General features: G+C 44.8%; 6 protein-coding genes across 10 annotated transcripts in view; all 6 read left to right on the forward strand.

The window, feature by feature from the left end:
* LOC115161138 (ATP synthase subunit O, mitochondrial) overlaps positions 1–3,932 on the forward strand; it is a 5,961-nt gene extending 2,029 nt beyond the window's left edge. Inside the window, exons 5-7 of the mRNA XM_029711892.1 lie at positions 383–495; positions 3,426–3,512; positions 3,709–3,932. Coding sequence (XP_029567752.1) covers positions 383–495; positions 3,426–3,512; positions 3,709–3,819 — 311 coding nt within the window. The 3' untranslated portion in view covers positions 3,820–3,932. The remainder of the gene's footprint in view (positions 1–382; positions 496–3,425; positions 3,513–3,708) is intronic.
* Positions 3,933–9,351: 5,419 nt separating this feature from the next.
* Positions 9,352–15,270, forward strand: LOC115161139 (carbonyl reductase [NADPH] 1). 2 transcript variants are annotated; one of them, XM_029711893.1, is made up of 5 exons: positions 9,352–9,456; positions 9,728–9,808; positions 10,345–10,633; positions 10,881–10,988; positions 12,886–15,270. In XM_029711893.1, exons 3-5 carry the CDS (start codon positions 10,348–10,350, stop codon positions 13,359–13,361), a joined length of 870 nt encoding a protein of 289 aa, XP_029567753.1. In that variant the 5' UTR covers positions 9,352–9,456; positions 9,728–9,808; positions 10,345–10,347; the 3' UTR covers positions 13,362–15,270. The 2 variants fall into 2 exon arrangements, with proteins under 2 accessions (XP_029567753.1, XP_029567754.1); XM_029711894.1 differs by having other exon boundaries at positions 10,363–10,633.
* Positions 15,271–15,577: 307 nt separating this feature from the next.
* Positions 15,578–56,906, forward strand: LOC115161140 (protein dopey-2). Of its 3 annotated transcripts, none has more exons than XM_029711896.1 (37): positions 15,578–15,823; positions 17,638–17,752; positions 28,330–28,504; positions 30,217–30,398; positions 30,609–30,779; positions 31,361–31,550; positions 31,731–31,829; positions 35,492–35,615; positions 35,895–36,004; positions 36,212–36,323; positions 37,128–37,248; positions 37,363–37,482; positions 37,617–37,728; positions 37,861–38,109; positions 38,715–39,028; positions 39,156–39,580; positions 39,965–40,236; positions 40,549–40,701; positions 40,940–41,040; positions 42,854–43,044; positions 43,171–44,858; positions 44,983–45,174; positions 45,334–45,456; positions 45,647–45,781; positions 45,948–46,003; positions 46,151–46,255; positions 51,214–51,280; positions 51,520–51,676; positions 52,872–52,954; positions 53,044–53,303; positions 53,426–53,487; positions 53,569–53,697; positions 54,053–54,189; positions 55,009–55,064; positions 55,204–55,344; positions 55,448–55,580; positions 55,708–56,906. In XM_029711896.1, exons 3-37 carry the CDS (start codon positions 28,343–28,345, stop codon positions 55,948–55,950), a joined length of 6,975 nt encoding a protein of 2,324 aa, XP_029567756.1. In that variant the 5' UTR covers positions 15,578–15,823; positions 17,638–17,752; positions 28,330–28,342; the 3' UTR covers positions 55,951–56,906. The 3 variants fall into 3 exon arrangements, with proteins under 3 accessions (XP_029567756.1, XP_029567758.1, XP_029567757.1); XM_029711898.1 differs by having other exon boundaries at positions 37,861–38,097; XM_029711897.1 differs by lacking the exon at positions 17,638–17,752.
* A 10,010-nt stretch (positions 56,907–66,916) lies between these two features.
* LOC115161141 (MORC family CW-type zinc finger protein 3) lies at positions 66,917–94,358 on the forward strand. The gene is made up of 19 exons (XM_029711899.1): positions 66,917–66,956; positions 68,181–68,253; positions 77,609–77,741; positions 78,149–78,381; positions 78,567–78,723; positions 79,046–79,187; positions 79,558–79,686; positions 80,060–80,179; positions 80,303–80,400; positions 80,614–80,721; positions 80,811–80,939; positions 81,144–81,218; positions 89,452–89,494; positions 89,659–89,772; positions 89,896–90,052; positions 90,142–90,226; positions 90,399–91,623; positions 91,880–92,142; positions 93,573–94,358. Exons 1-19 carry the CDS (start codon positions 66,918–66,920, stop codon positions 93,718–93,720), a joined length of 3,471 nt encoding a protein of 1,156 aa, XP_029567759.1. The 5' UTR covers position 66,917; the 3' UTR covers positions 93,721–94,358.
* Positions 94,359–97,809: 3,451 nt separating this feature from the next.
* chaf1b (chromatin assembly factor 1, subunit B) lies at positions 97,810–108,169 on the forward strand. 2 transcript variants are annotated; one of them, XM_029711901.1, is made up of 14 exons: positions 97,810–98,189; positions 98,595–98,724; positions 99,033–99,165; positions 100,621–100,741; positions 100,862–100,965; positions 102,101–102,197; positions 102,374–102,458; positions 102,894–102,987; positions 103,857–103,926; positions 104,552–104,643; positions 104,767–104,926; positions 105,662–106,255; positions 107,415–107,494; positions 107,736–108,169. In XM_029711901.1, exons 2-14 carry the CDS (start codon positions 98,599–98,601, stop codon positions 107,855–107,857), a joined length of 1,878 nt encoding a protein of 625 aa, XP_029567761.1. In that variant the 5' UTR covers positions 97,810–98,189; positions 98,595–98,598; the 3' UTR covers positions 107,858–108,169. The 2 variants fall into 2 exon arrangements, with proteins under 2 accessions (XP_029567761.1, XP_029567760.1); XM_029711900.1 differs by having other exon boundaries at positions 97,811–98,189; positions 98,592–98,724.
* Positions 108,170–131,583: 23,414 nt separating this feature from the next.
* On the forward strand, positions 131,584–142,207 carry LOC115161143 (serine/arginine repetitive matrix protein 1). The gene is made up of 7 exons (XM_029711902.1): positions 131,584–133,366; positions 134,020–134,093; positions 135,051–135,285; positions 135,719–137,658; positions 138,422–138,637; positions 141,647–141,766; positions 142,100–142,207. Exons 1-6 carry the CDS (start codon positions 133,030–133,032, stop codon positions 141,746–141,748), a joined length of 2,904 nt encoding a protein of 967 aa, XP_029567762.1. The 5' UTR covers positions 131,584–133,029; the 3' UTR covers positions 141,749–141,766; positions 142,100–142,207.
* The last annotated feature ends 1,972 nt before the right edge of the window (positions 142,208–144,179 follow it).

A 144,179-nucleotide genomic window follows, 5' to 3' on the forward strand; every position in this document is an offset into this window, starting at 1 on the left:
TAAATGACCAGCATGGTCAAATAATAATAATCAGAGTAGTTGTCGAGGGTGCAACAAGCACGTCCGGTGAACAGGTCAGGGTTCCGTAGCCGCAGGCAGAACAGTTGAAACTGGAGCAGCAGCATGGCCAGGAATGTCAGCTAAGATTATTAGTATGGTGATCTTAATTAGCTACAAGTGATCTTAATTAGCTAGTGATGCAAATGAGAGAGTAGGAAAGAGTCCTTTAAGAGTATTTTGGCTATTGTTATGACAACATCCTCACCCTTACTAATGTTAGTTCATGCAAATGATGATGCAAATGCAATTAGTGAAAATGTTAGTTAGTTGTGTCTACTGGCTAGGCAAACGTGGTTTCATTGTCCTCCTCTCTCCTCCTCAGCTGTGTTGGCAGATAATGGCCGCCTGACCTTGACCGCAGATGTCATTGGTGCCTTTGCAAAAATGATGAGCGCTCACCGTGGCGAGGTCATCTGCACTGTCACCACAGCACATGTACGGTGACACACATACACACACTTGTTGTATATGGCATGGGTTCTCAGTGGGGTTGTACTACAGGGGTTCCACGGCCAAGATCACAAAATATGTACCGTACCAGTCAAAAGTTTGGAAACACCTACTGATTCCAGGGTTTTTCTTTATTTTTACTAATTTCTACATTGTAGAATAATATTGAAGACATCAAAACTATGAAATAACCCACATGGAATCATGTACCGTAATTTCCGGACTATAAGCCGCTACTTTTTTCCCACGCTTTGAACCTCGCGGCTTAAACAATGACGCGGCTAATATATGGATTTTTCCCGCTTTCAAAAAAAACAAAAAAATAAACATTCTGTGACGTGCTCAGTTTTTTGGCGGCATGAAGCTTTCATTAGACCAATGAAATTGCCGAACGGGTTAAGGTCAAATAACTTTTTTGTTTACTGTTTAGATTAAATCGAGCGCGCTCAAACTTCCCATCATTCTGATTACGGTAGTCATTTTGTCACCCTCATCATGGCAAAGACACGGAGAAATGCATATGATGCAGCTTTCAAGTTGAAGGCGATTGATCTGGCTGTTGGAAAAGGAAAGCTGCTGCACGGGAGCTTGGTCTGGAGCAATGACTTTCTTGGTAGGCTACTGTTTACTGCTAATTTTTTTATTTTTTGTTACAAGCCGTGTTTCGTTAAAGCCTGTGTAAAGTTCATTTGTTTCAATGTACCGGTAGGCACCTGCGGCTTATAGACATGTGCGGCTTATTTATGTTCAAAATAGTATATATTTTTTAATTCAGTGTGTGCGGCTTATATTCAGGTGCACTTAATAGTCCGGAATTTACGGTAGTAAGCAAAAAAGTGTTAAATCAAAATATATTTTATATTTGAGATTCTTCAAAGTATCCGCCCTTTGCCTTGATGACAGCTTTGCACACTTTTGCCATTCTCTCATTTACATACTTAAAAAAAAAGAAGATTACTAACAACAGATTAAACAAAGTTTTGTCCATGTGATCTGTGGAATAATTTGACGGTATAATACAATACATTGTAATGTTATTAGGCCTAATCTACAATTATTGTATGCCAATGCAGCTGTTTCTATCACAATATCAAATCAGTCATTTCTGGGTAACAATTAAGTACCTTACTGTGATTAATTAAAAACAAAGTGGTCAAAAAGAAACAAATAGCTTCTTAGAAAATATCAATTTCTCAAGCAAGAATTTTGACAGGACCAGTGTTCCCTCCATTTTTGGGGGGGGGGGGGGGGCACTGAGCAAATTTCAGGTCTACCGGGTGCAAACTTAAACGTTGTGAAAATTCTGTGCAACTTCTGGCGTACGTTTGTGAACACTGAGGCTGTACCCGCTTTAAATTAGTTTTCACAATGGCCATGTAGACAGCTGTGGCTATTTGATCATATTGTAGGCCTAACAGTTTAACATGGATATAGCTGTTCTATCATTCAGCCTACAGTAGCAGCCAATGTCTGGTGTTCAATGTAGGCCAACATTGCATGAGACTTTGGAGAAGAAAAAACATGCAGGGCTTGACCGTAACCTGTTTATCCACTTGTCCTTCAGACAAGGTGACTGAAAATGTTGTTTGATGCTAGAAACCACTTTACAAAATAAAATGCATTATTATTCCCATTCCCTTATTAGAGAATCAGACAAATTATGCTACCCTCAGCTTATTCAAGCCTAAGTAGCCAATAGGCAATCTCAAAATATAGCACTGCCCCTTTAAGACAAACAAAAAAACCTCTTTACCTGACTCGCTTTTCTAGAACTGTACACGTTTTGTGCTCTTGTAGGAAGCAATCACGACCCTATTGCTGATCTAGAACTGGGCTAATAACTCACTATCAGGTGCACCTACCACCAACAGCCCGAGACAAATAAAAAAAGTTTGGCGATCGACTAGGAATGCCTTGGTAACCACTGCTCTAGAAAGTTGAATCCAGTTCAATCTCGTGCTTCTCTCTGTTGGCTAATATTTCTGCACATTATTATTCCAACCTCATAGTGTGGAAATGTATATAAAACACAGGAAAATCATGTTTGTCTTTAACCCTGAGCAACATGGGTCTGGCAGGCTCACAGCGGTATTGGTATCCACAGTACTCCACCAATTATACATTTTGGTATGTACAGCTCAATACTTATTGTATTCCTAATTTTGTTTTTTAATCAAAAATGCACAGCCGGCCCGCTCACTAAGTGGGATTAGGCGTCCGCCTATGGCGGCAGATTGACGAGGGTGGCATTTTCTGAGTTAAACTGACCAAGACACCACATAAATAAAACCCAAAACAATGACAATTTCTCTCAACCAGTGGCATATGGGCTTTTTAGGGGTGCAAAATATTTTGCTTGTCCAATCCCAGCTCGCTTCTTAAAGGTGCTGTTGGCGAGACGCATCGCTGCGGCACACCACCAACATTCCATCCAAAAAAATGATCTAACATAAATTATGTAGCAGATATATGATATCAGAGTATATGGCCTTTTCTGTAGCTTACAGGCAGGATGTAAAATCTGACAGTCCTTGTATACAGTTTTTATCTCACATGAGATATTCAGATTATTATATATTTTTTACCTTTATTTAACTAGGCAAGTCAGTTAAGAACAAATTCTAATTTACAATGACAGCCTAGGAACAGGTTAACTGCCTTGTTCAGGACCAGAACGACAGATTTTTACCTTGTCAGTTCGGGGATTCGATCCACCAACCTTCTGGTTACTGGCCCAACGCTCTAACCACTAGGCTACCTGCCGCCCCGTTATGAGGGCGTCCCTGAGGAGTTTATCACAAAAGGGGTCCCCGGCCCCCAAAAGTTTGAGAACCCCTGGTATATGGTTGTCAATCCAAGTTACATATCAGTTATTGTAGCATTTGATTTGATATTTTTGTTTGTGTGTATAACAGCCCCTGGATGAGGCTAACCTGGCAGATCTGAAGGTGGCTCTGAACGGCTTCCTGACAAAGGGAGAGACTCTCATACTAGAGACCAAGGTGAGGCCATACTCAATTCGTGCCCTCTGTGGCACAATAAGGATTTTCAGTCATCTACCATCAATTTACGGTAGATGCAATGGTTTAAGACTGTAAGGCTAGCACAAAACAAGAAAATGCTGATATCCAGTCGCATACATTGCTATGGTGTCGACTGGTGCTTTAACTTCCTGTGTTATTTTGCTTTTCCCTCCAGTCTGACACCTCCATCCTGGGCGGTATGATTGTCAGCATTGGGGATAAGTATGTGGACATGTCCACCAAGACAAAGATCCACAAATTGACCAAGATCATCAGAGATAGTTAAGTCTGTCTCGTCCAGCTGGGCATGGGGATGTTTCTCTTCTTTCTGCAACCTATACAGCGCTATGTCCGCTAAGATCCTGTCTAGTTGTTCATAATAAAATATTCTGTAACATATACTTTGTATTTGAAATGTCTTTATTTCTGTGTCCATGCAGACTGATTGTTGCTGGTGGAGGGAATATCAAAAGCCTGTTTTTATCAGCTTAGATACAGTGCCTTCGGAAAGTATTCAGACTCCTTGACTTTTTCCACGTTACATTACAACCTTATTTTAAATTTTAAATGTTTTTTTTCCCTCATCAATCTACACACAACACCCTATAATGACAAAGCAAGTAAATAAACTGAAATAATACATTTACATAATTATTCAGACCCTTTACTCAGTACTTTCTTGAAGCACCTTTGGCAGCGATTGAGTCTTCTTGGGTATGACACTACAAACTTGGCACACCTGTATTTGGGGAGTTTCTCCAATTCTTCTCTGCAAATCCTCTCAAGCTCTGACTGGTTGGATGTGGAGTGTTGCTGCACAGCTATTTTCAGGTCTCTCCATAGATGTTCAAGTCCAGGCTCTTGCTGGGCCACATAAGGGCATTCAGAGACTTGTCCCGAAGCCACTCCTGCATTGTCTTGGCTGTGTGCTTAGGGTTGTCCTTTTGGAAGGAGAACCTTCGCCCCAGTCTGAGGTCCTGAGCGCTCTGGAGAAGGTTTTCATCAAGGATCTCTACTTTGCTCTGTTCATCTTTCCCTCAATCCTGACTAGTCTTCCAGTCCCTGCTGCTGAAAAACATTGCCACAGGAAGACGCTGCCACCACCATTCTTTGTATGGATGGTGCCAGGTTTCCTCCAGACCTGACGCTTAGCAAAGAGTTTAATCTTTGTTTCATAAGACCAGATAATCTTGTTTCTTTAAATGCCTTTTGGCGATCTCCAAGCGAGCTCTCGTGCCTTTTACTGAGGAGTGGCTCCCGTCTGGCCAATCTACCATAAAGGCCTGATTGGTGGCGTGCTGCAGAGATGGTTGACCTGGAAGGTTCTCCCATCCACAGAGGAACTCTAGAGCTCTGTCAGAGTGACCATTGGGTTCTTGGTCACCTCCCTGACCAAGGCCCTTCTCCCCCAATTGCTCAGTTTGGCTGGGCGGCCAGCTCTAGGAAAAGTCTTGGTGGTTCCAAACTTCTTCCATTTAAGAATGATGGAGGCCACTGTTCTTGGGGACCTTATATGCTGCAGGCATGTTTTGATACCCCTCCCCAGATCTGTTGCTCAACACAATCCATTCTCGGAGCTCGACCGACAATTCCTTCGATCTCATGGTTTGGTTTTTACTCTGACATGCACTGGCAACTGTGGGACCTTATATAGACAGGTGTGTGCCTTTCCAAATCATGTCCAATCAATTGAGTTTACCACAGGTGGACTCCAAGTTGTAGAAGCATATCAAGGATGATCAATTGAAACAGGATGCACCAGAGCTGAACTTCGAGTCTCATAGCAAAGGCTCTGAATACTTATGTAAATAAGGTATTTCTGTTTTTTCTTTTTAATATATTTACCAAAATGTCTAAACTGTATCACCTTGTCAGTGTGGGGTATTATGTGTAAATAATAAAATGTCCTCAGCAATATAATCCATTTTAGAATGAGCCTGTAATGTAACAATTTGGAAAAAGTAAATGGGTCTGAATACTTTTCGAAGGCACTGTAATTTATGATGCTTGAATAACCAGTCTATCAGACCAGTGCCATTGAGCAAACGTGTTGAAACACACTGCATACATTCTTTTTTTGTCTGTAGTGGCAAAACATGAGATTCACTTTTCAGTGTTGCTGTCGGCAACGTTGGATGAAATCTAATGAGCTGCGTGTCCATTTACTCCACATTCATGTCAGTTTTAAGGTTGCTACATGTAAAGTCAAAAGTGCAAAGCACACAAATGGATAAGAACATTGTTACATGCAGTTGTCCATCTGATTGAGATTACCAGTACAGACAGGTCTTGCCCCTGCAAAAATAATTTATTTTTCTGTGTGGCCAATCAATGGCTATGCCTGGCTGTTCTATATTCTCCCCTACCTTACGTATGTAAAATAGGTAGCCTTTTTCATTCGATGAGGTGGATGGGCCAGTATCAACTAATTACTAGATACATTTTTTGATCTGTAATTCTGTTTTTCTATTTCCTCTGAGACGCAGTTCAGTGAAACTGCTACTGAACATTAGTTGTGTTGAATAGCCAGGATTATTCCCAAATACTGTACGCATGAACTGCTGATACATCTATCTATGGTGTGAGTTGTGTGTTTGCATGCTGAACTGCATCAGTGAGATTCAGGGGCAGGACCGTGAGTGTGCAATTTTTTTCCCCTTGAGGTCAGTCAACCTGACCTGCAGGTTGAAGATGGCACCGGAAGAAATGGCAGCCGTTTTACGGGCGCCTAACCAATTGTATTGTTATGTGGGGTTTTTTCGCATTATTTGTAACTTATTTTGTACGTAATGTATCTGCCACCGTATCCTACGGCAAAAAAGAGCCTCTGGATATCAGGACAGCAATCACTCACCTCAGATTAGACAAAGATTTTTTCTTCAACAAGCAGGACGCACAGGATATGCATAAGACACCTGACAAGGCCAATATCCCCGCCATTGGCAGGAGAAAGAAATGCAGGTATAGAGGACACAGGGCGGGGTGCGTTTTAATAAGGATACACCAACGGTGAGTGGGAAATCTGACTTTACCATCAATATTACTTGCCAACGTACAATCATTTGACAATAAATTAAAAGAGGTACGATCACAAATATCCAACCAACGGGACATCAAAAACTGTAATATCTTATGTTTCACTGAATCGTGGCTGAATGACGACATGGATAACATTCAGCTGGTGGGATATACGCTGCACCGGCTAGATAGAACAGCACACTCCGGTAAGACAAGGGTGGGCGGTCTGTGTATGTTTATAAACAGCTGGTGCACAATATCTAAGGAAGTCTCTAGATTTTGTTCGCCTGAAGTAGAGTATCTCATGATAAGCTGTAGACCACACTATTTGCCAAGAGAGTTTTCATCTATATTTCTCGTGACTGTTTATTTACAACCACAGACGGATGCTGGCACTAAGACCGCAGTCAGCAAACAGGAAAACGCCCACCCAGAGGCGGCACTCCTAATGGCCTGGGACTTTAATGCAAGGAAATTGAAATCAGTCTTGCCTAATTTCTATCCACATGTTAAATGTGCAACCAGAGGGGAAAACAAATCTATATCACCTTTACTCCACAAACAGAGACGCGTACAAAGCTCCCCCCCCCCCCTTTGGCAAATCTGACCATAATTCCATCGTCCTGATTCCTGCTTACAAGCAAAAATTAAGTAGGAAGCACCAGTGACTCGATCAATAAAAACAGTGGTCGGATGACGCAGATGCTAAGCTACAGGACTGTTTTCCTAGTACAGACTGGAATATGTTCTGGGATTCCTCCAATGGCTTTGAGGAGTACACCACTTCAGTCACTGGCTTCATCAATAAGTGCATCGATGACGTCGTCCCCACAGTGACTGTACGTACATACCCCAACCAGAAACCATGGATTACAGGCAATATCCGCACTGAGCTGCTGCCGTAAAGAAGTGGGACTCTAACCCAGACGCTCATAAGAAATCCAGCTACGCCCTCAGACAAACCCTCAAACAGGAAAGCACCAATACAGGACTAAGATTGAATCGTACTACACCGGCTCCGACGCTTGTCGGATGTGGCAGGGCCTGCAAACTATTACAGACTACAAAGGTAAGCACAGCCGCGAGCTGCCCAGTGACAGGAGCCTACCACATGAGCTAAATCACTTCTATGCTCGCTTTGAGGCAAGCAACACTGAGGCATGCATGAGAGCATCAGCTGTTCTGGACGACTGCGTGATCACGCTCTCTGCAACCGATGTAAGTAAGACATTTAAACATTCACAAGGCCGATGGGCCAGACGGATAACCATGACGGGTGCTCCGGGCATGTGCTGACCAACTGGCAGGTGTCTTCACTGACATTTTCAACATGTCCCTGATTGAGTCTGTAATACTAACATGTTTCAAGCAGATCACCATAGTCCCTGTGCCCAAGAACACTAAGGTAACCTGCCTAAATGACTACAGACCCGTAGCACTCACGTCCGTAGCCATGAAGTGCTTTGAAAGGCTGGTCATGGCTCACATGCACACCATTATCCCAGAAACCCTAGACCCACTCCAATATGCATACCGCCCCAACAGATCCACAGATGATGCAATCTCTATTGCACTCCAAACTGCCCTTTCACACCTGGACAAAAGGACCACCTACGTGAGAATGCTATTCATTGACTATATCTCAGCGTTCAACACCATAGTGCCCTCAAAGCTCATCACTAAGCTAAGGATCCTGGGACTAAACACCTCCCTCTGCAACTGGATCCTGGACTTTCTGACGGGCCGCCCCCAGGTGGTAAGGGAAGGTAACAACACAACTGCCACGCTGATCCTCAAAACTGGAGCCTCTCAGGGATGCGTGCTCAGTCCCCTCCTGTACTCCCTGTTCACTCATGATTGCTTGGCCAGGCACGACTCCAACACCATCATTAAGTTTGCAGATGACACAACAGTGGTAGGCTTGATCACTGACAACGACAAGACAGCCTATAGGGAGGAGGTCAGAGACCTGGACATGTGGTGCCAGAATAACAACCTCTCCCTCAACGTAATCAAGACAAAGGAGATGATTGTTGACTACAGTAAAAGGAGGACCGAGCACGCCCCCATTCTCATGCATGGGGCTGTAGTGGAGCAGGTTGAGAGCTTCAAGTTCCTTGGTGTCCACATCACCAACAAACTAGAATGGTCCAAACACCAAGAAAGTCATGAAGAGGGAACGACAAAGCCTTTTGCCCCTCAGGAAACTAAAAAGATTTGACATGGGTCCTCAGATCCTCAAAAGGTTCTACAGCTGCAACATCGAGGGCATCCCGACTGGTTGCATCACTGCCTGGTACGACAACTGCTCATCCTTCGACCACAAGGCACTTTAGAGGGTAGTGCGTACGGCCCAGTACATGACTGGGGCTAAGCTGCCTGCCATCCAGGACCTCTATGCCAGGCGATGTCAGAGGAAGGCCCTAAAAATTGTCAAAGACTCCAGCCACCTCACCCATAGACTCTGCTACCGCACGGCATTCAGTAGCGGAGCGCAAAGTCTTGGACCAAAATACTTCTTAACAGCGTCTACTATGGATTGTGGACTATGCAATGCCAAGTGTGTGCAAAGCTGTCATCAAGGCAAAGGGTGGGTACATTGAAGAATCGCAAATATAAAATATATTTTGATTTGTTTAACACTTTTTTGGTTAATACATCATTTCATTTGTGTTATTTCATAGTGTTGATGTCTTAATTGTTATTCTACAATGTAGAAATAGTAAAAATAAAGAAAAAACATTGAACGAGTAGGTGTGTCCAAACTTTTGACTTGTACTGTATGTTGCATGTTATGTCTTGAATCTTGATCTCAGTTGTTCCTTCCTGTCATGACCAGCACCTTGAAGAAATCAAATGCTCGGGCAGGGCTTCTACTTCTCTGACTGTTGTGTTGAAAGATACTGTAAGTTGCTGTTCATAATTGATTATTAATGTATCTTTCTTTTGACATAAAACTCCCACTTTTGAGATAAAACTCCCACTTTGGGTTTATAAGAGAGGTTGGGGATGGAGGGGGAAGGGGTGGGGGTGGGTGGGAGGAAGGAATGAGGAAGAAGATTTGGGGGAGATAAGAGGGAGAAACAGTGCGAGCTTGTTAGCTGAAAAAGTACGGTGACATTTTGTCACATTCTAGACCTCCGCTCATTCAAGAGAATATGCTCTGCCACTTCTAGGTGTATCAATCCATACTGTGCTAGCTGCAAAGACGGTGGTGTGCTCCATACTACGTTGTAACAGTTTATACATTCACACTGGTAAGTGATATATCTGAATATAAATGGTTCTTTATTCACAGGTGTAAATTAATTATAATCTGCACTGTTTAAATTGCTCAGGGTGTACATTTTAATGTATGTTTAGATTATGTGGATATGATGGATTTTTTCAAATCTATTTTACGGTGTGCCAGCTAATGTTCGAGACCAGCACCAAAACAACTGATTAAACTACCAAATCAACCTTGATGTGTTGAATTAGGCATGCTAGCCCTGTGCTGGAGCAACATACCTTTCATTTATATTGGCGACATGTTAAATACATGTTAATGTATTGTGAATTGTATGTTTACCGGTAGCTCAGACTAGCCCTCAAATTCAAATGTGCACCTTGAAGCCAGTTCCATAGATGTTTTTATTTTATTCTTCCCCTCTAATCAGGGACAAGTTTAGACCTGGGAAGCCAGTTGTGTGCAATTCATTATCAGGTAGAACAGACCTCATAGGGTTAAGATTTGAATACCCCTGCTCTATAACTTTCTGAATCTATAGCTTTTTATTTTTCTCTCTCTGAGGTGATGTCTGGTCCACAGGTGGTTCTGGTCACTGGCTCCACGCGTGGCCTGGGGTTAGCCATAGTGCAGACGTTGTGCCAGGGCTTTAAAGGAGATGTGTATCTGAGTGCCCGGGACATCCAGAGGGGGGCCATGGTTGTCGAGGATCTGCAGAGGGAGGGACTCAAGCCCAGACTCCTCCAGCTGGACATCACAGACCCGGTCAGCATCCAGGCGGCCCGGCAGCATTTCATGAAGGAGTACGGGGGTCTGGATGTGCTGATCAACAACGCAGGCATCGCCCCAAAACGTAACTACACATTAATGTTACACAAACACACACCATAAGTCTATGACACACTAGCAATACACAGCTGATTCAAATAATCAAAGCTTAATGATGAGTTGGTTATTTGAATCAGCTGTGTTGTGCTCGGGCAAAAAACTAAACTAGCCCCAGGACCGAGTTTGGGAACACTGCAATAAGAGTATTGTGTGTTAGCTGGCCTGGGATGCAGTGCCATTTAAAGTGAACTAATAGCTCCCTCTATGTCCAGGAGGTGACCCTGCATCCATTGGCAGCCAAGCAGAACGCATTCTCCAAACCAACTTCTTCGCCACCAGAGACATGTGCAATGAATTTCTCCCTCTCCTGAAGAAAGATGGTAAACCCTTGTTTCATGGGGGGAAACTATCACTGATTTGGTAGTGTACCCCGTGATCATTTTTTATTATACGATGGGTGGGTCTAATCCTGAATACTGATTGGTTAAAACTGCATTCCTGCCGGTGTCTATTCCACAAGTTACCAAAGGCTACATCTAAATATATTACCTTAAAATGCCTATTTATCTGTTACATCTGACTGCTCAATCCACTATCTCTCCGACACTTGAAACATTGTTTCAATATTCAAATTCGATTTCCAGCTGTCCAGTAGTAATGAACGTGTTGGGAGTCGGGAGGAGACAGACAGGCAGGCAGCGTTTCTCAGCCAGTCGAAATCATGAATCAGCTGGCATTATTTTTATGGATATATACAAAGAAATATCAGTTGGAAAAAAAGGTAAAACGAAACGAAGTGCAGCTAGTTTTTAGTCTTTCCAGCTTCCGTTTGAAGTCATAGTGTTATCTGTGTTGTTGGCTAGCTCCTCTGAATAAAAGTGTTCCTGTGTGGCTCAGTTGGTAGAGCATGGTGTTTGCAACGCCAGGGTTGTGGGTTCGATTCCCACGGGGGACCAGTACGGGAAAAAACGATATATGTGTAACCGATGTGAAATGGCTAGTTAGTTAGCGGTGATTCGCGCTAATAGTGTTTCAATCGGTGACGTCACTCGCTCTGAGACCTGAAGTAGGGTTTCCCCTTGCGTTGCAAGGGCCGTGGCTCTTGTGGCGCGATGGGTAACGATGCTTCGTGGGGTGTCAGTTGTTGATGTGCGCAAGGGTCCCTGGTTCGAGCCCGGGTTGGGGCGAAGAGAGGGACGGAACCTACACTGTTACATATGCAATGTTACATATGCATTCACTACTGTAAGTCGTTCTGGATAAGAGCGTCTGCTAAATGACTAAAATGTAAATGTCTTCTGACGAGTGAGCACATTTTCTATGCCAGCCGATATTAGCTCATTGTTATGGATGTATCCAATGTCACTGGAAAACAGCTTAAACAAATGCGGCTACTTTGCTGTTATTCTGTTATACTTTTTGACGTGACTGTAAATTAGCCGTAGTTAGTTAGATAGCAAGCAAGGCATAAGAATGTTGCCAGTCAGTATGGCAATAGAACATTTAGAGCGAACGACAGGGTCGCGTCCATAGATACAGAACAAAAAGACGGAACGACTTGGTTGTATCTCTGGCAACAGAACGAACGACCAGCAGACTTGGGTAGCAAGCCTAGATTTGTGTCGGGACTATATCTTGTGGAATAGTATTGTAATGAAACAGCAGGGAGCAGGCCTCGAACCCTAGACCTTCTAGCCCGAAGTCCGGCGCGCTATCGACCGTGCCGCAAAAGCATGCTCGAGCGGCACAGTCGATTTCCGCGTTTATAAACCCAGGGTCGTCACAGTATGAATAAATTCATCAAAATAACGTTTTTAATTAAAATATATCAATCGTTATTTTAATGTATTGCTAACCCGTTGTATAAAAGTGATAATGCCCTCGAAGCCGTTGTTTGGAGAATATATTGGCGCGGTTTGCCGGCCTGAGACGAACAACACCCGTGCCAATATATCCTCCAAATACCGGCTTCTCGGGCATTATCACTTAAGTATACAATGGGTGGGTCTAAAACCGCATTCCAGCCGGTGTCTATTCCACGAGTTACCACCGGCAAAATCTATGACTTTAAAATGCTTATTTACTCTGTTCCATCTGACTGCGCAATCCACTGTCTCATCACCCCAGCCAGGCACTTTATAAACGTGATCTCCACTATAAAAAGCATCTAGACATTATCTCGACTTCGTTTTGGGCCTAACAACACCCATGCCAAATCACTTAATTAATCTCCATATGATTTTTCCTTTAACTTAACTGTCTGTCTGTCTGTTATAGGAAGGATAGTGAATGTTGCCAGCATCGTGGGCTATATCACCCTCTATATGTGTTCTCCGGACCTCCAGGCCAGGCTCTGCAGTGATGACATCACAGAGGAGGAGCTAGTGGCTCTGATGAAGCGCTTTGTTGCCGAGGCCAAAGCTGGAGACCACATCAACAAGGGCTGGCCAAATTCTGTCTATGGGGTGTCCAAAATAGGCCTGATGGCCCTTACCCGGATCCAGGCACGCAGGCTAAGAAGAGAGATGCCCCAGAGAGGGATTCTGATAAACTCCTGCTGCCCGGGCTGGGTGAAGTCTGACATGACCTATCCCAACGGGACCAAGACACCTGCGGAGGGGGCTGACACACCTGTGTACCTGGCGCTGTTGCCTCCAGCAACACAGGAGCCCCAGGGGGAGTTTGTGGTGGATAGACAGGTACAGGTATGGGCAGGGTCACCAACAGGTGCAACAGTGGATGAGGGACCCTGACTTAGGACCCTCTCATCTGCTGCTATAATATATACACGTTACTGCCAAAATAAAGGAAACAGCAACATAAAGTGTCTTAGTAGGATGTAGGCCTACCGTGAGTCAGAACAGCTTCACTGCACCTTGCCATATATGTCTGGAACTCTATCGGAGGTGTGCGACACAAATCCTTCCTTGAGAAATTCCATTATTTCGTGCTTTGTTGAAGGTGGTGGAAAACGCTCTCAGGCACCGCTCCAGAATCTCCCATAAGTGTTCAATTGGATTGAGATCTGGTGATCTGGTGAGCATATGGTTTACATCGTTTTCATGCTCATCAAACCATTTAAGTGACCACTCCTGCCCTGTGGATAGGGGCAGTGGCGTAGGCCTGGGTGGGCGCAAGTCCAACCAATCAGATTGAGCAAAACATTTTAATAATATTTTACAAATGGGACATTATTTTTCTTTTTACCTAAGCACAGTACTTGACCTGGGCAGGAACTCACCCGGAACTGAGTACCGGCACCTCAAATTTTCTTCTGCTTGAGTTCCTTCACCTCCTATAGAATATTAGCACAAAAGTATTGAGGAGTTCACTTAAATATAAATAGTACCTGCACCCAAAATGAGTACCGGCACTTATTTCAGTACAAGTCAAGCACTGGTCTAAACATGCATACACCATCAGATAGAATTCATAGCAAGCAGTAGGGAGGGGGTGGGACATCGAAAGGGATATTTATATTAATAATAATATATTTTATTTGGCAGATGCTTTTCAGGACACTCAAGGACATCTTACATAAAATCGAGTGCTGTACTAAAATCTTTTTTAATTTAGGCCTATATAATGAATTTGAATTATTATTGATTATTTACTGTTAAACTAATTCAACAAAAACTAAACAATCAGCTTATCAATTTCTAAATAAAGAGTGTGTTGCATCACTTCATACTGATACCATGTGCGGTAAACAGTAGCTATTGCTGTGTTGGCAAGGCTACACTGTGTAGGCTACTCACTGTTAGCTAGCTAAGACTCACTAGTCAACTTAGCTAGCAAAAACAAGTTAAAATGGCCAAACAAAGCTCAGTGTAATTTTTTTTTAAAGAGACCGTGCATAGAAGAGGATGTTGGAGAATTTGCCAAGTTATTTGATATCAGTGATTTTGCCATGAAGGCCGGCCAGTCCCCCTATATCAATCACTGATTGCATTGGTCTTATCAAGGGCCTTAAAGATATTTTCAGTACATTCAGAGACAACGATCAGCACTACAACAATGTTTTCATTCAACACTTTCAGAAATCATGCTCTTAACCACTAGACTATATCAGGGCATCATGTTCTAATCTAATAGGTCTATGGTTTATTATGTACCATCAACAGATTTCTGCCATCAACTGATTTCTGCCTACGCCACTGGATGGGGGCATTGTCATCCTATAGCCAAAATAATGGCCTACACAGCATTTTATGATAGAATGTTCATTGTTTAATTAACTCAGGAGCCACACCTGAGTGGAAGTGCTTTCAATATACTTTGTAGGCCTATCCCTCATTAACTCGTGTTTCCATTATTTTGGCAGTTATATATATGTGTGTGAATTACCCATATAGGTATTGCTGTATAATAACCATTTAATAACCACATCAGTAAAGAGCAATTAAAAAAACATTGTAATTTGTCTTTTATTTGAAGTCTATCTACTGCACTGTGAAGTGTTTGCAGAGCCAGAGGGTATAGTTTATGTCCACTGAATAGTTATACACGTCACTATATTGTCTCAAAAATGACAAAAAATGTTATGAAAACGAGCCAGGGGATAGGTTGATGTGGACTGAATAGTTAAACACGTTACTTAATTGTCTCTGTAAACATGTAATGAAAACGATTGCTTGATAAAAAGTAAACGGATTAAACATGCAGCTTGTTTGCAGTTATTTTGTCAGTCCTCTTCGCCCCAGCTTTGACCAATACCTGACAGTGACTCGAGAGGTTTGTAAACATCGCACATCCCGGAATGTACCAAAGCCGGGGGTGGCAGTGAGACAAGAGAGAATAATACTTTCAGATTTGAAAACTGAATGCAAGAAACAGGTTCACCCACCACGGCTGACTCGTTAATTCATGAAGACGTTTAAGTGACCTTGTGAGGGGCTTTTATAGCTTGTGAAGATAAATACTGCTTCTTAGCGGTCGTACCTATTCATCCCCCCCCCCCCCAAGAGCAGGAAGTGCACTCTCCTAGCTCCGCTCGAGTGCATTGAATCAGCTGAGTTTGGGGATGCCACCCCTTTGCGTTTAGCATGATCTGCTCAAGACAAATTTGGGGAATGGGAAACGCACTCTAGACAGAACGGTTGGTTGGCGGTTTCTCCAAGCAGAACGGACGCTACATCCAGACCCGTTAAACGTCACCGTTTTGCCGTGGTTGAGGGAAATTTGAGAGCTCAAACCGGAGCTTGTTTTGCAGTTGGTGAGTCATTGATGAACCTATATGATGCACCTTGTGTTTGATTGTTTACCGCACCACGTGATAGCACGTTGAAATCAAAATTTTTCCCATTTTAATTTGCTGTTTTCTCCCTAGTTCACGTTTTCCTGTTGTGAATCAATATTAAGATCTAAATATGGTGCATTGTAGCCTGCTATACTAATTCCTTTGACTCGTTGGTCAACAGGGACATGATGCACCGTGGTAGTTTGGGCCATGTCTTGTGGCGATTGCCACCCGCTGTCATAATCAACTGTATGGACTGAGTGGGCAACGCTATAAGGCCTACTTTTTCTCTGCAACATCAACAAACATCCAATTTCAGTTATTTTAAAATTGTTGCTTTGCACTGCTTCATCAACAACATGCATGGCAGTCTTTCCTGGTTGAGGGTTGACGAGAGATTAACTGCTTCTAGTTTTTATGAGAAATAATACTGTGATGAAAGTTCCAGATTGTCTGCATGATCAAATAACATTCAACTCAGACACCCATATATACCCCACAAGACATGCCACTAGGGGTCACTTCACAGTCCCCAAGTCCAAAACGAATTCACTGCAATGCACAGTATTATACAGAGCCATCCATGGAACTCCCTTTCATCTTCAATTACTCAACCAAACAGCAAAATGACCATTAAAAATCGGATTAAAACACATCTCATGGAATGGCGGGGAATGTAAGGGGACACACTCTAATTATTTTTTGTGTTTTGTTGTATCTTACATTGCTGTGTCCTTGTCTATCAGTGTTTTGTTACTTGTCATGTTTTTTTGTGGACCCCAGGAAGAGTAGCTGCTGCTTCTGCAAAATCTAATGGGGATCGAAATAAACAAACAAAAAATAAACACCACAGGAAAGATGAGGAAGTGGTGGAATTTGAGGAGTTATTTTCAACAGAGCAAGTGGATGATGATGTCATGAGAGTTCCCGGTACTTTAGACCCTGTCAAAGATGCTGAGCGAGAGACAGACAGTATTTAGCTGGAAGAGCGGGAGCTTGCCAAATGCATTGCCAATAACATCTGATTGGATGAAATCCTCTTCTCGCTCACTCTCACTCACACACACATACAGAAATCCCTGATTTGCTTTCTCACTCTCCATAGCCATGCCATCTTACATAATGCTGTCTGGTCTATAGAGTCACATTCAGAGCCCTGTCATGACTGAGTCTTTAACGGCAGTGTCTGTCCCATCCTAGCAGTTCTGGCCTGTCCAATTCATATTAGAAGTCTCACAAGGCATAGTCATATGCAATAGTGATATATTACAGTCAGTTTCATAATCTGGTAACGAATATCTCTTTGCTCTTTGTGAGTCCACCCTCTAAACACACAGTCGTGTGTGTGTGTGTGTGTGTGTCTCCCCCCCCCCCCCCCCCCCTTTCAGGAGAAAACGTTGCAGGCTTACTGGAGTGCTCGCGGCTCCCTATCAGCATGTTCATGAGACGGAGAATGAGTGTTTGACGGGCTGCTCCGGGCTTTATTCTGTGTTGAAGTTCAACTTTGGGATAAACTACAATGTATTTGAGTATTTACACGATGTAGCTCCAGGCCTAAATATTGACATTTCCTTGTTTGAATTCAAACAGACATTTTGTGATTCGATGAAATTCCAGGAAAATAATGTTTAAAACCAATTTTTTTGAAAGATATTTGTGTATCCACACAGTGATGTTTGCATTGGGTTAGTAGGTTACTTGTCAGGCTTGAGGTTGTCCTATATGCAAATCCGCCTGTATTTCTGCACCTAACCTGACCTGTTCACATTGCCTACCTACTTGTTTGTCAGGAGAGAACTTACAACGTTAGCAGAAGTTGGAAGAGAGGCAGAAAGGAAAGAAGAGAGAATCTGACTGTGAAGATCTGTGGATGCGTCAGCAACTGTTCTGAGACGAGCCTTTTCAGTAAGTTTTGTCTTAAAGGCAAAGTACTGACCGAACCTTTTTAAAGGAGAGGCTCTGATCCAGGATCTGTATTAAAGCGTAGCTTGTATTAAAGGTAGTTCTAATGGCTAGTGCTGTGTGAGAGAATGGTCCATTCACATATTTTCTGTCCATAGCTAGACAGACTAGGCTAATCAATCAGTTCACAGTCATACTGATATTACTGTGTTTTGTGTGTGTGTGTGTGTGTGTGTGTCAAAGTTTATTGGTCGAGTACACAGTTTAGAAGATGTTATAGCGGGTGCAGTGAAATTATTATGTTACTAGCGCCTAACAATGCAGCAAAATGTCAAACAAGTACACAAATAATTTAAATGTAAAAAATATAAATAAATAAAAAGTACAACATAAAGAAATCAAGAACGTAACAGTAATCCAAATGCAATCTATATGTACAGTACCAGTCAAAAGTTTGGATCACCTACTCATTCCAGGGTTTTTATTTATTTTTTACTATTTTCTACATTGTAGAATAATAGCGAAGACATCTAAACTATGAAATAACACATATGGAATCATGTAGTAACCAAAAAAATTGTTAAACAAATCAAAATATATTTTATATTTGAGATTCTTCAAAGTAGCCACCGTTTGCCTTGATGACAGCTTTGCACACTCTTGGCATTCCCTCAACCAGCTTTATGAGGTAGTCAGTCATACTGTTACAGTCATACTGAAATTACTGCTTTGTGCGTGTGTATGTGTGTACCACAGCAGTAAATTGCAATTAATCTGTGTAATGCATTGAGTTTGGCAGTGATTTGCAGGATTTAGTGGCTGAGTGTGTTAGGCATGGTCGGCTAGGAGACGAAGAGGAAGTGATGTAAGTCTGTCAACGCCACTGCTTACTCATCAGCTTGGATTCCCCTCAGTGATATAATTCTGCTCCCTATAGTTATCTCAGTCTCTCTTTTTTCCTACTCTGATTCCCGTCTGTCTCTTTGTCTTTGTCTTCCATTCTGTATCCAAATCCCTGAGCTTGTCTGAGATAAAGGTATAGAGACAAACAGAGACAGAAATCAATCCATGTGTATGTGTGTCTGTTCAGCTTGTTTCCAGGATTTCAACACATTGACGATCAATGTTGTCAAGGAGACACAGATAGAGAATTATGGGGATGGCTAACAAACAAGCAAGCAGCCCCTAGCTAACTCCTGTCAATTAGAGATGTTGACCTGATATTGCCCTAATTAATCAACTGGTTGAGCGTACTGTGATCTCACCATCCACACACAGCCGTTAACACACAGACACAAATAGACCCAGAGAGCTAGGCTATTGCACATATAGATGAGAGGGACATGGGGTCTGAGTTTGGGATGTTATCAGGTATACCCCAGACAGAGTACTTTGTCATTGACACTTATTCTGACTTGGTTAGTGGCTGCCATGTTAGTGTTATTCAGCAGCACAATGTTCTCTCCAGTTTCCATGGATCAAGGGATTTAGTTTTATAGTGCTTCCTCACTGTTGTTCTGTTATTGAAGGAATTATTTCCAAAGGGAAGCTGACCTACTACTGTCCTGGAGTGACCAGAATGAGACTCCTCACATGTGGCAGTGTCATTAACAAAACAGCCAAGGGTACCGTAATCTCCGGACTATTAAGCGCACCTGAATATAAGCCGCACCCACTGAATTAAAAAAATATTATTTTGAACATAAATAAGCCGCACATGTCTATAAGCCGCAGGTGCCTACCGGTACATTGAAACAAATTAACTTTACACAGGCTTTAACGAAACACGGCTTGTAACAAAAATAAATAGGCTTTAACGAAACACGGCTTGTAACAAAACAGAAACAATTAGCAGTAAGCTTTAGTTGTCTTTTTGCACTGAGTCAATTCCTCACGCTGCTGTTTCCAATGTCTTATCATCGACTCATTAAGACTATTTCCTTTTCCAACAGCCAGATCAATCGCCTTCAACTTGAAAGTTGCATCATATGTATTTCTCTGTCTTTGCCATGATGAGGGTGACAAAATGACTAGCGTAATCAGAATAATGGGAAGTTTGAGAGCGCGAAGATTTAATCTAAACAGTAAACAAAAAAGTTGTTTGTCCTTAACCCGTTCGGCAATTTCATTGGTCTAATGAAAGCTTCATGCCGCCAAAAAACTGAGCACGTCACAGAATGGTTTTTTTTAAAGAAAAGAAAATAGAAAGCGGGAAAAATCCAAATATTAGCCGCGTCATTGTTTAAGCCGCTAGGTTCAAAGCCTGGGAAAAAAGTTGCGGCTTATAGTCCGGAATTTACGGTAATCGTTTTAGTCTGGGTAGCCATTTGATTAGATGTTCAGGAGTCTTATGGCTTCGGGGTAAAAGCTGTTTAGAAGCCTCTTGGACCTAGACTTGATGCTCCGGTACCGCTTGCCATGTGGTAGCAGAGAGAACCGTCTATGACTAGGGTGCCTGGAGTCTTTGACAATTTTTAGGGCTTTCCTCTGACACCGCCTGGTATAGAGGTCCTGGATGGCAGGAAGCTTGGCCCAGTGATGTACTGGGCCGTACGCACTACCCTCTGTAGTGCCTTGCGATTGGAGGCCGAGCAGTTGCCATACCAGGCAGTGATACATCCAGTCATGATACTCTCGATGGTGCAGCTGTAGAACTTTTGAAGATCTGAGGACCCATGCCAAATCTTTTCAGTCTACTGAGGAGGAATAGGTTTTGTCATGACCTCTTCATGACTGTCTTGGTGTGCTTGGACCATGTTTGCTGTCAATGTGGACACCAACGAACTTGAAGCTCTCAAACTGCCCCACTACAGCCACGTTGATGAGAATGGGGGTGTGCTCAGTCCTCCTTTTCCTGTAGTCCTTAATCACCTCCTTTGTCTTGATCACGATGAGGGAGAGGTTGTTGGCCTGGCACAACACGGCCAGGTCTCTGACCTCCTCCCTATAGGCTGTCTCGTCGTTGTCGGTGATCAGGCCTACCACTGTTGTGTCATCAGCAAACGTATTGATGGTGTTGGAGTCGTGCCTGGTTGTTCAGTCATGAGTGAACAGGAAACTACAGGAGGGGACTGAGCACGCACCCTGAGGGGCCCCCGTGTTGAGGATCAGCATGGCAGATGTGTTGTTACCTACCCTTACCACCTGGGGGTGGCCCGTCAGGAAGTCCAGGATCCAGTTGCAGAGGGAGGTTTTTAGTCCCAGGGTCCTTTGCTTAGTGATGAGCTTTGAGGGCACTATTGTGTTGAACGCTGAGCTGTAATCAATGAATAGCATTCTCACATAGGTGTTCCTTTTGTGCAGATGGGAAAGGGAAGTTTGGAGTGCAATAGAGATTGCGTCATCTGTGGATCTGTTGGGGTGGTGTGCAAATTGGAGTGGGTCTAGGGTTTCTGGGATAATGGTGTGCATGTGAGCAATGACCAGCCTTTCAAAGCACTTCATGGCTACAGATGTGAGTGCTACGGGTCGGTAGTCATTTAGGCAGGTTACCTTAGTGTTCTTGGGCACAGGGACTATGGTGGTCTGCTTGAAACATGTTGGTATTACAGACTCAGACCGGGAGAGGTTGTAAATGTAAGTGAAGACACTTGCCAGTTGGTCAGCACATGCTCGGAGTACATGTCCTGGTAATCCGTCTGGCCCTGCGGCCTTGTGAATGTTGACCTGTTTAACTTGTTATGGATAGGGGGCAGTATTTTCACGGCCGGATAAAAAACGTACCCGATTTAATCTGGTTATTACTCCTGCCCAGAAACTAGAATATGCATATAATTAGTAGCTTTGGATAGAAAACACTCACGTTTCTAAAACTGTTTGAATGGTGTCTGTGAGTATAACAGAACTCATATGGCAGGCCAAAACCTGAGAAGATTCTGTACAGGAAGTACCCTGTCTGACCATTTATTGGCCTTCTTTGTCATCTCTATCCAAAACAAAGGATCTCTGCTGTAACGGGACACTTTCTAATGCTCCCATAGACTCTCAGAAGGCGCCAGAACGTTGAATGATGACTCTGCAGGCCATGGCTGAAAAACAGTAGCGCATTTGGTAAGTGGTCGATCTGAGAACAATGAGACGGGTGCGCGCGTGCACGTGAAGAGTCCATTTTAGATTTTGAGTCTTTGAACCGAAAGGACGTCTCCCAGTCAGAATATTATCGCTTTTTTATGAGAAAAATCGCATAAAAATTGATTTTAAACAGCGTTTGACATGCTTCAAAGTACGGTAATGGAATATTTTGAAATTTTTTGTCACGATACGCGTCCGCGTGTCACCCTTCGTTACCCTTCGGATAGTGTCTTGAACGCACGAACAAAACGCCGCTATTTGGATATAACTATGGATTATTTGGAACCAAACCAACATTTGTTATTGAAGTAGAAGCCCTGGGAGTGCATTCTGACGAAGAACCGCAAAGGAAATCCAATTTTTCTTATAGTAAATCTGAGTTTGGTGAGTACCAAACTTGGTGGGTGTCAAAATAGCTAGCCCGTGATGGCGAGCGATCTACTCAGAATATTGCAAAATGTGCTTTCACTGAAAAGCTATTTTAAAATCGGACACCGCGATTGCATAAAGGAGTTCTGTATCTATAATTCTTAAAATAATTTATGTTTTTTGTGAACGTTTATTGTGAGTAATTTAGTAAATTCACTAGTCGTGTATTGACGGTTTGCCTGTTTGGTGGTTCGTCGGAGAGCATAGCGGGATTTCTTATAAGTTTCCAGCTAAGAGTACCGCACCTTGAAAGCAGAAACTCTACCATTTTGCTCAGTGCGGATGTTGCCTGTAATCCATGGCTTCTGGTTGGGGTATGTACGTACAGTCACTGTTGGAACGACGTCATCGATGCAGTTATTGATGAAGCCAGTGCCTGATGTGGTGTACTCCTCAATGCCATCGGAAGAATCCCGGAACATATTCCAGTCTGTGCTAGCACAACAGTCCTCTAGCTTAGCATCCGCTTCATTTGACAACTTTTTTTATTGACCGAGTCACTAGTGCTTTCTGCTTTAGTTTGGGCTTGTAAGCAGGAATCAGGAAGATAGAATTATGGTCAGATTTGCCAAATGGAGGGCGACTGTGTGTGGTGTAAAGGTGGTTTAGTGTTTTTCACTCTGGTTGCACATTTAACATGCTGGTGGAAATTTTGGTATATTAAGTTTCCCAGCATTAAAGTCCCCGGCCACTAGGAGCACTGCCTCTGGATGAGCGTTTTCCTGTTTGCTTATGGCCCTATACAGCTCATTGAGTGCGGTCTTAGTGCCAGCATCGGTTTGTGGTGGTATGTAGATGGCTACGAAAAATACAGATGAAAACTCTCTAGGTAGATTGTGTGGTCTGCAGCTTATCATGATATACTCTTCCTCAGGAGATATTGTGCACAAGCTGTTTTTTACAATTATACAAAGACCGTCACCCCCTGTCTTACCAGAGGTATCCTGCAGATACAGTGTAAAACCCGCCAGCTATATGTTGTTCATGTCGTTGTTCAGGCATGACTCAGTGAAACACAAGATATTACAGTTTTTAATATCCTGTTGGTAATTTAATCTTGCTCATAGGTCATCTATTTTATTTTCCAATGATTTCACGTTGGCCAATAGAACGGATGGCAGTGCGGATTTACTCGCTCGCCTACGAATTCTCAGAAGGCAGCCCGACCTCCGCCCCCTTTTTCTCCGTCTTCTCTTCATGCAAATGACGGGGATTTGGGCCTGTTCCCAGGAAAGCAGTAAATCCTTTACGTTGGACTCGTTAAAGGAAAAAGCTTCTACCAGTTCTTGGTGAGTAATTGCTGTTCTGATGTCTAGAAGTTATTTTCGGTCATAAGAGACGATAGCAGCAACATTATGTACAAATGTTTTATGGTCCCCCTCTCCGTTATATGACTCTGCTCCCTATATTTCTCTCCTGTCTGTCTGTCTAACTAACTCTGATTCCCGTCTATCTTTGTCTTCCATTCTGTCTCCAAATCCCTAAGCTTGTCTGAGATTAATGTATAGAGACAGAGACAAATCAATCCGTGTGTGTCTGCTCAGCTTGTTTCCAGGATTTCAACACACTGACAGACATCAATGTTGTAGAGGAGACAAACAGATACATAATTATAGGGATGTCTAACAAACAAGCAAGCAGCCCCTAGCTAGAACATTAGAGATGGCCCTATTTAATCAGCTGGTTGAACGTACTGTGATCTCACCATCCACACACAGCCTTGAACACACAGACACAAAGAGACGCAGAGGGCTAGGCTATTACACATATAGAGGGGAGGGACATGAGGCCTGAGCTTGGGATGTAAGCAGGGGGTTATGGTTAGGCAGGTGACCGGTATACCAGTTTCATGCCTCGATCATTGAATTTTGGTACACCGGAAGTACATTCATTTTCAATGGAACGCTGCGTTTGCCTTGCAGCATTGCTTTGCAGAGGCAGTGGCAGTGCGTTCTGTGTGGAGCATACGTTGGATTTATCGAACAAATGCGTCAAACTGTATGCATAGACAGCTTGACAGAAACGGTAGCAGAAGGTGAATGTTGACCTTTTGTTGCAAACACATCCAGATGATGCTGCATACCATTTTGCGCAATGACACTGTAGGTGTGATCAAGGCATTGACATGTACTCTGACTTGGTTAGTGGCTGCCATGTTAGTGTTGCTCAGCAGCACCATGTTCTCTCCTGTTTCCATGGATTAAGGCATTAAGTTTTCTATTACTTCCTCAGTGTTGTTCTGTTAATGGATAAATTATTTCCAGAGGAAACTGACCTTCTAGAGTACTGTCCTGGAGTGACCAGAATGAGACTCCTCACACACTCCTCACATCTTTAACGAAACAGCCAGGGAAAGCCCGTGTTTCTACACATAATATTGTTTGTGTCTGTGTCTGGTGTGTGTTGACAGGCATGTGTTAGGCAAGCCTGCACATGTTAGTTAAAGCCTCTCTCTCCCACAGTGAGTCCAGATGTCTCTGTTGCTCTAATCCTGCCCTCTCTCTCACTATATGTTAGTCCCTCTCTCTTTCTTTCTCTCTTTCTTTCTCTCTTTCTTTCTCTCTCTCCCTCTCCCTCTCTCTCCATGTCTCTCTGCTCTATTACATTTACAGAGTGTACTGTGTGTACAGACACACACACACACGAAACAACCTTTCCTCTGGCAGGAGAGCCATTGAACATATACAGTTAAACCTTATGTCAGTGATCATTATTTTTCAGAGCTAAATAAAATAGTTTATTGCATATCTAGGATTGTCTCCATTTCAAATCTTTCAAATGACTCTTGTCATCCCATTGGTTGTCATAGCAACCATATGTGTGCGTTACGTGGGCCAGTACTTGGACTTGATGAAACATATCTTATGTTTCACCGAGTCGTGGCTGAACGACGGGTTATACACTGTATCGGCAGGATAGAACGGTAGCCTCTTAAGACAAGGCGTGGCGGTCTATATATATATTTTTAAACAACAGCTGGTGCACGATATCTAAGGAAGTCTCAAGGTTTTGCTCGCCTGAGGTAGAGTTTCTCATGATAAGCTGTAGACCACACTATTTACCAAGAGAGTTTTCATCTATATTCTTCGTCACTGTCTATTTACCACCACAAACTGATTATGGCACTAAGACCACACTCAATGAGCTGTATATGGCCATAAGCAAACAGGAAAACGCTCATCCAGAGGCGGCGCTCCTAGTGGCCGGGGACTTTAATGCAGGGTAACTTAAATCCGTTTTACCTAATTTCTACCAGCATGTTAAATGTGCAACAAGAGGGAAAAAAACTCTAGACCACCTTTATTCCACACACAGAGACGTGTAGAAAGCTTTCCCTCGCTCTCCATTTGGCAAATCTGACCATAATTCTATCCTCCTGATTCCTGCTTACAAGCAAAAACTAAAGCAGGAAGCACCAGTGACTCGGTCAATAAAAAAAGTTGTCAGATGAAGCTACAAGGCTGTTTTGCTAGCACAGACTGGCATATGTTCTGGGATTCTTCCGATGGCATTGAGGAGTACACCACATCAGTCACTGGCTTCATCAATAAGTGCATCGATGACATCATCCCCACAGTGACTGTAATTACTAGAGGTTGACCGATTATGATTTTTCAACGCCGATACTGATTTATTGGAGGACCAAAAAAAGCCGATACCGATTTGTTTTATATACATCTGTAATAATGACAATTACAACAATACTGAATGAACACTTTTATTTTTACTTAATATAATACATCAATAAAATCAATTTAGTCTCAAATAAATAATGAAACATGTTCAATTTGGTTTAAATAATTCAAAAACAAAGTTTTGGAGAAGAAAGTAAAAGTGCAATATGTGCCATGTAAAAAAGCTAACATTTAAGTTCCTTGCTCAGAACATGAGAACATATGAAAGCTGGTGGTTCCTTTTAACATGAGTCTTCAATATTCCCAGGTAAGAAGTTGTAGTTATTATAGGAATTATCAAACTATTTCTCTCTATACCATTTGTATTTCATATACCTTTTGACTATTGGATGTTCTGCAAATGCAGAAAAGTGCTGTTTGAATGAATGCTTACGAGCCTGCTGCTGCCTACCACCGCTCAGACTGCTCTATCAAATATCAAATCATAGACTTAATTATAATATAATAACACACAGAAATACGAGACTTAGGTCATTAATATGGTCAAATCCGGAAACTATCATTTCGAAAATAAAACGTTTATTCTTTCAGTGAAATACGGAACCGTCACGTATTTTATATAACAAGTGGCATCTCTAAGTCTAAATATTGCTGTTACATTGCACAACCTTCAATGTTATGTCATAATTATATATAATTCTGGCAAATTAATTACGGTCTTTGTTAGGAAGAAATGGTCTTCACACAGTTCACAACAAGCCAGGCAGCCCAAACTGCTGCATATACCCTGACTCTGCTTGCACAGAACGCAAGAGAAGTGACACAATTTCCCTAGTTAAAAGAAATTGATGTTAGCAGGCAATATTAACTAAATATGCAGGTTTAAAAATATATACTTGTGTATTGATTTTAAGAAAGGCATTGATGTTTATGGTTAGGTACACATTGGTGCAACGAAAGTGCTTTTTTCACGAATGCGCTTGCTAAATCATCACCCGTTTGGCGAAGTAGGCAGTGATTCGATGATAAATTAACAGGCATCGCATTGATTATATGCAACGCAGGACAAGCTAGATAAACAAGTAATATCATCAACCATGTGTAGTTAACTAGTGATTATGTTAAGATTGATTGTTTTTTTTATAAGATAAGTTTAATGCAGCTAGCAACTTACCTTGGCTCCTTGCTGCACTCGCGTAACAGGTAGTCAGCCTGCCACGCAGTCTCCTCATAGAGTGCAATGTAATCGGCCATAATCGGTGTCCACAAATGCTGATTACCGATTGTTATGAAAACTTGAAATCGGCCCTAAATTAATCGGCCATTCCGATTAATCGGTTGACCTCTAGTACGTACATACCCCAACCAGAAGCCATGGATTGCAGGCAACATCCGCACTGGGCTAAAGGGTAGAGCTTCCAGTTTCAAGGAGCAGAACTGTAACCCAGAAGCTTAAAATAAATTCCGCTATGCCCTCCGACGAACCATCAAACAGGCAAAGCATCAATACAGGACTAAGATTGAATTGTACTACACCGGCTCCGACGTTCGTTGGATGTGGCAGGGCTTGCAAACTATTACAGACTACAAAGGGAAGCACATCCATGAGCTGCCCCGTGACACAAGCCTACCAAATGAGCTAAATTACTTCTATGCTCACTTCGAAGCAAGTAACGCTGAAACATGCATTAGAGTATCAGCTGTTCTGGACGACTGTATTATCACGCTCTCTGTAGCTGGTGTGAGTAATACTTTTAAACAGGTCAACATTCACAAGGCTGCAGGGCCAGACGGTTACCAGGACGTGTACTCGGAGCATGCACTGACCAGCTGGCAAGTGTCTCCACTGACATTTTCAACCTCGCGGCCAGTGGCGATGTTTCCCCTTACTGGGGATTCTGTCTTTAAAAGGAAAAACTCATTCTAGGTCAGCACTTCTACTCTGAGACACTTTGTGAATAGGGGCACTGATGTTTGTTCCTCTGGGAGCATGTGTAGATGTGTTCAACAGGAATCAGTAGCCCTGTGTCCTAAATTCCAGTTGTCTGTTAGACTATTTTCAGAATTCAAGCCAGGTCAGGCAGACCAGCACAGAGCAGACCCAATCATGAATGAGCTCATTGTGATTCCTGTGTGTGTGCGCGTGTGTGTGACCGCTTGTGTCACTGTGACCATATCAATTCGCATTTGCAGGAGAAAACCCTCTGCAACATAGCTCAATGTTACAAACAGAAATCTGCGTTGTGTTCATTAGGGGACACCGTATCAAAACAATTCAATTTCAGGTACATATAGGCTAGTACCAGGCTCCACTTTTCACTCTGTTTTCTTCCAATTTGAGCCTAGTGGACATGACCCTGATGTAGGGATTGATGTCTGACAACAAATATATGTTCTGTCGCCCCCTCTCCTCTCTGTTTCCCATTCTCCTCCCCCTTTCCTCAGACACACGCTGAGCATGCTGGGACGTGAATCGGGCATTATGGATCCCGAGGAGCAGGAGCTGCAGAATGACTACCGTTACCGTAGTTACGCGGCAGTCATCGAGAAGGCCCTGCGGAACTTTGAGTCATCCAGCGAATGGGCCGACCTCATCTCCTCTCTGGGTAAACTCAACAAGGTACGGTTGACATGGCTGATACATTATATTCAGACATAAAGCCACTCTAGACCAGGGGTTCTTAAACTTTTTCAGCCTGGGACCAAAATGCGAAATTCAGTGTTTTCCTGGGACCCAAGCTCATGAATGTGATGTCACCAGGCAGACCAAAATTGGCAACAAAAAAAGTAAAAAAATGATTCATAAGGAATAAGGGTTTGAAGTGTCTGTCCTATAAATATTTAGTTTTTTTAAACACATATTTAACCCCTTTTTTTGGGTAGGCACAAAATTACCCCCAACCATTTTTTTTTATAACCGCTACCGGTTACCTTCAAACGAGTCCCGCAACACTTGTAGGGGTCTTAGAGCAAAACGAGAACACCATCGTGTTCATGAGAATCTCCCCTTTCCACAAACATAAGTTGGCACATTGTCAGTACTGACTTCTGACGACTCCCTTGGGGCTTGTGGGGGTCGTAGAGACCGCCATCGTGTTCGTGAGAATCTCATATTTCCATAGAGTTTGAAGGCCAAACCGTTCGGACGCTACAGACGTTTTCGTGAGAAGACCAATTTTCAGGATGTCTCATGTTCTGACAAACACCGCTGTAGCTCAGCCACCTTCCACCACAGATGTGGAAGGCCGCCATAGATATCTCCAGCTTAAACTGACTGATTTTGATGGAGATTTTTGTATTATGTTATTTAGATTGACGCACCTGTACGTCAATAGACTGATATCCGAGTGAGAGTGACTGACCAAATCAATGGTTGCATTTTCTGAGTGTATTCATGTCCTTACAGAGTAAGCTAACTGCTTATTCTTTAGCATTGACGAATTAGCCATGTTATTGGGCTCTTGGTCAGTGTATTGTACTTTCTGTGTTTGAGTGGCTCTCTGGCTCTGGGCCCAGTCACTACCTGCAGTCACTTGTCTGTCCTGCTGGTGTTGCCATGGTTGCGTCTGGTTCTGTCTGGATCTGGCTCCAGGATCAGTGGACTGTGAGATTGGCATCCGCTATGAGATGGAAAAACATTCCCAATCTATCAATCGAGTTTCAGAAAATAAGCCTACATCAGTGTTCATTCACTTAGCCCACAATCATTCAATGGAGAGGATGATAGTCTATACCTTTTACTTGATAATGTATATGCTTCTAACTATTAAAGCAGTTAGAAGACAATACATTATTCAAACTCTCATTGACCTATCATACAGAGTGTATTGATTGCTTTTGCAGGCACGCAGTTTAACATTTCTTGTAAACTGTTCTACTGCAGTAGCCCAGAATACATGGCCTAACTCTGTCTCTTGCTCCACTCAAGGGGATTTTGGACACTAGTAGGTCACTGCTTGTGACACATTTAGCAAGAAGGATGTTTGCTTCAGAGTGTTATGGTAGAATGCCAGTGTGTGTGTTGATCTGTGTGTGTCTAGGGGCTATGTGAGGATCCCTTCAGGCCACTTTAATCTGTCATGTAAACAAAGCAACACTTCCAGTTCCTGCTCATCTATTTGGTTATATTGACAGTGTCAGTACTGCATGACCTCTTTTTTTGTCAATAGCCCAGACAAATGACATATTAGATACACAATAATTACCCATGAATTGCTTATTCTTTGGTATTCATTACAACACACACCACTAACTACCACCACAAGCACCATTTGGTACCAGGTAGTTACCCCCCTTCATCACCGCTCTCCCTCTCTAATCCTCCCTCCCCAGGCCCTGCAGAGTAACCTGCGCTACTCTCTGCTGCCTAAGAGGCTAATCATTGGGAAGCGTCTGGCCCAGTGTCTGCACCCGGCCCTGCCCAGCGGAGTGCACATCAAGGCCCTGGAGACCTATGAGGTCATCTTCAAGATCATCGGCACCAAATGGCTGGCCAAGGACCTCTTCATCTACAGGTGTAGGACTCATGCTAACCCATAGGATGTGTCCGTCTGTCCGTCCGTCTGTCCGTCCATCTGTATTGTCTGTCTGTATTGTCTGTCTGTCCTGAGGTGTTGTAAGCCTATTTACCTGTCCATGTGTTAATGGATTGTGTGTTCTCCTGTACTGATGTGTGTGTGTGAGTTAATGTGTTGTATTGAGCTCTATCTTTGTGTGTGTGTTAGCTCGGGGCTGTTCCCTTTGCTGGGCCATGCTGCAATGGCAGTGAAGCCAGCCCTGTTGACGCTGTATGAGCGCTACTACCTCCCCCTACAGAGGGCCCTACTGCCCAGCCTACAGGCCTTCATCACTGGACTACTGCCTGGCCTGGAGGAGGGGGCTGAGGTTTATGACAGGTACGCGTGCGCACACACACCTGCAAAATTGCAATATATATTGCAATATACACAGTGTACGAAACATGACATAGACTGACCAGGTGAAAGCTATGATCCCTTATTGATGTCACTTGTTAATTCCACTTAATATCAGTGTAGATGAAGGGGAAAGCCTTGACACAAGTGAGACATGGATTGTGTATGTGTGCCATTAAGGGTGAATGGGAAAGACAAAAGATTTAAGTGCCTTTGAACGGGGTATGATAATAGTTGCCCGGCGCACCAGTTTGAGAACTGCAACGCTGCTGGGTTTTCCACGCTCAACAGTTTCCCGTGTGTATCAAGAATGGACCACCACCAAAGGACATACAGCCAACTTGACACAACTGTGGGAAGCATTGGAGTCAACATGGGCCAGCATCCCTGTGGAACGCTTTCCACACCTTGCAGAATCCATCCCTCTATGAATTGAGTCTGTTCTGATGGAAAAAGGGGGTGCAACTCAATATTAGGTGTTCCTAATGTTTTGTACACTCGGTATATTTTCTTTTGCATAGATAATTGCATGATATTACTAATCCTCTTCCCCCTCTTTCCAGGACGGATGCGTTGCTACTGAGACTGTCTATGTTGGTGGGCCAGCAGGTGTTCTATGGGGCTCTGTGGGGCAGTGTGTTGGTCAGCCCTCTAGTCCGGCTGCCCGCCTCTCTCTTCATCGTCACACATTTTGACCGCTTAACCCCCCCGCACCAGCAAACACGCATGCTGGGCTATGACAACCGCCTGGTGGTGAGTTATTGTGTGTTTCTGCGTGTTAGTGTGAGCGAGTGTAGGGTTGTGTTGGATATGTTGTATAACCTTTCTGTCTGTCTCTGTCTGTCTGTCTCTGTCTGTCTCTGTCTGTCTGTCTGTCTGTCTCTCTGTCTCTCTGTCTGTCTGTCTGTCTGTCTGTCTGTCTGTCTCTCCCAGGTGAAGGCGTTGTGTCTGTCTCTACAGGACTCTAATGTTCTGGTGCAGAGGAACATGCTGGAGATCCTGCTCTTCTTCTTCTCCTTGGCCACCTGCCTGGTAAATCATGTTTAAAATAACATTTTATTGGTCACATACACATATTTAGCAAATGTTTTTGCGGGTGTAGCAAAATGCTATTGTTCCTTGCTCCAACAGTGAAGTAGTATCTAAAAATCCACAACAATACACAAATCTAAAAGTAAAATAATGGAATTAAGAAATATATAAATATTTGGACGAGCAATATCGGAGTGGTATTGACTAAATACAGTAGAATAGAATACAGTATATACATACAGTGGCAAAGTATGTGAACCCTTTGTAATTACCTGGATTTCTGCATAAATTGGTCATCAAATTTGATCTGATCTTTGTCTAAGTCACAACAATAGACATATGGTGTGCTTCAACGAATAACACACAAATTATTGTGTTTTTCTTGTCTATTGAATACATCATTTAAACTTTCACAGTGTATGCTGGGAAAAGTATGTGAACCCCTAGGCTAATGACTTCTATAAAAGCTAATTGGAGTCGGCTAACATTGAGTCCAATCAATGAGACGAGATTGGAAATGTTGGTTAGAGCTGCCCTGCCCTATAAAAAACACTCACACAATTTGAGTTTGCTATTCACAAGAAGCATTGCCTGATGTGAACTATGCCTTGAAGAAAAGAGATCTCAACTGACCTAAAATTAAGAATTGTTGACTTGCATAAAGCAGGAAATGGTTACAAAAGTATCTCTAAAAGCCTTGATGTTCAATCAGTCCACGGTAAGACAAATTGTCTATAAATGGAGAAAGTTCAGCACTGTTGCGACTTCCTAGTAGTGGCCGTCCTGCAAAGATGACTGCAAGAGCACAGCGCAGAATCCTCAATGAGGTTAAGAAGAATCCTAGAATGTCAGCTAAAGACTTACATACATCTCTGGAACATGCTAACATCTCTGTTGATGAGTCTACGATACGTAAAACACTAAACAAGAATGGTGTTCATGAGAGGACACCACGGAAGATACCATTGCTGTCCAAAAAAAACGTTGCTGCACGTTTGAAGTTTGCAAAAGAGCACCTGGATGTTCCACAGTGCTACTGGCAAAATATTCTGTGGACAGATTAAACTAAAGTTGAGTTGTTTAGAAGGAACACACAATACTATGTGTGGAGAAAAAAGGCACAGCACACCAACATCAAAACATCATCCCCACTATAAAGTATTGTGGAGGGAGCATCGTGGTTTGGGGCTGCTTTGCTGCCTCAGGGCCTGGACAGCTTGCTTTCATCGACGGAAAAATTAATTCCCAAGTTTATCAAGACATTTTGCAGAAGAATGTTAGGCTATCTGTCCACCAATTGAAGCTCAACAGAAGTTGGGTGAAGCAACAGGACAATGACAAAAAACACAGAAGTAAATCAACAACAGAATGGCTTCAACAGAAGATAATACGCCTTCTGGAGAGGCCCAGTCAGATTCCTGACCTCAAACCGATTTGAGATGTTGTGGCATGACCTCAAAAGACTGGTTCACACCAGACATCCCAAGAATATTGCTGAACTGATAGTTTTGTAAAGAGAAATGGTCCAAAATTCCTCCTGACCGTTGTGCAGGTCTGATCCGCAGCTACAGAAAATGTTTGGTTTAGGTTATTGCTGCAAAAAGGAGGGTCAACCAGTTATTAAATCCAAGGGTTCACATACTTTTTCCATTCTGCACACAGTCTATTCAATAAAGACATGAAAACGTATAATTGTTTGTGTGTTATTAGTTTAAGCAGACTGTGTTTGTCTGTTGTTGTGACTTAGATGAAGATCAGATCACATTTTATGACAAATCTATTCAGAAATCCAGGTAATTCCAAAGGGTTCACATACTTTTTCTTGCCACTGTATGATATGCGTAAAGAAGTATGTAAACATTATTAAAGTGAATAGTCTTCCATTATTTAAAGTGGCCAGTGATTCAATGTATATAGGGCAGCACCCTCGTAAGGTTGTAGGGATGGCTATTTAACAGTCCGATGGCCTTGAGGTAGAAGCTGTTTTTTTCGTCTCTCGGTCCCAGCTTTGATGCACCTGTACTGACCTCGCCTTCTGGATGGTAGCAGGGTGAACAGGCCGCGGCTCGGGTGGTTGATGTCCTTGATGATATTTTGTGACATCAGGTGCTGTAGGTGTCCTAGAGGGCAGGCAGTGTGCCCCCGGTGATGCGTTGGGCAGACAGTACCACCCTCTGGAGAGCCCTGCGGTTGTGGGCGGTGCAGTTGCCGTACCAGGCGGTGATACAGCCCAACAGGATGCTCTCAAATGTGCATCTGTAAAAGTTTGTGAGGGTTTTAGGGGCCGAGCCGAATTTCTTCAGCCTCCTGAGGTTGAAGAGGCGCTGTTGTGCCTTCTTCACAACACTGTCTGCGTGTAGGTGGACCATTTCAGATTGTGAGTAATGTGTACACCGAGGAACTTGAAGCTTTCCACCTTCTCGATTGCGGTCCCGTCGATGTGAATAGGGGCATGCTGTTTCCTGAAGTCCACGATCAGTTTCTTTGTTTTGCAGACATTGAGTGAGAGGTTATTTTCCTGGCCCCGCTTTGCCAGGCCCCTCACCTCCTCCCTGTAGGCTGTCTCGTCATTGTTGGTAATCAGGCCTACTACTGTTGTGTCGACTGAAAACTTGATGATTAAGTTGAAGGTGTGAATGGCCATGCAGTCATGGGTGAGCAGGGAGTACAGGAAGGGGCTGAGCACGCACCCATGTGGGGCCCCAGTGTTGATGATCAGCGAAGTGGAGTTGTTGTTTCCTACCTTCACCACCTGGAGGCGGCCCTTCAGGATGTCCAGTATCAAGTTGCATACGGCGGGGTTCAGACCCAGGGCCCTGAGCTTAAGGATGAGCTTGGAGGGTACTATGGTGTTGAAGGCTGAGCTATAGTCAATCAACAGCATTCTGACGTAGGTATTCCTCTTGTCCAGATGGGATAGGGCAGTGTGCAGCACAATGGCAATTGCATCATCTGTGGATCTATTGGGGCGGTATGCAAATTGAAGAGGGTCTAGCATGTCAGGTAAGGTAGAGAGGTTCATGTTCTCCTCAAAGTGGGCAAAGAAGGTGTTTAGCTTGTCTGGGAGCAAGACGTCGGTGTCTGCAACGTGGCTAGTTTTCCCTTTGTAGTCCGTGATTGTCTGTAGACCCTGCCACATAAGTCTTGTGTCTGAGCCGCTGAATTGCAACTCCACTTTGCCTCTGTACTGACATTTTGCCTGTTTGTTTGCATTACGGAGGGAATAACTACACTGTTTGTATATTCCCAGTCACCTTGCCATGGTTAAATGGGCTTTCAGTTTTGCACGAATGCTGCCATCTATCCACGGTTTCTGGTTTGGGTAGGTTTTAATAGTCACTGTTGGAACAACATCCCCTGTACACTTCCCGATGAACTCAGTCACCGTGTCCGTGTAAGCGTCAATGTTTTTCTCAGAGGTTAGAGGTTTACCTCCTCCTCTTCCTCCACCACCACCTTCTCCTATTCCTTTTCTCCTCTGTCTCACCTCCTTCTCCTCACCTCTTCCTCATTCTCCTTCTCACCTCCTCCTTATATACTCTGTCCTGCTCCTCCCTTAATCCTCTTTCATCTCCTCTTCCAACTCATCCTTTTTTGCCTCTATCTTCATCCTCTCCCCTTTCCCTGTGCCCCATGTGTAACTGTTCCTGTTATTACCTCAGGACCCAACCCAAGGCAGTATTCCTATGACTAGAGAGGACACGATCACAGTGGTGTCTGCCGCTTCCCTCACGCTGCTCCGCAGAGACATGTCCCTCAACAGACGCCTCTACGCCTGGCTGCTAGGTACTTAGTGTGGATAGACATGCACCACGGCCATGTTCAAACACACACACACACACACACACAATGAAGTTATGGCTTTGAGTTGTATTCTAGCAGTAGGTCTGAATATACTTCACTATGTAGCTAATAAATGAAGTTGTAGCTAATGTCGTTTAGGTCTACCTAATAAATGTATCCATGTAGCCTCAATTGTTTGCACCTCTCCTTTCAGAGATTAAAATGTATGCCTTGGTATAATAAGTGAATTACTGTATCTGTGTGTGTGTTGCTGTTCCCCAGGCACAGACATTAAGGGGGGTATGGTTGCTGCAGACCCTGACCTCTTCATCTCCATGGAGGAACACACAGCCTTCTACTTCAACATCCACTCCAGAGAACTCTTAGTGCAGGTCGGACACACTAGCTAACACTACTGTTGATCAGTTGCAGTATATAAATCATACTGTTACAGATGATTAAACCTCATGAAGGACTTAAAACACCTGCCCTTAAATGCAAGTCATTCATTTTAATATGAAACCATGAAAACAAGTTGAACTTGAATTCAGTAAATACCCAGTGGTGTAACCGTGTGTCCTCTGTGTCTCTGTCCTTAGGCTTTGATCAACATCTTGAATCAGAAGGATGTGGAGGCGGACCCGGAGAGCGTGATTGGTTATCTACGACCCTTCCGCATCATCATCAGCCTTTTAGATAAGCCAGAGATAGGTAAACACACACCTACCCTACTTCAGGCCTCTTCTCTCCCACCCCTCCCCTTCTCACTCTCTCCATCTGTCTTAAGCCCTCTGCTGGTAAGAAGGGTGTAGTGGTGATGATGTTCATCTCTTTCAGGTCCTCTGATAGTGGGCAGTGTGTGATGATAATGATGGTGGTCTCTCTCAGGTCCTCTGATAGTGGGCAGTGTGTGATGATAATGATGGTGGTCTCTCTCAGGTCCTCTGATAGTGGGCAGTGTGTGATGATAATGATGGTGGTCTCTCTCAGGTCCTCTGATAATGAACAGTGTGTGATGATAATGATGGTGGTCTCTTTCAGGTCCTCTGATAGTGGGCAGTGTGTGATGATAATGATGGTGGTCTCTTTCAGGTCCTCTGATAGTGGGCAGTGTGTGATGATAATGATGGTGGTCTCTTTCAGGTCCTCTGATAGTGGGCAGTGTGTGATGATAATGATGGTGGTCTCTTTCAGGTCCTCTGATTGTGTGCAGTGTGTGATGATAATGATGGTGGTCTCTTTCAGGTCCTCTGGTAGTGGGCAGTGTGTGATGATGATGATGATGATGATAATGATGGTGGTCTCTTTCAGGTCCTCTGATAGTGGGCTGTGTGTGATGATAATGATGGTGGTCTCTCTCAGGTCCTCTGATAGTGGGCTGTGTGTGATGATAATGATGGTGGTCTCTTTCAGGTCCTCTGGTAGTGGGCTGTGTGTGATGATAATGATGGTGGTCTCTCTCAGGTCCTCTGATAGTGGGCTGTGTGTGATGATAATGATGGTGGTCTCTTTCAGGTCCTCTGGTAGTGGGCAGTGTGTTATTGGAGGTGGTGAGAGCGTTCTACAGTTACTGCAGAGAGATGCTGGGAGAGGAGTCTATCACCAGCGCTGGCCTGACAGGAAACAAGCTAGCCAGGTCAGAGGATGGGACGAGTGGAGAATGAACTAATATAGATGAATGATATTTATTGGGAATTTTCCTAAAAGAGATTGACATGATAGTGACTGCCTAGATGTGTTGTCTGTGCAGTAAAATAAAAGAGAACAAGAACGCATCAGAAATCATAAAGACGGTGAACATGCTGGTGAGCTCCATGAACAGTGAGTTCCTGTGGGATTACATTACCTGCCAATTCTGCACCTGCCTCAGGTAGGTAACACCTCTACTAACACCTGCTGTACTTGCTCTGGAATAGTCACTGTAGCTTTGCTGTTATAAAGCATCTTTCTCCAACTCGAATGTCTTTTATATTGTTTAGCTGACCTGTCTCTGTGTCTCCATAGCGACCCAGCTGACATGCCGCCGCCCCCTCTGCAGTATCACAGTGACTCTCCTACTCCCTCTGTCACAGAGATCTCCACGCTCATCATATTCCTACTGGATGTCATCCCTCTGGTACACACACACACTCACTTCTATTTTCCCTCTCTCTCTCTTTTTATCCCGGTTTCTTTCTCTCTTTCTCTCTCTTTCTTGCTCTCTCTAACCCCATCTGATTGGTCTGTCTCTCTGTGTCTGGTCCAATAGGAGCTCCATGCTGACATCCAGTCTCAGTTCCTGCCTCAGATGCTTGGCCGCATGCTGCATGCACTCCGCACCCACATGACCTGTCTGGACCTATCGGAGCTCACACAGGGCCTGCGCACCTGCTTCAAGGTGCTCAGTAAGATCCAGATGCCCGTGACTTATATGGACATGGAGGTGGAGTCACAGACACAGAAAGTGAAGTCACAGACACAGGAGGAGAGCTTCAAATTTGTTCCGGTCAGTGGCTGTGTGAGTGTGTGCAGTGGTTCAGAGAAACTGGCATGCGTATGGAGAGTAGAAGGAAAATGGGAGTTAGGGATGCAGCACTACTGAGGTACTTAAGAATGGTCATGCCCTCAGGATGAACTGTCTGGAAGGTGACCTGTCTGACTGGGGGATAACATTCCTGGCAGGGTTAGCTCCTTGTCAGGCTGTCTCTCATGTACTGTACTCCTCTTGTCTTGATGGTAGATCCAGACTACACAGTCCAACCAATCTTCTAATTTCACTCTCCCTGACGATATTAACAAGGTCTGGAGTCCAGCTGTAACACTGGTCTGTCTGTCTGTCTGTCTGTCTGTCTGTCTGTCTGTCTGTCTGTCTGTCTGTCTGTCTGTCTGTCTGTCTGTCTGTCTGTCTGTCTGTCTGTCTGTCACATAAACACAGCTCCCACTGATCTTCAGCTTCTTTCAGTCACTGACTGGATCATGATGGGATTTCTCAGTAAGGAATTGTAGAAAATATTTTTTGAGTGTAAGGACAAGGAGACGGTTCTCTAACTATCCTTTTAAGGTCATACTACCCTCTCACTCATTGGTGGTATTCTGGTTCGATCATACATTTTCTCCCCTTAGATACAGGATATGGAGAAGGAGAGGGTCGAGGAGGAGGAAGAGGGCAGTCGAGTCAGCGTTAACCATGACAACGCAGAACCAGAGGAAGAGCTGAATGGAGTTGTGGAGCAGGAGACTGGCCCGGTAGAGGGAGAAAGCGCCTTCCCGCTCCTTCGGTCTGAAGACAGCGGATTGGGCATCAGCGCCTCACCCTCGGGACTGAGCCCCGAGGGGGCGGGGATTGTGAAAGAGTGCCAGGGTGTGTGGAGGAAGGGGGGCAATGTGGAGACCATGACCCAGTGTCTGCTGGATATACTGGCCTTCATAACCACCTGGTAGAGAACATGATCACATCTGGAAAACATGTAACACACAATCATCAAGCACAGCATGCACCAATCAAAACAACTTGATCAACTCTCTCTCTCTCCCCATCTCTCTCTCCCTCCTCTCCCCTCCCAGGTACCTGCTGGTTCAGGTGGAGGACGTCAGGGGGCAGGAGGAGGCTGTACAGCCGGACCCCGCTGCACTCTCCCCTGGTGGGAAGACCTCGTTCCAGGAGGGCCCTCAGATCACCACGACCCAGATCAAAGACAAGCTAGCCGAGCTCTTCACCCCCAACAAACACAAACCACGCTCTACCTCGGACTCCCCTGTCCCAGACCTCCCTGTCCCCCCTATAGAGAAGAAGAAAGGACGAGGGGGCACGGGAGGAGGGGTGGACTGGGGGGCAGGGTACATGCCCCGGGGCAGGGCGGAGATTTCAGAGGAGTGCCGCCAGGCGTTCACCGCAGCATGCCACCTACTGTTGGAGTGTACCACCTTCCCCCTGTACCTGAGTGAGGAGGAGAGCCAGGTGCTCTACAGCGACATGTTCCATCATACAGGTAACAGTATACACTTTTACACAATAATGGTTGTTTACCCATACAGGTCAGTCTATACAGCTCTACACAAACTTACTGTAGTTAGTTAGCAACGCAGTAGTCTTGCATGTCAGACTCGCACAATTGAGTCCACATAGGGGAATTTGTATAACTCTACAACTCTACTCTTAACCAAAAGGTTTACTGGGGTGCTGGTTTGTCTATTCAAATGAAAAGCTTAAAGCTTTAGTGTGTACTCCTACTCCTAACATGGCTTACTAACAGGACTGAATTGACCACTTTATCATGGTTAAAGTCAGTATACTGATATACTTTCATGATCTTGACTAATTTGAACTCATTGAATGGGAAGTAACCAATTATTTTTTTTTTTTTTCTCTTCAGACAGTGACGTGGGCTGCCTGCCTTTGTGGCTGAGGTCCTTGATGACCCTGTGTTGCCTGTCGAGGGACTACCAGGTGCAGCACACGGCTGTGTCCTCTCTTCTGGAGCTCATCAACCACTCCCAGTCCCTGGCCCTGGTCATCCAGGACAAGACCAGGCGCTACCAGGCCAGCAACGCCAACCCCCTGAGCGGGCGGCTGCAGATGGTTACTGTGCCCCCCATCTACCCAGGCCTGCTCAGCGCCATCGAGCAGAGCACAGATTTCTACCAGGTCAGGAAATCATGGTCTACCATGGCAGGGGGCTTGTATTACTGCCACATAAAGAGGGAACATAATATGAATAGTCCTAGCTGGTCTGACGTGTTACTGTATAATATGATGAAATGTGTACGTTTTCTTAGTGAATGTGTCATCTGTAACTCTATGTCCAACAGCATCATCACCTTTTTCATTTCTGCTGCCTATTACCTAACCAGATCAGGATCATTAGTAATCTGATGCTGCTGTTTTAAGTTGATCCAAATGAACACCGATCATCATCACCTCTAACATTTCACCTTTCACCTTTGTGATCCCATGCAGCGGGTGGCCCAGGTGCTGTGGGGTCAGCTGGATGTGGAGCGTCGAGAGCAGCACACCTCCTGTGTGGAGCTCTTCTATCGGCTCCACTGCCTGGCCCCGTCCGCATCCATCTGTGAGGACATCGTCTGCCAGGCTTTACTGCACAGAGACAAGGTACAGAAAACACACACACACACACACACACACACACTAACAAGATTCTACTGTAATATCAAGACACTAGACGCCTACAGCAAAGAGCCATCCAATACTCCTAATGCATTTAAACACCAAAGTTTTACGTATAGCCATATGAACAAATTCTCCAGCCTAAACTCATGTGATATAACAAACAGTAAGTCATCCTCTGTGTTTAACTAGCATGTCAGTTATGTTGTGTGTATTCCCTCAGGCTGTACGGTTGGAGGCCCTACATAGGTTCTCAGTGCTGTGGCACCTGACCAGGGAGAACCAGTCAAACCGGACCATGTCTCTGAACCGCTCATTTGACCGGTGAGTACAGAGCTTGAAGTATGGTCAGTAGTTGGTCTCTGGGCCCAAAAGCAGTTTGTGCTGTGGTCCCCAGTGTATTCTGTTTCATGACTCTACAGTCGTGGCCAAAAGTTTTGAGAAGGACACAAATATTAATTTTCACAAAGTCTGCTGCCTCAGTTTGTATGATGGCAATTTGCATATACTCCAGAATGTTATGAAGAGTGCTCAGATGATTGCAATTAATTGCAAAGTCCCTCTTTGCCATGCAAATGAACAGAATCGCAAAAAAAAAACATTTCCACTGCATTTCAGCCCTGCCACAAAAGGACCAGCTGACATCATGTCAGTGATTCTCTTGTTAACACAGGTGTGAGTGTTGACAAGGCTGGAGATCACTCTGTCATGCTGATTGAGTTCGAATAACAGACTGGAAGCTTCAAAAAGAGGGTGGTGCTTGGAATCATTGTTCTTCCTCTGTCAACCATGGTTACCTGCAAGGAAACATGTGCCGTCATCATTGCTTTGCACAAAAAGGGCTTCACAGGCAAGGATATTGCTGCCAGTAAGATTGCACCTAAATCATCCATTTATGGGATCATCAAGAACTTCAAGGAGAGCGGTTAAATTGTTGTGAAGAAGGCTTCAGGGCGCCCAAGAAAGTCCAGCAAGTGCCAGGACCGTCTCCTAAAGTTGATTCAGCTGTGGGATCGGGGAACCACCAGTACAGAGCTTGCTCAGGAATGGCAGCAGGCAGGTGTGAGTGCATCTGCACGCACAGTGAAGCGAAGACTTTTGGAGGATGGCCTGGTGTCAAAGGCAGCAAAGCACTTCTCTCCAGGCAAAACATCAGGGACAGACTGATATTCTGCAAAAGGTACAGGGATTGGACTGCTGAGGACTGGGGTAAAGTCATTTTCTCTGATGGATCCCCTTTACGATTGTTTGGGGCATCCAGAAAAAAGCTTGTCTGGAGAAGACAAGGTGAGCGCTACCATCAGTCCTGTGTCATGCCAACAGAAAAGCATCCTGAGACCATTCATGTGTGGGGTTGCTTCTCAGCCAAGGGAGTGGGCTCACTCACAATTTTGCCTAAGAACACAGCCATGAATAAAGAATGGTACCAACACATCCTCCGAGAGCAACTTCTCCCAACCATCCATGAACAGTTTGGTGACGAACAATCTCTTTTCCAGCATGATGGAGCACCTTGCCATAAGGCAAAAGTGATAACTAAGTGGCTCGGGGAACAAAACATTGATATTTTGGGTCCATGGCCAGGAATCTCCCCAGACCTTAATCCCATTGAGAACTTGTGGTCAATCCTCAAGAGGCGGGTGGAAAAACAAAGACCCACAAATTCTGACAAACTCCAAGCATTGATTATGCAAGAATGGGCTGCCATCAGTCAGGATGTGGCCCAGAAGTTATTGACAGCATGCCAGGGTGGATTGCAGAGGTCTTGAAAAAGAAGGGTCAACACTGAAAATATTGACTCTTTGCATCAACTTCATGTAATTGTCAATAAAAGCCTTTGACACTTATGAAATGCTTGTAATTATACTTCAGTATTCCATAGTAACATCTCACAAAAATATCTAAAGACACTAAAGCAGCAAACTTTGTGAAAATGTATATTTGTGTCATTCTCAACTTTTGGCCACGACTGTACTACCATAGGGAACCTGTTCTGCTTTCCTCAGATCACTGAGATAGACTTGTTTTCTCTCTGTCTGTCTCTGTCTGTCTGTCTCTCTCTCTCTCTGAGCACTATTTAAGATTCTGTGTCTGTCCCTCATCTCCCTATGACTAATTCTGTGTATCTCTGTCCCAGGTCTCTGTGCGTGGTGGTGGACTGTCTGAACAGCCCAGATGGTTCTGTGAGTGCTGCAGCCCAGTGCTGGCTGGTCAGGGCTCTCTCCCTGCAGGACGTGGTCCGCATCCTGGAGCCTGTTCTGCTGCTGCTGCTCCACCCCTCCACCCAGCGCTGCACCATCCAGAGTGTCAAACAGAAGCTAACCGCAGGTGCGTGCGTGTGTGTATTTGTGTGTTTGTGTGTGTTCTGGAGTGTTAAGTGGTGGTTGTTGGAGTGTTTAGGGATGTTGCTCTCCTAGTGTGTATATGTTTTGGTAGACCTTTTTCTCTCTGTAGGTAATCTGAAAGATTTAAACAGCAGAAGTCGAAGCACCACCAAGGGTTCCACGGGCGCCATGGCAACCAGCACCCAACCAGATGAGGGTACACTGGGTCACATGATCCTGGTGGACCGGGAGGCCCTGTGGGGGGAGCTAGAGCGTGACCCAGAGACGACCAATCCAGCGGCTGACTCCACGGGGGTGTCTTGCAGTGAGAGTGAAGCCACAGAGGGGGAAGACGAGCTGGAGGAGGAGGAAGAGAGCGAACACACCGAGTCAGCTGACACCAGTGGTGCCCAGGTCTCCACAGAGAACTCCAGCTCCGCCACTTATGGTTGTAGCGTAGAGGAAGGAGGTGTGGTCAGCTGCCTGAGGAGGGTGGAATCGGAACACACGCAGGCGTCCGATTCGCTGTCGAGCGAGGACGATGACCTGGAGCGTGAAGCCATGGCTCAGTCGCGTCTCCTCAAACAGGAGCGTGAGAAGCGTGAAGTCATTGACTCTCTGTTCCGCCATGTTCTGCTGTACTCTGTGCCCGGCGGCTGGCCCCGCCTGCTCCACGGCCTGGCCCTGTTGGACAGTCTGTTGAGGAGCAGCGCCCAGCGCCCTCTAGTGGACGCCCTCACCTCCACCTCCCTGGACACCAGCTCAGCCGCCCACCTCAACCTGGTCTCCAACCTTCTCCAGCGCCACCAGCAGGCCCAGGACGGAAGAGGCTTCCATGGACGCCTGCTCTCGCCCACCTCCTCACCCTCCATTCCCCCCTCCCTGCTCATCGAGCTGCTGGTATCGCTGTGCCTGAGGTTCCTACATTCCCACTACCCGTCCTACCTCACCCTGGGCCCCAGGGAGCTGCAGGGGAACAGGGAGGTCCAGGTGAAGAGCGTGGGGGTGCTGACCCGCCTGGTGACCCAGCTGGGGTGTGTGGTGCGGGGTCAGAGGGACAGCTCCACCCAGCGTGAGGCTGGGGTCGGCCCAGAGGCCATCCGCAAGCTGCTGGCCGGGTGTAAGGTGCAGCAGTACGCCCTTCTCACCCTCTCAGCCTCCATGTACATCAGCCAGAAAGGGGTGGAGAAGGACTCTGCCATGGGGTGTCTGAATCTGTTCGATGAACAGGTGGGCCTGTCTGAGGAGAGCCTGGTGAATCTTGGAGGGGGAGGGGGGCAGGAGCAATACCCCTTACAGATGGAGCTGCTCAAGCTCCTACAGGCCCTCATCGTCCTGGAGTACTACGTGTGGCCAGGGGGGTCTGGTTCAACCCCACACCCCGATGAGCCCCGTGACACACCTGTAGCTACCCCTGCCTCCTCAGCCATGAAGCAGGAATGGCAGACAGGGGTTCTGTTCCAACAGTCCATCAAGGCAGCTCACTATGTCCAGACCCAGCCCATCACAGCCCAGGGGATGTTTGTGTCTGCTGCAGCCCGGGGTCTGCAGCCGCAGTACGGCTATGCCATGCACCCCCACTGGGTGGCGCTGCTGTGCTCGTCTCTGCCCTACCTCGGGAGCTCGCTGGGCATCATCGTGGCTCCGCTCATCACCCAGATCTGCAGGAACCTGGACGAGCTGGTCAAACAGTACGATCACGACGGGGGGAAGGCTACGCAGAGTAGCAGGAAGGAGAACATTGCTCCTGATTACCCTCTCACCCTACTGGAGGGACTGACCACACTCACTCACCACTGTCTACTGGACAACAAGAAGGTGAGACACACACACACACTACTGATTTGGCAACATGTAGGTGGATCACTCTGCTACCCACTCAGACACACAGAGTTGAATGCAGAAAACAATTATGTTTAATGTCTCCATCTGTCCCTCTCAGTCCCTGGTGGCCTGTGACCCTGCAGACGTCCGGAACGCACGCAATGCTGTGATCAAGGAGCTGCCGCACATGCTCAGTAGTATGGCTCTGCTGTGGGGTGTGGTCAAGAGGGAGGAGTCCCAGAGGAGGGGCTCAGACTCCGCCCAGACCACCAGACACGCCTCCACATCCGTCTACTTCAGGAGCTTCAAGGTATGCCTGTTTATGTTTGCGTGGGAGTGTATTCTTATGGGAAGTAAGTAGTGCTATGATATGTATTGCATGTGAATTTGTGTGTCACTCTGATGGTACTGGTGTTTGTGTGTGTGTGTGTGTGTGTGTGTGTGTGTGTGTGTGTGTGTGTGTGTGTAGATCCTGAGGCAGCGTGTGTTGGAGTTTCTGACTCCTCTGACGGGGCAGTATGGGTTGCAGCTCATGGCCTCAGTGGGAGCAGTGTGGAGTAGCCGGAGGAGCAAGAGACACACCACAAACAAAGTGAGTGTTTTAAAATTATTATTTATTTTTGCAACAAGCGGATGACGCATACATACATACATACATACATACATACATACATACATACATACATACATACATCACAACAAGAGGGTGACACACAAAGTATGCCCCCACTCTCTCTATGTTATCTCCTCCTCTCTCTCTTTCTCTCCCCATATCTCTGTAGATATTGCCTGTGTCCAGTGAGTCTCATCTGACCATTGTGGATCTGGTGAAGTCCCTGGGAACGCTCCATACAGACAACATCCTGCAGATGGTCAAAGAGGTGGTAAAGAAACCTCACCAGATCAAAGGAGACCAGGTACACACACACACACACACACACACACACACACACACACACACACACACACACACACAAAGAATTGACTGTTAAACCCAGAGAGAAATGACATGATGGTATAGTGGTCATCTGAAGGTCATAGTTGATGCAACTCCCGTCTGTCTCTCCTTCGTCTGTGTGGCAGAAGTCCACCCTGGTAGACATCCCCATGCTACAGTTCAGCTATGCCTACACCCAGAGGTAACGAACAACGACATCAACACAGAGATTCACACTGCCATGTAGTTAGTAATACACTTCAGTTCTTGCCTACATGTGATATTATTTAACAATGTTTCACCCCCCTCTGTCTGTCTGTCTCTGTGTCTGTTTGTCTGTCTCTGGTAGTATTTCAGCTCAGGCGCTCCAGGAGAACGTGGTGCCCCTCCTCAGTCTCCTCAGAGAGTCTGTGCAGCTCAACCTGGCCCCGCCCGGCCACTTCCTGCTGCTGGGGTTAGTCATCAACTTCTTATCCGTCTGACACATGTACTAAAATGTTCACTTGATGTCCAATGTCCAGAAATCGGTCTCAGTCATTGATCAGATAACATATGCCATTTAGCAGACTTTTTTTTATCCGAAGCGACTAATTAATCAATGAAATGATTTTATAAAACCCTTTTTACATCAGCCGATGTCACAAAGTGCTATACAGAAACCCAGCCTAAAACTCCAAACAGCAAGCAATGCAGATGTAGAAGCACGGAGGCTAGGAAAAACTCCCTAGAAAGGCAGGAACCTAGGAAGAACTAGAGGAACCAGGCTTTGAGGGGTGGCTAGTCCTCTTTTGGCTGTGCCAGGTAGAGATTATAACAGTACATGGCCAAGATGTTCAAACGTTCATAGATGACCAGCAGGGTCAAATAATAATAATCACAGTGGTTGTAGACTGGCAACAGGTCAGCACCTCAGGAGTAAATGTCAGTTGGCTTTTCATAGCCGATCATTCAGAGACACACAGAGAGACACACAGAGAGACACACACAGAGAGAGAGAGACCCCCGTCCGGGACAAGGTAGCACGTCCGGTGAACAGGTCAGGGTTTCATAGCCGCAGGCAGAACAGTTGAAACTGGAGCAGCAGCACGACCAGGTGGACTGGGGACAGCAAGGAGTCATCAGGCATGGTCCTAGGGCTGAGAGGGAAGACAAGACACCGGATAAGACAGGAGAAATACTCCAGATATAACAGACTGACCCTAGCCCCCCGACACAAACTATTGCAGCATAAATACTGGAGGTTGAGACAGGAGGGGTCGGGAGACACTGTGGCCCTGTCCGACTATACCCCTGGACAGGGCCATCCAAGCAGGATATAACCCCACCCACTTTCCCAAAGCATAGCCCCCACACCACTAGAGGGATATCTTCAATCCACCAACTAAATACCCTGAGACAAGGCTGAGAATAGCCCGTGAAGATCTCCCCCACGGCACGAACCCGAGGGGGGCGCCAACCAGGACAGGAAGATCACGTCAGTGACTCAACCCACTCAAGTGACGCACCCCTCCTAGGGACGGCATGGAAGAGCACCAGTAAGCCAGTCACTCAGCCCCCGTAATAGAGTTAGAGGCAGAGAATCCCAGTGAAGAGAGGGGAACTGGTCTTTCCGTTCACCTTCACACACCTGGGCCAGACTACACTCAGTCATAGTCTTCAATAAAGACTTAAAAGGTCGAGACCAAGTCTGCGTCTCTCACATGGATAGGCAGCAGACCGTTCCATAAAAATTGAGCTCTATAGGAGAAAGCCCTCCCTCCAGCTGTTTGCTTAGAAAATCTAGGGACAATAAGGAGGCCTGCGTCTTGTGACCGTAGCGTACGTGTAGGTATGTACGGCAGGACCAAATCGGAAAGATAGGTAGGAGCAAGCCCATGTAATGCTTTGTAGGTTAGCAGTAAAACCTTGAAATCAGCCCTTGCCTTAACAGTGATCAAATGTTTTAGTTCTAGTCAAGATTCTAGCAGCCGTGTTTAGCACTAACTGAAGTTTATTTAGTGCTTTATCCGGGTAGCCAGAAGTAGAGCATTGCAGTAGTCTAATCTAGAAGTGGCAAAAGCATGGATTAAATTTTCTGCATAATTTTTGGACCGGAAGTTTCTGATTTTTGCAATGTTATGTAGATGGAAATAGTCTTGATATGTTCGTCAAAAGCGAGATCAGGGTCTTTGTTTCTTGGGACCTAGAACTTGCATCTCTGTTTTGTACGAGTTTAAAAGTAAAACATTTGCCGCCACCCACTTCCTTATGTCTGAAACACAGGCTTCCAGGGAGGGCAATTTTGAGGCTTCACCATGTTTCATCCAAATGTACAGCTGTGTATTGTCCGCATAGCAGTGAAAGGTAACATTATGTTTCCGAATGACATCACCAAGAGGTCAAATATATATTGAAAACAATAGTGGTCCTAAAAACGGAACCTTGAGAAACACTGAAATTTACTGTTGATTTGTCAGAGGAAAAACCATCCACAGAGAGAAACTGATATCTTTCTGACAGATAAGATCTAAACCAGGCCAGAACTTGTCCGTGTAGACCAATTTGGGTTTACAATCTCTCCAAAAGAATGTGGTAATCGATGGTATCAAAAGCAGCACTAAGGTCTAGGAGCACGAGGACAGATGGTCTGGTCTGATGCCATTAAAAGGTAATTTACCACCTTCACGAGTGCGGTCTCAGTGCTATGATGGGGTCTAAAACCAGACTGAAGTATTCGTATACATTATTTGTCTTCAGGAAGGCAGTGAGTTGCTGGGCAACAGCTTTTTCTAAAATGTTTGAGAGGAATGGGAGATTCGATATAGGCCAATTCTTTGGTTTTTTTTATATTTTCTTGGTCAAGGTTTGGCTTTTTCAAGAGGCTTTATTACTGCCACTTTTAGTGAGTTTGGTACACATCTGGTGGATAGGGAGCCATTTATTATGTTCAGCATTGGAGGGCCAAGCACAGGAAGCAGCTCTTTCAGTAGTTTAGTTGAAATAGGGTCCAGTATGAAGCTTGAAGGTTTAGAGGCCATGACTATTTTCATCAATGTGTCAAGAGATATAGTATTAAAAAACTTTAGTGTCTCCCTTGATCCTAGGTCCTGGCAGTGTTGTGCAGACTCAGGACAACTGAGCTTTGGAGAAATACGCAGATTTAAAGAGGAGTCCGTAATTTGCTTTCTTATGATCATTACCTTTTTGTCAAAGAAGTTCATGAATCTATCACTGCTGAAGTGAAAGACAACCTCTCTTGGGGAATGCTGCTTTTTAGTTAGCTTTGCCACACTATCAAAAATAAATTCAGGGTTGTTCTTATTCTCATCAATTAAGATGGAAAAATTGGATGATAGTACCCTCACTGCTGCTCTGTCTTTCCAAGCTAAATCGGAAGACTTACAGTTTGGTGTAGCGCCATTTTCATTCCAATTTTCTGGAAGCTTGCTTCAGGGCTCGGGTATTTCCTGTATACCAGGGAGCTAGTTTCTTATGACAAATGTTTTTAGGGGTGCGACTGCATCTAGGGTATTACGGAAGGTTAAATTAAGTTCCTCAGTTAGGTGGTTAACTGATTGTTGTACGCTGACGTCCTTGGGTAGGTGAAGTCTGGAAGGGCATCTAGGAATCTTTGGGTTGTCCAAGAATTTATAGCAAGGCTTTTGATGATCCTTGGCTGGTGTCTGAGCAGATTATTTGTTGTGATTGCAAACGTAATAAAATGGTGGTCCGATAGTCCAGGATTATGAGGAAAGGCTCCGAAAGCCTTTTGGAGTGGGTCTGTGGACTTTTCCATGTGAATGTTAAAGTCACCAACAATTTGAATATTATCTGCCATGACTGCAAGGTCCGATAGGAATTCAAGGAACTCGGAAAGGAACACTGTATACGGCCCAGGAGGCCTGTAAACAGTAGCTATAAACATGATTGAGTAGGCTGCATAGATTTCATGACTAGAAGCTCAAAAGACGAAAAGTCTTTTTTTTTTTTGTAAATTGAAATTTGGTATCGTAAGCAACAATATGTTAGCAACACCTCCACCTTTGCTGGATGCGCGGGGGACATGTTCACTAGTGTAACCAGGAGGAGAGGCCTCATTTAACACAGTAAATTAATCGAGTTTAAGCCATGTTTCAGTCAGGCCAACCACATTAAGATTATGATCAGTGATTAGTTCATTGACTATAACTGCCTTGGAAGTGAGGGATCTAATATTAAGTAGCCCTATTTTGAGATGTGAGATATCACAATCTCTTTCAGTAATGACAGGAATGGAGGAGGTCTTTATTCCAGTGAGATTACTAAGGTGAACACCGCCATGTTTAGTTTTGCTCAACCTAGATCAAGGCACAGACACAATCTCAATGGGGATAGTTGAGCTGACTACACTGGTTGTGGAAGTGGCAGACTCCACTAAGCTGGCAAGATGACTAACAGCTTGGTGCCTGGCCTGCACCCTATCTCATTGTGGAGCTAGAGGAGTTAGAGCCCTGACCTGGGTTTTCAATTTGTCAGAGCTAATGGTGGGAGGCTTCGGCGCCTCAGACCCCGTAATGGGTGGAGGAGAGACCAGAGAAGGCTCGGCCTCTGACTCCGACTCGTTGCTTAATGGGAGAAACGGTTGAAAGTTTCTGTCGGCTGAATGAGCGACACCAGTTGTGCATTCCTACAGCATTTCCTTCCAGAAGCCATGAGAAAATTGTCCTGCTGCGGGGACTGTGCGAGGGGATTTATACTACTATCTGTACTTATTGGTGGCACAGCCTGCTGCCTGGCCTGCACCCTATCTCCTTGTGGAGCTAGAGGAGTTAGAGCCCTGCCTATGGGGCAAATTACCCTTGCCTAACTATTGCGTCTGAAGCTGGGCTTGCAGCACGGCTATCCTCACCATAAGGCGATTTGTTCTCCTGTATATTATGAGTACAGCGACTGCAATTAGAAGGCATGATGTTAATGTTACTACTTAGGTTTGGCTGGTGGAGGTCCTGTAGAACCATGTCCAGATAAAGTGTCCAGGGTGAAAAAGTTGAATGAAAAAAGTTGAGCGAGGGGAAAAAATGAAAATATAAAACGGTAATTTAAAAAATACTTAGTTGGCAGGTAGCAAAGTAACGCTAGCAACAAAACGCACAGCAGCACGTAAACAAGTCCACAAGTTGTGACAGGAAATGACGTCAGCACTCGATTCACAAATAACTGATCTTACAGTCATGCGTGCATACATCTGTGGTCATAGTGATTTGTTACTGTAGACATTGTTCCCAGCGTAACACACTCTGTTGTTTGAAACAATGTAAATGTCCAAACATAAGTAGTACATCCCACATCAATAGACATGCTTTGCTTTGCTACTGTATCAGAATCAACAAGATATTATTGCACTCTAGTCTACCAATCCATAGCTGTACAGACATCTTTCTCCTCCTACTTCAGGATCCTCAATGACTTTGTAAACCGACTCTCCAACCTGGACAATAAGAAGGACACTAGAGACATGCAGGTAAGACATGTAGCACAGCCCTAGCTGTAGCCTGATGTACACCTTCCACGCCATCAGCTAGGTCCGCTTGAATGAAATGATGCAATATCAAACGTCCGCTCCTGTCCACCCATGTCCACACCGAAATGTGTGGACAGGACTAGACGTTTCATTAAAACGAAAGGCCTAAATTAAGCTTCAGTGTGAGATTACAGTGTGAGATGCATGATAATGATGGTTACTATGGTGATGTCCTGTAGGAGGTGACCCAGAAGATCCTGGAGGCGGTGGGTGGGGTGGCGGGGTCATCTCTGGAGCAGACCAGCTGGCTCAGCCGCAATCTGGAGGTCAAGAACCAGCCACAGGTGTGTCCTGAGACCGAGGAGCCATCCAACGAACTGAACCTGGACCTCTATGGTAACCAAACACACACACCTGGAGACATCCCTGGCTTCTATCAGGAACAGACTGAAGCCTAATTTACACCTTGTGCTTCCGCACCATATGCTAGGTCCGCTCTAAAAATGCAATATCGAACGTCCACTCCTGTCCGTACATGTCTGCACTTTTCCAGGACACTTTCCAAGGAGCTGCGGATGGAAGCGGATGTTCAATTGTTGTTATTTTGAAGTGGAAGGTGTACATTAGGCTTTAAAATGGGTCAGAGCTGCTAACCTCCTTAACCACGTGTCAAACTCATTCCATGGAGGGCCTAGTGTCTGCAGCAGGGTTTCCCAAACTCGGTCCTCAGGACCCCAAGGGGTGCACATTTTGGTTTAAGTCCTAGCACTACACAGCTGATTTCAATAATAAACTAATCATCAAGCTTTGATGGTTTGAATCAGTAGTCTAGTGTTAGGGCAAAAAACAAAGCATGCACCCTTTGGGGTCCCGAGGACTGAGTTTGGGAAGCGCTGGTCTGTGGGTTTTCACTCCTCCCTTGTATTTGATTGATGAATTAAGGTCAGTAATTAGTAAATAACTCCCCACACCTGGTTATCTAGGTCTTAATTGAAAAGAAATACCAAAAACCCGCAGACACTAAACCCTCCATGGAATGAGTTTTGACACCCCTTTCCTTAACCCTCAGGACATGCTCCTCAGTAACCATGGCAACCAAACCCCAGCACCTAATGCACGTTCCACATCATTAGTTGAGAAAAGCAAGAGGGCCCACCTCGACCAACAGTCTCCTCTCCTCTCCATCCTCTCCTCCACTCTCTTCAGGTCTACATTAGAGTGGACTGAGAGAGACCACAGACTTATACTGTAACCATGGAAACACAGCACTTCCTCACAACAGTATGTCCCTTAGTGTTGTGGTCCAGTGAGGAAGGAGGACACTATTCTCACAAAATTGCCTCTCCTCTGGTGTTACCCATGTCAACAGGTCCACAGTAGTGGAACTAAGTGCCCTGCTGCGTCACTGGGAGCAGTGCACCCAGGATGTGGCCTGAAGGATGAGATGGAGATCCTTCTACCCTGAGGAGGTTAAGCCTTGGGTCGGCCCTCAGGGCAGGCACTGGAGAAGAAAGTCATACATATTCATGAGTAACAACTCCCTTCTGTTCCCATCTCCTTCTTTTCTTTCCTCTTTTCTCCGTTTCTTCAGACTCTGAAGCTCAGGCCAGCACTATGGTGTCCTCCTCAGCCCCCTCTGTGTACAGTGTACAAGCCCTAGCGCTATTGGCAGAGGTAGGTGTGTCCGTGTGTGGATCTGTGCACCTATTGCTCTCATGCCTATGTATGTGTTTCTATTTCTGACAAACCCTCCTCCTCTGCAGGTTCTAGCCCCTCTTCTGGACATGGTGTATCGCAGTGATGAAAAGGAGAAAGCCGTCCCTCTCATCTCTCGCCTCATGTACTACGTCTTCCCCTACCTGAAGAACCACAGTGCATACAACATGCCCAGTTTCGGTGCAGGTGCCCAGCTCCTGAGCAATCTGAGTGGGTACGCCTACACCAAGAGGGCCTGGAAAAAAGAGGCCTTCGAACTCTACATGGATCCCCTGTTCTTCACCATGGATGTCTCCTGTGCCCCCCAGTAAGATTGTGTTTGTGCGTGTGCTTGTGTTTGTGTGTGCATGCCATGTAAATATTGACAAATCAATATTATCAAAGAAATTGTTCAAAGAAAATGACTGTGTTTGACCTCTGTCTCTTTAGCTGGAGGTCCATCATCGACCACCTGCTGACCCATGAGAAGACCATGTTCAAAGATCTCATGAGTAAGTAGAGTAGATGTGTGTGTGCATCCGTGTGCGTGCATTTGTAAGTGTGTTAACTGTGTGTGTGTGTGTGTGTTGCAGGCATGCAGAGCAGTTCTCTGAAGCTGTTCCCCAGTGCAGAGCAGAAGCCCATGTTACTGAAGCGTCAGGCCTTTGCCATGTTCAGTGGAGAGTTAGACCAGTACCACCTCTACCTGCCCCTCATCCAAGGTGGGTGTGCTTTTTGTGTATTCTGGGCATTTCTTTGTGTGTATTGACAAAGTGTGTAGACCAGTTTATCATTCCTGGGGTCCCAAATGGGTGTTTTTGCCTTAGCACTCACACACCTGATTGATGAGGACCTGATTAGTTGAATGAAGTGTGTGAGCTCTAGGGCAAAAACTAAATGTGCACCCATTTGTGTCCCCAGATCCAGGATTGAGAAATACTGGTGTAGACCATCACATTTGATAGATAATGAGAGTGTGTGTGACATTAAGATTTTATAAGGCCAATATTCATTATTAATATACAGTATAATGTAATGCGGGTATCCTATCCTCTCTCCTCCTCCCCTCTCCCTCAGAGCGGCTGACAGAGGCTCTGCGTATTGGTCAAACACCCTCTGTTTCTGCCCAAATGTTTCTGACGTTCCGTGTTCTTATGCTGCGGATCTCCCCCCAGCACCTCACCTCCCTCTGGCCAATTATGGTCACAGAACTGGTGAGGAACAACCCCCACCCTGATGACATCACTTCCTGTCACTGTTGATTTCCTGTAGGGCCGGAAGGAACCAGTATCGAGATACTCATTAGTATATCATGGCAAGGAAACAAATCACGAAGCGCATTTAACTCCTTTAGGAAAACAGCCCTAGTGTTTGAAACAAACATCATTATGTTGTCATTCATTCACATTTGCTTATCTTCAAAGCTATATCTGTAACGGCTGTTGTAGTAATAAAACCAAGGTGCAGCGGAGGATGTGTGTTCATCTTGATATTTAATGAAAAAGGAGAACACTATACAAAAATAAACCAAAGACAGCAAAACAGTCCTGTCAGGAAAAACTCTCAACAGAAAACACTAGACAGAAACAATCACCCACAAAAACCCAAAGGAAAAACACGCTACTTATGTGTGACTCCAATCAGCAACAACAAACTACAGCTGTGCCTGATTGGAAGCCACACGGCCAAAATCAACGAAACAAACCAACCTAGAAAAAAGAACATAGAACGCCCACCCAATGTAACACCCTGGCCTAACCAAAATAAAGAACAAAAACCCCTCTCTATGGCCAGGGCGTTATAATATCAAACAATATTTTACATACAGCAGGTTTTTAAACGACCAAAGAGTTTTGTCTGCTTCGAGTTTTATTTTTTGCCATGGAAAATATCATCACAGCCCTAATTTTCTCATTTCAATGCATGTATACACCGTAGCTATGTACATTGTTTTCAGCAGGGAGGTGGCATGTCAAAAGAAAGTATTTGGTAGTGTTTGTCTTCTAATGGTGTCTTTGATCTTTGTTTGTCAGATTCACACATTTGTTCGTCTGGAGAAAGCCTTGTCGGAAGAAAAAGAGGTGTCAAAGTGAGTCCACGATCACTCAGTCTACTGTAGACGCATCACTGTATCTGTCCATCTATCTAATATGTAGGAGTCTCACCATGTTTCAATATGTTGTCTAATGCCCTTTTCTTTGTTCTCCCTCTTTTCCTCTCTCTGTCAGGCTGACTAAAGTGGTACGTGGGTCCATGGGGAATGGGCCATTGACATTCCCCCAGCCAGAGTTGGACATGTACATGTCTGCCTGCAAGTTCCTGGACACTGCCCTGGCCTTCCCCCCAGAGAAGATGCCCCTCTTTCAGATGTGAGAGCCTCACCCTGCTTAATATCAGCTTAGCATCTATATAGGCTGTGCTTAGCATGATTACAATTAAATGTTCTCTGCTCGTGTGTGCGTGTGTCTCAAGGTATCGCTGGGCCTTTGTTCCAGAGGTGGATATGAGCCGCTACAGTGGCCCAGAGAATGGTCTCCTGGAGGAAGAGCAGGAGTGCAAACCCCATGTTGTCAAAGTACTAGAGGCTCTACACCAACGCTACGGGGTAAGAGAACGCAAACACCACTATAGAGCAAGATAACTTATGTCCTTATAGTCACCATGATAACAACATGACTCAATCGTGCGATCTGCTCATCTCATTCTGTTGATGTTATGTCCTATAATTCCAGGCGCTGAGTGACGAGTCGTCTACGGAGCGTCTGGAGTTCCCCCTCCTCACCCGTCGCTCTCTCTCCTCCATCACCCAGCTGGTTCCCTTCCTCCATACACTCTGCTGTTCCTTCCAGGGTACATCACCCAGCAGCCCTGCAGACTACCCTGTGGCAGACTACCCCACAGCCAGCGCCCACCAAGTCCTGAAGCGACTGGAGCACATCACTGAGGGAGAGTTCCTGGACTCCATGGAGAGTTAGATCTCCAACAAGGTTCTAGAGCTTAGAACGCTGAGGAAATGAGAACTGGAACTATAGCAATTGAATGTTGTAGAATGGCCACAACTGCTGAAAGCAATGTTTTATTATAGGCGTATGCCAGCTAAATGGCAATCTTTTGGGATGTTCTTTTGAATGTTGAATTGTTTACTTTACTTGGTTGAGTCTGAACACTCTGACTATATAGGATAATCTATATTTGAGATACCGGTACTCTAAAATAATCTAGAATTAACTGACACAAACTGGAACAGAGTCGTAGTCATTGGGCTCTCTGAGTACAAGTCTGAATGTGCTGACTTAAAGTAAAAGTAATACTGATGCTAGCTACAGTAGTTTTTAGAGGTGGTACTGGTTGTAAAAGAAGTACCACTGTAACAAAGGGAATGACAGCAGTACTGACTACTGATTCCATTCCATCGCTCTACAAAGCTTTCCATAAACCTGCTCCCTCCTATTAGCAAGTTGTCTGTCTGTCAGACTGTAATGTATTCCAATGAGACGGGAGTAGGTTAGTATACCTGCTGGTCAGTGACTATGGGAACTCTAAGGCTCTTAGTACAGGATGTTTGGTTTTAAATGTTTAAAAAGCTCTGCTTGTCATCACTCATGATGTTGCAGTTTTATTTGTGGGTAAATTATTGAATGTGATTTGTGTACATGGCAAAACCTCTAGATATATAATAAAATAACATGCGTGTCAATTTGGTATTTTATTCAAGGGAACTCTTTGACTTTTGTCTGTTTTTAAGTCTTCTGGGAAATGTTTGGACTTACCACTCAATATCGTTTTATTCTACACATGTGAATGCTTAACTAAATTATGTGAATGTCTGGCCTCCTGAAAATTCTAACTTTTTAATATCAGAATGAATATATCATGGTCTGTAAATAAAAACCAATATTAAAAAATGATTCAATAAATGGAGCTCAAGATGTATATTGTGTATGTTTGCTTGATAATCTCAGAGACATAACATTGAGTCAATAACATAAGTATGCAGGTGTTATAACTTCATCTGGGGAGGCAGGCATTTGTGTTCTGGGTAGATGCAAGTAGCCTGGCTGACGAGGCCCATGTGACTTACAGCGCAGGAACAGCTTTAACCACACTGGTCTGGAAAGGAGGCCGTTAATGCAATATTCGCTCAGAAATTGTGCAATGGGTTTGGTTCTCTCAAATGTTCGTTTTTTTGCCATCTTGGCTTGAGTAAGTTTACATGCACGCTAATAATTATGGAAGTAGGCAGAGTATGGCAATACTCTTATCATGGCCGGTTCAAGGCATAAGCGTTCGCTTAGGGCCTCCAAAAATATGTTTGTTTTGTAACTCAGTCAGGGTCTCAACATACTGTTGACAGTAAGAATAGTAGAATACACCTGGTGCAATTTCCAAATTTGGTTGAGCATCAGCAGTGTATTTCTTATGTCAGTCACTCAATTAGCCATGCCAGCAAACAATTTTTCAATTGGTATTTAGTTTAGCCAGCTATCTAAACTTGCATGTCGACTAGGCATGCAGGGCACGTGCCCAGGAGCCCTGACCTTTCGGGGCCCCCATTGATTGTGTTGATTACATTTTACATTTTAGTCATTTAGCAGACACTCTTATCCAGAGCGACTTACAGTAGTGAATGCATACATTTCATTTTCATTTCATATATATTTTTTTTTTCTTCATACTTGGCCCCCCGTGGGAATCGAACCCACAACCCTGGTGTTGCAAACACCATGCTCTACCAACTGAGCTACAGGGAAGTAGTGATTAGTTGACTGATGTTGCTGGCAAGGTAACTGCTGTTTAACTTAACAGAAAAAAACAAAACTAGTGTTTATTCACAGTGTGAGCTAGTATTGCAACTGACATGCAACGTTAGCTAATGTTTCATCCTGTCTTGACTGAGGTGAATGAATAAGCTATCTAGCTACCGCAGCCAGGTCAGCTCTAGCCTCTAGTTATGTCAGATAGCAATATGAGGTTGCTATTATTACTATCTAACAGCTGTTGTTTGTATGGAAATGTTTTGTAGCCTTTCTTTTGTCCCGTTTCAGAAGTAAATTAACTTGGATGGCTTTTGCCAGTTGCTGTACCGTTTGAGAGAGAGCTGGCCAAAAGTTGGCTAACTTTAGCTTTTCTTTTTGTGTTAATTACACTAGACCTGAATCAAACGATGAAACCATTGGCCAAGCGATTGAATATTGATATTCTGATATTGATATGTTCAGTGCAATGTGAGTTTCATTAGTCAGTATGGCAATGTAACATTGTTGATCTGTCAGTTTCCCTAGCTAATTCCCTACTTTTCACACAGACACAGTAATAAAAAGCTCTAACATTACAGGCTTCACTGTCATGGTGCACAGTAGAGGTCTGTGTGACAGATTTCTTCCAGTTCCCGCCTGCACCTGCTGGCTTTTTGTCCGACTCCCGTTACAACAAGAACTGGTCCCAAACCCAACCGCAGTCCCTCAATGTTATTTTAAGCGTATGTGACGCAGCTCACTTGCAAGCTATGGTCCCAGCAATTTTGCGCCCCATAGACAATGTCAAATGCACAAAAATGTATTAAGAAATAGGTTAAATTACCAGAGGTTCTCACATGGCCCTTACATTGTATTACTGGGCTATATCAGCCAATATGTTAGACATACTTGGAGAGAGCAGAGTTGGAAAGATTTGCACTTTCTCTTGAGCTATTTTGATAGCCTACCTTTTAGGAGTGGGAAGACTTTCAGATGGAGAAATATGGGTGATCAATATTTAGGCCTATTTTCTAGGCAATGTAGTAAACTATAGCCTAATCATAGGCCTATTTAGGAAGTAAATTTCCTTGGAAAGATAACTGCCCCGTGCTTCTCCACCTATGCATAGGCTATAGCCTACTTTATTTAATTGAGACCACACGCACACCTGATCTCGCAGGTATGGCTACTGAACTGGAAGCAGCAGGGGTGATTTTAGCATGTAAATCTTGGTGGGGCAAACTCCCCCAAAAATGTTGCATGCCAGCAAAGACACTATACAACACAACGATGTGACAAACATTGATTGCACTATAATGTTGACAAACAGTGCCCACAAACTGTTAGGGCCTACATAAAGCTGTCCCAACAGCAGAGTCCCAACAGCAGTCCCAACACCTTACCACTGCTACACCTGGCTATCAGCAGAACCCTGTCTGTCTATGGTATAAGGGGATGACGAGCGGATAAGAGGCAATCCGTAAATTAGATTAAGACATTAAAGAGCGAGCTAGGGCGGACGTAGTGTTCAGCACTTTTGAAATGTACAGCGACACAATGCAGTACATGGGCCTTTCTTACAGTATTCTCCCTGTACACCAAGTCAGAACCGTAGGATAAATAAAGGGGGCATATAAGCAGCCAATTTAAACTCTTACAATATTCGATGATGGCATTTCTCTAAAACTCCTGAGTGGCCCAGCGGTCTAAGGCACTGCATCTCAGTGCTAGAGGCATCACTACAGACACCCTGGTTCGAATCCAGGCTGTTCCACGACCGGCCGTGATTGGGGTCCCATAGGGCGGCGCACAATTGGCCCAATGTTGTCCGGGTTTGGGTGGTGTAGGCAGTCATTGTAAATAAGAATCTGTTCTAAACTGACTTGCCTAGTTAAGTCAAGGTTAAATTTAAAATTAGAAATACAACAGGTTGTAGGCTAGATGTGCACCACCAAGTCAGAACAGTAGTCTAAGTTATGAGGGGGAAGGGACCAAATTATTATGGTGAGGCACATGGGCTACTAACAGCTTACTACACAACATACACTTAATATTACTTTCTTAGCTATGGTATACATATCTCCCTGGCATATTACATCATTTATGCAGCAGCATAAAATACATTTTTGGACTCATCTTGTTGTGCTGTGCTCACTTGAACAGGAAGGTGGCGTGGCAGTTCTTTGTGGGCAAATTTTGCCATCAAACTTTGTTATCAAATTCTGGCATTCTCTAGATTTATGGTGCTTTCAAGACAACTGGGACTGCGGAAAAAACAAGGTTGAATCTTGACGTCAGTTATCTTTAGGTCGGAGCTCTAGAAAGAGGACTGAGTCCCCGATTTGCAATTCCAAGTTGGATGACCGTTCAAAACTTATTTTCCCAGTCAGAGCTCATTTTTTCAGAGTTCCCAGTTATCTTGAACTCACTGAAGTCTGAGATTTCCCAGTTCCGAGTTTCCAGTTGTTTTGAATGTGGCAGAAGTCATGCTGCATTGACAATCCTCTTAAACTTGGAAAAGAGACCCTTAAACTCAGACTTGGACCACACACCCACTGAATAGCAGGCTAGTGATTGCTTTGCAATGCTTGCAGTTGGCTACGGATTCCTTCCAAACCCCCCATTGTTGAATTTGCAATTTCCAACTTATGTAATGTTTATGTCCAATGGCCGATGTGCACCGATACATTTTATCCATAATTTCACTTCATTATTTCTCTTCATATGACAAGGATTGAAAAGGATTTGCCAGTATATTGTTGACTTGATTCATGATGATAACTGCTAGCTTGTTAGATAAGATTTTGAAAGTATGATGTTGACATGATCAGTTCAATCAAGGATACGATAGATATAACGTGATTTGACGTTATTTTATCTGTGGCCAAAGACCTTGAGCCTTCTTGGTTGGGCATTTCTAATGTAACTCTATGGCAGCACCCAACGGGCTTGAATTTCCGAGCTCTCCCAGTAGATTTTGCGGTGATGTAGTGTCCGCATGAGTGACAGAACACTGAGCCAATCATGGTGGAACTAAAGAACATTACCAACCTCTACCCTCTGTATTTTCCGCTGGCTGCCCCACCACCACAGAAAGCACTGAGCTAGGCTGAAACACCAGCATTTTGGAGCTGCCTTACTCAAGAAAACAAAAAAGAGACCATGTTTGTTTGAGGCTTTATTAACTCCATGATTATTAGATATTTTTTACAGTGTTTTCAAACTGATATTTGACACGTATTAATGCCAACATAACATGCAAAACTGAAAATGTTTATTTTTTGCTAAAAAAGTGGGTCACCACTTAGAAGCAGCAAGAACGATGACAGCTACACTTGCTAAGTTTTGCATAGGTCTATTGGATATTGCCTTCGTTGAAGGACGATTTGCAGGCAGAGACCTATAAATGGGTAATCAATACTTATTGAAAACGAAAAGGGGCAACGCTCGCTCACCATAGTAGCCCAACCTATGTGCGCGTTGTACCTTTTCAATTTCAATTATGATTTTTTGGGTATTTTTGTACTTCGACTCACGTTGGTTGAGTGCCATCCACTTCTTTCCATTATCAAGATTTATTTACAGACGCAGTAGTAAACTACAGTCAAATAATATTTAAGTTAATTTCATATTCAAGTTAACTGCTATGTGATTCTCCGTTCATGTAGGCAGCCTACTCTATTTCATTGAGACCACACATGCTAGGCGTACTTGAACTCTCATGTCCAACTAGGAGAGGCAGACTACTGAAGTTGAAGCAGCGAATTCTGAGTGTGTGAATAATGCAAAAAATATGTGTTTTTAGTACAATAGGTAGGCTAACACATACAAAGCAGAAGGAGGACCGTTACAAAATAATCTGTGGGACAACAAAAATATTTTCATCCCAAAGTCCTCTGTCTGACCGCCCGCTCCTGTCCACAGCATTGAAAATGCTGACCGTGCCACAATGATCTCTGTCGGGACCAGCAGCTCTCGCAGGGATCCCGCGGGGATGCAGCCCTCTAGTGCAGTCAGTAGGCCTACACAACATTATGCTCATCATGTCTTAGCAGGATCAGATGGTGACAGGGGTCCCAGCAGGATCAGACAGCCAGGGAAGACCAGTCTACTGAGCTCAGGTAAATTGAGCAGTTTATTAACAATATCATTGAATGATACAAAGTTCTTGAATTGATGGGTAGACCTACAGTAGCTACAATACAGCAGCTTAAGCTTAAAGCTACAGTCTGGGATCTGGGAATAATGGTAATTTCCATTATTGAACCATTGATTATATTATTGGATAATATAATGTATACAGCAATTCTTTGTCATGCTTCATTGTAGGAGGATCAGATGGTGACAGGGGTCTCAGCAGAGTTAGGCAGCCAGGGAAGACCAGTCTGTGATGGAGGTGAGGTGAATTTTTGATACAACACTTTATTCTCTCTGGGCATGTCACGCCCTGACCTGAGAGATCCTTTTTATGTCTCTATTTGGGTTTGGTCAGGGTGTGATTCGGGTGGGCATTCTATGTCTGTTTTTTTATGTTTGGGATTGCTTTGTTTCGGCCGGGTATGGCTCCCAATCAGGAACAGCTGTACATCGTTGTTGCTGATTGGGAGTCATACTTAGGCAGCCTGTTTTTCCTTTGGGTTTTGTGGGTGAATATTTTCCTGTTTAGTTTTGTTAACCTGACAGAACTGTTGCTGGTCGTTTTTTGGTTTATTTTTGTATAGTGTTCATTCGGTCCATTAAAATCATTCACGATGAACACATCCTCCGCTGCACCTTGGTCTCATTATGACGACGGCCGTTACAGGGCAGCAAACACTGGTCAAGCCAGATGCTATTTTAAGACAGTCTGACAAATCTCCAAAGTTGATTTCCGAACTGTATCAAGGGTCGATAAAAACTTTTCCTGCTGACACAAAACATGTAAAAAATAAATAAATGAGGAAGACCTGGTAGAAGCTATTGATGATGATGATGAATAGGTACAGATATGTTTGAATGCCCAGTCATGTTCATATCATCTCAGACATACATTGCTGTAGTTTAAGACCATCCATAGAACCTACTATATGCCAGTGAAACTGAATTACATGCACTCAAATATCATTCCTCTGCTGGAGGTGTAAAACACAAAAGGGGACATACAGTCAGAAGTTTGCATACACCTTAGCCAAATACATGTAAACTCAGTTTTTCACACTTCCTGACATTTAATCCAAGTAAAAATTCCCTGTCTTAGGTCAGTTAGGATCACCACTTTATTTTAAGAATGTGAAATGTCAGAATAATAGTAGAGAGAATGATTTATTTCAGATTTTATTTATTTCATCACATTCCCAGTGGGTCAGAAGTTTACATACACTCAATTAGTATTTGGTAGCATTGCCTTTAAATTGTTTAACTTGGGTGAAACATTTCGGGTAGCCTTCCACAAGCTTCCCACAATAAGTTGGGTGAATTTTGTCCCATTCCTCCTGACAGAGCTGGTGTAACTGAGTCGGGTTTGTAGACCTCCTTGCTCGCACACGATTTTTCAGTTCTGCCCACACATTTTCTATAGGATTGAGGTCAGGACTTTGTGATGGCCACTTCAATACCTTGATTTTGTTGTCCTTAAGCCATTTTGCCACAACTTTGAAAGTATGCTTGGGGTCATTGTCCATTTGGAAGACCCATTTGCGACCAAGCTTTAACTTCCTGACTGATGTCTTGAGATGTTGCTTCAATATATCCACATACATTGTACTTCCTCATGATGCCATCTATTTTGTGAAGTGCACCAGTCCCTCCTGCAGCAAAGCACCTCCACAACATGATGCTGCCACCCCTTGTGCTTCACAGTTGGGATGGTGTTCTTCGCCTTGCAAGCGTCCCCCTTTCTCCTCCAAACATAATGATGGTAATTATGGCCAAACAGTTATATTTTTGTTTCATCAGACCATGGGACATTTCTCCAAAAAGTACGATCTTTGTCCCCATGTGCAGTTGCAAACTGTAGTCTGGCTTTTTATGGTGGTTTTGGAGCAGTGGCTTCTTCCTTGCTGAGCGGCCTTTCAGGTTATGTCGATATAGGACTCGTTTTACTGTGGATATAGATATTTTTGTACCTGTTTCCTCCAGCATCTTCACAAGGTCCTTTGCTGTTGTTCTGGGATTGATTTGCACTTTTCGCACCAAAGTACGTTCATCTCTAGGAGACAGAACGCGTCTCCTTCCTGAGCGGTGTGATGGCTGCGTGGTTCCATGGTGTTTATACTTGCGTACTATTGTTTGTACAGATGAATGTGGTACTTTCGTGTTTTCGTAAATTGCTCCCAAGGATGAACCAGACTTGTGGAGGTCTACAATTTTTTTTCTGAGGTCTTGGCTGATTTATTTTGATTTTCCCATGATGCCAAGCAAAGAAGCACTGAGTTTGAAGGTAGGCCTTGAAATACATCCACAGACTCAAATTATGTCAATTAGCATATTAGAAGCTTCTAAAGCATGACATCATTTTTGGAATTTTCCAAGCTGTTTAAAGGCACAGTCAACTTAGTTTATGTAAACTTCTGACCCACTGGAATTGTGATACAGTGAATTATAAGTGAAATAATCTGTTTGTAAACAATTGTTGGAAAAATGACTTGTGTCATGCACAAAGAAGATGTCCTAACCGACTTGCCAAAACTATAGTTTGTTAACAAGAAATTTGTGAAGTGGTTGAAAAACGAGTTTTAATGACTTCACCTGTATTTGGATTTGTTATGGTCTTGTGAAGGCTGGCTGAATTCTGGCAAAGAGTGTGCTCTTTTTTCTCTGCGTGTCTACAGATTCTACCTTCTCCCTGTTTTTGTTTGTTTTGAAATGTTGATACTGCAAACTGTTATCTGAAGATACAGTGTAACCAAGTATTTAGAGCGGCTAAGAAATGCATTGCCATTAATTGGTAAGTTGGTTATACTCCCACAATGTCAAGTTATGTATTACTAGATTTGATTTATTAAAATATTAAGGCTATACTGGGCAACTTTCATAAGTTCTGGATGCCTCATATGGAATACAGTATGACTAAAGGAGTCTGTATTGAAAACAAGCCTTCGTCAGGGGAGATACCTATTTAGGCAATCCCTAGCTGTGGGAATATTCATAGTTTGGTTTTGAAAATCCAAATGGGCATCTTCATTTGATGTGAATTGGTGGACTAATTCACATAAATATTTGATAACTAATAAAGTAAGATACGTCTCTAACAAGATCCTTCACAGATGTTATCCTTGTAATAGTCCTATTTCTAAATATGTAATTCATGTAGAAAAGGAATGTAGCTTTTGTAAATAGAAAAATTAGACTATAGAGCATTTATTTTGTGATTATTTGCATAGTGAAATATTTTGGACAGATATGAAAATATATATTAGTGATAAGATGGGGACCTGTAAGCAACCTGTAAGCATTATCAAATTGTATATTATTTTTTATTTTACATACACGCACATTGACTGACTATTGGGAGAATTTTTCATCCATAACATGAAGTTCATGGGGGCTGGGGATTGGCGCAGCATCACTACAGACCCTGGTTCGATCCCGGGCTGTATCACAACTGGCCGTGATCGGGAGTCCCATAGAGCGCCGCACAATTGGCTCAGTGTTGTCTGTGTTAGGTGAGGGTTTGGCCGGGGGGGGCCTTTACTTGGCTCATTGCGCTCTAGTGACTCATTGTGGAGCGGCTGGGAGCCTGCAGGCTGACCTCTGGTGCGGCTGACTTCCAGGTTAAGCAGGCGGGTGTTTTCTTCAGGATCGGTGTGTCCCCCACGGGACGGTTGAGCTAACATAGGCTAATGCGATTAGCATGAGGTTGTAAGTAAGAAGAACATTTCCCAGGACATAGACATATCTGATATTGTCAGAAATCTTAAATTCTTGTTAGTTTAACTGCACTGTCCAATGTACAGTAGCTATTATAGTGAAGGAATACCATGCTGTTGTTTGAGGAGAGTGCACAGTTATGAACTTGAAAAGTTATTAATAAACCAATTAGGCACATTTGGGCATTCTTGGCACAAATTTTTTACAAAAATGCAATGGTTCATTGGATCAGTCTAAAACGTTGCACATACACTGCTGCCATCTATTGGCCAAAATCTAAATTGCGCCTGAGCTGGAATAATTCATTAGGGACTTTCTCTTGCATTTCAAAGATAATGGTACAAAAAAAAGGTTAATTTTTTCTTTGTATTTTCTTTTACCAGATCTAATGTGTTATATTCTCCTACATTCATTTCACATTTCATCAAACTTCAAAGTGTTTCCTTTCAAATGGTATCAATAAAATGCATATCCTTGCTTCAATGCCTGAGCTACAGGCAGTTAGATTTGGGTATGTCATTTTAGGCGAAAATTGAAAAAAAGGGTCCGATCTTAGTGTGGGCTAGCGGGTCATGTTTCGGAGGACGCATGACTCAACCTTCGCCTCCCGAGCCCTTTGGGGAGTTGCAGCGATGAGACAAGATCGAAAGAGGGTAAAAAATGATTATGGGTAAGAAAATACGTTTCAATATTTTTCTGATTGATTTACAATATCATATAACAAGCATTTCTCCACACCCGCAACAACATCTGTTAAACATGTGTATGTGACCAATACAATTTTATTCGATTTAAAAAATATACATTCCAAATGATCAAATAAGTGTTTACAGTATTTGTCCAAATTTAACTTGTATTTAAATATACTTTTATGTGTGTCTCTCTGGTTTGGTTTATTATTTACTTTTCTGTTACGTGTGGTATTTGTATATTGTTTTGTACCATGTTCCCGTAATGCAATAAACATTATAATACAAACAAATATTTGAAATCCAACAGTTGCAATGGAAGGGTGGGGCTTGGGGCTGTGTCGTGTGGGTCTTTGACTGAGAAAGACACAGTAGAGAGCCAACCAGTAATAGCACAGCCTCCTTCATTATCGACGCATTGTGCCGACAACATCAGAGAACCATTCCAGACTCTGAAGTCAGAAGGACTTCGATAGTTAGGTGTTAGCCGTACTAAGATGCCAGTGCCTTTCTTTTAAATGTATATAAATTGGTTCGTGATTAAACATATACATTAAGTTATTCTTAACACACCAACAGCATGTTATGGGCGGGGTTATGTCCAGCTGGGCGTTGCCCTCGCGCTGGACTTGTGCATGTTGACCACGCCCCTTCTGCATTTCGGAGAAGATGGCGTCGCAAGTACAGAGAGGAGTGCCTCTAAGTGCGGTAAGCATATTATGATATTTTACAGTATCTGTAATCTGTTGGAATTTGTATCTAGAAGTAAATTGCTGTGCAGTAAACTTAGAAGTATGGTGATAGTCTTGTTGGTTCGATCGCATAATGTAATGTATGTTTTGGAGCTAGCTAACGTTAGCTAGCTAGCCAATATCCTTTGGGAATGTTGATTGCCGTTAGCGCGTGCGATATTGATAACCCCCAGTCCTCTTGCCAAATGGAACATCTTCTGACCAGCGGAGATGGATATTTCTATGTTGTCGTTTGCTAGATAAATACAGAACTATTTCTGAACTTGGGGAAAATAGATACTTTGTAGAGGCGTTTCTCCTCATCTAATGTCATGCGGTGTTGTTGTGGTGACGTGCAATATTTTTCAGTGTCACACACCGAGTAGCCCAATGGCGCTCATCCACTATTGTCAAAAACGAGTTGCGTCGAGAGATTCGGAAATCCGGGAGATTGAATTGTGTTCAAATCAAAGCGCCAGATTTCCTAACGGGCGTGTTTTCACGGCGTTGTAAAGCAGATGGCAACGACCACGAAACAGCGTATGCGAACGTGAGTAGATTACGTTGAAAACAACGGTCGGCCATCTTGGACGCTGTCTCCAGTTCATGGCTATAATATATACCCCAGTGATTCCACTCCTCGGTCACAGTATGGTTGCTGTTGCTGCATCCAAGCTATCATATGCCATTCAAATGGTGAAATAGTGTCCATTTTCATCCTTGCACAGGTTAGAAGTGCGAGGTGTATAGCTTAACTTCATCACCATATAGCCAAGAATGACCACATTGGCCCGGACATGCATCTTGTCTAATTTAAGACTATCCTCTCCATGTGCCCTGGGCTGTGCTTGGGGAAGCTTCTGAAGCTACAGGCGTGTGTGTTTGATAGGAGGGGGAGGTTGAAGATGGGGGGGGATAGGAGGGGGAGGTTTAAGATGGAGAGAGGTTTGTGTGTGAAGAAGATGGAGAGAGGTTTGTGTGAGACGACTAAAGGCAGTGAGTATTGGGTGTGCTTTTCACACTTTAAACTCACGATGTGGGGATGGACACATGTAGGTTAGTCAGTCAGGACATCAAGGGTTGTCAGTCATTTGAGAATGGAGTAGCCCTAACATAATGCTTCCTGAAGGATGTGGTAATATACAACATTTGATCCATTTAATGTCATCAACATAGGCTAACTCTACTCCTCCCTTAACAGCTCTGTCCCAAGTTCCTCCACACAAACTCCACCAGCCACACCTGGCCCTTCAGCGCGATCGCAGAATTAATAGGTGAGTCATCATTCCTACTGTCCAGTCGCCAAGTTACCCGGTGTGTCACCTGTCATATTTGTCCAATCGCTGTGTCCAACTGTGAGTCATTAAATCCTTACTATCCAATCACTGAGCATCATGGTGTTAAAATGGCTACTCTGAGGCAATGTTCTGCACTCATTTTGTGACCTATTTTATCCTGCTGAGCATCTCATTTTTGGATGGGATTCTTTTCCCATACCCACAGTGTTAATGGATGGGTCTTCTTTTTCCCCTTGGGGTAGACCTATAAATCAAATTGTATTGGTCACATACACATTTAGCAGATGGTATTGCGGGTGTAGCGAATTGCTTGTGTTTCTAGCTCCAACAGTGCAGTAATATCTAACAAGTAATATCTAACAATTTCACAACAATATACACAAATCTAAAGTAAAGGAATGAAGAATATACAAATATTTGGACGAGCATTGTCGGAGCAGCATAGCATAAGAGACAGTAGAATTGAATTCAATAGAATACAGTATATACATATGAGATGAGTAATGCAAAATATGTAAACATTATTAAAGTGGCCAGTGAATTTAAGTATACCTATATAGGGCAGCAGCCTCTAAGGTGCTTGTGATGGCTATTTAACAGTCCGATGGCCTTGAGATAGAAGCTATTTTTCAGTCTCTGTCCCAGCTTTGATGCACCTGTACTGACCTCGCCTTCTGGATAATAGCGGGGTGAACAGGCAGTGGCTCGGGTGGTTGTTGTCCTTGATGATTTTTTTGGGCATTTCTGTGACATCGGGTGCTGTAGGTGTCCTGGAGGGCAGGTAGTTTGCCCCCGGTGATGCGTTGGGCAGACTTCACCACCCTCTGGAGAGCCCTGCGGTTGTGGATGGTGCAGTTGCCGTACCAGGTGGTGAGACAGCTTGATAGGATGCTCTTAATTGTGCATCTGTAGAAGTTGGTGATTGTTTTCGGTGCCAAGTCACATTTCTTCAGCCTCCTGAGCTTGAAGAGGTGCTGTTGCACCTTCTTCACGACACTGTCTGTGTGGGTGGATCATTTCAGTTTGTCCGTGATGTGTACACTGAGGAACTTGAAGCTTTCCACCTTCTCCATTGCGGTCATGTTGATGTGGATAGGGTGGTGCTCCCTCCTGCTGTTTCCTGAAGTCCACGATCAGCTTCTTTTGTTGACGTTGAGTGAGAGGGTATTTTCCTGGCACCACACTCCCAGGGCCCTCACCTCCTCCCTGTAGGCTGTCTCATTGTTGGTAATCAGGCCTACTACTGTTGTCGACTGCAAACTTGATGATTGAGTTGGAGGTGTGCGTGGCCACGCAGTCATGGGTGAACAGGGAGTACATGAGGGGGCTGAGCACGCACCCTTATGGGGCCCCTGTGTCCAGGACCCAGTTGCACAGGGCAGGGTTCAGACCCAGGGCCCCAAACTTAATGATGAGCTTGGCGGGTACTATGGTGTTGAATGCTGAGCTGTAGTATTCTTACATCCTCTTGTCCAGGTGGGATAGGGCAGTGCGATGGCGATTGCATCGTCTGTGGATCTATTGGGGCGGTAAGCAAATTGAAGTGGGTCTAGGGTGTAAGGCAAAGGTGATATGATCCTTGACTAGTCTCTCAAAGCACTTCATGATGACAGAAGTGAATGCTACTATCGCCCGATTGTCATTTAGTTCAGTTACCATTGTTCCTGTACCCAAAAAGCAATGGTGGATATCTTAAAGCATGTGGGGACAGCAGACCGGGATAGGGAGAGATTGAATATGTCAGTTAACACTCTGGCCAGCTGGTCTGCGCATGCTCTGAGGATGCGGCTAGAGATGCTGTCTGGTGCCGGCAGCCTTGCGAGGTTTAACACACTTAAATGCCTTACTCACGTCGGCCACGGAGAAGGAGAGCCCACAGTTCTTGGTAGGCCGCGTCGGTGGCACTGTGTTATCCTCAAAGCGGGCGATAAAGGTGTTTGGCATGTCTGGGTGCAAGACGTCGGTGTCCACGACATGGCTAGTTTTCCCTTTGTAGTCAGATGATTGTCTGTAGACTCTGCCACATACGTCTCGTGTCTGAGCCGTTGAATTGCGACTCCACTTTGTCTCTGTACTGACATTTTACATGTTTGTTTGCGTTATGGAGGGAATAACTACACTGTTTCTATTCGGCTATATTCCCAGTCACCTTGACATTTTTAAATGCGGTGGTTTGCGCTTTCAGTTTTGCGCGAATGCTGCCACCAATCCACGGTTTTGGGTTTGGGTAGGTTTTAATAGTCACTATGGGTACAAAATCTCCTATTCATTTCCTGTTAAACTCAGTCACCGTATCCATGTATTCGTCAATATTATTCTCACAGGCTACCCAGAACATATCCCATATCTTGAAACGGATTAAAAGTGATAGTCCTATAGACGGACCCACAGCAGTCCTGTCCCTGGGGATGTCTGTTTTCCAGAGTAGGGTTGCAAAGGGAGTGAATATTCTGAGTATCACTCTCAATTCAAATCACACTAAGGAATATGCAATTTTCTTTCCCCTGCCATGTCCTCCCCCCCTATACTCACTTTGCCTCTACCTTTCTACTACCGTTCTCCAGACTGTACTATAAAAAGTAATTGCTGTTGGCTGCTATCGCACATAAACTACTCAAGATGGACAGAGAATGCTAAAGCTCTCTGAACCCTACAATGAGTGGGAATATAACCTAATGGAAGCTCAGACTATCACTCTAAATCCATGTAATCCCCTGTCTTGCCCCTCCTCTCTACCTTTCTCCCTTCTCCACTCTTCAAGTTGGCAGCCATAGATAAACATAAACTATATGAGAGCGTCAGAAAAAGAGGGAATGCAAACACTCCGTAATGTCTCCGATACCATAGAATGATTGGGAATATAACCTAATGGATGTTCAAGGTCCCCTTTTATTTTTTATTTTACCTTTATTTTTTATTTTATTTCACCTGTATTTAACCAGGTTGAGAACAAGTTCTCATTTACAATTGCGACCTGGCCAAGATAAAGCAAAGCAGTTTGACACATAACAACACAGAGTTACACACAGAGTAAAACAAACATACAGTCAATAATATAGTAGAAAAATAAGTCTATATACAAAGTGAGCAAATGAGGTGAGATAAGGGAAGTAAAGGCAAAAAAGGCCATGCTGGCGAAGTAAATACAATATAGCAAGTAAAACACTGGAATAGTAGATTTGCAGTGGAAGAAAGTGAAAAGTAGAAATAGAAATAATGGGGTGCAGAGGAGCAAAATAAATAAATACAGTAGGGGAAGGGGTAGTTGTTTGGGCTAAATTATAGATGGGCTATGTACAGGTGCAGTGATCTGTGAGCTGCTCTGATAGCTGGTGCTTAACCTGTTGTGGTATAGGGGGCAGTATTTTCACGGCCGGATGAAAAAACGTACCCGATTTAAACTGGTTACTACTCTTGCCCAGAAACGAGAATATGCATATAATTAGTAAATTTGGATAGAAAACACTCTAAAGTGGTGTCTGTGTATAACAGAACTCATTTGGCAGGCCAAAACCTGAGAAGATTCCATGCAAGAAGTACCCTGTCTGACAATTTGTTGTCGTTCTGTTGCATCTCTATCGAAATTACAGCATCTGTGCTGTAACGTGACACTTTCTAAGGCTTCCATTGGCTCTCTAAAGCTGCCAGAAAGTGGAATGGGGTGTCTGCTGTCTCTGGGCAAAGTACAGCAGCAGAGTTTGTAAGTGGTCAGCCTGGGGACAGTGAGACTTCTCAATTTTTTTCTATCAGTCTTTGAATGAATGCAACGTTGCCCGGTTGGAATATTATCACTATTTTACGAGAAAAGTAGCATAAAAATTGATTTTAAACAGCGTTTGACATGCTTCTAAGTACGGTAATGGAATATTAAAAAAAAAAAATGTCACGAAATGCGCTTCAGATAGTGACCTGAACGCACGAACAAAGCGGCGGTATTTGGATATAACTATGGATTATTTGGAACCAAAACAACATTTGTTGTTGAAGTAGAAGTCCTGGGAGTGCATTCTGACGAAGAACAGCAAAGGTAATCCAATTTTTCTAATAGTAATTCTGAGTTTAGGTTGCCCCGAAGTTGGCGGATGTCAAAATAGCTAGCCGTGATGGCCGAGCTATGTACTCAGAATATTGCAAAATGTGCTTTCGCCGAAAGCTATTTTAAAATCGGACATAGCGATTGCATAAAAGAGTTCTGTATTTATAATTCTTAAAATAATTTATGTATTTTGTCAACGTTTATCGTGAGTAATTTAGTAAATTCACCGGAAGTTTTCGGTGGGTATGCTAGTTCTGAACATCACATGCTAATGTAAAAAGCTGTTTTTTGATATAAATATGAACTTGATTGAACAAAACATGCATGTATTGTATAACATAATGTCCTAGGAGTGTCATCTGATGAAGATCATCAAAGGTTAGTGCTGCATTTAGCTGTGTTTTGGGTATTTGTGATGCATGCTAGTTGCTTGGAAATGGCTGTGTGGTTTTTTGTGTCTATGTACTCTCCTAACATAATCTAATGTTTTGCTTTCGCTGTAAAGCCTTTTGGAAATCGGACAACGTGGTTCGATTCAGGAGAAGTGTATCTATAAAATGGTGTAAAATAGTCCTATGTTTGAGAACTTTGAATTATGACATTTTGTGGTTTTAAATTTGGCGCTCTGATTTGTCACTGGCTGTTGAATAGTGTGGGACGATTTCGTCCCACCTCCCCTAGAGAGGTTAAAGCTAGTGAGGGAGATAAGTGTTTCCAGTTTTAGAGATTTTTGTAGTTCGTTCCAGTCATTGGCAGCAGAGAACTGGAAGGAGAGGCGGCCGAAGGAGGAATTGGCTTTGGGGGTGACCAGAGAGATATACCTGCTGGATTGCGTGCTACAGGTGGGTGCTGCTATGGTGACCAGCGAGCTGAGATAAGGGGGAACTTTACCTAGCAGGGTCTTGTAGATGACCTGGAGCCAGTGGGTTTGGCCACGAGTATGAAGCGAGGGCCAGCCAACGAGAGCGTACAGGTCGCATTGGTGGGTAGTATATGGGGCTTTGGTGACAAAACGGATGGCACTGTGATAGACTGCATCCAATTTATTGAGTAGGGTATTGGAGGCTATTTTGTAAATTACATCGCCGAAGTCGAGGATCGGTAGGATGGTCAGTTTTATGAGGGTATGTTTGGCAGCATGAGTGAAAGATGCTTTGTAGCTAAATAGGAAGCCAATTATAGATTTAACTTTGGATTGGAGATGTTTGATGTGAGTCTGGAAGGAGAGTTTACAGTCTAACCAGACACCTAGGTATTTGAAGTTGTCCACATATTCTAAGTCAGAACCGTCCAGAGTAGTGATGCTGGGCGGGCAGGTGCAGGCAGCGATCGGTTGAAGAGCATGCATTTAGTTTACCTTGTATTTAAGAGCAGTTGGAGGCCACGGAAGGAGAGTTGTATGGCATTGAAGCTCGTCTGGAGGGTTGTTAACACAGTGTCCAAAGAAGGGCCATAAGTATACAGAATGGTGTCGTCTGCGTAGAGGTGGATCAGAGACTCACCAGCAGCAAGAGCGACATCATTGATGTATACAGAGAAAAGAGTCGGCCCAAGAATTGAACCCTGTGGCACCCCCATAGAGACTGCCAGAGGCCCGGACAACAGGCCCTCCGATTTGACACACTGAACTCTATCAGTGAAGTAGTTGGTAAACCAGGCGAGACAATCATTTGAGAAACCAAGGCTGTTGAGTCGGCTGATGAGGATGTGGTGATTGACAGATTCGAAAGCCTTGGCCATGTCAATGAATACGACTGCACAGTATTGTTTCTTATCGATGCCGGTTAAGATATCGTTTAGGACCTTGAGTGTGGCTGAGGTGCACCCATGACCAGCTCTGAAACCAGATTGCATAGCGGAGAAGGTGCGGTGGGATCCGAAATGGTCGGTAATCTGTTTGTTAACTTGGCTTTCGAAGACTTTAGGAAGGCAGGGTAGGATTGATATAGGTCTGTAGCAGTTTGGGTCAAGAGTGTCCCCCCCCTTTGAAGAGGGGGATGACCGCAGCTGCTTTCCAATCTTTGGGAATCTCCGACGACACGAAAGAGATGTTGAACAGGCTAGTAATAGGGGTTGCAACTATTTCGGCAGATAATTTTATAAGGAAAGGGTCCAGATTGTCTAGCCCAGCTGATTTGTAGTGGTCCAGATTTTGCAGCTCTTTCAGAACATCCGCTGGATGTGGGAGAAGGAGAAATGGGGAAGGCTTGGGCGAGTTGCTGTGGGGGGTGCAGTGCTGTTGACCGGGGTAGGGGTAGCCAGGTGGAAAGCATGGCCAGCCGTAGAAAAATGCTTATTGAAATTCTCAATTATAGTGGATTTATCGGTGGTGACAGAGTTTCCTATCCTCAGTGCAGTGGGCAGCTGGGAGAAGGTGCTCTTATTCTCCAAGGACTTCACAGTGTCCCAGAACTTTTTTGAGTTTGTGTTGCAGGAAGTAAATTTTTGCTTGAAAAAGCTAGCCTTGGCTTTTCTAACTGCCTGTGTATATTGGCTTCTAACTTCCCTGAAAAGTTGCATATCACGGGGGCTGTTCGATGCTAATGCAGAACACCACCGGATGTTTTTGTGTTAAGGGCAGTCAGGTCTGGAGAGAACCAAGGGCTATATCTGGTTCTAAATTTCTTGAATGGGGCATGCGTATTTAAGATGGTGAGGAAGGCATTTAAAAAAAAAAATAACCAGGCATCCTCTACTGAAGGGATGAGGTCAATGTCCTTCCAGGATACCCCGGCCAGGTCAATTAGAAAGGCCTGCTCGGATGAAATGTTTCAGGGAGCGTTTGACAGTAATGAGTGGTCGTTTGACCGCTGACCCGTTACGGATGCAGGCAGTGATCACTGAGATCTTGGTTGAAAACAGCAGAGGTGTATTTAGAGGGCAAGTTGGTTAGGATGATATCTATTTAACTAGGCGAGTCAGTTAAGAACAACTTCTTATTTTCAATGACGGCCTAGGAACAGTGGGTTAACTGCCATGGTCAGGGGCAGAATGACAGATTTGTTTGTACCTTGTCAGCTCGGGGATTCGATCTTGCAACCTTTCGGTTACTAGTCCAACGTTCTAACCACTAGGCTACGCTGCCGCCCCTTCCCTTCTCGGCTCGCCTTCCTCACTTCTCTTCGCATCTCCTTGATTTGCTTTCGAACTACGTCATTGTGATTTGACTTTTTTTAAGTTTCTGAACCATATTACCATCGTTTCTGACAATTAGCCTACAGTAGTGTGTCTGGATAAGGCTCTTATCCCGCGGGCTAGGCCTACAGCCTATCCCACAGCAGTCCTGTCCCTGGGGTGGTCTTTTTCCACAGGTACTTGCAGCCTCCATGATGATTAATCCCGTTCCCTTATCACTGGGCTCCAGGGGAAGGGATTGTGAAGGGATTGTAAGGTCATTCACAGTGCTTTGTTAAGAAGTGTGTAGTAGACTACTGGGATCGTTTTCAATAAATACCTTGTTACATGTCTAAGCAGGAATGCATGATTCAAGATATTTTGACATGCAACCTAATCCAGTGATTGTCATGCATTTTTTTACTGTCAAAATAGGGCTACAGATTTTTCAGTTTTTTTTTGTTCAATAGAGATTATTTGTCCGTTATCTTTATGCACTAATATTACATATAGGTATAGGCCTAATTCAATTGGTGCTCATTCACCACCTGAGGAAGCGGAAACTGTAAACACATTAGCTAGATTGCTAACCTAATGTTAGTAGCCATGTTAATCAAACAGTACATTTAATGTGCTAAAAAAACGTTTGTAATAGTCCTACTACCTACTCATCTCCAATGAGGCCTAGTGCACTCGCCATGGCATATGCGCATTTCACATTCAGAATATCTTGATTGTAAAACTGTGTGCTTTGAGCTCAACATTGAGAGTTGAGAAATACAAATAATACCTACAGAAAGCTGTTACCTATACCCGTGTCCCTCTCTTTAACATGGACAGCAGTAGTTGCTTCCAAGGTTGTTTTTTCTAAATTGTTATACAATCAGAATGCATTTCTCAGGGCACACAGGGTGAGGCTTGCTCATTACAGCAGCTGGCCCCAGCGAAACAGGCACAGCAGGAGGGCAGACCATTTCATTAAAGGAGTCATGAGTATAATGCAGTTCACTGTTTAACCAAGTCAAGGTTTTATCTGGCCCAAAAATAGGACATGTTGATTGAGGTGACCAGGTAGAATGTGTAACCAATTAAAAAATGTAACTCGCACAGATAGTTATAGGGTCAACTAAATGGTTGCCTTCTGGAGCCCTGCTTATCAGGCATTGAGCAGTGAGCAGTTCTCTGTTGCTGCAGTGCAGTCTGCCAGTCTGCAGTTTGTCTGCCAACCCAGTTTAGTATTCAGCCTGTCACCAGATAACGTCTCGGTTGTCCATCACAGTTCTGTGCATGTCTCTGATACAGTTTCCTCCCATCTCCATCAATCTCTCCTTCTCTTATCTCCATCTTTCTCTGTTCCAGTATCTCACACTCTTGATTTCCTTCAATACCCCTCACTTTGCTAACCAATCCCACTCTTTTTCTCTCTTTGTACCTGGAGCAATAAAGGCTTAGGATATAGCAATATCTCTCATCAGCCCAGTGTTTCCCATCTACCCAGTACACACACTGCCAACCCCACCCTGCCAGTATGGCTTTGGAGAGGCCTTTGGATTCAAGCTTACTCCAGACAGAATAATGGAGAGTGGATGAGCTAGACAATAGAAGATAGTAGTACAAAGATGGCGGTAGGGATGAATATTTGAAAAGGAGATGTCTGGATGGATAGAGGGAGGGAGTGATTTTGAAGGTAGTTGATGGGAGAGGGAGACCAGACCACATGTTTGTGTTAGTCTAATGTTCCAGTAGTGTTTTGAGGATGTTGCATCTACAGCTGAGGTTGCATCCTCTGTGACAGCTGTCAAAGCCAGCCTGTTCTAATGGTCCGCGTTGCACAAGCAACAAAGGAGGACATATTATATCTATCACACTTTACATTACACAGCTTTAATGTTATATTGGGTGTCTAAAACCCTGATGATGTGTGGTAGTTTTCCACAGCATTAGCAACACAGATGGCAGTGTGATTTGGCTTGTACTCCTATGCTGGTTTGGCGTGGATGTGTTGGCATTGGGCAAATGGCTTGGGTGGTCTACTATAGTGGCATACACTATGCAAGAGATTCGTTATTTGTAAAGCAACATTGTAAAAAATCAATATTGGAGGAAAAATGTAATTTCTGATTTATTCTGTTCATATTCCTCTGTGCTTACAAATCCTTTATTTCCATGTCTTTTTTCCAGATAATGCCTATGATCCAGATGTCAATGCCAAGCAGTTCTGGATTGATAAGACCCAATTTAAAGGCCAAGACTGCCTCATCTTCATGGACAATGGAAATGGGCTGGACTATGAAAAGATGCACAAGATGCTCAGGTATGGACAGTTCTCTGATCCATTACCACTACTTTAGCAGGGTGAATCAGGTTAGATAAAAGCCTGGACAAAAGTCCTGCAGAGAGAACACCCCCTTTGGGACCATCACGTGACATCCTGATGATACTGGTGAATGTCCTGAGAACGTCATGACTTGGTCTTCAATGACATCCAGGGAATTTACAGCAGTCCTCCCAGAGAACGTTCCCTTGGGACCATCATGTAACGTCTTGACGACTGGAAAAACAAATGTTCAGAGAATATCCTGAAAACGTCCTAAGGGACATCCCCGGAACAAACCAGGGACAAGTAAAAAAACAAAATAATGTCTGCTGTGCTATAAGAATGCACGTTTCTGATTGATGTACATAGAAAACCACCATGTTTCTCTCTCTCTCTCTCCTCAGCTTTGGTTACAGTGACAAGACAGTCATAAACGGCCAGCACCCAATTGGTCTCTACGGTAATGGTTTCAAGTCGGGGTCCATGCGTCTGGGACGAGATGCCATCGTGTTCTCCAAGTCTCTAGATGGAGACACCATGCATGTAGGCATGCTCTCACAGAGCTACCTGGCACAGATCAAAGCAGAGCAGATCATCGTACCCATTGTCTCCTTCCAACGCGTTGCACACAACCAGTATATCCTTTTATAGAGACTACACATACGCACTGCACATACACACACGTCATAGTGCTTAAACTGTCATCGCCTTCAAACAGTTTGGACAAGTGGGACGTAGATCTATAGATGTACTTGTACACAGTGTCATTTTATAGTCTGTCGGTTGTATTGTCCCTGTGTGTGTTGTCCTTGACTTCTGCACTCCGTGTGAATGAGAAGCACAAGGCCAGTCTGCAGGACATCCTGTATTACTCTCTCTTTAAGACGGAGAACGAGCTGCTCACAGAGCTCAAAGCCATCAACTCCACCTGCTCCATGGGCTCTTCAGGAACACGCATCATCATCTGGAGCCTGCGCAGGTCAGACACACACACACCTGGGTATTCCTCTCTTACACAGTCCGTATAAGGACATTTTCCTCTTTCCTTCTCCCTCAACTATTGAGTTTTGCTACGTGGAATTTACTTTCAAATGTTACTTCTCCTTTGAAATTGCCACTCTCTCGGCCATCAGATTTCTCCCTTGGTGGAATTGTAGGTTTCACTTTAATTTTCTCCTTGAACATTATCAAAACCTAAAATTCCACCATTAGGGGTCAGCACAAAGGCCCTTTTTGAAGTATGGAGCGTGTAAAACGGTTGAGTAGGAGTCTATACAGTAAGTGTTTATTTTTGTCCACAGGACATTAACAGGACAGACAGAATTTGATTTCACAACATCCAGTTATGACATCAGAATCCCGTTGGATGTGTTGGAGAGCACCAGTGAGCAATACAGGCGGTCGGAGCTGCTCACAAAACCAGAGAGTTACTACTCGCTACGTGTAAGTATTAGTATAGTGATGTTATATTGACATTCCATACAGCATTTCTGACAACAGCGTAGCTTTAGCTAGATTCAAATACTTTATCCTTTGACTAGTCTGGGACGAGAACGCTTTTGCTCGCTTTTGCATAGCACTACACAGCTGATTTAAAATAATCAAAGCTTGATGATGAGTTGATTATTTGAATCAGCTGTGTAAAGCTTGGGCAAAAACCAACATTTGCAACCCTTGTGGTCCCCAGGACAGAGTTTGTAAACACTGGACTAGTGTGTTATCATTTGAATGTGTGAAATTTTCTTTCCCATTTTTCTGGTGTTGTATTTTGATTGTTTATTGTATTCTCTCAATGTGCTGTTTGTGTGCTCAGGCATACTGCAGTATTCTTTACTTGAAGCCGCGTATGCAGATCGTCATTCGAGGGCAGAAAGTGAAGACTGAGCTCATCTCCAAGAGCCTGGCATACATCGCTAAGGACTATTACAAGCCCAACTTTGTGGTATCCTACCCCATGCAGGAGCCTCTGTGGATGGCTTTACTGTGTGTGCCGTGTTTGCGTTTTCCTGTGTGTGTTTGTGTTGTCACATCCTCGAGACACTAATTTTGTTTTCTTTTGGAGGGAAAATAGAAATAGGCAAATATGGGTACTATGCTCTACATACAAGAAATACCATCAGCCACTGCCATAGACACAATACTTTTATAAGCTTGCAATAATAATCACTTACCTAAGTTTAGCTAATATTAGTTCAATACATTCCATAGCTAGATGTTCATGTTCAACACAGTGATACAATATGGTATTTTTCACAAAGGGAAGAGGATATGTCATCTTCTCTCCTTCCTGTTTGAGGCCTTAAGTCCTGTACCAGAACAGACGTATTCCCATCACCTTTGGGTACAACACCAAGAGCAAAGACCAATACGGCATCATGATGTACCACAAGAACCGCCTCATAAAACCTTATGAGCGAGTGGGCGTTCAACTCAAGGTAAAAGAGTATTTGTATGTTTGGGCGTGGATTGTGCATAAGAAAAATTATTGCCATCCATTGTGGTACTCAGATGCCTCATGTCCTCCATCACTGACTCATAACCACCTCTACCCCCTTCAGGCCAACATCCAAGGTCTCGGGGTCATTGGGGTTATCGAGTGTAACTTTCTGGAGCCCACCCACAACAAGCAAGATTTTGACAATACCGACAAATACAGGTAAGGACTCTTATTGCATATAGGTGAAGAGGAGAGTGCTCCCTTCAAGAACACTTCCTGAAGAACCATTTTCCATTCAATGAAACAAAACAATCGGACTGTTTTGCGGCCATCTGCCCACATACTTTAAAGATAGTGTACTTTGAATAATTTAGCTGGATAAAGCGGCACTACGTGAACTGTCATTGTTTATTTCTTATTTTCTTTGTGCAGGAAAACCATCAACAACTTAGGGGTTAAGCTGGAGGACTACTGGAAAGAGATCCGCTTTAAAAGAGACAAAGAAGATCCTAACAGCACCGTACCAGTGGAAGACACCATGTAAATAAAACACTCCTCCATCTTTCTCCTTTCCTCTGTGTCTCCATCCCTCCTCTAACTGGTTCCTCTGTGTACCTCTACCCCCATAGGAAGCGCCCGGACCAGAACTGGGTGCAATGTGACACCTGCCTGCGCTGGAGGAAGCTGCCAGATGGGATTGATTGCAGACTGCTCCCAGAGAAGTGGTTCTGCCACATGAACCCCGACCCCCAATTCAGGTGTGTCCCGAACCCAGCTAGATGAAATTAACATGTTTATAAAGTGTTATAACATGTTGTGTGACCTCCCCCTGCCTTTGGGCCCCCTCGGTCTTTGTGTGCATGTCTACTTGCCTACCAGAGTGTATGTATTTGTGTGTGTACCTGTGTGTGTTGACGTTGCCGCGGCAGTATATGGGCATTCATTATCGTCTGCCTTTCCAGGAGCTGCATGGTAGAGGAAGAGCCTGAAGACTCCGATGATGACCAACCTTCATACCAGAAAACATACAAGCAACAGTGAGAACCCAACCATCTACCATATACTTAAGCAATAAGGCATGAGGGGGTGTGGTGTATGGCCAATATACCACGGCTAGGGGCTATTCTTATGTATGACGCAATGCGGCGTGCTTGGATGCAGCTCTTAGCTGTGGTATATTGGCCATATACCACAAACCCTTGAGGTGCCTTATTGTTATTATAAACGGGTTACCACGGTAATTAGAGCAGTAAAAAAAAAAATGTTTTATCATACCCGTGGTATACGTTCTGATATACCACGGCTGTCAGCCAATCAGCATTCAGGGCTCGAACCAACCAGTTTACAATGAACAATTAATGCTGCATCTAAAGATATTTCGATGCATAACTGAATATCTAGGCTATTTGCAGATAATTGACCTTGAGGCTGAAACATGCATCATTATTTTGTCTATGCATGGAGGGAAAAACCAACGTTAGACCTTCCGCAAAATGCGGTAAGATTGACAACAGTGCTTTGTGTGATTTGTTGATGGAAGCAAAAATAATGGCAACATATTTCGAATGCTGGTTCGTCACACAAGTTGCTTGTGTTTTCATTATGCAGCGAGTTTTCCCACCACAGTAACGTTTGGTAGTAGCTAGGCCATTTATTCTAGTGCAAAACATTTTAATTCTACCAAACGTTTTGCTGGACGCAGGCGATATCAGGTCTGTAGGTAGGCAGCTGCCTCTCTGTGCTAGTGGTGGCTGTTTAACAATCTGATGGCCGTGAGATTGAAAAACAGCTTCTATCTCTGTCCCAGCTGTGCCGACCTCGCCTTCAGGATGGTAGAGGGGTGAACAGGCAGTGGCTCTGGTGGTTATTGTCCTTGATGATCTTTTTTGCCTTTCTGTGACATCGGGTGTTGTAGGTGTCCTGGAGGGCAGGTAGTTTGCGCCCGGTGATGCGTTGTGCAGACCACCCTCTGGAGAGCCCTGCGGTTGTGGGCGGTGCAGTTGCCGTACCCGGCGGTGATACAGCTCGACAGGATGCTCTCAATTGTGCACCTGTAAAAGTTAGTGAGGTTTTTTTGGTGACAAGCCACATTTTTTCAGCCTCCTGAGGTTCAGCCTTCTTCACCACACTGTCTGTGTGTGTGGACCATTTCAGTTTGTCTGTGAAATGTACACTGAGGAACTTAAAACTTTCCACCTTTTCCACTACTGTCCCGTCTGTGGATACGGGGCTGCTCCCTCTGCTGTTTACTGAAGTCCACGATCATCTCCTTTGTTTTGCTGACATTGAGTGAGAGGTTGTTTTCCTGACACCACACTCCGACCGCCCTTACCTCCTCAATGTAGGCTGTCTCGTCGTTGTTGGTAATCAAGCCTACCACTGTAGTGTCGTCTACAAACTTCATGATTGAGTTGGAGGCGTGCCTGGCCACGCAGTTGTGGGTGAACAGGGAGTACAGGAGGGAGCTGAGCATGCACTGTTGTGGAGCCCCAGTATTGAGGATCAGTGGAGTTGTTGTTTCCTACCTTCACCACCTGGGGGCGGCCCGTCAGGAAGTCAAGGACCCAATTGCACAGGGCGGGGTTACTATGGTGTTGAATGCTGAGCTGTAGTCAATGAACAGCATTCTTACATAGGTATTCCTCTTGTCCAGATGGGATAGGGCAGTGTGATGGCGATTGCATCGTCTGCAGACCTATTGGGGCGGTAAGCAAATTGGAGTTGATCTCCGGTGGCGGTGATATGATCCTTGACTAGTCTCTTGACTAGTCTCTCAAAGTACTTCATCATGACAGAAGTGAGTGCTACAGGGCGATAGTCATTTAGCTTTCTTGGCCACCATTGTTCCTGTTCCCATCTTAAAGCATGTGGGGACAGCAGACTGACATAGGGATTGAATATGTCCATAAACACACCAGCCAGCTGGTCTGCGCATGCTCTAAGGATGCCGTCTGGGCTGGCAGCCTTGCGAGGGTTAACACTTTTAAATGTTTTACTCACGTCTGCCACGGAGAAGGAGAGCCCACAGTCTTTGATAGCGGCCTGCGTCGGTGGCACTGTATTGTTCTCAAAGCTCGCAAAATAAGTTGTTTAATTTGTCTGGAAGCAAGACGTCGATGTCCGGGACAGGGCTGTTTTTTTGGGGTTTTTTTTGTAGTCCGTGATTGTCTGTAGACCCTGCCACATACGTCTCGTGTTTGAGCCATTGAATTGTGACACCACTTTGTCTCTATACTGACGCTTTGCTTGTTTGATTGCCTTGCAGAGGGAATAGCTGCATTGTTTTTATTCGGCCATGTTTCCAGTCGCCTTGCCATGATTAAATGCGGTGGTACGTGCTTTCAGTTTTGTGCGAATGCCGCCATCCATCCACGGTTTCTGGTTTGGGTAGGTTTTAACAGTCACAGTGGAACATCTCCTATACACTTCCTTATAAACTCACTCACCGAGTCAGCATATACGTCAATGTTATTGCCTGAGGCTACCCTGAACATATCCCAGTCCACGAGATCGAAGCAATCTTGAAGTGTGGAATCCGATTGGTCAGACCAGCGTTGGATAGACCTAAGCACGGGTGCTTCCTGTTTTAGTTTCTGCCTATAGGAGGGGAGCAACAAGATGGAGTCATGGTCGGATTTGCCAAAAGGAGCGCGGGGGAGGGCCTTGTATGCATCGCGGAATTTAGAGTAGCAATGGTCGAGCGTGTTATTCACTCGTGTACTGCAATCGATATGTTGATTTGAATTTAGGTAGCCTTGTTCTCAAATTAGCTTTGTTAAAATCCCCAGCTAAAATAAATGCAGCCTCAGGATATATTGTTTCCAGTTTGCATAAAGTCCAGTGAAGTTCCTTGATGGTCATCTTAGTATCCGCTTGAGGGGGGATATACATGGCTGTGACGATATCCGAGGAGAGTTCTCTTGGGAGATAATATGGTCGGCATTTGCTTGTGAGGAATTTTAGGTCAGGTGAACAAAAGCACTTGAGTTCCTGTGTGTTGTTACAATTACACCATGAAACATTAATCATGCAACATACACCTCCGCCCTTCTTACCGGAGAGATGTTTATTCCTGTCGGTGCGATGCACTGAAAATCCCGTTGGATGTACGGACTCCGACAGCATGTCCCCAGCTAGCCATGTTTCCGTGAAACAGAGTATGTTACAATCCCGGATATCTCTTTGGAAAGCAACTCTTGCCTTGATTTCGTCTACTTTGTTAACTAGGGACTGGACGTTAGCGAGTAATATACTCTGGGTGGTGTGCGCACATCCGAAGCCTCACTAGAAACCTGCTCTGGCACCCTCTGGCGCCGTTGTTTTTGGTCGGCCTCTGGAATCGGTTCAAATGCCATGAGAAGTGCAGACAAAGGATCCGCGTATACCGGTGACATTATTTGATAACTGGTTAGATGCCGTTATGTATTTCAAAACTTAGCTGTAAGCTAGGGGTTGATAGCAACTGGCTGACGCATACAGTGCTAATGTAACATAAGCAGGCTGGTAGGGCTAACGTTAGCAGGCTGGTAGAGCTAACAACCTTACAAGCTGATTTGTAACAATAAATTCATATAGTATTTGCTTGTAAGTTGGCTAAGTGCAAACGATTTTGGTTTAATTTCCAACATGAATTTGACATTCAAAGGAATTCTGATAGGTTTTATGTAATAACTTGAAAAATAGAAAGTGAGGTAACTTTGCTTTGGGACTTTTGATGTGTATACTAATGCAAATCCATATGTTACATGTGGTTACGTTTATGCTACCTACCCTTTAAACGGTGAATGAGCAGTGGCGAATTCAAATACTTCCCATTCAAGCCTATGGAGCTTTTTTATTAACAATTAAAATGCTTATAGTTCAAAAAGTATAAATGGTATCGAAATTCTGAATGCAAGAAATCTAAGTTAGGTAATTCTGCACGTGTGAACATTGGTTTGGAGTTGATAGCTTAAACGGTGAAAGGAGATTACTAGAATTAATTTTTTTAGCATTCAAGCCTATGGGCCTTTTTGCCATTAAAATGTATTGGGAGATCATTTAAATATTGTTGTAGTACAAAATGTATAAATGCTATCAAAAATATTTTCTCAAGCTATATAAGTTGGGGCAGTCTGTAGGTTTTAAAGTTTGTTTCGTATTCATAACTTCAATCGTTTTAAGCTCTAGAGTGGATGGAAGAAATATAATTATAACTAGATGGTAACTACATGAAGTAAAGTTGTGGGGCTTGCTTTAGCTCTTATAAAAAGTATTTTTGTGGTAGTGGAAGAAGTTAAAAAAAAAGTATCTACTGTTTGAAGCAAAGCAGTTACATATAGTCAGTTACATTTAGTAATATAATTGGTCTGGTTACTTTGATAGACTACTATATCAACATGATTAATTATGATTGTGGGGCAGTTAGATCACAGAAATGTCTGTAAAGAGTGCGCTGAGAGTCGGGAAGCAAGTTCAGGGAGTGAGTGTTTAAATAAATGAAGAAGAAAAAAACACGAAATACAAACAACGCACCGACATGAAAACAGAGTCAATAACAGGAAAGAACCAAGGGGAGTGACAGATATAGAGAAGATAATCAAGGAGGTGATGGAGTCAGGTGAGTGTCATGAGGCGCAGCAGCGCGTGATGATGGTGACAGGTGTGCTGGATAATCAGCAGCCTGATGACCTAGAGGCAGGAGAGGGAGGATAATCAGCAGCCTGATGACCTAGAGGCAGGAGAGGGAGGATAATCAGCAGCCTGATGACCTAGAGGCAGGAGAGGGAGGATAATCAGCAGCCTGATGACCTAGAGGCAGGAGAGGGAGGATAATCAGCAGCCTGATGACCTAGAGGCAGGAGAGGGAGGATAATCAGCAGCCTGATGACCCAGAGGCCAGAGAGGGAGGATAATCAGCAGCCTGATGACCTAGAGGCCAGAGAGGGAGGATAATCAGCAGCCTGATGACCTAGAGGCCAGAGAGGGAGGATAATCAGCAGCCTGATGACCTAGAGGCCAGAGAGGGAGGATAATCAGCAGCCTGATGACCTAGAGGCCAGAGAGGGAGTACACGTGACAGTACCCCGTCCCCGACGCGCGGCTCCAGCTGCAGGACGCCGTCAAAGGGGGCGAACCCGGGGATCAGGAGCGGACCAGCACCCCTGCTGATGTGCAAGAACCTGTCACGCCAGCTGAGGCACGGGAACCTGTCGAGTCAGCTGGGGCGCGGGAACCTGACAGATCGTTTGAGGCATGAAAGCCCAACGATCCGGCTGAGGCAGGGGAGCCTGGTGGTCCGGCTGAGGCAGGGGAGCCTGGTGGTCCGGCTGAGGCAGGGGAGCCTGGTGGTCCGGCTGAGGCAGGGGAGCCTGTAGCAGTTCCCGGACCCAACGTCATTACTCTGTCCACATACTTTTGGTCATGTAGTGTGTCAACCTTAAGACATTGGATTGTGGGGTAATCGGATCACACATTTTATCAGAAATAACTACACTCTCACTACACTTTTTTAATACACTCTCCTACTAGAATACCACAGTATATGGAAAATGTGATAATAGAGTACAGAAGACAAGGAGGGATTGAAGTTTTAAATTAAACTTTTATCACAATGGTTTGGACAACAGCAGGATTTTGTTGAAGTTCTCTCTGGGCTAAATTGGGATCAGTGGGAAGAGGGACCCACTGACGGGATAAGAGCACCCATTCCCTCGTAGCACCACTGCCCCCAGGGGGATACACATGTCTAGTCACTAGTTCAATTTCAATCTACTTTAAGTTATAAACAAAGCAAATTGATAGAATTTGCAGGAAATGTTCATGACATGATTTTGTCTGATTTACGTAATCGGACAGGGACACAAGATTGTGTGACTTATCCTTCAGACCTGTTAGGAAAGAAAAGTCTGTGTCAAATACTGTATGTTCAAATACTATACTTTGAGAGTTTTCTCTAGCCTGCCTGGAGTGTCAGATGGCTAGGGTTTGCAATTCTGGGACTATTCTATTGGTCCGTTAAGCCAGGCAAGCTCAATCAAGCAAAAATAAAGTGTGTGGGTACATGTAGTGATTCACACCTGTATCCCGAAGCCCTGGGTTAATGCAACCAGTGCTACATTCTATCTAGAGTCCTGCATGGGCATGACTTTTTAGAGCAAGCCCTACCCATGCCGTCGACGTTCAGACCCTACCCTACCCAGGCCTGATGGCTCAACCCGAATTTAGAAGTACAGTAACTTCCTTCGTTAGTATCTATAGCTGATCGTCTCTGTCTGTCCATAGCTCCCAGCGCTGCCCCATGCGCTGTGAGTATCCGTAGTAATGGCTCCGTTTGGGCTGCTCAATGATGACACGAGAGCTGTAAGCTGACGTTAGCTAGCTACTTTTCGTCACTTTAAACAGCTGTAACTTTTAATCAAAATTTCAGTTTGTAAAAGTTCAGACAAAGTAGTTGATGCGGTTACTCAAACAATTGTCCTTTTTGATTGGTAACAGATCAATCTGTTCTGTTTCCAGATTTGAATAGCAGATAAGTAGACCAAGAAGTCATGCCCTCTAACTTGTTGGGAAAATGTTAAAAATTTCAGTTATTTATATATTGTTGGCACGGTTAGTAAAACAGCTATATTGATTGATCGGTAGAATATATTATTGTTCCGATTTCAGATTTGAAAAGCAGAGAAGTAGCTAATTTGTGTCAATTTGCTTTGTTGCATTTACAGTGAATGGAATGTTAAAAGTGGTGTCACAATGGGACCTTTTAGAATGTTGAGGAAATCCCATGAAAGTGGATGGAGGACAAAAATAAGGACAAAAATCTTAACAATTTTAAAAAGTATAAAAGATGTCAAAAGGTTGTATGTAAGCAACTCAATCCAAACGGTGTAAGAGGAGTAGCGTGCAAAAGAAAAAGAAGTATGTCGAAGATTTAAAGTGGGGGACATTTTTTGCCAACTGCTTCAGCAAGCACACCTAACTTTTGACTTGACAGATTACTGTGCAAATTCTCACTTAATTTTGCAACACAGTAGGCAAGGAGTTGACGTTGTACAGTCAGGTCCATTATTGGCACACTTGATAAAGATGAGCAAAAAAAATTGTATACAATAAATCTAAATACTGTGCTATATTGTTTTATTATTTTATATAAATTGCTTAGAGAAAGATTTTGTTTAAGTAATATTTTGTTCTAAAAAAGATAACGTCAAAAGTATTTGTACTCATAAAAATTCTTAATTCAGTTTACTTTTGTAAATTAATCTCAGTTTAAGGAACTGTATTGTGGCCTTCCGTGGCTTCCTGTTTCACTGGGGTATAAACATTAGGTAACATGCATGTAAATTCCCTGTCATCCATCACCATAGGAAAAAGAAAAGAACTCACAAACGAAAAGAGACATGGTTGTTGACATTCATAAATCTGGCAATGGCACAAAAAAAAAATACATACTACCTATAAAGGCAACAATTTCGAAGTTTAAAACCGTTGGAACAGTGGTAAACTTGCCTAGTATTGGACGCATGTGTATCTTGTCCCCACGCACAGTGAGGAAGATGGTTCAGGAGGCAAATAAAAGGGCCAAAGTAGGAGAATTACAAAACTTTGTCGCATCACCGGGTCACCACGTCTCCAAATCTACAATTAGACGCCATCTCCATGCCAATAGGCTCCTCAGAATGATTGCAAGAAAAAGCCTTTATTGAGAGCAACAAACAAATGTACATGCCTAGAGTTTGATAAACCGCATTGCCACTTGGATTGGAGCCGGTGCTATGGTCAGATGACAGAGCTCTTTGGGCATGCACACCAGTCAGTGGTGGGTTTAGCGACAAAATAAGGATGCATGTGCAGAAAATAACCTCATACTTACTGTAAAATATGGTGGTAGATCTTGACTAAAATGTAAATGTTATGGTGCTATTTTGCTTCCACTGATCCTGGGGCACTTGTTAAGGTCAACAGCATCATTAACTTTACCAAATACCAGGACATTTTAGCCAAAAACCTGGTTGCCTCTGCGAGGAGGCTGAAACTTGGAGGCTGCAAGTGAAACTTCCAGCAAGACAATATCCCCAAGCACACATCAAATTCGAGAAATTGTTAATTGACGACAAAATCAGTCTCCTGACTTGAACTCCATTGAAAACCTTTTGCTCATCTTTATCAAGGGTGCCAATCATTTCGGACCTGATAGGCTATTCCATAGAATGTGTATGATGTCAGCAGGTGAGATTAATGCAATTATGGCTTTTCATTTTCAATTAAATTAAACTGTGCTCTATTTCACAGTGAAAGGAACACCAAAATGCAGCAGGAGTGGAAACGACAACAGGTTAGCTATTTCTGTGTGTGTCTGCCTGTCTGTGTATGTGTCATACCCTGGTTCATGCCTACACATGATTTGTTCTACCTTATATTTTGTGTACCCTGCCCAAACTACCCTGTTGTGTATGTCCTAATGCCCGGCTCTGGTGTGTGTGTGTGTGTGTGTGTCAGTATGAAGATGAGCAGAAAAAGGCAGAGCGGATGCGGATCGCAGCGCTGGCTCGGCAGAACGAGGCTCTGAGGCGCCAACAGGAGGACCTGAAACTGCAGCTTATAAAGACATCGGTGGGTCTAGCTATGTCATATAGCAGCACCTAGTGCAGAGGCGAGGAGGACTAGCTGGTTGAATAAAAACAGCCAATACAAAGTCTTCCTACTCATGTCCTTCCCTTCCTCTGTCGTTTGTAGAGCTTCAGGACAGCTGTACAGATGTCTCCAGCTTCAGCTCCCCCCACAGTCAGAGTTAATGTGAAGGCACCACTGAGCACTAGGGCTACCACAGCATCACCACTCAGTGCTAGGCCCAGATCATCTCCTCTCAGGATCTCTCCCCTCACACAATCAGGTATGTCTACTGTGAACTGCGTATGTTATGGTTATGGGGATGTTTTTGATAATGTAGGTGTTGATATAAATGTATATCTCTCTTCATAGGGACCAGCCCTTCCTCCAACCACATGCCCATCATCTCTAGCGTGTGCTCTCTTTCAAGCCCTCCAGCCCCTTCAACACCTTCAAGGTAGGGCCACTGTCTGAGTGGTAGTCTCTCTTCCCTTGTATGCTCTCTCTCGCTCTCTGTCTCTCTCGCAGTGTTTGTACTACATATCATTGCCACAAGGGACAGAGAAATTCTGTCAATAATCATTGTTATTTGTTTAATGGTGCATAATAAGCCCCCATATCCTCTGTAGAATGAAGAGAACATTGGCCATGACCTCTGAAAGGGACACCAAAAGACCCAGGGTGAACGGTTTCCACCAAAACACCTCTATGGGGACCGCATCAACGGCAGCAGAGATGAATGTGTCATCCCCATCAGTCATCATCCCTATTGACGATGATGATGATGAGATCACGGATGACGATGACATTGTTATCTTGGAGACCAACAGCACCCCTATTCCAAAGAAGGCAACCTTTGACATGGCCAAGGTAAAGTCAGAGAGTAGGGCTGTGGAAACACCTTCTGGCACTGGCAACGTTAGGACCAATGGCATAGGAACAAGCTCCGTGGAGACGGGAACCGCAGCGACCAACCTCTCCCCTCTACCACCTTCCTCAGAGCAGATGAGCATCACCACCCAGACAGACATACGGGGTGAAGTGAAGGATGAAGAGGAGGAGCGAAAGAAAAAGGAGGAAGTAGAAAAGGAGAAGGAGAGAATAGAGAACCGGACAAAAGTGAAGAACAAAGAAGAGGACGACAAGAAGAGGGAGAAGGAGGAAAGAGATAGGAAGAGAACAGAACCAGGCCCATCCTCTGCAGGCCCATCCTCTGCAGGCCCATCCTCTGCAGGCCCATCCTCTGCAGGCCCATCCTCTGCAGGCCTATCCTCTGCAGGCCTATCCTCTGCAGGCCCCTCCACACCAGGCCCCTCCACACCAGGCCCATCCACACCAGGCCCCTCCACACCAGGCCCCTCCACACCAGGCCCTTCCTCTGCAGGCCCGTCCTCTGCAGGCCCGTCCTCTGCAGCCCCATCTACACCAGGCCCGTCCACACCAGGCCCGTCCACACCAGGCCCATCCTCTGCAGGCCCATTTTCTGCTGGCCCATCTGTCCCAGACCCATCAGACCTTCCTCGGATTGACTTCCGTAACCTGTCAGAGGCCCAGGAGCAGCAAGATCAGCTGCTGGAGCTCATGCAGGCTGCAGCCCATGAGAGGGACCAGTTCAAGGAGCAGGTCCACAAGCTGACCTGCCAGCTCCATGACCTTGAGGGCAGCATGCAGGAGCATTCCCGGGCCGCTGTGAAGAGAGAGCAATGCCACCTGGCCTGTCAGACTGGAGCAGGGGATGGAGAACGAGAGCAAGCAGAGGGGAGTAAGGTCAGTGACCAGCTGGCTGTACAGGTAGATACTCTGCTCCAGGACCTCAGCAACGCCAACTGTGAACGTGACATGCTACGCTCCCAGGTGAGTGGCCATTTTATCCCCCCTACCTTTATAGGTATGCTGTTGATATTTTACCATACCATGAAAAAGCTAGTTTGATGGAAACCTGATGTACCAGGTGTGTGGAGGATGAAGAGGTGGTGATGGGGCAATGCATCATACTGTGTGTAAGCGAACATGAATCAGTTTGTCTATCTGATGTGATTTCTTATCTTCCTCCGCATAATCATCTGCCGTCCATTCCCTTTTGTGTCCCTGTCTACTCTCCCACCCCCAGGTGGAGGCTATGAAAGAGGAGAGGGGCAACCTCTGGTCCCAGTGTGAGACGCTGCAGCGGGACGTGGTGGAGCTGAGGAGGGAGAAACAAGAGTGGGAGAGGGAGAAACAGGAGAGGGAGAAACAAGAGAGGGAGAAACAGGAGAAAGAGGAGAGAGAGAAAGAGGAGAGAGAAGCAGCTCAGGCTGTAGCTGCCCAGACAGAGAGGGGAGACGTAGCGGCCACTGGTGCTGCTAATGGCTCGACCTCGGAGGCACCCCAGACGTGAGGATAAGATTTTCACTTCTGTTTCCTTCAGTATTCCTGTATGGTCATCAAATCACCAGCGCATTCAGAAAGTATTCATACCCCTTGACTTATTCCACCTTTTGTTGTGTTACAGCCTGAATTCAAAATGGATGAAATAGACATTTTTTTCTCACCCACAGAATACCCTATAATGACAGTGAAAACATGTTTTTAGACATTTTTGCACAATTATTGAAAATGAAATACAAATATCTAATTTACTTATTATTCACACCCAAGTCAATACATGTTAGAATCATCTTTTGCAGCGATTACAGTTGTGAGTCTTTCTGGGTAAGTCTCTAAGAGCTTTGCACACCTGGATTGTACAATATTTGCACATTTTTGTTTTTAAAAATCTTCAAGCTCTGTCAAGTTGGTTGCTGATCATCACAGCCTTTTTAAGTCTTGCCATAGATTTTCAAACCACTTTAAGTTTATTGTCCTGCTGAAAGGTTAATTTGTCTCCCATTGTCTGTTAGAATGCAGATTGAACCAGATTTTCCTCTAGGATTTTGCCTGTGCTTAGCTCTTCTGTTTTATCCTAAAATAGTCTTTAGTTCTTGCCAAGGACAAGCATACCATTACATGATGCAGCCACCACCATGCCTGGAAATATGAAGTGTGGTACTCAGTGATGTTTGTGTTGGATTTGCCCTAATCATAGTATTTTATATTCAGGACAGAAACTGCCTTATTTGCGAACCGGATTCATGTTTTGGAATATTTTTTTTCTGTACAGGCTTCCTTCTCTTCACTCTGTCATTTAGGATAGTATTGTGGAGTAACAATGTTGTTGATCCATCCTCAGTTTTCTCCTATCACAGCAATTAAAGTCACCATTGGCCTCATGGTGAAATCCCTGAGCGGTATCCTTCCTCTCCTGCAACTGAGTGTATTGATACACCATCCAAAGTGTAATAACTTCACCATGCTTAAAGGGATATGTCTGCTTTTTTAAAAATGTATTTATACCCATCTACCAATAGGTTCCCTTCTTTGCGAGGCATTGGAAAACCTCCCTGGTCTTTGTGGTTGAATCTGTGTTTGAAATTCACTGCTCAACTGAGGGACCTTACATATGATTATCTGTGGGGTACAGAGATGAGGTAGTCATGAAGAGAAAAAAAACGTATTATCTGACTTAAGCACATTTTTACCATAACAAAGGGGATGAATACTTATTGACTCAAGACATTTCATCTTTTCATTTTTTATTAATTTGTAAAAACATAATTCCACTTTGACATAATGGGGTATTGTGTTTAGGCCAGTGACAGTCTCAATTTAATCCATTTTAAATTCAGGCTGTAACACAACAAATTGTGGGAAAGTCAAGGGGTGTGAATACTTTCTGAAGGCACTGTACATGAACACCCTTTTTTCTCTTTGTCTGTCTCTCTCAGACTGAGGGAGCTTCGGAGGAGCATTGGTCGTCTCCTTGTCACGTTTGTCCCGGCGTTGGACCTCGAACAAGTCAACTACGACTGTCCAGTCATCGACGAGATCCTCGATCAGGTTCTTACTGATGTGGAGACGTTGGGGCCTGCGTAAGGGCCTGGGGCGGGATATGGATGGAGGGGTTGTCCTCCATCTAACTCTGTGAGGAGAGGCAGACCTGGAGATGGTCACAGAGACTTCCTGCCTCTCCTTTTACCTCGGCGTTTTTACACTTTTTAAATGTATTTTCTATGGATTTTTTTACAAGTGAAAGAGGGAATGAACTGAAAAGTATTTATTTGTATTGCTGTACAAACACTTTTATATTGTTCCATGACCATGGTGGTACTTAATGATGCAACAAACAGTAAGCTATTTTGCACTGAAACTTTGGGGTTACTGAGTTCAACCTCTCCTTCTCACAAACACTTACTACTCCAATGTGGATGGAGGCTCTAGAATCTTGTCAGTGTTCCGGGAAGATGTTTTTCTCTTAGATTACAGGTGACCACAGTGACCTTTCCTGGAATGATGTCAGGAACAGAGGAGTTTTCACTTGATGAGTTAAGGGACGTAGTCTCCGCCATGATCTGCTCTGTGGCTTGGTAGAAGGACCCCCTTCTCTCCCAAAACAGACCTAGCCATCAGTTCTACATCAAGACAGACTAAGTTCAGTATTCAATGTTGCATTCACTCTTATGTGCTCATGTTCATTTATATGCTAAGAAATAATGAAGACTTTTTCACCCAAATCTTGAGTTAACATATATTTTTATTTTGTGTTGTATGTTTTATAACTAGGCGTACGATATCCAGACCCTCTCCCCTCACTCTTGTCACACGTTTGTCTTATCAGAGTACTATCAATCCCTCTCTGTTCTTTTGAGCTGAGACTGATGTTTCTCTTGAAATAACAGGGTTTTTGCACTCCAGAGGATTTCAAACTTAGCGTCCCAGAGGTAGGAATAATGAAATTGTAAATTATTAAGTAAAAGTTAAGTTCCGTATGTGGGTGGAGATTGTAACGCAAGAGATGGGGGATGAGTCCATAGAGGTGCAGTGCATTCAGACCCCTTAACTTTTTCCACATTTTATGTTACAGCCTTATTCTAAAATTGATTAAATCGTTTTTTCCCCCTCATCGTTCTACACACAATACCCCATAATGACATAGCAAAAACAGTTTGAAAATGTTGCTAATTTATAAAAAATAAAACCTGAAATTACATTTACGTAAGTATTCAGACCCTTTGCTCAGTACTTTGTTGAAGCACCTTAGGCTGCGATTACAGCCTTGAGTCTTAGGTTTTTTGCACTACAAGCTTGGCACACCTGTATTTGGGGAGTTTCTCCCATTCTTCTCTGCAGATCCTCTCAAGCTCTGTCAGGTTGGATGGACAGTGTTGCTGCACAGCTATTTTCAGGTCTGTCCAGAGATGTTCGATCAGGTTCAAGTCTGGGCTCTGGCTGGGTCACTCAAGGACATTCAGACATGTCCCAAAGCCACTCCTATGTTGTCTAGCCTTCCCTGTAGCTCAGTTGGTAGAGCATGGTGTTTGCAATGCCAGCGTTGTGGGTTCGATTCCCACGGGGGGGCCAGCACAGAAAAAAAATGTATGAAATGTATGCATTCACTACTGTAAGTCGCTCTGGATAAGATGACTAAAATGACTAAAATGTAAATGTAAAATGTCTTGGCTGTGTGCTTAGGATCGTTGTCCTGTTGGAAGGTGAACCTTCGCCCCAGTCTGAAGTCCTGAGTGCTCTGGAGCAGGTTTTCATCAAGAATCTCTGTACTTTGCTCTGTTCATCTTTCCTTTGATCCTGTCTAGTCTCCCAGTCCCTGTCGCTGAAAAACATCCCCACATCATGATGCTGCCACCAACATGCTTCACCGTAGGGATGGTGCCATGTTTCCTCCAGACGTGACACTTACTATTCAGACCAAGGAGTTCAATCTTGGTTTCATCAGACCAGATAATCTTGTTTCTCATGGACTTTAGGTGCCTTTTGGCAAACTCCAAGCGGGCTGTCATGTGCCTTTCACTGAAGAGTGGCTTTCATCTGGCCACTCTACCATAAAGGCCTGATTGGTGAAGTGATGCAGAGATGGTTGTCCTTCTGGAAGGTTCTCCCATCTCAACAGAGTAACTCTAGAGCTCTGTCAGTCAGCATCGGGTTCTTGGTCACCTCGCTGACCAAGGCCCTTCCTTCTTCCTCAAGCTGGCCGCCCGGCCAAACTGAGCAATTGGGGAAGAGTCGTGGTGGTTCCAAACTTCTTCCATTTAAGAATGGAGGAGGCCACTGTGTTTTTGGGGCCCTTCAATGCTGCAGAAATGTTTTGGTACCCTTCCCCAGATCTGTGCCTCGACACAATCCTGTCTCGGAGCTCTACGGACAATTCCTTCAACCTTTTGGCTTGGTTTTTGCTCTGACATGCACTGTCAACTGTGGGACCTTTATATAGACAGGTGTGTGCCTTTCCAAATCATGTCCAATCAAATGAATTTACCACAGGTGGACTCCAAGTTGTAGAAACATCTCAAGGATGATCAATGGAAACCGGATGCACCTGAGCTCAGTTTCAAGTCTCATTGCGAAAGAGTCTGAATACTTACGGAAATAAGGTATTTTTGTTTTTAATAAATTAGCAAAAATGTCTGAACCTGTTTTTGCTTTGTCGATATGGGGTATTGTGTGTAGATTGCTGAGGAAAAATATTTATTTAATCAATTTTAGAATAAGGCTGTAATGTAAAAAGAAATGTGGAAAAAGTCAAGTGGTCTGAATACCTTCTGAAAGCACTGTATTTCAAAGCATGATCAAATTGTTAGCCAGCTCAAACCACTCCAAACTTTCTAGTTCATGAAGAAAGATTGACAGATTGAGGTCGTGCAACTGACTCAATATCTTCAATGATCCATATTTAACTGAACCTTTATTAATAAACTGGAAAATCAGCAGCTATATCTGGAATGTTTATCAAAGTTAACTGGTTAATTTATTGATTTGTGATTCATCCCTCAATTGGGATTAGAGAGTGGGAATGTGCTTTGTTTTCTCGACACGAGGGAATTTTGGTTGTCCTTTTAGCAATGCAACTGTCCCGGATGTATTATTTCTTTTAAAAATATATTTATTTTTTTCACTGTTCTAACGATGCGTTGACTTTTTTTCAATGTATAGCCTCTACGAAAGATACACATTAATGCTGTAATACATGACCAACATTGTTCTAAAAGTATGCAATGAAAAAACAGACCAAGAAATCCCAATAACATTTACTAACTAACGAATCCTGTCACTTTCACAATTCCATACACGATCAGCAATAATTTACTGGGTTGGGAAGGCTTCAAAACTGAAGCATTAGTCATTCGGTGTCATTAGAAGAGCACATATACTTTCGCTTTGAAGCTATTTGCTGAATGGTTGGGAAATATAACAAACTTACAATTTACATGAAATTACATCAAACACTTACAATGGCTTGCATGTCATATGTTATTCTGCGATACTGAAATGTGTCGAATGCAGATTTTAAATTACCTAGACTCAATTGGGTGCCACAGTAGGAGTCATAAAACCCGGAAATGGTTCTAATTGTTTTTTCACCATACATTTTTCCATCTGCAATTTTAGACCTACTGTATAAGGTCTGTGTTTTGTGTAGGCTTACCTTGGCGTGACGTTTTGATAACTGCGCAAATCTCTCTAGGACAAGTTAACTGGAATTAATAATACGCATTGTGAATTTAAGAGTAAATTGAGGCAAATATAATGAGAGAACCCACCTTGTCCTAGAGAATTATACAGCTATCAAAACGTCATGCCAATATAAGCCTACAACATATACACAATTAATTTGAATTGTTTGTAAAATTCACAATGTGAAAAATGAACGGCGGAAAAAACGTCCGCTATGGGGGACTATAGTAATGGCGTCTTTTTGTAGGCACTAACCACCATGGTTCGTTGAACGAAGCCTATGGAATAATGTATGGAGTTTTTGGATAATCGCTGAAATGAAGGTCTGGTAAGCACAGGCTTAGGAGATTTTATACGTTTTGTTCTATGATATAATCATAAGCTAATATCACTTTTTTGAAGCATTTATGTAATTTACATTGCATAAAGGCTTCATATTTCATAAAGGTCATGTTATCTCATAGAACAAAACATATAAGATCTCATGAGCCTGTGTTAACCTCTGACCTTATTTTCGGCGTGTATTCCAAAATCCTATTCTTTCGACATAATTTCCGTTTTTTTAGGACTACAAGCTGGCAAGCTCCTGACACCAAGTCATTAAACCTCGCCCATTTCCTTTTTTTTGTGTGTGTGTGTGTGACAAATTTGACTTTTTGGCTGTGGAATCTGTGGCTACGTTGAAGCGCGTGGAAACCCCTGGACAACTCTGGTATTACCCGCCCCTTCCCTTCTCAGCCTATCACTGCTGACTTCTCTACCGGAAGTTTTTTCTGAACTCTACGCGGGAAACCAGTGTTTTGTCTCTGCTGTCCGCTTGTAGACTGGACTCCGCGCGGGACGCAGCAGAAAAGTTAAACAGTGGGAAAAAACTGGTAGGCAGAGATACAGGCATATTTGAATGATCCAATATTTAATATAACATAATTGTTAATGTGTCTTCGCAAGTTGGGTTACTTCAACACAGAGCAATCGAATTAAACTAGCTTAGCCATGGCTAAACTAACGAACAAGTTGGCTTTACTAATCAAACCAGAAGCTACCAAGCTAACTCTTTAAAAAAGTGAATAACTTTAAGAGTACTTGGAAGTGGTTAATGGCCCAACTTTCTCTACTGCCTTCTCAGTATGTGTTGCAAGTGAATATCGGTGTCAACAACACAACAGCTGCTGTTTGTTCAGTTGCTGTAGTTAGCTAACTAGCTAGTAACGTTATCTCTAGTCTAGCTGACATCTCCTTTTCAGTTAGCTAACGTTACTCTCTTTGCCTGTATTTAGTAGCAAGATGAAGGTGATAACATGTGAGATTGCGTGGCACAACAAAGAACCTGTCTACAGTCTGGACTTCCAGCACAACTCAGAGGGCCGCATACACAGGCTGGCCACAGCAGGAGTGGACACCACTGTCAGGGTGAGCAACAGTTAGCTACTAACGTTATCTGTTTAAAACAACCCCTCCATTGTTTAGTCATTCATTCTCTGGGGTTGTTTCATGTGTCCCACCTGGAATTGAGACCAGTCTATTGTTGTCTCGCTCTCATATGCACACACTGTGAACACTTTGTATGCATTAGCAGATTGTCTCACACACACACAGAGCTTGGTAAGGAAACTAATAATTTATTGTATGGTGATATACTTATTAAGAGAGACAATGACCTAATGAGTGTAGTGGGTCTGCGTGATGCTATAATGTGTGATGTCACTTCCTGTGGTTAGTTGTGGCGTGTGGAGATGGGGCCTGATGGGAAGGCAGTGGTGGACTTCCTGTCCAACCTGGCACGGCACACCAAGGCTGTCAACGTGGTGCGCTTCTGCCCCAACAGTGAGCTGCTCGCTTCTGGAGGAGATGGTGGGTCACGATGTAGCAAACCAGTATATATCAACTATAGCATAGTTGACAAATAAAATGGTTTGCTATAATATATAAAGATGTGGTTAGATACAGTATATTGGCACCCTTGCATGATTCACTATTTCTTCTCAAATAAGTTGAAAAAACATTTTGTTTATATTTGTTTTATTTCCACTGCACAGGACCGAGATCAAAAATATCTAAACTGAAATTGAGATAGTTCACAAGTATTCAAAATTCGAATTAATTTGGTTAGAGGCAATTATTGTCATTTACTGTGTAATTAATCTAATCTGTGTTACTTTGCAGGTGCTTACAGGGTAAACATTGCCATTCAACCAGTTTTAAAAAGAAAAAAACAAAATAATCTTCTCCATTGTAAAGTGCAAGGATGCCAATAAATGATTTATACACAGTATACACTAGATAACTGATCAAGGGTGCTGTGTTGAAGCCACCATGACTCCATCTTGCTTCTCCCCCACCATTGTAAAAAAAAATATTTTGGAAGCTATAGAAATGCATTTATTAATGTCTGCATTTGTCTTTGCCACATTCATTCTATTACAGACACCTTAATGCATACTTTTTAAATTATATTACATGAGCTAAACATAAAGGAAATTGTTTTATATTTTTTAAGTATAATCTTTAGACATTACTAATGTTACTGTCCCCACTAAAGAATATTAAAATCCATGTAATTTTGTTCTTGCAACATTTAATTGAAATACTGTAGAATTCTATTCATTCCTGTGGAGAACTGCTCTTACTGAGGAGTCCCAATATGGCTAACCAGTGGCTTCAAAGCCTCTCAATGGCCAATACATAGCATCAGCAACCCAGGGTTTATATTCATCATTGGTGCCAGTATATTTGACTGCATCTGTATGACAGAAATGTTTTGCCATAAAGATATAACATATATAGCAAATAAAATGGAACAAGGATGATCAGTGTCTCCAATTGTAATCCATTGATGCCAACACTGAAGAAAAATACGCTATTTACATTTCAGTCATTTAGCGGACACTTATCCAGAGCATACATTTTTTTGTACTTTACAATGTTCAAGTCATAGCTAGGCAGAATCTCTAACCGAGCACTTGGCCCCTAAGCCCTTTATCGATTGGCAACTTACTGATGTGTTCGATAGTGATTACTCGAGTCTGCAAGTGTTTTGGTCAAAATGAGCATTGAGACGATGCACACTCGACGTCCCAACTGTCACTTATCAATATTCTAAATCCATTCGCAAGCTATCTTGGGCAGACAGACGCATACACAGATAGACATTGAGAAAACGACATGTCTCTACTTCTGCACAAAATATGTGCGAGTAAATCCATCGCCGGTGACTTCATCGGCTAATTTAGCTGGTTGTAGACTGCTTTGATAACAAATATTCAGTGTGTGTGTTAATGACTGTGTGTTGATGACTCTGTATAACAGATTCAGCCATCCTGCTGTGGAAGCTGAATGACAATAAGGAGCCTGAGCAGGCCCCGTCGTTCCAGGAGGAGGAGGATAGTCAGCTCAACAAGGAGAGCTGGAGCGTGGTCAAGACCCTGCGGTGACACCCTTTAATCACTCCCCTTATCTACAATACATTGTCCCTTCCCTGTGTATTACTTCATAATCACATTTGTGACTGTTTGTGTGTGCCCTGTTTAAATGGTGTTGTGTTTTGTAGGGGACATATTGAGGATGTGTATGATATCAGCTGGACCCGGGATGGGAACTTCTTGGTCTCTGGTTCTGTGGACAACACTGCCATTATGTGGGATGTAACAAAGGGTAAGACGTGTGTGAGAGTACATATAGCTTGTGTGTCTAAATATGTCTATTCAGTTACATTTGCGGCCAAGTACTGTATATTGGCACCCTTGGACTTTAATCCCCTATGTCTTCTAAAATAATTCAAATTTAAGAAACATTTGGTCACCTCACCTTATTGGCATTTCAACATTGCGGAATTAATAGTATTTTGTAAACTTTTTTAAACTATTTTAATTTAGAAAATAAAGACATGGCATGGACAAAATTATAGCCACCTTTGAGCTAAATATATTTGTTTCTGTAATGTTGAAAATCCAATAACAAGGTGTGGTGGCCAAAAGTTGTTCTTTATTATTTCAACTTATTTTAGAAAAGAATTTGAAGTATTTAATAAATCTGCAAGGGTGCCAATATATTTGTCCATATTCTGTGTAATGTGTGTGTATGGATGTTATTCAGTAAGGAATAACGATCATTACTATGGGACAGATGGAACAGATGGAGATCATATTTGAGTATTGAAACAATGTTGCAAATGTCAGAGACAGACAGCAAGGTTTATACAAACCTCTGCTGTTGAAAACTAAATGTTAGTCTTAAAGAAATGTGAGATAATGTCTAGATGCTTTTTATAGTGGAGATCAAGTTTATAACTTCCCTGGCTGGGCTGATGAGACAGTGAATTGCGCAGTCAGATGGAACAGAGTAAATAGACATTTTAACTTCATAGATTTAGCCGGTGGTAACTTGTGTAATAGACACCGTTTGGAATGCGATTTTAACCAATCAACATTCAGGATTAGATAGAAGCTGTTTTTCAGTCTCTCGGTCCCAGCTTTCATGCACCTGTACTGACCTTCTGGATGGTAACAGGGTGAACAGGCCGAGGCTCAGGTGGTTGATGTCCTTGATCTTTTTATACCTGGATACAGCCCTTAGCCGTGGTATATTGGCCATATACCACAAACTCCCGAGGTGCCTTATTGCTATTATAAACTGGTTACCAATGTAATTAGAGCAGTAAAAATAAATGTTTTCTCATACCAGTGGTATACGGTCTGATATACCATGGCTGCTAGCCAATCATCATTCAGGGCTCAAACCACCCAGTTTATAATTAGTTATAACACCGGTAATAACTTGTATTTCTCAGGTCAGAAGCTGTGCATCTTTAACGACCATAAGAGCTATGTGCAGGGAGTGACCTGGGACCCGCTGGGCCAGTATGTGGCCACACTCAGCTGTGACAGGTAGGAACACAGCCAGCCTCTGGTCCCCTGTAAGAAGCCATTTTGTCTCCTTTTATCAGTGATCAGTGGGACTAACATGATACATAAACAAAGAACCAACATGGACTTTTAGATCTGAACCTTCTTAAACAGTGTTATATGATTGATGATCTATCTGACTGTCTTCCCTCCCTCAGGGTGATGCGTGTGTACAGTACTCAGAGCAGGAGGAAAGTCTACAGTGTCAGTAAGATGAGCTCTGGATCAGCTGCGGAGGGAGAGGTCAGTATGAGCTGAGTGGACAAATGTTCTCCCATAGATGGGTTAGCTGACAACGTAAAGAAAACAATGCGCACACTTCAATGGGGCGGAAGTATGTGTTTTGATTCTGCATAGCCAGAAAGCTGCCAGCAATGACAAGACGCTACCATTGGGGAATCGTAAGTAACATGTTTCAGCTAGTTTCGTCTTTTTCTTGATACCATGTCTTGTTTTGAGGTGTTTTGACTGGAGACGAACTATAGCTTAGATGTTGTCAACACTCTAAGCCAACTCTGTCTGTTTTGCCCCATATGTGTCAGTTTTGTTGCTAAACAACTATCTATACACATACTTTACACACACACACACACATACTTTACACTCACACTAAACACAACCATACACACACCAAACACTCTTTAATGTGATGGTGTTTGTCTGTTTATTTGTGTGCAGGTGAAACGGTACCGAATGTTCCATGACGACAGCATGAGGTCTTTCTTCAGACGCCTCACCTTCACACCGGACGGCTCCTTCCTGCTCGCCCCAGGTAAACGCACACACGCACTCACACAGAAACAGTTAAGCCTTGTTCACATTGGTAGTTTGAAGTGATTCAAGTACAATTTTTTTGCGTATCCGATACAAATCTGTTTTATTTCCTCCAGTCTGAACAGCCAAAAAGCAAATGGATTCAGATGTCTCAAGCCACATTTTAAACCACCTTAGTAGGTGGTTTGAAGTCATATACAAAACTGATTCTTTCCCATGCAACCTGTCTGAATGTTCAAATCTGATTTATTTAGACAGTTATTTGGCGTATCTTGTTGCTTGCTAGCTACTCTGTTGACAGTTTGACAAGAACATGTGCTAGCTAACTAGCTTGTTAATTGTTTACAAACAAATGCGTGAATGTGCTAGAGAGCTAAACAGCTACCTAACTAGTTGACTGCTGTAGCTAGACATAAAGGACTAGTTTTGAAAGTTGGATCATCTTATCCTTTAAAGGTGTTCTTACACAATGATTTTGAGTATACTGAGAAACATCCATGGCAGGCATTGTCACCTTAGCTTGTTACATAACTTCTGAGTGATAGGAAGCACGAGCACCACCACCGCACACACCTGTTGTTACTATGACAACTAGCATAGCCATGTCAGCAAATGACTGCTGTCTGAACACACACACGAAAAATAAAACTGATTTGAGTGTGGAGGCCTGCATTGTGAACAAGGCTTTATTCTGTACATCCATCTGGTGATTTGAAACAGGAAGTAATTGTGTCCTGTGCTGCTGTCATATCCTGTGATGTTGTAGAGGTCATGGGTGACATCCTGTTTAACCCATCTCTTTTCTCCCTCTCTGTGTCCCTCTCTCTCCCCTCTCCTCCCTGTCTGTTTTTTCCTCTCTCTCTGTAGCGGGGTGTGTGGAGGCGGGGGAGAACATCACCAACACCACCTACGTCTTCTCCAGGAAGAGCCTCAAGAGGTAACTGCTGCCAACCAATAGCCCTTTGTGGACAATAAAGATGAATTGAACTGAGACTGTCCAGGTCTGGAGTTAGCTGCTGTCTCTGGGTCTGTTGCTCTAGGTCAGTATTTCCCAACTCCAATCCTCCAGTACCCCCAACAACACACATTTTGTTGGATAGCTTGATGATTCTTTGACAAGTAGAATCAGGCATGCTTGTCCAGGGACTGGAGTTGGGAACCGCTGCTCTACTGTACGTCTTAGAGCTGGATATGGACAAAAATCCATATTGCGATTTAAATTGCCTGAATTGATGAGAGAACGAAAGGTTTATAACACTGTGCACCATTTCTTTAAATAATTGATTCTTAAAACTACTACTACTAGTTAGGCGGTTGTAGCCATCAATTGTCCCGTTAACAATCACCCATATTAGCAAACCTTTTTCATTTAGAACTTTTCTCTAGTATAGGCTATTTATCGTAATGAACGATATCAGCCAAATGCCTGCAATAAGGGATCAGTGTGGATAATTTTCAGTTTATCATCCCAGCTCTAATAAGTCCTACTCTTTTAGTGTGTGTATCTGTGGCTGTATCAGAGTAAGGGTGAAACGGGATGCATCTTCCGTTCTGTATTCTAGGCCCATAGCTCACCTGCCCTGCCCTGCTAAAGCCACCCTGGCTGTGCGCTGTTGCCCTGTCTACTTTGAGCTGAGGACCAAGAAGGGAGATGGTAAAGACACACAGCTCTTCTACTGATTATTACTCATTCATATATTTCATTTATTCAGCAAACACTTTTACCCAAGCTATAAAAGGATAGCTAACAGCCTCTCCCTCCCTCCCTGCTCTCCAGATGGCAGTGCCCAGCCCCTGCCCAACACGTTTGGTTTGCCCTACAGACTGGTGTTTGCTGTGGCCTCCGAGGATTCCATCTTCCTCTATGACACTCAGCAGACCCTACCTTTCGGCTACGTCTCCAACATCCACTACCACACACTCAGCGACCTCACCTGGTAGTCCACACAAAACATGAAACATAATACAGAACATCATCATTAGACAAGAACAGCTCAAGAACAGAACTACATACATTTATTTTTAAAGGCACACGTAGCCTACATATCAATGCATACACACAAACTATCTATGTCAAATAGGGGAGAGGTGTTCTGCCGCGAGGTGTTGCTTTATCTGTTTTTTGAAACCAGGTTTTCTGTTTATTTGAGCAATATGAGATAAAAGGAAGTTCCATGCAATAAGGGCTCTATATAATACTGTACACTTTCTTGAATTTGTTCTGGATTTGGGGACTATGAAAAGACCCCTGGTGGCATGTCTGGTGGGATACGTGTGTGTGTCAGAGCTCTGTTTAAATTGACTGCAAACAATTTGGGATTTTCAACACATTGATGTTTCTTATAAAAAGAAGTGACGCAGTCAGTCTCTCTTCAACTCTAAGCCAAGAGAGACTGGCATGCATAGTATTTAAATTAGCCCTCTGATTACATTTAAGAGCAAAATGTGCCGCTCTGTTTTTGATGAGCTTGAGGTAGGAGATGCCTTAACCACAGATCTAGGATCCGATGACCCTACCACTCCCAATCCTGAACCGCACTGAAAAATATCTGATCCTGTGTCAGTGTTTAGGGGTAACTTCTAACTACTGTTTAATTAGTTGTTGTTGTGGCATTGTTCCGGTCTGTGGTGTTTTCACCCAGTCTCCTTAGTGATGTCATATCCTTTTGTAGGTCTCGGGACGGTTCCTTCCTGGCGGTGTCGTCTACAGACGGCTACTGCTCCTTCCTGTCCTTCTCCCCTGGCGAGCTGGGCACGCCCCTCAAGGAGCCCCCTGTCCTGGAGGTCGTCACCCCTGGCAACGGGCCCGAAAAGAAGGGCAAGAAGGTTGCAGCGGCCCGCACAGTGTCCCCCGTCCCCAAAACAACAGAGAGCACCGCCCCTGTTCACCCCACCCCTAAAGAGGCCCCCAGCACCCCTCTCTCCTCCCTCACCTCCCCTGGCACCCCCCTGACCCCTGGGGGAGAGGAGAAGAAGAACCCTGGCAAGGCCAAGACCCAGCCCCGTAGGATCACCCTCAACACCTTGGAGGGGTGGGGCAAGCCCAGCACCCCCAAAGCGCCCGCTGCTAGTGCCCCCAAAACCCCCACCACAGCCAGCACCAGCACACCCTCCACCCCTCAGCAGCCTCGCCTCACCCCCTCTAGCCCCCTCGCCCCCTCTATAGCCCAGCCCTGCCTCACGCCAAAAGCCCAATGCAGCAGCAGTAAAACCCTGGGCCCCAGCACCCCTAAAGCTAGCACCACCCCTAAAGGGCCCACCCCCAGGTAAGAGCACAAATACAAGATTGTGTGTCTGTGTTTTTGCCTGTCTCTGTTTATATGTTGGTGTGTGTATTACGTGAGAGTGTGTGTCTGCATGTGTGAGTAGCTTTTGCACGATGATGTATCTTGATCCTGGTTGAATCACTCATCATGTGAGCCACCACTACAATCAAGGGATAGATGAAACCCTTCTCGCTGTAATGTCTTCCCCTGGTCCATAAGCTCAGAACTATCCTGCTCTTACTTTTTCTACTGGAACTGACTTTTCTGATAACTACTTTATTGAGGAAAAATGTAGTTATTTTGATGTGGTTGTCCCACCTAGCTGTCTTAAGATGAATGCACTAACTGTAAGTTGCCCTGGATAAGAGCATCTGCTAAATGACTAAAATGTAAATGTAATGCTGCTTGATGCTATAGCCTAGATGCTAAAACGAGTTAGCCTGACTGCTTCGCTCTCTCTCGCAAGACTACGGTACGTAAATGTATGCAAACTCTCATTCAAATGGCCTGTGGTGAGTGGAGCCAGACAGCCTGACTGGTGCCTACACACAGCTACTACATAACTGCCACATCACTGGATGGAAAGGAGCAGTTAGACGGGGAGTGGACCAGCCAGGCAGCTTGCCTAGTGTAGGGAAGGACATTGAACCATTTCCCCACTAATGTTTCCATTTATTGCAAATGGTTGTGAATTATTTTGTAAACTTAGATTTTCAGATGTTGCAGATGATTTGTCATTTGTTGTGTGTGACAAAATAATGAGCGCGCTTGTGGCATGTTTGGTCATTAGCTACTGTCTGTCAGAACAAAACCCTGTCTGGTATTCAGGGTTTGTTGGACCCCCCCACTGTTAATCAAGTACTGATTATCCTGAGTAGCTGCCGGCAGATAATAGATGGGCTGTGTGTGTGTGACATTATCAGTCTATATGAACACAGGTTGAATGGGCAGAAGTGAAGTTATTATTTGCAGGTCTACTTTTTCTCTATGAATCCTAAATTAGGTGGGAGTGATTCGTATGTAGGCCTACACTGATGGAATAGTAGCTGTATGTTGAGTTCTGCTGTTGTCTTAGGACTAATTCCTCAGCCACCTACTCAAGAGCCGGCTAGAATCCCCTTCTAAGTCACTGTTGTCTCTCTCTACCTTCTGTTTTCAGACGGATATCTCTGACTCCTGTTGTCTCCAGATCTCCAGCTGCCTTCACCACACCCTCCTCCACAGAGAAAGCCAAACATGGTCAGTATATCCTGCAACAACTAATGGCGGGATTGGCCAAGCACTTTACAACAAGACCAGCGATTGGCTATGGACAGTCATCATTACTGGTCTGCCTCTGAGAGCCCAACTAATGAAACATCAACAACATTTGAGTATACTAAATTATGTGAAATCTTATTCCTAAGAACTGTTTGTTTTATCCAGTCCAGTGTTCTGCCTATGATTGATGCATGTCTTTTGGTTCAACTTATTCCCCCAGAACGGCCCTCTCCCCCCACTGACCCTGTGTGCCAGCCCCCAGAGTCCAAGCGGCCCAAAACCAGCACCCTGGCAGGCAAGACAGGGGTGGCTCCAGCCTCAGGGTCAACACCCAAACCCTAAGGACCCCACGCTACTAAGAACACTGAAGAACGAGTACAGAGCAGCACAGAGAGTGGTGTCAACATGCAACTCACATATTATCCTCATACACACCTACACACTTTTGGTGTTTAGCCTACAGAACTGCATAGACTGGTGTTGTCAGCTAACACACACAAGTTCACAGAGCGAAAACTGGCATTTTCCTCCTAACATTATTCTGTATGTTTTTGTAACTTGACATTCTGAATCTGTAGCTCTTTTTGGTGGATAACCAGGTTATTGTGAAATTGAAATAAAGGATATGAAACAAAAAGTTTCAAATAAGATAAACCCCCTCAGTCCAAAAGAAGCCTAGCTCACTTATGAAACTCAATGGTCATTGACGTTTAGTCAGAATTATTGTCTATAAGTATTATATTAGTACACTATATATATATATATATATATATATATATATATAGTGCCTTTTGGAAAGTATTCAGACCACTTGACTTGTTACACATTTTCTTGTGACAGCTTTATTAAAAAAATATTTTCCTCAGCAATCTACACACAATTCCCCATAATGACAAAGCGAAAACATGTTTTTAGACATTTTTGCAAAGTTATTAAAAACAAACCTTATTTACGTAAGTATTCAGACCCTTTGCTATGAGACTCAAAAATACGCTCAGGGGCATCCTGTTTTCCTTGAGCTGTTTCTACAACTCAATTGGAGTCCATCTCTGGTCAATTCAATTGATTACATGATTTGGCCTGTCTATAAGGTCCCACAGTTGACAGTGCATGTCAGAGAAAAAACCAAGCCATGAGGTCGAAGGAATTGTCCGTAGAGCGACGAGAATGGATTGGGTCGAGGCACAAATCTGGGGAAGGGTACCAAAACATTTCTGCAGCATTGAAGGTCCCTCTTTCTTAAATAGAATAAGTTTGGAACCACCAAGACTCTTCCTAGAGCTGGCCGCCCGGCCAAACTGAGCAATTGAGGGAGAAGGGCCTTGGTCAGGGAGGTGACCAAGAACTCGATGGTCACTCTGAGCTCCAGAGTTCCTCTGTGGAGATGGGAGAACCTTCCAGGACTACCATCTCTACAGCACCACCAATTAGGCCTTTATGGTAGTGGCCAGACGGAAGCCACTCAGTAAAAGGCACATGACAGCCCGCTTGGAGTTTGCCAAAAGGCATCTAAAGAACTCTCAGACCATGAGAAACAGGATTCTCTGGTCTGATGAAACCAAGAACTCTGGCCTGAATGCTAAAAGTCACGTCTGGAGGAAACCTGGCACCATCCCTACGGTGAAGCATGGTGGTGGCAGCATCATGCTGTGGGCTGTTTTTCAGCAGCAGGGACTGGGAGACTTGTCAGGATTGAGGCAAAGATGAATGGAGCAAAGTACAGAGAGATCCTTGATGAAAACCTGCTCCAGAGCACTCAGGACCTCAGACTGGGGTGAAGGTTCACCTTACAACAACCCTAAGCACACAGCCAAGACAATGTAGGAGAGGCTTCTGGACAAGTCTCAATGTCCTTGAGTGGCCCAGCCAGAGCCTGGACTTGAACCCGATCGAACATCTCTGTAGAGACCTGAAAATAGCTGTGCAGCAACACTCCCCATCCAACCTGACAGAGCTTGAGAGGTTCTGCAGAGAAGAATGGGAGAAACTCTCCAAATACAGATATGCCAACTTGTAGCGTCACACATGACGACTTGAGGCTGTAATCACTGGCAAAGGTGCATCAACAAAGTACTGAGTAAAGGGTCTGAATACTTATGTAAATGTAATATTTCAGTTTTGTATTTTATAAATTAGCAAACATTTCTGAAACAGTTTTTGCTTTGTCATTATGGGCTATTGTGTGTAGATTGAGGGGGAAAAAACAATTAATCAATTTTAGAATAAGGCTGTAACGTAACAATGTGTAAGTCAAGGGGTCTGAATACTTTCCGAAGGCACTGTACAAAAGTATGTAAAAACGCCTTCTGCTATTTCAGCCACACCCATTTGCTGACAGGTGTATAAAATCGAGCACACAGCCATGCAAACTCCACAGACAAACTTTAGCAGTAGAAGGGCCTTACTGAAGAGCTAAGTGACTTTCAATGTGGCATCGTCATAGAATGCCACCTTTCCAATACGTCAGTTTGTCACATTTCTGCCCTGCTAGATCTTCCCCGTTCAACTGTAAGTGCTGTTATTGTGAAGTGGAAATGTCTAGGAGCAACAACTGCTCAGCCACAAAGTGGTAGGCTACAAAAGCTAACAGAATGGGAGTGCTGAAGAGATTAAAAATCGCCTGTCCTCGGTTGCAACACTCACTATCGAGTTCCAAACTGCCTCTGGAAGCAATGTCAGCACAATAACTTTTCGTTGGGAGCTTCATGAAATGGGTTTCCATGGCCAACCAGCAGCACCCAAGCCTAAGATCACCATGCGCAATGCCAAGCATCGGCTGGAGTGGTGTAAAGCTTGCTGCCATTGGACTCTGGAGCAGTGGAAACGCGTTCTCTGGAGTGATGAATCACGCTTCACCATCTGGCAGTCCGACAGACAAACCTGGGTTTGGTAAATGCCAGTAGAACGCTACCTGCCCGAATGCATAGTGCCATCTGTAAAGTTAGGTGGTGGAGGAATGATGGTCTGGGACTGTTTTTCATGGTTCGGACTAGGCCCCTTAGTTCCAGTGAAGGGAAATGTTGACGCTACAGCATACAATGACATTCTAGACGATTCTGTTGCAACAGTTTGGGGAAGGCCCTTTACTGTTTCAGCATGACAATGCCCCATGCACACATCAAGGAACATACAGAAATGGTTTGTTGAGATTGGTGTGGAATAACTTCTTGTATTTTTTTGGGGGGGGGTACTTTTTACCACCTTTTTCTCCCTAGTTTTATGATATCCAATTGGTAGTTATAGTCTTGTCCCATTGCCGCAACTCCCGTACGGACTCGGGAGAGGTGAAGGTCGAGAGCCATGCGTCCTCCGAAACACGACCCTGCCAAGCCGCAATGCTTCTTGACACACTGCTCGCTCAACCCGGAAGCCAGCAGCACCAATGTGTTGGAGGAAACACCGTCCAACTGGCTACCGTGTCAGCAAGCATGCGCCCGGCCCGCCACAGGAGTCGCTAGAGCGCGATGGGACAAGGACATCCCAGCCAGCCAAACCCTCCCCTAATCTGGACAACGCTTGGCCAATTGTGCGCCGTCTCATTGTGCCTGCACAGAGCCCTGACCTCAACCCCATCAAACACTTTTGGATGAATTGGAACGCTGAATGCGAGCCAGGCGTAATCGCCCAACATCAGTGCTCTTGTGGCTGAATGGAAGCAAGTCTGCAACAATGTTCCAACATCTTAGTGGAAAGCCTTCCCAGAAGAGAGAAGGCTGTTATAGCAGCAAAATGGGGACCAACTCCATGTTAATGCCCATGAATTTGGAATGAGATATTTGACGAACAGGTGTCCAAATACCTTTGATCATGTAGTGTATGTTTTTATATATGAATGTCTGTATAATGCTGTGGATTTTGGTAACATTTCAATACAATGTTTGTCTACAAAAAAAATATTTATTGGCTGCGTCTTTCTAAAAACATTCCCATGAAAAACAGTCTACTACTACTACTACCACCACCTGCGGTTAGGGACCCATCATACTACTACTACTGCCACCACGGTAAGGGACCCATATTACTACCACCAGAGTAAGGGAACCATACTACTACTACCAGAGTAAGGGAACCATACTACTACTACCAGAGTAAGGGACCCAAACTACTACTACTACCAGAGTAAGGGACCCAAACTACTACTACCAGAGTAAGGGACCCATACTACTACTACCAGAGTAAGGGACCCATACTACTACTACCAGAGTAAGGGACCCATACTACTACTACCAGAGTAAGGGAACCATACTACTACTACTACCAGAGTAAGGGACCCATACTACTACTACCAGAGTAAGGGACCCATACTACTACTACCAGAGTAAGGGATCGATACTACTACTACTACCAGAGTAAGGGACCGATACTACTACTACTACCAGAGTAAGGGACCCATACTAATACTACTACCAGAGTAAGGGACCCATACTACTACTACCAGAGTAAGGGATCCATACTACTACTACTACCAGAGTAAGGGACCCATACTACTACTACTACCAGAGTAAGGGACCGATACTACTACTACCAGAGTAAGGACCCATACTACTACTACTACCAGAGTAAGGGACCCAAACTACTACTACCAGAGTAAGAGACCCATACTACTACTACCAGAGTAAGGGACACATACTACTACTACCAGAGTAAGGGACCCATACTACTACTACCAGAGTAAGAGACCCATACTACTACTACCAGAGTAAGGGACCCATACTACTACTACTACCAGAGTAAGGGACCCATACTACTACTACCAGAGTAAGGGACCCATACTACTACCAGAGTAAGGGACCCATACTACTACTACCAGAGTAAGGGACCATACTACTACTACCAGAGTAAGGGACCCATACTACTACTACTACCAGAGTAAGGGACCCATACTACTACTACCAGAGTAAGGGACCCATACTACTACTACCAGAGTAAGGGACCCATACTACTACTACCAGAGTAAGGGACCCATACTACTACTACCGGGGTTAGAGACCGATACTACTACCAGAGTAAGGGACCCATACTACTACTACCAGAGTAAGGGACCCATACTACTACTACCAGAGTAAGGGACCGATACTACTACTACCAGAGTAAGGGACCCATACTACTACTACCAGAGTAAGGGACCCATACTACTACTACTACCAGAGTAAGGGACCCATACTACTACTACCAGAGTAAGGGACCCATACTACTACTACTACCAGAGTAAGGGACCCATACTACTACTACCAGAGTAAGAGACCCATACTACTACTACCAGAGTAAGGGACCCATACTACTACTACTACCAGAGTAAGGGACCCATACTACTACTACTACCAGAGTAAGGGACCCATACTACTACTACCAGAGTAAGAGACCCATACTACTACTACCAGAGTAAGGGACCCATACTACTACTACCAGAGTAAGGGACCCATACTACTACTACCAGAGTAAGAGACCCATACTACTACTACCAGAGTAAGGGACCCATACTACTACTACCAGAGTAAGGGACCCATACTACTACTACTACCAGAGTAAGGGACCCATACTACTACTACCAGAGTAAGGGACCCATACTACTACTACTACCAGAGTAAGGGACCCATACTACTACTACTACCAGAGTAAGGGACCCATACTACTACTACCAGAGTAAGGGACCCATACTACTACTACCAGAGTAAGGGACCCAAACTACTACTACCAGAGTAAGGGACCCATACTACTACTATACCAGAGTAAGGGACCCTACTACTACTACTACCAGAGTAAGAGACCCATACTAATACTACTACCAGAGTAAGGGACCCATACTACTACTACCAGAGTAAGGGACCCATACTACTACTACTACCAGAGTAAGGGACCCATACTACTACTACTACCAGAGTAAGGGACCCATACTACTACTACCAGAGTAAGGGACCCATACTACTACTACCAGAGTAAGGGACCCATACTACTACTACCAGAGTAAGGGACCGATACTACTACTACTACTACCAAGTAAGGGACCCAAACTACTACTACCAGAGTAAGGGACACCATACTACTACTCTACCAGAGGTAGGGACCCACAAACTACTACTACTACCAGAGTAAGGGACCCATACTACTACTACCAGAGTAAGGGACCCATACTACTACTACTACAGAGTAAGGGACCCATACTACTACTACCAGAGTAAGGGACCCATACTACTACTACCAGAGTAAGGGACCCATACTACTACTACTACCAGAGTAAGGGACCCATACTACTACTACTACCAGAGTAAGGGACCCATACTACTACTACTACCAGAGTAAGGGACCCTACTACTACTACTACCAGAGTAAGGGGACCATACTACTACTACCAGAGTAAGGGACCCATACTACTACTACCAGAGTAAGGGACCCATACTACTACTACTACCAGAGTAAGGGACCGATACTACTACTACTACCAGAGTTAAGGGACCCATACTACTACTACCAGAGTAAGGGACCCATACTACTACTACTACCAGAGTAAGGGACCGATACTACTACTACTACTACCAGAGTAAGGGACCCATACTACTACTACTACCAGAGTAAGGGACCCATACTACTACTACCAGAGTAAGGGACCCATACTACTACTACTACCAGAGTAAGGGACCCATACTACTACTACCAGAGTAAGGGACCCATACTACTACTACCAGAGTAAGGGACCCATACTACTACTACCAGAGTAAGGGACCCATACTACTACTACTACCAGAGTAAGGGACCCATACTACTACTACTACCAGAGGTAAGGGACCCATACTACTACTACCAGAGTAAGGGACCATACTACTACTACCAGAGTAAGGGACCCATACTACTACTACCAGAGTAAGGGACCCATACTACTACTACCAGAGTAAGGGACCATACTACTACTACCAGAGTAAGGGACCCATACTACTACTACCAGAGTAAGGGACCCATACTACTACTACTACCAGAGTAAGGGACCCATACTACTACTACCAGAGTAAGGGACCCATCATACTACTACTACTACCAGAGTAAGAGACCCATACTACTACTACCAGAGTAAGGGACCCATACTACTACTACCAGAGTAAGGGACCCATACTACTACTACCAGAGTAAGGGACCCATACTACTACTACTACCAGAGTAAGGGACCCATACTACTACTACCAGAGTAAGGGACCCATACTACTACTACCAGAGTAAGGGACCCATACTACTACTACCAGAGTAAGGGACCCATACTACTACTACTACCAGAGTAAGGGACCCATACTACTACTACCAGAGTAAGGGACCCATACTACTACTGCTACCAGGGTTAGAGACCCATATTATTACTGCTACTACTACTACCAGGGTAAGGGACCCATACTACTACTACCAGAGTAAGGGACCCATACTACTACTACCAGAGTAAGGGACCCATACTACTACTGCTACCAGGGTTAGAGACCCATATTATTACTGCTACTACTACTACCAGGGTAAGGGACCCATACTACTACTACTGCTACCAGGGTAAGATACCCATCATACTACTACTGCTACCAGGGTAAGAGATCCATATTACTACTACCAGGGTAAGGGACCCATATTACTACTACTACTACTACAAGGGTAAGGGACCCAAATTACTACTACCAGGGTAAGGGACCAATATTACCACTACTACTACTACTACTACTACTACTGCTACCAGGGTTAGGGACCCATTTTACTACTGCTACTAGTACTACTACCAGGGTTAGGGACCCATATTAGTAGTTCTACTACTACTGCTGCTACTACTACTACCAGGGTAAGGGATCCCATACTACTACTACTACTACTACTACCAGGGTAAGGGACCCATATTATTACTAATTCAACTACTACTACTACCACCACAACCAGGGTAATGGACCCATACTACTACTACTACTACTACCAGTGTAAGGTACCCATACTACCACTACCAGGGTAAGGGAACCATACTACTACTACTACTACTACTACCAGGGTAAGGGACCCATACTACTACTACCAGAGTAAGGGACCCATACTACTACTACCAGAGTAAGGGACCCATACTACTACTACTACCAGAGTAAGGGACCCATACTACTACTACCAGAGTAAGGGACCCATACTACTACTACTACCAGATTAAGGGACCCATACTACTACTACCAGAGTAAGGGACCCATACTACTACTACCAGAGTAAGGGACCCATACTACTACTACTACCAGAGTAAGGGACCCATACTACTACTACTACCAGAGTAAGGGACCCAAACTACTACTACCAGAGTAAGGGACCCATACTACTACTACCAGAGTAAGGGACCCATACTACTACTACCAGAGTAAGGGACCCATACTACTACTACTACCAGAGTAAGGGACCCATACTACTACTACTACCAGAGTAAGGGACCCATACTACTACTACCAGAGTAAGGGACCCATACTACTACTACTACCAGAGTAAGGGACCCCATAGCTACTACTACTACCAGAGTAAGGGACCCATACTACTACTACCAGAGTAAGGACCCCATACTACTACTACCAGAGTAAGGGACCCATACTACTACTACTACCAGAGTAAGGGACCCATACTCCTACTACCAGAGTAAGGGACCCACTACTACTACTACCAGAGTAAGGGACCCATACTACTACTACCAGAGTAAGGGACCCATACTACTACTACCAGAGTAAGGGACCCATACTACTACTACCAGAGTAAGGGACCCATACTACTACTACCAGAGTAAAGGGACCCATACTACTACCTTACCAGAGTAAGGGACCCATACTACTACTACCAGGAGTAAGGGGACCCATACTACTACTACAGGAGTAGAGGGACCCGATACTACTACTACCAGAGTAAGGGACCCATACTACTACTACCAGAGTAAGGGACCCATACTACTACTACCAGAGTAAGGGACCGATACTACTTACTACCAGAGAAGGGACCCATACTACTACTACCAGAGTAAGGGACCCATACTACTACTACTACCAGAGTAAGGGACCCATATACTACTACCAGAGTAAGGGACCCATACTACTACTACTACCAGAGTAAGGGACCCATACTACTACTACCAAGAGTAAGGGACCCATACTACTACTCTACCAGAGTAAGGGACCCTACTACTTACTACCAGAGTAAGAGACCCATACTACTACTCTACCAGAGTAAGGGCCCATACTACTACTACTACCAGAGTAAGGGACCCTACTACTACTACTACCAGAGTAAGGGACCCATACTACTACTACCAGAGTAAGGACCCATACTACTAACTACCAGAGTAAGGGACCCATACTACTACTACCAGAGTAAGGACCCATACTACTACTACCAGAGTAAGAGGACCCATACTACTACTACCAGAGTAAGGGACCCATACTACTACTACCAGAGTAAGGGAACCATACTACTACTACTACCAGAGTAAGGGACCCATACTACTACTACCAGAGTAAGGGACCCATACTACTACTACTACCAGAGTAAGGGACCCATACTACTACTACTACAGAGGTAAGGGACCCATACTACTACTACCAGAGTAAGGGACCCATACTACTACTACCAGAGTAAGGGACCCATAACTACTACTACCAGAGTAAGGGACCCATACTACTACTACTACCAGAGTAAGGGACCCATACTACTACTACCAGAGTAAGAGACCCATACTACTACTACTACCAGAGTAAGGGACCCATACTACTACTACCAGAGTAAGGGACCCATACTACTACTACTACCAGAGTACGGGACCCCTACTACTACTACCAGAGTAAGGACCCATACTACTACTACCAGAGTAAGGGACCCATACTACTACTACCCAGAGTAAGGGACCCATATACTACTACTACCAGAGTAAGGGACCCATACTACTACTACTACCAGAGTAAGGGACCCAAATACTACTACTACAGAGTAAGGGACCCATACTACCTACTACCAGAGTAAGGGACCCAAACTACTACTACTACCAGAGTAAGGGACCCATACTCTACTACCAGAGTAGCGTGACCCATACTACTACTACTACCAGAGTAAGGGACCCATAATTACTACTACTACCAGAGTAAGGGACCCATACTACTACTACCAGAGTAAGGGGACCCATACTACTACTACCAGAGTAAGGGACCCATACTACTACTACTACCAGAAGTAAGGGACCCATACTACTACTACTACCAGAGTAAGGGACCCATACTACTACTACCAGAGTAAGGACCCATACTAACTACTACCCAGAGTAAGGGACCCATACTACTACACTACCAGAGTAAGGGACCCATACTACTACTACTACCAGAGTAAGGGACCCATACTACTACTACTACCAGAGTCAGGGACCCATACTACTACTACCAGAGTAAGGGACCCATACTACTACTACTACCAGAGTAAGGGACCCATACTACTACTACTACCAGAGTAAGGGACCCTATACTACTACTATACTACAGAGTAAGGGACCCATACTACTACTACCAGAGTAAGGGACCCATACTACTACTACTACCAGAGTAAGGGACCCATACTACTACTACCAGAGTAAGGGGACCCATACATACTACTACCAGAGTAAGGGACCCCATACACTACTACTACCAGAGTAAGGGACCCATCATACTACTACTACTACCAGAGTAAGGGACCCATACACTACTACCAGAGTAAGGGACCCATACTACTACTACCAGAGTAAGGGACCCATACTACTACTACCAGAGTAAGGGACCATACTACTACTACCAGAGTAAGGGACCCATCATACTACTACTACTACCAGAGTAAGAGACCCATACTACTACTACCAGAGTAAGGGACCCATACTACTACTACCAGAGTAAGGGACCCATACTACTACTACCAGAGTAAGGGACCCATACTACTACTACTACCAGAGTAAGGGACCCAAACTACTACTACCAGAGTAAGGGACCCATACTACTACTACCAGAGTAAGGGACCCATACTACTACTACTACCAGAGTAAGGGACCCATACTACTACTACCAGAGTAAGGGACCCATACTACTACTGCTACCAGGGTTAGAGACCCATATTATTACTGCTACTACTACTACCAGGGTAAGGGACCCATACTACTACTACCAGAGTAAGGGACCCATACTACTACTACTACCAGAGTAAGGGACCATACTACTACTACCAGAGTAAGGGACCCATACTACTACTACCAGAGTAAGGGACCCATACTACTACTACTACCAGAGTAAGGGACCGATACTACTACTACTACCAGAGTAAGGGACCCATACTACTACTACCAGAGTAAGGGACCCATACTACTACTACTACCAGAGTAAGGGACCGATACTACTACTACTACTACCAGAGTAAGGGACCCATACTACTACTACTACCAGAGTAAGGGACCCATACTACTACTACCAGAGTAAGGGACCCATACTACTACTACTACCAGAGTAAGGGACCCATACTACTACTACCAGAGTAAGGGACCCATACTACTACTACCAGAGTAAGGGACCCATACTACTACTACCAGAGTAAGGGACCCATACTACTACTACTACCAGAGTAAGGGACCCATACTACTACTACTACCAGAGTAAGGGACCCATACTACTACTACCAGAGTAAGGGACCCATACTACTACTACCAGAGTAAGGGACCCATACTACTACTACCAGAGTAAGGGACCCATACTACTACTACCAGAGTAAGGGACCCATACTACTACTACCAGAGTAAGGGACCCATACTACTACTACCAGAGTAAGGGACCCATACTACTACTACCAGAGTAAGGGACCCATCATACTACTACTACTACCAGAGTAAGAGACCCATACTACTACTACCAGAGTAAGGGACCCATACTACTACTACCAGAGTAAGGGACCCATACTACTACTACCAGAGTAAGGGACCCATACTACTACTACCAGAGTAAGGGACCCATACTACTACTACCAGAGTAAGGGACCCATACTACTACTACCAGAGTAAGGGACCCATACTACTACTACAAGAGTTAGGGACCCATCTACTACTCCCAGGGGTTAGGGACCCATACTACTACTACCAGAGTAAGGGACCCATACTACTACTGCTACCAGGGTTAGAGACCCATATTATTACTGCTACTACTACTACCAGGGTAAGGGACCCATACTACTACTACCAGAGTAAGGGACCCATACTACTACTACCAGAGTAAGGGACCCATACTACTACTGCTACCAGGGTTAGAGACCCATATTATTACTGCTACTACTACTACCAGGGTAAGGGACCCATACTACTACTACTGCTACCAGGGTAAGATACCCATCATACTACTACTGCTACCAGGGTAAGAGATCCATATTACTACTACCAGGGTAAGGGACCCATATTACTACTACTACTACTACAAGGGTAAGGGACCCAAATTACTACTACCAGGGTAAGGGACCAATATTACCACTACTACTACTACTACTACTACTACTGCTACCAGGGTTAGGGACCCATTTTACTACTGCTACTAGTACTACTACCAGGGTTAGGGACCCATATTAGTAGTTCTACTACTACTGCTGCTACTACTACTACCAGGGTAAAGGGATACCATACTACTACTACTACTACTACTACCAGGGTAAGGGACCCATATTATTACTAATTCAACTACTACTACTACCACCACAACCAGGGTAATGGACCCATCTACTAACTACTACTACTACCAGTGTAAGGTACCCATACTACCACTACCAGGGTAAGGGAACCATACTACTACTACTACTACTACTACCAGGGTAAGGGACCCATACTACTACTACCAGAGTAAGGGACCCATACTACTACTACCAGAGTAAGGGACCCATACTACTACTACTACCAGAGTAAGGGGACCCATACTACTACTACCAGAGTAAGGGACCCATACTACTAAGGGACCATACTACTAGCTAGAGTGGGGACCCATACTACTACTACCAGAGTAAGGGACCCATACTACTACTACCAGAGTAAGGGACCCATACTACTACTACTACCAGAGTAAGGGACCCATACTACTACTACCAGAGTAAGGGACCCATACTACTATACTACCAGAGTAAGGGACCCATACTACTACTACCAGAGTAAGGGACCCATACTACTACTACCAGAGTAAGGGACCCATACTACTACTACCAGAGTAAGGGACCCATACTACTACTACTACCAGAGTAAGGGACCCATACTACTACTACTACCAGAGTAAGGGACCCATACTACTACTACCAGAGTAAGGGACCCATACTACTACTACAGAGTAAGGGACCCATACTACTACTACCAGAGTAAGGGACCCATACTACTACTACCAGAGTAAGGGACCCATACTACTACTACTACCAGAGTAAGGGACCATACTACTACTACCAGAGTAAGGGACCCATACTACTACTACCAGAGTAAGGGACCCATACTACTACTACCAGAGTAAGGGACCCATACTACTACTACCAGAGTAAGGGACCCATACTACTACTACCAGAGTAAGGGACCCATACTACTACTACCAGAGTAAGGGACCCATACTACTACTACAGAGTAAGGGACCCATACTACTACTACCAGAGTAAGGGGACCCATACTACTACCTGGACCAGAGGTAAGGGACCCATACTACTACTACCAGGGTAGAGACCGATACTACTACCAGAGTAAGGGACCATACTACTACTACCAGAGTAAGGGACCCATACTACTACTACCAGAGTAAGGGACCCGATACTACTACTACTACCAGAGTAAGGGACCCATACTACTACTACCAGAGTAAGGGACCCATACTACTACTACTACCAGAGTAAGGACCCCTACTACTACTACCAGAGTAAGAGGACCCATACTACTACTACCAGATGTAAGGGACCCATACTACTACTACTACCAGAGTAAGGGACCCATACTACTACTACTACCAGAGTAAGGGACCCATACTACTACTACCAGAGTAAGGGACCCATACTACTACTACCAGAGTAAGGGACCCATACTACTACTACCAGAGTAAGGGACCCATACTACTACTACTACCAGAGTAAGTGGACCCATACTACTACTACCAGAGTAAGGGACCCATACTACTACTACCAGAGTAAGGGACCCATACTACTACTACTACCAGAGTAAGGGACCCATACTACTACTACCAGAGTAAGGGACCCATACTACTACTACTACCAGAGTAAGGGACCCATACTACTACTACTACCAGAGTAAGGGACCCATACTACTACTACCAGAGTAAGGGACCCATACTACTACTACCAGAGTAAGGGACCCAAACTACTACTACCAGAGTAAGGGACCCATACTACTACTACTACCAGAGTAAGGGACCCATACTACTACTACCAGAGTAAGAGACCCATACTACTACTACTACCAGAGTAAGGGACCCATACTACTACTACCAGAGTAAGGGACCCATACTACTACTACTACCAGAGTAAGGGACCCATACTACTACTACTACCAGAGTAAGGGACCCATACTACTACTACCAGAGTAAGGGACCCATACTACTACTACCAGAGTAAGGGACCCATACTACTACTACTACCAGAGTAAGGGACCCATACTACTACTACTACCAGAGTAAGGGACCCAAACTACTACTACCAGAGTAAGGGACCCATACTACTACTACTACCAGAGTAAGGGACCCAAACTACTACTACTACCAGAGTAAGGGACCCATACTACTACTACCAGAGTAAGGGACCCATACTACTACTACCAGAGTAAGGGACCCATACTACTACTACTACCAGAGTAAGGGACCCATACTACTACTACCAGAGTAAGGGACCCATACTACTACTACCAGAGTAAGGGACCCATACTACTACTACTACCAGAGTACGGGACCCATACTACTACTACTACCAGAGTAAGGGACCCATACTACTACTACTACCAGAGTAAGGGACCCATACTACTACTACTACCAGAGTAAGGGACCATACTACTACTACCAGAGTAAGGGACCCATACTACTACTACCAGAGTAAGGGACCCATACTACTACTACTACCAGAGTAAGGGACCGATACTACTACTACTACCAGAGTAAGGGACCCATACTACTACTACCAGAGTAAGGGACCCATACTACTACTACTACCAGAGTAAGGGACCGATACTACTACTACTACTACCAGAGTAAGGGACCCATACTACTACTACTACCAGAGTAAGGGACCCATACTACTACTACCAGAGTAAGGGACCCATACTACTACTACTACCAGAGTAAGGGACCCATACTACTACTACCAGAGTAAGGGACCCATACTACTACTACCAGAGTAAGGGACCCATACTACTACTACCAGAGTAAGGGACCCATCATACTACTACTACTACCAGAGTAAGGGACCCATACTACTACTACCAGAGTAAGGGACCCATACTACTACTACCAGAGTAAGGGACCCATACTACTACTACCAGAGTAAGGGACCCATACTACTACTACCAGAGTAAGGGACCCATCATACTACTACTACTACCAGAGTAAGAGACCCATACTACTACTACCAGAGTAAGGGACCCATACTACTACTACCAGAGTAAGGGACCCATACTACTACTACCAGAGTAAGGGACCCATACTACTACTACTACCAGAGTAAGGGACCCAAACTACTACTACCAGAGTAAGGGACCCATACTACTACTACCAGAGTAAGGGACCCATACTACTACTACTACCAGAGTAAGGGACCCATACTACTACTACCAGAGTAAGGGACCCATACTACTACTGCTACCAGGGTTAGAGACCCATATTATTACTGCTACTACTACTACCAGGGTAAGGGACCCATACTACTACTACCAGAGTAAGGGACCCATACTACTACTACCAGAGTAAGGGACCCATACTACTACTGCTACCAGGGTTAGAGACCCATATTATTACTGCTACTACTACTACCAGGGTAAGGGACCCATACTACTACTACTGCTACCAGGGTAAGATACCCATCATACTACTACTACTACCAGAGTAAGAGACCCATACTACTACTACCAGAGTAAGGGACCCATACTACTACTACCAGGGTTAGAGACCCATATTATCACCATCATACTACTACTCCCAGGGGTTAGGGACCCATCATACTACTACTCCCAGGGGTTGGGGACCCATCATACTACTACTCCCGGGGGTTAGGGACCCATCATACTACTACTCCCAGGGGTTGGGGACCCATCATACTACTACTCCCAGGGGTTAGGGACCCATCATACTACTACTCCCAGGGGTTAGGGACCCATCATACTACTACTCCCGGGGTTAGGGACCCAATATCATTCTACTCCCAGGGTTTAGGGACCCATCATACTACTATTCCCGGGGTTAGGGACCCAATATCATACTACTCGAAGGGGTTAGGGACCCATTATCATTCTACTCCCAGGGGTTAGGGACCCATACTACTACTCACAGGGGTTAGGGACCCATCATACTACTCCCAGGTTTTAGGGACCCATACTACTACTCCCAGGGGTTAGGGACCCATCATACTACTACTCCCAGGGGTTAGGGACCCATCATACTACTACTCCCAGGGGTTGGGGACCCATCATACTACTACTCCCAGGGGTTAGGGACCCATACTACTACTCCCAGGGGTTAGGGACCCATCATACTACTACTCCCAGGGGTTGGGGACCCATCATACTACTACTCCCAGGGGTTGGGGACCCATCATACTACTACTCCCAGGGGTTAGGGACCCATCATACTACTACTCCCAGGGGTTGGGGACCCATCATACTACTACTCCCAGGGGTTAGGGACCCATCATACTACTACTCCCAGGGGTTAGGGACCCATCATACTACTACTCCCAGGGGTTAGGGACCCATCATACTACTACTCCCAGGGGTTGGGGACCCATCATACTACTACTCCCAGGGGTTAGGGACCCATACTACTACTCCCAGGGGTTAGGGACCCATCATACTACTACTCCCAGGGGTTGGGGACCCATCATACTACTACTCCCAGGGGTTGGGGACCCATCATACTACTACTCCCAGGGGTTAGGGACCCATCATACTACTACTCCCAGGGGTTGGGGACCCATCATACTACTACTCCCAGGGGTTAGGGACCCATCATACTACTACTCCCAGGGGTTAGGGACCCATACTACTACTCCCAGGGGTTAGGGACCCATACTACTACTCCCAGGGGTTAGGGACCCATTATCATTCTACTCCCAGGGTTTAGGGACCCATCATACTACTACTCCCAGGGGTTAGGGAACCATCAAACTACTACTCCTTGGGGTTAGGGACCCATTATCACACTAACCCAAGAGGTTAGGGACCCATCATACTACTACTCCCAGGTGTTAGGGACCCATTATACTACTACTCTGTCACGATCGTCGTAATAATTAGACCAAGGCGCAGCATGAGTAGCGTTCCACATCTTTATTATAATGTGAAACTTAGCAAAATACAAAAACAATAAATGAACAAACAAAACGTGAAGACAGTGAAGTGCAAATGGGCACCTACACAAAAACAAGATCCCACAAACACAGGTGGGAAAAATAACTACTTAAATATGATCCCCAATTAGAGACAACGATTACCAGCTGCCTCTAATTGGGAATCATACAAATCACCAACATAGAAATAATAGCCTAGAACCCCACATAGAAATAATAAACTAGAATACACCCCAGTCACGCCCTGACCTACTTCACCAGCTCCCGACTGTTGACCCCCGCTGAAGGTTCCGGATTGTTGACCCCCGCTGAAGGTTCCGGACCGTTGACCGTCTCAGGAGGTTCCAGGCCGTGGACCGTCTCTGGACGTTCCCGGGCCGTGGACCGTCTCTGGACGTTCCCGGGCCGTGGACCGTCTCTGGAGGTTCCGGGCCGTGGGCCGTCTCTGGAGGTTCCGGACTGTGAAACATCGCCGGAAGCTCTGGACTGGAAACTGTAGCCGGAAGCTCTGGACTGGAAACTGTTGCCGGAAGCTCTGGACTGGGAACTGTCGCCGGAAGCTCTGGACTGGGAACCGTCGCCGGAAGCTCTGGACTGGGAACCGTCGCCTGGAAGCTCTGGACCGGTAACTGTCGCCGGAAGCTCTGGACCGGGAACTGTCGCTGAAAGCTCTGGACTGTGAAGGCGCACTGGAGGCCTGGTGCGTGGAGCTGGCACAGGACGCACTGAGCTGTGGAGGCACACTGGAGACCTGGTGCGTAGAACCGGCATCAATGGTACCGGTTCGATGACACACCTCCCACGGCAAGTGCGGGGAGCTGGCACAGGACGCACTGGGCTGTGGAGGCGCACTGGAGACCTGGTGCGTAGAACCGGCATCAATGGTACCGGTTCGATGACACACCTCCCACGGCAAGTGCGGGGAGCTGGCACAGGACGCACTGGGCTGTGGAGGCGCACTGGAGACCTGGTGCGTAGAACCGGCATCAATGGTACCGGTTCGATGACACACCTCCCACGGCAAGTGCGGGGAGCTGGCACAGGACGCACTGGGCTGTGGAGGCGCACTGGAGACCTGGTGCGTAGAACCGGCATCAATGGTACCGGTTCGATGACACACCTCCCACGGCGAGTGCGGGGAGCTGGCACAGGACGCACTGGGCTGTGGAGGCACACTGGAGACCTGGTGCGTAGAACCGGCATCAATGGTACCGGTTCGATGACACACCTCGCATGGTGAGTGCGAGTAGCTGGCACAGGACCCCCCGGACTGGGGACACGCATTTCAGGGCGAGTGCGAGGAGGGGACACAGGACGTACCGGACTGGGGAGGCGCACTGGAGGCCTGATGCGTGGGAGCTGGCACAAGTTGTACCGGACTGATGACACGCTCCTCCAAACGCCTGCGTTGCCGCATACTCTTAGCCAACTTCATTCTCCGGTATCCCTCCTCGCACTGTTCCATTGACTCCCAGGCGGGCTCTGGTACTCTCCTTGGGTCGACCGACCACCTCTTTATCGCCTCCCAGGTTGTCACTGGCTCACTCCCTGGCTCCGCCGACCACCCCGTGTGCCCCCCCCCCCAAAAAAAACATTTTGGGGCTGTCTTTTGGGCTGTCTTTGTGGCCGCGAACCCCGGCGTCGTTGCTGTCCTCCCTTCTCTCCTTGCGTCTGCTTCAACGGCAGGCTTTCGTATCTTGCCAAGATTTCCTCCCAAGTCCAGGATATTCTCTCCTCGATCTCCTCGTAAGTCCAGGAGGCCATCATACTACTTACTACTCCCAGGGTTTAGGGAACCATCATACTACTCCCAGGGGTTAGGGACCCATCATACTACTCCCAGGGGTTAGGGAACCATCATACTACAACCCCTGGGTTTAGGGGCCCATCATACTACTACTCCCAGGGTTTAGGGACCCATCATACTACAACCCCAGGGTTTAGGGGCCCATCATACTACTACTCCCAGGGTTTAGGGACCCATCATACTACTCCCAGGGTTTAGGGACCCATCATACTACTCCCAGGGTTTAGGGACCCATCATACTACTCCCAGGGTTTAGGGACCCATCATACTACTCCCAGGGTTTAGGGACCCATCATACTACTCCCAGGGTTTAGGGAACCATCATACTACAACCCCTGGGTTTAGGGACCCATCATACTACTACTCCCAGGGTTTAGGGACCCATCATACTACTACTCCCAGGGGTTTGGGACCCATCATAGTTCTACTCCCAGGGGTTTGGGACCCATCATAGTTCTACTCCCAGGTGTTAGGGACCCATCACACTACTCCCAGTGTTAAACACCTATGAACTTTCATTGGATGCTGTTTTTATATTTAAGCACACAAGCAAGGCATGAACATGAGTCTTTACATAGAGAAGGCAGGTCTCAACTGCTTTGAGACAAAGTAACCATCCTTTGGAGATGAGACTGTCCAGATATACAGATTGAATGGAATGGCTCTAGCATGACACTATAATTGACTTACTGTAATTTATACATGTTGAACTACAAATAGAAAAAAGAAAGTGGAGTTGGATTGGACACACCCTACGAAAACCGGCCACCAATATAAATTGGCGGTCCTTGAAATGGAACCCACAGGGGGAAAAGAAAGAGAGGTTGACCCAGAAACACTTGGAGGTGATACCTTCAGGCAGAGGAAAAACCTGCCACCTAGAGAAACCTGCTCCTGAACCTAGTGAGATGGAGGAAATTCATAAATGGCCTATGCGTCTCAAGTAAGTCAAAAATGGTAGTTACATCCGGTTTTCAACTAAATCTATCTACCGAAGTGCTAAGGATACCTGACACCTGGCAGACATTGATGTTAAATTGGACAGGTGAAAACAAGTATCCTATTGGCTTATTCAGAACATTGTATGAGGGAAGGAAAACAAGGAGAGGAAGCCACTATTTACTTTTGAGACTCGCCCTGTCTGAAATTGAGATGAGATTAGTACGGGCTTGTTTGACATTGCAGACGACTGATCTACAAATCACCTTGCATCATAAATAACAACTCATTATTTGTAGATCAGTCAGGCACAATTTACCCATGATACATCACAGTTTTTATGCTCTCGAACACGGCCAATGCCTGAGAGAGGGGGATGAGGAGGGGTTGATGAGTCCTTGTGAAAGTCGCACTGCTTGTCCCATGAGGATCACTCACTGCCTTAGCTATAGGCTCAGTCTAACTATTCACAAACCTTCATGAACAAGCACATCCTTTCACCTGCCTGACTACAAGGAGTTGAAAGGTCAAAGGTGTTGCTTGACTTGGGCAGGACCTCACCGGAGCTGAGTACCGGCCCCTCAGATTTTCTACTGCTTGAGGTCCTGTTCCTCTTCTTGAATATTACCTCAAAATTATTGTGAAGCTCCTGCTCCTTTGGAACCCAAATTGAGTACCGGAACCTATTTCAGCCCAAGTCAAGCACTGGTCACAGGAAGGATTATGTGAGAGGCAGACATGTTCTGTAGACCATGGTTTCATTTCACACATAGAGAGTTCACAGAATAAATTAAACATCTTTCATGGGGTGTTTCTGACATCTGACTCAAGGTAGAAGTTGCCCTTTGACAGACCCAGGATCAGCTTAAAACCTCTATCTCTTGTTTTTAGGGTGTCTATCTCTGACCCCTGTCAAAGCCCTTCACCACACCTTTCTCCACCGAGAAAGCCAAACAGGGTCAGTATATCCTCAAACAACCACCAGCTTACAGTCCTCAAAACTGACCTTAGATACAGTTGAAGTCAGAAGTTTACATACACTTAGGTTTGATTCATTAAAACTTGTTTTTCAACCACTCCACAAATTTCTATAGTTCTGGCAAGTCGGTTAGGACATCTACTTTGTGCATGACACAAGTCATTTTTCCAACAATTGTTTACAGACGGATTATTTAACCTATAATTCACTGTATCTGTCATAACAGTCGTATTGAGGTGACCAAAACGCAGCGGGTATAGGGATCATCTTCTTTTATTACTTACTAAATAAAGTGAACACTTAAATGAAAACAATAAACGACAACCAACAGTTCTATAAGGTAACCCAACTATACAGAAAGCAACCACCCAAAAAACACAAGTGAAACGAACACAACTAAATATGGCCTCCAATTAGAGACAAACAACATCCAGCTGCCTCTAATTGGAGGTCATTGCCAAAAACCAACATAGAACTAGAATAAACATAGAAATATAAAACATAGAACAAAACCCCAAAAACATCAAAACACCCAAAACAAACACCCTCTGCCACGCCCTGACCATACTACAATGACAAATAACCCCTTTTACTGGTCAGGACGTGACAGTATCACAATTCCAGTGGGTCAGAAGTTTACATACACTAAGTTGACTGTGCCTTTAAACAGCTTGGAAAATTCAAAAAATTATGTCATGTTTTAGAAGCTTCTGATAGGCTAATTGACATAATTTCAGTCAATTGGAGGTGCCTCTTTGCTTGACATCATGGGAAAAAATTGTCGACCTCCACAAGTCTGATTCATCCTTGGGAGCAATTTCCAAACGCCTGAAGATACCACGTCCATCTGTACAAACAATAGTACACAAGTATAAACACCATGGGACCCCGCAGCAGTCATACCACTCAGGAAGGAGACGCGTTCTGTCTCCAAGAGATGAACTTACTTTTGTGTGAAAAGTGCGAATCAATCCCAGAACAACAGCAAAGGACCTTGTGAAGATGCAGGAGGAAACAGGTACAAAAGTATCTATATCCACAGTAAAACAAGTCCTATATCGACATAACCTGAAAGGCTGCTCAGCAAGGAAGAAGCCACTGCTCCAAAACCGCCATAAAAAAAAGCCAGACTACGGTTTGTAACTGCACATGGGGACAAAGATCGTACTTTTTGGATAAATGTCCTCTGGTCTGATGAAACAAAAATAGAACTGTTTGGCCATAATGACCATCATTATGTTTGGAGGAAAAAGGGGGAGGCTTGCAAGCCGAAGAACACCATCCCAACCGTGAGGCATGGGGGTAGCAGCATCATGTTCTGGGAGTGCTTTGCTGCAGGAGGGGCTGGTGCACTTCACAAAATAGATGGCATTATGAGGAAGTCAAATTATGTGGATATATTGAAGCAACATCTCAAGACATCAGTCAGGAAGTTAAAGCTTGGTCACAAATGGACAATAACCCCAAGCATACTTCCAAAGTTGGCTTAAGGACAACAAAATGGCTTAAGGACAACAAAGTCAAGGTTTCGGAGTGGCCATCACAAAGCCCTGACCTCAATCCCATTGAAAATGTTTGGGCAGACCTGAAAAAGTGTGTGCGAGCAAGGAGGGCTACAAAACTGAGTCAGTTACACCAGCACTGTCAGGAGGAATAGGACAAAATTCACCCAATTTATTGTGGGAAGCTTGTGGAAGGCTACCCGAAACGTTTGACCCAAGTTAAACAATTTAAAGGCAATGCTACCGAATACTAATTGAGTGTATGTAAACTTCGGACCCACTGGGAATGTGATGAAAGAAACAAAAGCTGAAATAAATCATTCTCTCTACTATTATTCTGACATTTTACATTCTTAAAATAAAGTGGTGATCCAAACTGACCTAAAACAGGGAATTTTTACTAGGATTAAATGTCAGGAATTGTGAAAAACTGAGTTTAAATGTATTAGGCTAAGGTGTATGTAAACTTCCGACTTCAACTGTATATGTGAGGGGACAACTTACAAATCTGAATAGCAATAATAAGGCAGAAAGGTGCTAAGGCACTGCCACTTGCAGCATCATAACCCTAGACCAGTATCCTGTGGGAATGTAATAACCACTAGAACAGATCCCATTGTCTTTCCAACCACAGTTGAATGTACACAAGTACATTTAGGGCATAATCTGACATTAGAGCAGTGATGTATATTTTGTCTCCATCACTTTTTTTGTATGCTGCATGTCATGCCTTGGATGAAGAAGAAGAAGATGATGATGATTATGTTTATACAGTCAGGTGCAGGGTTGAGAGCTTGGGTGGTTCACTCTGGTCTTACATCAAACAGTCAGTATGGATAATGCCTTACCTAAACTACATACAACTGGAAGCATGTTACTCATTTGATTGTAAATCCCATCATCCTTATAAGAAAGGGACTGCTCTACATTCAATAATATAAAATGAAATCAATTACTGCCACTCCTGCCATTCCAGTTCCGGGGCACATATCTAGCCTACAACATGTTATGCATTCACATGAATAAACTTAGATGACAACATTGTGGGTGCATTTCTAAACATGTTTATATTTATAGCATGTAGCAGAAGAATGCCTGGACGTGTTGTCCTCTGATCGCATTTCTCGGTCTGAATGCAAAAGAAGATTAATCTAAGAATATGCCTATATGAATTCCCTAGAGAGGCATTGGTTGATATAAGACAAGTAGCGGAATTGATTCTTATATCAATTCTATTTCTCAGTAATCAATTTGACGGTGGGCACTAAGTGAGGCAATACTGACGTCAACAACCTATCTTGATGCATGAAAAACACCCCCTGACTGGCAGTTCTAATGGCCAATCGCATTGTCTATGGTCGGGGCTCTTTAAAGTGTCTACTAATAGGCATTGACTGAAGGAGGGGGAAGATCCTGTGAGTGTTAGAATGATGTTAGGTTGTCATGTGGTAACCAACAGAAGGTTATGAGTAAAAAAAAATGATTATTTGATCATCTGACTTATTTTGCGTAAAGGGAAGAGATATGGAATGAGTCGGATAGCACATACGGGAGTCTTGTGTTGTTTTTATAGACATTATTTTGACATTTTTTATATTTGTGGTGATCGGCGAAACACCTCGATTCACGAATAGGTCGTTCAACTCGCGATGCTGGACAGATCGCTGCATCATCATGTTGCTTCCGAGTTAGCGAAACAAATCACAAGTTAAACCAGGGGAATAGTGAGTCGTCGTCATTTAGCTACAAAGACTACCCGACAATTGCAATTGTAAACAGAAAAGGATAGATACATCTGTTGATTTGGCTTGTTGGCACTTCGGTGATACATTGTCGCGCCCAGTGATGTGAAATAAGAAGATAAATAGCTGGTTACATTGTATCATTTGTTTATGCCTGTGGTTGATGCGATATTTCTCATTTGTTATTGGGTGGGCGCGATTGTAATTAGCCAACATCTTCATTATGGGCATTTGGGATAATGAAGAATCAAAATGCATTTTCTTTCAAACCAACTTTGCCACTGAAATATAGTCTATCCAGACCTACATTATAAAAATCTGGAATATAGTATTTACTTTTTTATTGGCTCCAATCATCATCAAATAATCTATTGGAATTGTCAAGGAAGTGCACGCTTAGTCTCTGTTGGATTACCCCGGTTTTGTAGGACATCTACTTTGACTCTGGATGAGACTGCTCTGTTCGGGTTATGATCATGACCCAGGAATGTATGGATGATCGCCAAAGAGATGCTGACTTCATGGAAATATGCTGGTGACATTTCCCCTATTCAAACAAATCAGCTACATAGTTCTTGTGCTGCAGACTGTTATTGGATACTTTTTGATTATAGTGGCTAAGCGTGCCACAATGTCTCAGTGAATGGTTTTAACCACGATGGAATGCAACATAAATAGCATCTCCAAATAGGTTGCCAATATGTTCATTTGAAAGTTTCATAGGTCTATTTCATCCTATGTTTTCCTGGCCCGTCTTTAATCTTTTGTCACTGGCCACTACTGTCACCGCATCCACGTGGAGTTGACAACACCTGACACTTGACAACTTTTGGGTCGAGGAAACGTGCAACCGTAACGCACAGACGGCTCCCTCTGCTGTAATCCCCAGAACGGTGCAAGGGGCATAGCTTTTGTTTTTGCTTTCGGACGGCGGAGAGGAAGAGGGATAGACTCAATAAGGAAAAAGTAGCTTACAGCAGATACAAAAAAGAAGTCCGGCTAAAATGGCCGGGGACTGCAACTATAAAACACAATACGCGAATGATGACACATTTTCTCCATCCAAATTACCCGACCGAGTGCGGATGCTCGCGGGGGAGCCCGACGCCGCCCGTGCTCAGACGGGGCGTAAATCCTTGGGTTGCTCGCCAAACTTCGAATTGATTGACGGACTGCTGTACCGTAAGAAGTTGGAGAGAGGCTTCATCCATTACCGGGAGGTGCTTGACGAGGACCGACGTTTCGGGGCGATCGCCACTTTCCACCGGCGACGGCCAGGCACGCGCCACCACTCCCTGGAGGACACGTACAGATCAGTGGCCGAGAACTACTGGTGGGAGGGTGAGTGTGGACTCGTGGGATGGTTCGTTATTATCGATCTTCCGTGGCATTGTTACACAGGACAATGATAAAAACCACTTGGGATGTTCCTCAAACTGGCCTATAGACCAAAATATGTCAGTATAATGTTATTGTGAGGCTTGGTATAGGCTGTAATTTAAACACATCTAACGCTCTCTCTATTGTGACTGACTTCCCCTATGTTGCTTCTCTATAATCTAGTGTAAACAATGTATTTCTCTATTCTCATCACAAGTGCATGCGTTAGACAGAGGTGTTATTATAATGCGCCATTTGTCATTTACATTTGAGTCATTTAGCAGATGCTCTTATCCAGGGCGATTTGCAGGCGCAATTAGGACTAAGCTTCTTGCTCAAGGCCATGTCAACAGATTTTTCCCCAACTATTCTGCTTGGAGATTCGAACCAGTGACCTTTTGGTTACTGGCCCAACACTCTTAACCCCCAGGCTACTTTCAGTCAGAAAGATCATGTTGAACTACATTGAAGAATGACTGGTCTTGTTTTGCTGTTCAGAAACATTAGGACCCTTTTGGTGGTCAAACACTGCTTGTGTAATATGGTTTGTTTTGTGAATAGAATATTGGATATGATGATCATTGAAATAACATACATTATTGATTCATCCTCAGGGATGTACTTTCAGATCCGAGACTTTGTGCTGGGATGTCCAGAGTGCCTTGAGCAGAGGAACAAGAGACCCGAGGTAAGAGATGGGACACTAGAACATCAGGTGATCATCACCAGAGTATGTGAGTGGAGCTGGAGCGGAGCCTGCTCCATTTGACTGGAGCGTGGAGCGAGATTCCCAAAGGCTGGAGCGTTGCCGTTACAATTCCGCTCCAGTAGCGATCACTTCATGAGCTGAGGGCATGCCTGACCCAGCATGCATTTGTAATATACTTGTGTGCTGCTTTAGCTACTGTCATGGAGTTGGCTAAATATTTTCATAAAGAAACTGATAAAACTCACAGGTGCCAAATCAAGATGAGAACCAAGAAGCAGTTTTTCTATTTAATTCTAAGTAAGTCGCAGCCTATATGAGCAATTTACAGACTATAATGATTTAATACAACAAAATGTTGTTTAAATGCTGAGCACTTTATGTAGCTACCAGCCTAGTGTCTCACTCATAAATGCTTCACAAGGTATTTCATTGTAGGCTATAGCATTGAAATAATATATCCTAAATAATTCATTACCTATTTAGAGTGTTTATATGATGTTTAATACAACATGTAGACTATTTGAAATGATGAGCGCTTCTTACATTCACCTTTTCATGATTATTAAAATCATTTTCATTGAAATCATATGGTTTGGTTTCAATACCAAATGGTAGGTCCAGGTAGTCACAAAAATAGATGGGTGTTGTTTAAATTGTGATTTTAATGAATGGAGCGAATTCGGAGCAGCAGTTATTTTTCGTGTGAGCGCCAAGCGTTTGGAAAGGATGTGGAGTGCTGGAGCGATAAGCGCAATTTCCCACTGCTCAACTCCACTCACATTCTCTGGACAGCACTGATACTGAATTGTGATCTTCTCTCACTCACATGTTCAATCTTTTCATACTTCTGTCTCTCACGTTCTCTTTTTTCTTCAATTGCGTTCTCACAATTATTGGTGTCTCTTTTCCTCCTCACATGCTAACTCTCTCCAACAGAAGCGTGTGGGCGAGAGCCGTCTCTCTCAGACAATGATGTCACACAGCCGTGATGTGCTGAATAAGCTGAGGAGCCAGCGGGAGGCTGGACTGTTCTGTGACATCACTCTGAGGACAGACGGACGCTCTTACTCCGCCCACAAGGCAGTGCTGGTGGCAGTGAGCGAGTACTTTCAAGAAGTATTCACTGAGATGGACTCCGCCCCTAGCGCCAGGTCTGACATTGACCTCACAGGTATGAAACGGTCACACACACACACACGCCTCTCTGAATGGGGTTGTTTCTTTATCCATCTGTTTGTTTTTTCTTCCATCTACTCTGCTCTCCCATTTTGAGAATGCCCATGTTGTTTTGGCATGGACATGACGACTACTCCTTTGAAATGAACTCAACACCACTTTCTACCTCACTTTCTTTTCCACTTTTCCACTCCATCATGTTTGGTCTCCTTCCACTGCTTCCACTGTTTCCCTTGATCTTCTCAGCATCTGTTTTGGGGGCTAGGGCTGATGTTTGTGCCTATATTGATTCTCTCTTAATTTAATCTATCTTTCTCGCTCTCTTTCTCTCCCTCTCTCTTTCTCACTCTCTCTCAGATAATAATTCAATCTCACAACTTTTTAGCTTTCACTTCCTGTCTAATCACCTCCCTCTCCCTGCCCTGTAGGTTTCAGTGAGTCTAGCCTGGTGTCTCTGCTGGACTTCTCCTACTCCTCTACTCTGTGTGTGTCTGAGGAGGACCTGTCAGAGGTCAGCACTATGGCCCGTCATCTGGGCATGTGGCCTGCCGTGGAGGCCTGCACGGCCCTCCAAAGGGAGCAGGCGGACCACAGGGAGAGGTTGGCTGGGGGAAGAGGGGTGAGGGGTTTGGGTGATGGCTTCAGACTGATTCTGGATCAGTCCGATGAGTCGGGGGAGGAGAGCCCCACCAGACGGTCGCCCCGTCGCCCCCTCAGACCCAGCCCCCACCCTCCAGGGCGGAACGGCCTCCCCCTCAGCCCCATGCACAGGATGAAGCTCATGGACTTCAAATCCCCCTCCTGTAAAATAACCTCTTCCCCCCGAAAAAATGTCCCCTCCACCCCCCGCTCCCGAAACGTCCCCACTTCCTCCTTGCCCCACACATGTACCCGTCTCCTCCGCTCCACTCCCGGTGCCGCCAAGGAGGTCCAGAGTATGCTGCCCAGGACAGAGAGCCCTCCTCAGGGCCAAAAGCCACCCCCAGTCCCCTGTCCTGCCTCCACCTCCTCCAGACAGAGGGCTTGCTCTGAGGCCAACATAGTGAGGGTGGAGGAGGAAGATGAGAAAGATAATTTCAGAGCGCTGGAGAAGTACCGGCTGATGAGCGTGCTCGGTTTACAGAGGACGTCCCTCCTCCCCAGACCGGAGGATCTGATTGGCTGGAGGCAGAAGAAACGGCTCCGGAAGCTGAAAGTCAATAACTATTCGCTGACTAAGCGGAGGAAACCCCGACCACAGGGGTTGGGGGGGCTGGTGTTCGGGGGGCTGCCCCTGTCCCTCCCTCTCTGCACCCCTGCCAATGCCCACTTCTTGAACAGGATCATAAAGAAGGAGCCTGTGTACCCAATCAGCATGGAGGACAGGAGACTGAAGAGATCCAGGCAGCCCCGTCGTTTTCCACCCAGCGACAGGAGCATGCGCAGTAAAGTGGCATTACCGGACCTGCTGCAGCCCGTGTCCAGGCCGGCCTACAGCAGCAGGGATCTCAGGCGTTCTGTCAGGGTTGAAGAGGTCAGCCATCCCCCTCCGCACCTCCCGCCCCGCTCTGGGAACGTCAGAGTTCCAAAGCCCAAGAGGAACATCTCTGCTCTCAGGATCAAACCGGAACATGCCGACTACGCCATCTCAGCCCCGCCCCTCCCCTCACATGGCCAACGCCCAAACACACACATCCCCCCTCCCAGGGTGCTCCGCTACAACAGCGGGCGTCTGTTGGCCAAAGCCAAGCCGGAGCAGAGTGGCATGAAAGAGGCTGGGAGAGCCCAGCATAAGCCCAGAGAGAAGAGCAGGAGGACAGGGTGCAACCAGGGAGCAAGGGGGGTCAAGGAGAGAGGGCCTGGAGCTTTGAGCAGAAGGAAAAACAGCAGCATCCTCAGCCCTGACCCTGTCCCTCCTCCCCTCCATAGCCATCCTCTGTACAGGGTCATTAAGGAGGAACCAGCAGACCCTCTACCTGTGGTGGGACCTTTCCCCGAGCCGCCCTCCCCAGAGCTGGGCAAGAGGCAGATCAAGCCCCCTGTCAAGCTTCTAGATCCAGGCTTCCTCTTCAGCTTCTGCCGGCCGTCCGGAGGGCCCATGGTGGGGGTGAAGAGGGAGGAGGAGAGTGTGGATATCTGCCTAACACGATCCGTCTCGAGGGGGGAGAGGTTAGGTCCCGGGGGAGGCCCGGACAGGGTCCTGAGGGCCAGAGGAGGCCCCCCCACTTTGCCCATGGTGAAGAAGGAGCGGGAGGAGAGGAGTGTGAACCAAAGTCAAACCAAGAGGCAGGGGCCACCAAGGGCTGTCAACTTTCACCAACACAAGGCCCCCCACCTGGTTAGAACCACAGGGTCAAAGGGTGCACGCACGGCACGGGACATACCAAAGGTACACACCAGGGATGCATAGTATAGCTGTTCTTGCACATTCTCTCCTATTATTTTGACGAGTTTCAAGTGGGCTGCTGCTGTTCTCCGTCCTCATCTTATTTCTGTCAACTTCACTAACAAGAAAACACAAGGTACTGTAGATGAAAGAAATATCATAGGTCTACTGAAGGACTTTCACCTGGCTAATTCTCTGAAATCAGTTCAGATCAAGGGAAGGAGGCAAGGAAAGGAAGCCAGTTTGAAACTATTGATATGCAGCCATGCTTTCCTCCACAGTTCTGAGGATTTTAGGAGAGGAGTGGTAGAGGGGAGGTCAGGGGTGGGTGGAGTTAACCGTTATCTTCATAACACCATCAGACTGAGGATTCAGTCAGGGGTTAAATGGCTGAACCAATCCTGGTCTGAGGGGAAAGGGGGTCTAATCATCAGTCACACTGTTGCTTTTCTTTGGTAACTAACGGGAGCATTGCTTTCACACTGTTAAAAATGTTGACACTACTTTAATGCTCTCTTAGATTACGTTGGGAAATGTTGGATCTGGGCTAAGGATACATGCTTCTTACTTTTGTAGACTAAATTGAGTTGGATAACATTCCATATTGATTGCTTCGCCGACACATACATATGTCATCAAGTTACAATATGTAATGACCATGTAACTGGGTGTAGAGCAAAAAAGATCACAAAGGCATCTAAAGAAATCCATGTGTGTTCCTGAATGTTATCTAACAGAATGGACTCTTCTCCCTCTCTCTCCACAGAAGCAAGCTAAGCCCCCCCACCTGCCTAGCCGAGGCCCCGCCCTGTTGGACTCGATCTGCCGGGCGCGGCTCAAGCAACTGCGGAGTCCTCGCAGTCAGGCCCCCAAGGCCAAGTCATCCCACGTCTGCCTGCAGTGCCGGGCCTCCTACAAGGACTGTAACGGCCTCCTCATGCACCGCATCAGGCACATCGAGGGCAAACACTGGCCTTGCCCTGTATGTACTGCAACTGGAAACCAAACTACTACTGTCTTTCTCCTACCCCTACCCCCCTCACCCCTTTCCTAACCCCCACCCATGCTTCTACCCCCACCCCTTCTCTAAACTCCTGCCACTAGCCCCCTCATTCCTCACCTCTTTCCTATCTGCTGGTATTGAACACCCCCCTCCCTCTCTGCCTGGCCTGTAACTATGAACTGGTATGGTATTGAACACCCCCCCTCCCTCTCTGCCTGGCCTGTAACTATGAACTGGTATGGTATTGAACACCCCCCCTCCCTCTCTGCCTGGCCTGTAACTATGAACTGGTATGGTATTGAACACCCCCCCTCCCTCTCTGCCTGGCCTGTAACTATGAACTGGTATGGTATTGAACACCCCCCTCCCTCTCTGCCTGGCCTGTAACTATGAACTGGTATGGTATTGAACACCCCCCTCCCTCTCTGCCTGGCCTGTAACTATGAACTGGTATGGTATTGAACACCCCCCTCCCTCTCTGCCTGGCCTGTAACTATGAACTGGTATGGTATTGAACACCCCCCCCCCCTCCCTCTCTGCCTGGCCTGTAACTATGAACTGGTATGGTATTGAACACCCCCCCTCCCTCTCTGCCTGGCCTGTAACTATGAACTGGTATGGTATTGAACACCCCCCTCCCTCTCTGCCTGGCCTGTAACTATGAACTGGTATGGTATTGAACACCCCCCCCTCCATCTCTGCCTGGCCTGTAACTATGAACTGGTATGGTATTGAACCCCCCCCTCCCTCTCTGCCTGGCCTGTAACTATGAACTGGTATGGTATTTTACACCCCCCTCCCTCTCTGCCTGGCCTGTAACTATGAACTGGTATGGTATTGAACACCCCCCTCCCTCTCTGCCTGGCCTGTAACTATGAACTGGTATGGTATTGAACACCCCCCTCCATCTCTGCCTGGCCTGTAACTATGAACTGGTATGGTATTGAACACCCCCCTCCCTCTCTGCCTGGCCTCTAACTATGAACTGGTAGGGTATTGAACACCCCCCTCCCTCTCTGCCTGGCCTGTAACTATGAACTGGTATGGTATTGAACACCCCCCCCCCTCTCTGCCTGGCGTGTAACTATGAACTGATATGGTATTGAACACCCCCCCTCCCTCTCTGCCTGGCCTGTAACTATGAACTGGTATGGTATTGAACACCCCCCTCCCTCTCTGCCTGGCCTGCAACTATGAACTGGTATGGTATTGAACACCCCCCCCTCCCTCTCTGCCTGGCCTGTAACTATGAACTGGTATGGTATTGAACACCCCCCCTCCCTCTCTGCCTGGCCTGTAACTATGAACTGGTATGGTATTGAACACCCCCCCCCTCCCTCTCTGCCTGGCCTGGAACTATGAACTGGTATGGTATTGAACACCCCCCCTCCCTCTCTGCCTGGCCTGTAACTATGAACTGGTATGGTATTGAACACCCCCCCTCCCTCTCTGCCTGGCCTGTAACTATGAACTGGTATGGTATTGAACACCCCCCTCCCTCTCTGCCTGGCCTGTAACTATGAACTGGTATGGTATTGAACACCCCCCTCCCTCTCTGCCTGGCCTGTAGCTATGAACTGGTATGGTATTGAACACCCCCCCTCCCTCTCTGCCTGGCCTGTAACTATGAACTGGTATGGTATTGAACACCCCCCCTCACTCTCTGCCTGGCCTGTAACTATGAACTGGTATGGTATTGAACACCCCCCCTCCCTCTCTGCCTGGCCTGTAACTATGAACTGGTATGGTATTGAACACCCCCCTTCCATCTCTGCCTGGCCTGTAACTATGAACTGGTATGGTATTGAACACCCCCCTCCCTCTCTGCCTGGCCTGTAACTATGAACTGGTATGGTATTGAACACCCCCCTTCCATCTCTGCCTGGCCTGTAACTATGAACTGGTATGGTATTGAACACCCCCCTCCCTCTCTGCCTGGCCTGTAACTATGAACTGGTATGGTATTGAACACCCCCCCTCCCTCTCTGCCTGGCCTGTAACTATGAACTGGTATGGTATTGAACACCCCCCCTCCCTCTCTGCCTGGCCTGTAACGATGAACTGGTATGGTATTGAACACCCCCCCTCCCTCTCTGTCTGGCCTGTAACTATGAACTGGTATGGTATTGAACACCCCCCCCCTCTCTGCCTGGCCTGTAACTATGAACTGGTATGGTATTTTACACCCCCCTCCCTCTCTGCCTGGCCTGTAACTATGAACTGGTATGGTATTGAACACCCCCCCTCCCTCTCTGCCTGGCCTGTAACTATGAACTGGTATGGTATTGAACACCCCCCCTCCCTCTCTGCCTGGCCTGTAACTATGAACTGGTATGGTATTGAACACCCCCCCCCCCTCCCTCTCTGCCTGGCCTGGAACTATGAACTGGTATGGTATTGAACACCCCCCCTCCATCTCTGCCTGGCTTGTAACTATGAACTGGTATGGTATTGAACACCCCCCCTCCCTCTCTGCCTGGCCTGTAACTATGAACTGGTATGGTATTGAACACCCCCCCCCCCCCTCCCTCTCTGCCTGGCCTGTAACTATGAACTGGTATGGTATTGAACACCCCCCCCCCCCCCCCCCCCCCCTCCCTCTCTGCCTGGCCTGTAACTATGAACTGGTATGGTATTGAACACCCCCCCCCCCTCCCTCTCTGCCTGGCCTGTAACTATGAACTGGTATGGTATTGAACACCCCCCTCCCTCTCTGCCTGGCCTGTAACTATGAACTGGTATGGTATTGAACACCCCCCTCCCTCTCTGCCTGGCCTGTAACTATGAACTGGTATGGTATTGAACACCCCCCTCCCTCTCTGCCTGGCCTGTAACTATGAACTGGTATGGTATTGAACACCCCCCTCCCTCTCTGCCTGGCCTGTAACTATGAACTGGTGTGGTATTGAACACCCCCCCTCCCTCTCTGCCTGGCCTGGAACTATGAACTGGTATGGTATTGAACACCTCCCTCTCTGTGTGTTGTAGCTGTGCAGTAAGACGTTCTTCAGGATGAGGAATGTGAAGAACCACATCCGGACCCACGACCAAAGGCTGTATAAGTGTCGCAGCTGTATGGCTGCATCCTGAGAGCTGACTGGGAAGGAGGTGAGTGTCCCTCTTAAGGGCAAGACAAACCATAACCGACATTGGCCATGCTCAGTAGATCACCTGTTGGTGTCGACGAGCAGTGGCGACGCAACATGTAGAATAGTCGGGAAATGAACACAAAATGGCAGCTGATGTTCTGAAGTCAGAGGTGACATGACGGCCACCCGCTGCCTTTAACTGTTCTACTGGGGGGTTGTTTTGTCCTTTAAGTGTACAGTATGTCAGCACTGCTCCTATCAGTGAAGTTTGCCTTTTATGATTGAATTCCTGTCTGTTGTGCGTTGTTGGACTAACTCTCCAGTTCCCTAACTGTCCTGTTTGTGTTTTTAGAGTTGAAGCTGTCAACATTGACTGACGTGATGAAGAGAGTAGAGCACATTGTTGAACTGCAAGCTGGTACATGCTATGCGTCCATCACATCCAAGCACAAGGCTCCCAGGAAAGATGTAATTACTATGACGTTGATTATTGTTATTTAAATAACCAAACTTAAATTCTTGTTTGCATTTTCAGTAGCTACAGGGGTTTCAACTTGAACTTTACACTCAGGGGGTGGGGCAACTGTGACGTCACTGTATTTAAATGGTTGACGACGTCACAGTTTATGTAAATGAGAAATGTGTAGAATGGAAATGACAGAAATGTATTATGATAATTATTACCACTATTGTTATTTCTATCATTATTTTACTATGTATAGACTGAATCTTTGAGTGCACTTATACACGACATCACCAAAAGTATGTGGACACCCCTTCAAATTAGTGGATTCGGCTATTTCAGCCACACCCGTTGCTGACAGGTGTATAAAATCGAGCACACTGCCATGCAATCTCCATAGACAAATATTGGCAGTAGAATGGCCTTACTGAAGAGCTCAGTGACTTTCAAATAAAATTTTATTGGTCACATACACATGGTTAGCAGATGTTATTGCAGGTGTAGCAAAATGCTTGTGCTTCTAGAGCCAACAATGCAGCAATATCAACAAGTAATCTAACAATAAAAAAACTAAATACTGCATAGTTTCCTAAGGACTAGAAGCGAGGTGACCCCCTCTGTCGGCGCCATCGTGCTAAACGTGGCACCGTCATAGGATGCCATCTTTCCGTCATGTCAGTTTCTGCCCTACTAGAGCTGCCCCAGTCAACTGTAAGTGCAGTTATTGTGAAGTGGAAACATCTAGGAGCAACAACGGCTCAGCCGTGAAGTAGTAGGCCACACAAACTCACAGAATGTGACTGCTGAAGCACGTAAAAATTGTCTGTCCTCAGTTGCAACACTCAGTACCAAGTTCCAAACTGCCTCTGGAAGCAACGTCAACACAAGAACTGTTCGTCGGGAGCTTCATGAAATGGGTCTCCATGGCCGAGCAGCCGCACACACACAAGCCTAAGATCACCATGTGCAATGCCAAGTGTTGTCTGGAGTGGTGTAAAGTTTGCCGACATTGGACTCTGGAAACACGTTCTCTAGAGTCTTTTTTTATTTTTTTTAATGTTTTTAACTAGGCAAGTCAGTTAAGAACATATTGTTATTTACAATGACGGCCTAGGAACAGTGGGTTAACTGCCTTGTTCAGGGGCAGAACGACAGATCTTTACCTTGTCAGCTCGGGGATTCGATCTAGCAATCTTTAGTGTACTGGCCCAACGCTCTAACCACTAGGCTACCTGCTGCCCTGGATGGTGAATTACGCTTCACCATCTGGCAGTCCGATGGACCAATCTGGGTTTGGGGGATGCCAGGAGAACGCTTCCTGCCCGAATGCATAGTGCCAACTGTAAAGTTTGGTGGTGGAGGAATAATGGTCTGGGGCTATTTTTCACGGTTCGGGCTAGGCCCCTTACTTCCAGTGAAGGGAAATGTTAACGCTACAGCATACAATGACATTCTAGACTATTCTCTGCTTCCAACTTTGTGGCAACAGTTTGGGGAAGGCCCTTTCCTGTTTCAGCATGCCAATGCCCCCATGCACAATGCGAGGTCCTTACAGAAATGGTTTGTTGAGATCGGTGTGGAAAAACTGGCGTGCACAGAGACCTGACCTCAACCCCATCGAACACCTTTGGGATGAATTAGAACACTGACTGCGAGCCAGGCCTAATCGCCCAACATCAGTGCCCAATCTCACTAATACACTTGTGGCTGAATGGAAGCAAGTCCCTGCAGCAATGTTCCAAAATCTAGTGGAAAGCCTTCCCAGAAAAGCAAAGGCTGTTATTGCAGCAAAGGGGGACCAACTCCATATTAATGCCCACGATTTTGGAATGAGATGGTCGACGAGCAGTGTCCACATACTTTTGGTCATGTAGTGTACCATAGCTTTGTTGTAAACCTAAGATTCAGTACATTGATGTAACGGCGGGGTAGCCGGAGAGTAGACGAGGCCCAGGTTTGAATACTTGAA

Source organism: Salmo trutta, chromosome 24 (genome assembly GCF_901001165.1).
Source record: "Salmo trutta chromosome 24, fSalTru1.1, whole genome shotgun sequence".
Lineage (NCBI taxonomy): Eukaryota > Metazoa > Chordata > Actinopteri > Salmoniformes > Salmonidae > Salmo > Salmo trutta.

What these genes read in the sequence shown, in the direction of transcription:
- LOC115161139 (XM_029711893.1), top strand. Translation starts at nt 10,348, where the DNA reads ATGTCTGGTCCACAGGTGGTTCTGGTCACTGGCTCCACGCGTGGCCTG. An exon ending in CGCAGGCATCGCCCCAAAAC is followed by an intron (nt 10,634 to 10,880) that starts GTAACTACACAT and finishes CTCTATGTCCAG; the next exon opens with GAGGTGACCCTGCATCCATT. An exon ending in CCCTCTCCTGAAGAAAGATG is followed by an intron (nt 10,989 to 12,885) that starts GTAAACCCTTGT and finishes TGTCTGTTATAG; the next exon opens with GAAGGATAGTGAATGTTGCC.
- LOC115161140 (XM_029711896.1), top strand. Translation starts at nt 28,343, where the DNA reads ATGCTGGGACGTGAATCGGGCATTATGGATCCCGAGGAGCAGGAGCTG. An exon ending in ACCAGATCAAAGGAGACCAG is followed by an intron (nt 45,782 to 45,947) that starts GTACACACACAC and finishes TCTGTGTGGCAG; the next exon opens with AAGTCCACCCTGGTAGACAT. An exon ending in ACTGAACCTGGACCTCTATG is followed by an intron (nt 51,677 to 52,871) that starts GTAACCAAACAC and finishes CCGTTTCTTCAG; the next exon opens with ACTCTGAAGCTCAGGCCAGC.
- LOC115161141 (XM_029711899.1), top strand. Translation starts at nt 66,918, where the DNA reads ATGGCGTCGCAAGTACAGAGAGGAGTGCCTCTAAGTGCG. An exon ending in GAGTGGGCGTTCAACTCAAG is followed by an intron (nt 80,180 to 80,302) that starts GTAAAAGAGTAT and finishes TACCCCCTTCAG; the next exon opens with GCCAACATCCAAGGTCTCGG. An exon ending in AGGAGTGGAAACGACAACAG is followed by an intron (nt 89,495 to 89,658) that starts GTTAGCTATTTC and finishes TGTGTGTGTCAG; the next exon opens with TATGAAGATGAGCAGAAAAA.
- chaf1b (XM_029711901.1), top strand. Translation starts at nt 98,599, where the DNA reads ATGAAGGTGATAACATGTGAGATTGCGTGGCACAACAAAGAACCTGTC. An exon ending in GCCACACTCAGCTGTGACAG is followed by an intron (nt 102,198 to 102,373) that starts GTAGGAACACAG and finishes TCCCTCCCTCAG; the next exon opens with GGTGATGCGTGTGTACAGTA. An exon ending in GAGGACCAAGAAGGGAGATG is followed by an intron (nt 104,644 to 104,766) that starts GTAAAGACACAC and finishes CCTGCTCTCCAG; the next exon opens with ATGGCAGTGCCCAGCCCCTG.
- LOC115161143 (XM_029711902.1), top strand. Translation starts at nt 133,030, where the DNA reads ATGGCCGGGGACTGCAACTATAAAACACAATACGCGAATGATGACACA. An exon ending in CGAGAACTACTGGTGGGAGG is followed by an intron (nt 133,367 to 134,019) that starts GTGAGTGTGGAC and finishes ATTCATCCTCAG; the next exon opens with GGATGTACTTTCAGATCCGA. An exon ending in AGAGGAACAAGAGACCCGAG is followed by an intron (nt 134,094 to 135,050) that starts GTAAGAGATGGG and finishes TCTCTCCAACAG; the next exon opens with AAGCGTGTGGGCGAGAGCCG.